This window comes from Salvelinus alpinus, chromosome 1 (genome assembly GCF_045679555.1).
Source record: "Salvelinus alpinus chromosome 1, SLU_Salpinus.1, whole genome shotgun sequence".
NCBI classification, from domain to species: Eukaryota; Metazoa; Chordata; class Actinopteri; order Salmoniformes; family Salmonidae; genus Salvelinus; species Salvelinus alpinus.
The window spans coordinates 44,259,911-44,378,265 of NC_092086.1; the positions used below are offsets into that span (position 1 = coordinate 44,259,911).

The 118,355-nt window shown below is 43.6% G+C and overlaps 3 protein-coding genes across 7 annotated transcripts; 1 reads left to right on the forward strand and 2 right to left on the reverse strand.

The window, feature by feature from the left end:
- The first annotated feature begins 839 nt into the window (after positions 1–839).
- LOC139577165 (serine/threonine-protein kinase WNK4-like) lies at positions 840–77,654 on the forward strand. Of its 3 annotated transcripts, XM_071404068.1 has the most exons (20): positions 840–2,048; positions 35,629–35,801; positions 36,511–36,731; positions 38,123–38,280; positions 56,204–56,292; positions 57,051–57,270; positions 57,427–57,841; positions 58,769–58,968; positions 59,549–59,619; positions 60,199–60,243; positions 60,653–60,779; positions 60,950–61,066; positions 63,601–63,774; positions 65,539–65,593; positions 70,904–71,799; positions 72,020–72,113; positions 72,602–73,202; positions 73,976–74,181; positions 74,268–74,362; positions 74,576–77,654. In XM_071404068.1, the coding sequence occupies exons 1-20, from the start codon at positions 1,299–1,301 to the stop codon at positions 74,576–74,578; spliced, it is 4,710 nt and encodes a 1,569-aa protein (XP_071260169.1). In that variant the 5' UTR covers positions 840–1,298; the 3' UTR covers positions 74,579–77,654. The 3 variants fall into 3 exon arrangements, with proteins under 3 accessions (XP_071260169.1, XP_071260160.1, XP_071260180.1); XM_071404059.1 differs by lacking the exon at positions 74,268–74,362; XM_071404079.1 differs by lacking the exons at positions 60,199–60,243; positions 74,268–74,362.
- Positions 77,655–77,775: 121 nt separating this feature from the next.
- Positions 77,776–80,901, reverse strand: LOC139577177 (cytochrome c oxidase assembly factor 3 homolog, mitochondrial-like). Its single transcript, XM_071404091.1, has 2 exons — positions 80,654–80,901; positions 77,776–78,264 (listed from the first exon to the last, which is right to left on the reverse strand). Exons 1-2 carry the CDS (start codon positions 80,823–80,825, stop codon positions 78,158–78,160), a joined length of 279 nt encoding a protein of 92 aa, XP_071260192.1. The 5' UTR covers positions 80,826–80,901; the 3' UTR covers positions 77,776–78,157.
- An 843-nt stretch (positions 80,902–81,744) lies between these two features.
- LOC139577187 (rho GTPase-activating protein 27-like) lies at positions 81,745–114,003 on the reverse strand. Of its 3 annotated transcripts, none has more exons than XM_071404110.1 (19): positions 113,675–114,003; positions 105,855–106,922; positions 92,089–92,586; positions 91,490–91,699; positions 91,300–91,383; positions 89,438–89,560; positions 88,831–88,917; positions 88,448–88,510; positions 86,951–87,018; positions 86,777–86,864; positions 86,507–86,608; positions 86,287–86,385; positions 86,113–86,197; positions 85,829–85,954; positions 85,624–85,722; positions 85,451–85,528; positions 85,208–85,342; positions 84,950–85,055; positions 81,745–82,859 (listed from the first exon to the last, which is right to left on the reverse strand). In XM_071404110.1, the coding sequence occupies exons 2-19, from the start codon at positions 106,830–106,832 to the stop codon at positions 82,682–82,684; spliced, it is 3,207 nt and encodes a 1,068-aa protein (XP_071260211.1). In that variant the 5' UTR covers positions 106,833–106,922; positions 113,675–114,003; the 3' UTR covers positions 81,745–82,681. The 3 variants fall into 3 exon arrangements, with proteins under 3 accessions (XP_071260211.1, XP_071260202.1, XP_071260220.1); XM_071404101.1 differs by having other exon boundaries at positions 85,829–85,957; XM_071404119.1 differs by lacking the exon at positions 88,448–88,510.
- Positions 114,004–118,355: the final 4,352 nt, after the last annotated feature.

The following is a 118,355-nucleotide window of genomic DNA, read 5'->3' on the forward strand; positions in this document are numbered from 1 at the left end:
TGGATTTCACATGACTAGGAATACAGATATGCATCCGTTGGTCACAGATCTCTTAAAAGAAATGGGCCTCGCAATGGGCCTCAGGATCTCGTCACAGCATTTCTGTGCATTCAAATTGACATTGATAAAATGCAATTGTGTTCGTTGTCTGTAGCTTATACCTGCCCATAACATAACCCCACCGCCACCATGGGGCACTCTGTTCACAAAGTTGACATCAGCAAACTGCTCGCCCACATGACGCCATACACATGGTCTGCGGTTGTGAGGCTGGTTGGACGTACTGCCAAATTCTCTAAAACGATGTTGGAGGCGGCTTATGGTAGAGAAATTAAAATGTAATTATCTGGCAACAGCTTTGTTGGACATTCCTGCAAGCAGCATGCCAATTGCACGCTCCCTCAAAACTTGAGACAACTGCACATTTCAGGGAGGCTTTTTATTGTCCCCAGCACAAGGTGCACCTGTGTAATGAGCATGCTGTTCAATCAGCTTGTTGATATGCCACACCTGTCAGGTGGTTAGATTATTTTAACAAAGGAGAAATGCTCACTAACATGGATGTAAACACATTTGTGTACAAAATATGAGAGAAATAAGCTTTTTGTGGAATGGAAAATAAACGTTTTGTGTGTATGGAAACTTTCTGGTATCTTTTATTTCAGCGCGTGAAACATGGGATCGACACTTTACATGTTGCGTTTATATTTTTGTTCAGTGTACATTCAAGGGAACGATAGCTTCACAACCTATAATAGTCTATGGTTGCAGGCAAAACACAGATCCGAAATGTGTTTTTGGGGGTGGAGCCCATTGAGCTTTCACTGTGCGCTCGAGAAGTCTACCCGTTGTTGATACAGCGTTAATCAACATTGGGAGCGGACAGTTTGAAGACGTGCGACCAGAGACACGGTTTGAGGAATACTCGGATTGATGTGATTTATTTTTCGTCTGTCTATGAGCAAGAACACGACCAAGTAAATTATATTTGGCGGATTTAAACAAGCACTTTTTACTAGGGAGAACTCGAGAACGACCTTCATTCAGGTTGAGGTGAAGAGACTTGTCAGCACACTTGTTGATTTGTTAAATATTTTTTTGTATTATTAGCCAATAGTCTAATAGCCTATAGTTGAATTGAACATACAAAATCGAATGTATAAGCCAAATATGTAGACACTTTATCTGTAGCCTGTACTTATTTTTGTCTCATTTGGATTTTTGTAGCTTTTTGACAGTTTTTATTTTTCGAAATAATTCACATTCCCTGCAACCTATGATGTTCCCTTGTCCAGTTTATGTTTTTGAATAGCCTTCGTTCGGATTTGCACTATCCACAAGTTGGGACACAAGACCCACCTGTTGCATTTCGCGGCAAAACTCATAAAACAGACATGTCACAGCTTGAGGTCGACATGGCCGGACTGGGTTTCTCCAAATTACCTGCTGGGTTCGACGCCAACTCCTGTTTCCCTGGCCGAATACCACCAAGGCGAAGGAGACACTCGGCAAACTCCAGGAGAAACTCGTACAGGTTGAGCAAAAGAAATACCTTGGATTTGGAGCTTGAAGTTTACGATGATGCCCCTCTCTCCAAAACTCACTCCTGGTCTGCTGATGATATTTTAGCAGAAACAGCGGCAGAGGAGAAAAAGGTGGACTCATCAGTACCAGCCTCACCTGTCTCAAGCCCGGGAACGAGCACGTGCTCACCTCCTGGTACCCAAGCATCAGACCCCAAACCACCTTTTGATACCTGGGACGCGCCACAGCCCAGCTCGCAAGCACAGCCCAGCTCGCAAGCACAGGGCACAAGTTCAGATTCCGAGGAAGAAATCACTGACAAAAAGGTAACTTTATCTCGAGCTCCATTTGAAAGCAAACGGGAGCAAGAGGAAAAGGATGAAATTGAAACCAAAGCCGTGGCGACGTCACCTGATGGAAGGTTCCTCAAATTCAACATTGAAATTGGGAGAGGGTCGTTCAAGACGGTGTACAAAGGCCTGGATACGGAGACAACAGTAGAAGTGGCATGGTGTGAGCTACAGGTAAATAATGAATTTGCTATTATTTGTGTACAGATGGGGAAAACTCAAAAGAACACACATCATTCTCTTAAAATCTTATTTGGGCCACCGCAAAAAATAGTTTACAAAGGCTTTGGCTCAGCCAAACAAAGTTATCTCTAAATTGTGGAGTGGGTACCATGTGTGCTGTCTTGCTTAATTATCTGGGTTCTCTGCTACATGTGACAATGACATCAAATGAAATCCCAAGTTCAAGAACATTGGTAAACTGAGACACTAGAAAACATTAAAAAAAGAAGGTCAAATGAAAAAAAGGACAAAAAGACATCTGCTCATTTCACTTCTTTATTGTCGGGGAAGGCTAATGTGTTTACGCAGTTATGCCTTCATCAGATCAAGAAGTGTGCCAAATCCATCGTTTTGTTATACAAGTGTTTAGGTGATAATTACAATTGCCCACACCTTCTCTCGACACTATCAGCCACTCAGATAAGATGCCATACATGACTTCATTTATAATCTCTTTGCTATTTTGGTTTCGGCCTATCAGTTTTTGTCTGCTGTTTTTGAGAACCTGTGTGGACCTACTGAGTTTAAAGCTCTCAAAGTAATCATACAAATAGCCCTATAAAGGACACTGCGTTTCCACACATGGGTGTCTTACATACAGTGGGTTTTGATCAGAGGCGCTTGCTCTTGAAAATGCTTCGCTCCAGTGCATCGCTTCGCTTGAAATTTGCATGAAGTAGAGGAGAGCAAAAATGTTTCTACCACTCCGCTAGCAGAGTTCTCGCCGCTCACCTTCCCACAATCCCCTGCACATTTCTCTGAGTACCCTGGTTGAAAATTAATGGGGGCGGAACTTCTCCTTCTGAATTCGTTGTTGGTGAAAACAGCAGGAGACGTTCCACCCCATACCTTTTCAACGAGTACACACAGAGAAATGTGCGGGGGATTGTGGGAAGGAGAGCGGCGAGAACCTAGCTAGTCGTGCGGAAGAAAAAGTTGAGTTGTGCTCTACTTTATGCAAATTTCAAGCGAAGCGAAGTGTTGGAGCGAAGCTTTGGAGCGCAGCGTTGTTAAGAGGAGGCGCCAACTCTGGTCAAAACCCAGTGCTAGGTGGTTACAATTCCGGAGGCCAAAAAAATAACTGGCGAAAGATTCTAAGGGGGGGTACTTCTTTCCCAAAATCATGTTACTGATGGCAAATAAACAATCCATAACTCTTCGTCTGCATTGTATAATGTGTGAATATCTGTACTTCTCCAAACTGGCACCTATAACTCGGCTGTGATATAGAGAGTGGTAGGAAGCGCGTCTTGCGAGCTGTATACCACAGCAGAGTTATCAAGTGATTTGAAATGTGTCTTTCAAACCACTTGATAGTTGATAATTGCAGACAGAATACCCACATCATTTCATTGAAAGGATGTGGAAACAACATTGATTCTATCAGTGTGTGCCCAGTGGGTAGGAAACAGTTGCCCCACTTAGTTTTCATATGCAGATCACCTGCCATCAATTGAGGCTTCAGGAGTTTTGTAGTAAGGAAATGTTATGATGTCTGATAATCGAAAACAAACATTGTATGATTTTAGATGCAATTTAAACAGTTATCCACAACTGAGTATCAACACTGACGTTGAAGCAATTGAGAAATTGCAAAATCAGTTATAGGCCTATTTTCAACTGGGAAGCATATTATAAGTGTCTTTACTTACTTTAACCCCTTCATGAAGGGCACTGTGCTGTCACTGTTAATGCATATAAAGCCTATGACAAGGGGTGAGGTTGGAATGTTTTTCTATCATTGTTTCGCTGAATGCACACTAACAATTGACACCAGGGATTTTAGTCCAGACCAGATGCGGGGTGAGAATGGTCTTAATGATCATAAAATGCTTGCATTGTCTTAATGATCGTTTCTCGCTAATTGTCACAATCCCCATGACAAGTAGTATCCTAGCAGCTGTCCTATGACTAAGAAGTGTGGGCAATGGGGTAAAGTGGGAGGTTTGTGGGGGGGGGGGGGGGGGTCATTACAAATTTTGACAAATACAGATGAAACACAGCAATAATTAAAACAAAGTCTACACTCAACAGAACAGACTTGGTTTGCTTCTATGAAATCCCCTCCTTGCGCCAAATTCCATGGCCATATAAAATCCGTATCTCTTGGACTTTTCCTCTCTCTGTCTTATCTCTGGGCACTGATTGAACTTCATGCTGTATGTGCTCGTGTAAGAGTAACTCAGTGCATGATATAGAGAGGATATCTGGTTTACCTGTCCATGGCAAGGCTTGCTTGCATGTTAAAGCCTTCACTAATCAATCAAAACCTTTAGACACTCATTCAAATGACACAGTTAAAGAAGACTAGATATTGCTTGGGAGATCTTGTTCTCAAGAACACACACTCATACAGCTGTGTTTCCTTTTTCAAAATGTCAAGATGTCAGTGGGAATCAGACCCATATTTTTTGCAGTACACATCTAGTTCGTATAAAAAAAAATTAACCGTTATTTAACTAGGCAAGTCAGTTAAGAACAAATTATTATTTACAATGACAGCCGAACCCAGACAATTGCGCGCCACCCTATGGGACTCCCAATCACGGCCAGTTATGATACAGCCTGGAATTGAACCAGGGTCTGTAGTGATGCCTATAGCACTGAGATGCAGTGCCTTAGACCACTGCGACACTCGGGAGCCGTATTGAGTGACCTTTTACCATGGCCAATGATTCCTAGATACCGTTTCCATGTACTGTACTGAGGAAAAGCCCTTTTCATGCTGAGAGTACCAGTACATTCTGTAATCTATCTATGTGTGACCTCATAGTGGGAAAGCTGAACCTTTTGGTGGTGCTTGGGACAGAGAGATGAGTGGTAGTGTGACACTCAGGGCCTGACTGTCATCCTGCCTGGCCATTTCTCTTTTCATTGAGAACCACTGGTGCCAGCCAGCACTCATCCAGAGCTGCTTCTCACACCCAAACGTGAGCAATACTAGTTTAGAACAGATACACAGCAAGCAACTTGTTATTACATGTATTTGTAAAATTTGCAACACATTCATTCATTCACAGAAATGCTTATTACTGAGACTGACTGCCTGGCCTCCCGTTTATCTTCTAACACCTGCCACTTGCCCAAGATCAAGATTACTCACACCAAAGTGACAATCAAGATCAAGATTACTCACACCAAAGTGACAATCATTCATTTTCAAGTTTCAAGTTTTTATTGTCACATGCACAAGTACAGTAAAATGCCTTTCTTGCAAACGCAAAACTAATATCAGCATAGCTGTGCCCAGGAGTTCCACCACCCTAGAAGACAGATTTAATATATTTATGTTTCACTCTGAAATTATTATGGTAAAGCAATCAGTGTTCAGGACAGATCCACCATCTTTAAAATGCCTATAACTCATCTTAATCTCTCCCAATGTCCCTCAGCAGAGCCTCCACTGACAGCTTGCAGAGAGTTGTTTATAGCAGCAGCAGACTCCCTGGCCAGGCAGCAGCCATTGTAACAGGAGCCGCCCCCAACCCTCCAGGGGGCAGCTGGGAAGCTGGAGGGAATAGCAGGGACCAGGAGGCGTCATTCTAAAACAAGCCACATGATATAGTACAGGGGAGTGAAAGACGGCAGAGACTGGTGTGTCTTTATGAAACAGGTTTTGTGCACTGAAAGACAAAGTTGGTGGTGCTGCACTGACCTGTTGAGTGTCGATGTTTGTTGGCTACAGGGTTTGCAAGCAGGATGAGCAAGGTGCAGGGAGTCAGTCAACTCGGTTGAACAACCTCCTCAGCAATCAATCCAATTTCAATCAAATGTATTTTATAAAGCCCTTTGTACATCAGCAGTTGTCACAAAGTGCTATACAGATACTCAGCCTCAAACCATAAAGAGCAAACAATGCAGATGGCAGGAAAGGCAGGAACCTAGGAAGAAACCTAGAGAGGAACCAGGCTCCTAGGAGTGGTCAGTCCTCTTCTGTCTGTGTCAGGTGGAGATTATAAGAGCACATGGAAATTAATGCCAGATTGTTCTTCAAGATGTTAAAATGTTCATAGATGACCACCAGGGTCAAATAATAACCACAGTCGTTATAGAAGGTGAAGCAGTTCAACACCTCAGGAGTAAATGTCAGTTGGCTTTTCATAGCCGAGCATTCAGAGATCGAGACAACAGGTCCAAGAGAGAGAGAGAGAGTCGAAACAGCAGGTTCGGGACGAATTAGCACGTCCGGTGAAACCGGTCAGGGTTTGATAGTGGCAGCACGACCGGGTGGTTTGGGGACAGGGACAGGTAGTCCTGAGGCATGGTCCTAGGGCTCATAGAGAGAGATCGAAGTTGCAAGAGAGTTCTTCTCACTCCCTGGCCTAAAACAAATCACACTGTGCATAATTACAACGTCTCTCTCTCTCCCTCTCTTGGGAGTTCTGTAATGGCCCTTGAGTTCCTACCTCCAGAGTAACTAACTACATGAGTAAACCAGAACAACAACCTTTCCAGGACATGTATAGTTACTGTGTGTGTGTGTGTGTGTGTGTGTGTGTGTGTGTGTGTGTGTGTGTGTGTGTGTGTGTGTGTGTGTGTGTGTGTGTGTGTGCGTGTGCGTGTGCGTGTGCGTGTGCGTGTGTGTGTGTGTGGTGTCCTTCTTTATCTGTCCTATGTTTGTTGGGCTTTTCTGTTCTCCTTTGTTTGCTGTACACTTCACACACTGGGAGTTTCAAGGAGAAGCCCTGCACTGTGGAATGTCACCACAAGATTGATTGTAGCAGCACCTGGGTTAGGGTTGTGTTGTCATTGTTTTTTGGGGGAGGTGAGGGGGTAAAGCACACGAGGCCTGCCATGAATATGTTCTATGTTGTTGTGATGCATTTGATTTGTCATGTGGTCCCGTGTGGCTCAGTTGGTAGAGCATGGCGCTTGCAACGCCAGGGTTGTGGGTTCATTCCCCACGGGGGGACCAGGATGAATATGTATGAACTTTCCAAATTGTAAGTCGCTCTGGATAAGAGCGTCAGCTAAATGACTTAAATGTAAATGTAAATGTCATAGCAGTTGTTTATGATTCCCAATGACATCTGTTATGTAAGTATTAAGACAGCGCTGGCCTTCTGACCGAGGCTTTAGGTCAAATGTTGACATAATGTCCCCTTATGAGGTATGATTACATCAAAAATAGACCAATGCTTATTTAGGCAACACTGCCTAGAAATATAAAATCCGTATCTCTTGGATTTTCCTTTCTTTGTCTTATCTCTGTGCACTGATTGAACTTCATGCTGTCTGTTCCTGTGTAAGAGTAACTCAGTGCATGATATAGAGAGGATATCTGGTTTACCTATCCATGGCAAGGCTTGCTTGCATGTTAAAGCCTTCACTAATCAATCAAAACCTTTAGACACTCATTCAAATGACACAGTTAAAGAAGACTAGATATTGCTTGGGAGATCTTGTTCTCAAGAATACACACTCATACAGCTGTGTTTCCTTTTTCAAAATGTCAAGATGTCAGTGGGAATCAGACCCATGGGGAGAGAGAGAGAGAGGCCGCTTATACAAAGTATGAGCTTAACTAACTGAACCCTCCCTTACCCCACCTCTAGAAGAAAACAAGGAGGGTTTCAGGCCAGAACTGACATTAGCTGTAAAAGCATTTGCCATACTAAACATGGGACTAGGATTTACAAACCCCAGACTGAGGCCAGGAGTCCATTGAAGTGTCTCTCAGTCCCTCCGTCACTTGAATAAGCGTATTCCTGTGCCACACTAGGTGACAAGAGACTTGGTGACTAGTCTGGAACTTCCCTGGCTGGTAGCCCCTAATAATAAGCGTCCTTTACCCCTATATATTTCCCAAACAAAGATTTTTTTCCCTCCCGTGGTGTTACTGTTCTCCAGGGGACACATTCTTCTGCTGCTCCAGCTGGAACCTTTTTTTTCCGTCAGCCTTTTCCACTTCAGAATGTCGCTCTTAACGCCTGTGGAGTGATTGAGCTAATCCGACTTTCCCTCTTCATTTATTTTACCCACAATACCCAGTTTAATTAGCCCTGATAAATTGCTGACGGTCTCTACAAGGGCTACCATGGTGATGGTGGTCTGCTCTGACCCCCCACACCCCATCCCTAAACGTGTGTAAGCGAGACAAACACTACCGTACTCATGGGCCTTCAGCGCAGCTAATGAGACTGCCCAAGGCTACCGGTAGTGATGCCACCGTGGCCACTGCTGACTACGTGGCTCTTATCAAGGATAACACCGACTGGCTGGCTGAGTGACTCAGCCTCTCAGCAGGCTTGCCCCCACACCCCCTGTCCATTCATTACCATGCAGTTTAGGGCTCATAATGTTTCATTGCCTTCACTGAGTGTGAAGGAAAACAGAGGGGAGCACTGCACACACTCAAGCAGCACTACATCCGTTTGGCTCTGGTTCATAAGCCGTGCTAACTGTGAAAAAAAGCAAACACCATTTAATTAAAACTGTCTATATTTAGGGGTCAACTGGTTTAATGGGAGTGCTGGCCAACATGTCCAGATGACTTGAATGGAGCCTGCTAGCAGGAAAGCCAATCATCTCTCCTTCACCTGGGGCAGATTCAGTTTGCACAATGTTACATAACACTGCAGCCATGGAGGTAGAAATTGATTATAAATGCGGATAACTTCTATGATATCTATCATGCAGTGCTCTTAGTACTGAATATAGTCCTCATTCATCTCAGACTGCTTGATTGGTTGTGGCTGGGTTAGGGGTGGGAGGTGGGGCAATTTTGGTGGGACAAAGTAGGTGGGAACTAGCTTTATCTTTATGTGATGTCTGTGTTTTATGTACGTGTTGACGACAGTCCCCCCTTACACAAGACATTCTCTGTTACGTTTTGGGAAATGGGGCTTGGACGCCAGTTCTCATGGGGAACGATAATGGACACTGATCCTGTCCGATACAACTCATCCAATACATTCATAAATACAGTGCCTTCGGAAAGTATTCAGACCCCTTGACTTTTTCCACATTTTATTTCGTTACAGCCTTATTCTAAAATTGATTTTTTTTTAAATCCTCAGCAACCTACACACAGTACCTCATAATAACAAAGTGAAAACAGGTTTTTTGAAATTTTAGCAAATTGATTCAATATAAAAAACAGAAATACATTATTTACATAAGTATTCAGACCCTTTGCTATGAGACTCAAAATTGATCTCAAGTGCATCCTGTTTCCATTGATCATTCTTGAGATGTTTCTACAACTTGATTGGAGTCCACCTGTGGTAAATTCAATTGATTGGACATGATTTGGAAAGTCACAGAACTGTCTATAAAAGGTCCCACAGTTGACAGTGCATGTCAGCAAAAAACAAGCCATGAGGTCGAAGGAATTGTCCGTAGAGCTCAGAGACAGGATTGTATCTAGGCACAGATCTGGGGAAGGGTACCAAAACATTTCTGCAGCATTGAAGGTCCCCAAGAACACAGTGGCATCCATCATTCTTAAATAAAGAAGTTTGGCGAAGGTTCACCTTCCAACAGGACAACGACCCAGAGCACACAGTCAAGACAACGGAGGAGTGGCTTTGGGACAAGTCTGAATGTCCTTGAGTGGCCCACCCAGAGCCCAGACTTGAACCCGATCGAACATCTCTGGAGAGACCTGAAAGTAGCTGTGCAGCAACGCTCCCCATCCAACCCGACAGAGCTTGAGAGGATCTGCAGAGAAGAATGGGAGAAACTCCCCAAATACAGGTGTGCCAAGCTTGTAGCGTCATACACAAGAAGACTCAAGGCTGTAGTCGCTGCCAAAGGTGCTTCAACAAAGTACTGAATAAAGGGTCTGAATACTTATATATTTTTTTTATAAATGAGCAAAAATGTATATAAACCTGTTTTTGCTTTGTCAGTATGGGTTATTATGTGTAGATTGATGAGGGAAAAAATAACTTTAGTCAATTTTAGAATAAGGCTGTAACGTAACACAATGTGGAAAAAGTAAAGGGGGTTGAATACTTTCCGAAGGCATTGTACATGTTTCTTTTGTTACAAAGAAATTGTTCACTATAGATAAAATGCAGTAGTTGGTGGACAACAAGTTGCCTTAAAGGGACCTCGTCATAGCTCTTTTGTGTAATTCAAACTCAGCATTGCACCACTCCTGTCCCTCCCATGCCTCGGGTTGGTCTCTTTCAGAATCCTTGGAATGGCCCTTGAGGAGGGGCGGGTGAAACCGTTACTACCTCCAGAGTAACTAACCCTAAACCTGATTGAACCATAACAACGATGTGCCCAGGCCATGTATAGTTTGTGTGTGTGTGTGTGTGTGTGTGTGTGTGTGTGTGTGTGTGTGTGTGTGTGTGTGTGTGTGTGTGTCTGTGTGTCTGTGTGTCTGTGTGTCTGTGTGTCTGTGTGTGTGTGGTGTCCTTCTTTATCTGTCCTATGTTTGTTGGGCTTTTCTGATCTCTTTTGTTTCCTGTACACTTCACACACTGGGAGTTTCAAGGAGATGCCCTGCACTGTGGAATGTCACCACAAGATTGATTGTAGCAGCACCTGGGTTAGGGTTAGAGTTGTGTTGTTGTTGTTTTTTGGGGGAGGTGAGGGGGTAAAGCACACGAGGCCTGCCATGAATATGTTCTATGTTGTTGTGATGCATTTGATTTGTCATAGCAGTTGTTTATGATTCCCAATGACATCTGTTATGTAAGTATTAAGACAGCGCTGGCCTTCTGGCCGAGGCTTTAGGTCAAGTGTTGACATAATGTCCCCTTATGAGGTATGATCACATCAAAAATAGACCAATGCTTATTTAGACAACACTACCTTTTGTTGATTATACAGTGCCTTGCAAAAGTATTCATATCCTTTGGATTTCTTCACATTTTATTGTGTTGTGGGATTGAAATGAATTTAATTGTAACTTTTTGTCAACATCCTACACAAAATATTTGAATGTCAAAGTGGAAGATTATTATTATTTATTTTTTAAGATGAATAGAAATATAGTTGTTGCATAAGTGTTCAGTCAATACATGTCAGAAACCCCTTTGGTAGTGATTACAGCTGCGAGTCTTCTTGGAGCTTTACACACCTGGATTGTGCAATATTAACCCATTATTCATTCCATAATTCTTCAACTCTGTCAAGATGTTGATGATCATGGCTAGACAGCAATTTTCATGTCTTGCCATAGATTTTCAAGCAGATTTAAGTCTAAACTGTAACTTGGCCTTGTGTTGTAGCTTATTGATCTGCTGAAAGGTGAATTGGTCTCCCAATGTCTGGTGTAAAGCAGACTGAAGTAGGTTTTCCTCTTGAATTTTGGCTGTGCTTAGCTTCATCCCGTTTCTTTTTATCCTGAAAAACTCCCCGGTATTTGCGGATGTCAAGCATAGCCATACCATGATGCAACCACCACCATGCCTAAAAATAAGGAGGCAGTTACTCAGTGATGTGTTTTGTTGGATTTTGCTCCAAACATAAGTCTTTGCATTTAGGCCAAAAAGCATATTAATTTGCTATATTTTTTGCTGTATTAGTTTAGTGCCTTGTTGCATGTTTTAGAATATTTCTGTTCTGTTTCTGTCATTATTGTTGAGTAACTATTTTTTATTTATCCCTTATTTTAACAGGTAAGTTGATTGAGAACACATTCTCAGCAACGACCCGGGGAATAGTTACAGGGGGGAGAGATGAATGAGCCAGTTGAAGCTGGGGATGATTAGGTGACTGTTGGTATGAGGGCCAGAATGGGAATTTAGCCAGGACACCAGGGTTAACACCCCTACTCTTACAATAAGTGCCATGGGATCTTTAGTGACCACAGAGAGTCAGGACACCCATTTAACATCCCATCTGAAAGATAGCACCCTACACAAGGTAATATCCCCAATCACTGCCTTGATGCTTTGGGATATATTTTTTAGACCAGAGGAAAGGGTTCCTCCTACTGGCCCTCCAACACCATCTGGTCTCCCATTCAGGACCAACCCTGCTTAGCTTCAGAAGCAAGCCAGCAGTGGGATGCAGGGTGGTATGCTGCTATGTTGATTCAGCTTCAGTTTTCTCTTATCACCTTCAGTTTTCTCTTATCACAGCCATTGAACTCTGTAACTGTTTTAAAATCACCAATGGCCTCATGGTAATGTCCCTGAGCAGTTTAATTATTTTCCTGCAGCTCAGTTCAGAAGGATGACTGTATTTTGATGTGTCTGGGTGGTTTAATACATAATCTAAAGCATAGTTATTAACTTGATCATGCTTAAAGAGACATCAATGTTTGATTTGTTATTGTTACCCATCAATCACAGCCAACAAGTGCTCAGCATATGTGGGAACTCCTTCAAGACTGTTGGAAAAGCATTCCAGGTGAAGCTGGTTGAGAGAATGCCAAGAGTGTGCAAAGTTGTCATCAAGGCAAAGGGTGGCTACTTTGAAGAATCTCAAATATAAATATATTTTGAATTGTTTACCATGTTTTTGGTTACTACATGATTCCATGTGTGTTATTTCATAGTTTTGATGTCTTCACTACTATTCTACAATGTAGAGAATAGTAAAAATAAAGAAAAACCCTTGAATGAGTAGGTGTGTCCAAACTTTTGACTGGTCCTGTATAATTTTTCTTCCTCTTTGACATTACAGAGTACTTTCAGTAGATTATTGACAAAAAATGTATATTAAATCAATTTGAATTCCACTTTGTAACAAAATAAAAGAAATACAAGAAAGAAATACAAGGGGTATGAATACTTTTGTAAGGCACTGTAGAGGCATGAATGGGTTTTTGTAGTATTTCTTTGTAAACTCGTGTAGAAAATATCAACCCCTCCCATTGTGGTCTCTTAAACCGTGAACCAGGTGTCCCGTCAACACGTATCCATTATGTAGAAGAAGAGCAACAGTGCCTCAGCTCTGTACTTTTCCTTTTGTTGTCTGACTGAAACCTGCTAAACATACCGGCTAAAACCACGAGTAGTTCTGTTCCTCAACCAACCAATATAACCCATTGCATGTGTAAAACTAGCCTAAATATATGCTGTGATCAGTTTTGTTTTTACTTGTAGTTCCTAATTGACTATAAGACGAATTTGAAACATGTTCTGATTCTGTTTTCAGGTCAAAATCAGTGCCCCTGAACCTCATTGTCTATGAAAAGACGATTTGCATTGGTACAGACCAAGGCACACATAACTTTAGGAACAGAGTTCATGCCCGCTTTGTGCTGATAAACTATTATTTTAAGCCTCAAAGTGGACAGGGATAATTGACAAATTACCTTGGCAGATGTAGGCTTCTATTTTATTTATTTTATTTTTTATTTTACATTTATTTAACCAGGTAGGCCAGTTGAGAGCAAATTCTCATTTACAACTGCGACATGGCCAAGATAAAGCAAAGCAGTGCGACAAAAACAACAACACAGAGTTACACATGGGATAAACAAACATACAGTCAAAAACACAATAGAAACATCTATATACAGTGTGTGCAAATGTAGTAAGGTTAGGGAGGTAAGCCAATAAATAGGCCATAGTGGCAAAATAATTACAATTTAGCATTACATTGGAGTGATGGATGTGCAGATGATGATGTGCAAGTAGAGATACTGGGGTGCAAAAGAGCAAAGAAACAAAAACAATATGGGGATGAGGTAGTTGGGTGTGCTATTTACAGTTGGGCTGTGTACAGGTACAGTGATCGGTAAGCTGCTCTGACAGCTGATGCTTAAAGTTAATGAGGGAAATATAAGACTCCAGCTTCAGTGATTTTTGCAATTCGTTCCAGTCATTGGTAGCAGAGAACTGGAAGGAACGGCGGCCAAAGGAGGTGTTGGCTTTGGGGATGACCAGTGAAATATACCTGCTGGAGCGCGTGCTACGGGTGGGTGTTGCTATGGAGACCAGTGAGCTGAGATAAGGTGGGGCTTTACCTAGCAAAGACTTATAGATGACCTGGAGCCAGTGGGTTTTGGCGACGAATATGTAGCGAGGGCCAGCCAACGAGAGCATACAGGTCACAGTGATGGGTAGTATATGGGGCTTTGGTGACAAAACGGATGGCACTGTGATAGACTACATCCAATTTTCTGAGTAGAGTGTTGGAGGCTATTTTGTAAATGACATCGCCAAAGTCAAGGATTGGTAGGATAGTCAGTTTTACGAGGGTATGTTTGGCAGCATGAGTGAAGGTGGCTTTGTTGCGAAATAGGAAGCCGATTCTAGATTTCATTTTGGATTGGAGATGCTTAATGTGAGTCTGGAAGTAGAGTTTGCAGTCTAACCAGACACCTAGGTATTTGTAGTTGTCCACATATTCTAAGTTAAAACCGTCCAGAGTAGTGATGCTAGGCGGGCTGGCAGGTGCAGGCAGCAATCGGTTGAAGAGCATGCATTTAGTTTTACTAGCATTTAAGAGCAGTTGGAGGCCACGGAAGGAGCATTCAAGCTTGTTTGGAGGTTTGTTAAGACAGTGTATACAGAATGGTGTCGTCTGCGTAGAGGTGGATCAGAGAATCATCAGCAGCAAGAGCGATATCATTGATATATACAGAGAAAAGAGTAGGCCCGAGAATTGAACCCTGTGGCACCCCCATAGAGACTGCCAGAGGTCCGGACAACAGGCCCTCCGATTTGACACACTGAACTCTATCTGAGAAGTAGTTGGTGAACCAGGCGAGGCAGTCATTTGAGAAACCAAGGCTGTTGAGTCTGCCAATAAGAATGCGGTGATTGACAGAGTCAAAAGCCTTGGCCAGGTCGATGAAAACGGCTGCACAGTACTGTCTTTTATCGATGGCGGTTATGATATCGTTTAGGACCTTGAGCGTGGTTGAGGTGCACCCATGACCAGCTCGGAAACGAGACTGCATAGTGGAGAAGGTACGGTGGGATTCGAAATGGTCGGTGATCTGTTTGTTAACTTGGCTTTCGAAGACTTTAGAAAGGCAGGGCAGGATGGATATAGGTCTGTAACAGTTTGGGTCTAGAGTGTCTCCCCCTTTGAAGAGGGGGGATGACCGCGGCAGCTTTCCAATCTTTGGGGATCTCAGACAATACGAAAGAGAGGTTGAACAGGCTAGTAATAGGGGTTGCAACAATTTTGGCGGATCAGTTAGGAAAGAGAGGGTCCAGATTGTCTAGCCCAGCTGATTTGTAGGGAATTACGATTTTGCAACTCTTCCAGAACATCAGCTATCTGGATTTGGGTGAAGGAGAAGCGGGGGGTGGGGAAAGTTGCTGCGGGGGGGGGGGTGCAGAGCTGTTGGTCGGGGTAGGAGTAGCCAGGTGGAAAGCATGGCCAGCCGTAGAAGAATGCTTATTGAAATTCTCGATTATCGTAAATCTATCGGTGGTGACAGTATTTCCTAGCCTCAGTGCAGTGGGCAGCTGGGAGGAGGTGCTCTTATTCTCCACGGACTTTACGGTGTCCCAAAACTTTTTGGGAATTAGTGCTACAGGATGCAAATATCTGTTTGAAAAAGCTAGCCTTAGCTTTCCTAACTGACTGTGTATATTGGTTCCTGACTTCCCTGAAAAATTGCATATTGCGGGGGCTATTCGATGCTAATGCAGTACGCCACAGGATGTTTTTGTGTTGGTCAAGGGCAGTCAAGTCTGGAGTGAACCAAGGGCTATATCTGTTCTTAGTTCTACATTTTTTTGAATGGGGCTTACTTATTTAAGATGGTGAGGAAAGCACTTTTAAAGAACAACCAGGCAACCTCTACTGACGGGATGAGGTCAATATCCTTCCAGGATACCCGGGCCAGGTCGATTAGAAAGGCCTGCTCGCTGAAGTGTTTTAGGGAGCGTTTGACAGTGATGAGGGGTGATTGTTTGACCGCGGGCCTCTTACGGACGCAGGCAATGAGGCAGTGATCGCTGAGATCCTGGTTGAAGACAGCAGAGGTGTATTTAGAGGGCAAGTTGAAGGGTCTTCGGTGACAACGCAATGGAAAAGCCTGTTGAAACCACATCGGACGATTACGTCGGCAGACCAGTCGTGGTGGATCGGTGGGGCTCCGTGTCAGCAATAAAGGGTCCAGGCCAATTGGCAAAAGAGGTATTGTAGCTCACGAATTAGCGGGAATACCTCTTCGGCTAGCCGGGAGATGGGCCTAGCTCGAGGCTAGCTCAAGGCTAACTGGTTCTTGCTTCGGGACAGAGGCGATAGCCAGCGATAGCCACTCGATTGCAGCTAGCTAGTTGCGATAATCCGGTTTAATGGCCCAGTGCTTGCGGCAGGAATCCGGTGATGTGGTGGAGAAAAGCAGTCCGATATCGTGCTGTGCAGACTGGCAGGTATTGACCGAGCTAAAGCTGGCTGGTGACCGAGCTAAAGGTAAAGTCCGCTAGCCGTGGCTAACAGTGACTACTAGCTAGTAGCTAGTTAGCTGGCTAGCTTCTGATAGAGGTTCCAGTTAGAACGTATAAAACTAGCAGATCCGTACCACATTGGGTGGGGCGGGTTGCAGGAAAGTATATTTAGATGGAAAGTGAGATGGAAAGTGGAAAGTGAGATTAAAATCAAAAAAATATATACAAAAAAAAACGATGAGACTTACTAGACAAACACACGACCGACTGCTATGACATCTTGGATTCTAAAACATTCTATAAATGTGCTTGGGATAATGGGTGAGATTCTGTTTAGTATGCTTTGCTAATCCTCCACTGGCACCTTTGCCAATTGAATAACATTATCATATTCCCTTAGCATTTTTTAAATTCACAAACATCACTTTTTCCCTCCTTTCATATTCTTACAGAGCAGCATGGATCAGAGGAAAGTTTTTCAGAGCTTGTTTTTTTCAGGCAGTGGAAACTAAGCGCTTGCTGAAACTCTTTAAATGCTGTTCAAACTGTATATAACCTGTCACAGTGTGTATCACGACTCGTGAAATTTGCAACTCAGCATTGTATGTACTGTGGATTGCACCCTTCAACATGGCTCTTCCTCTTCTAATCTAACTACCAGTAGAGAGAGCGAGATAGAGACTGATAAGTAGCCAGTAAGATAAACGTGAGGTGGGAAGGAGAGAGAGAGCAGAGTTTAATAATTTTAACTGAACTTAGAAGTCCCTGTGTGTCTTTTTTAATCACCTCAGCTTCGCTATAAATGACGATTGGGTTCTGAAAGCCTCCATTCCCATAGCTGTCAGTCTCCGAATTTAACGCGACAGTATTAGTACTACGAATGTAGAGCTGGAAAGTGACAATCTAGTCTCTGAGTTGAAGGCTATTAGCAGTACAAAATGTTAATAGAAGTCAAGTTGCGATTTCCATGGTTACCTTAAGAGATTTCACCTGTTCCTTAAACAAACAGTGAACAACTGCCATGATTCAAGAGCTGCGTTAGCAGACTAGAGAGAGAGAGAGAGAGAGAGAGAGAGATAACTTCCACAAAGCTGTGAACGATCTGAGAGACAAGGCAAGAAGGGCATTCTATGCCATCAAAAGGAACATAAAATTCAACATACCAATTAGGATCTGGCTAAAAATACTTGAATCAGTTATAGAAACCATTGCCCTTTATGGTTGTGAGGTCTGGGGTCCGCTCACCAACCAAGAATTCACAAAATGGGACAAACACCAAATTGAGACTCTGCATGCAGAATTCTGCAAAAATATCCTCTGTGTACAACGTAGAACACCAAATAATGCATGCAGAGCAGAATTAGGACGATACCCGCTAATTATCAAAATCCAGAAAAGAGCTGTTAAATTCTACAACTACTTAAAAGGAAGCGATTCCTTAACCTTCCATAACAAAGCCATCACCTACAGAGAGATGAACCTGGAGAAGAGTCCCCTAAGCAAACTCGTACTGGGGTTCTGTTCACAAACACACCCCACAGAGCCCCAGGACAGCAACACAATTAGACCCAACCAAATCATGAGAAAACAAAAAGATAATTACTTGACACATTGGAAAGAATTAACAAAAAAACTGAGCAAACTAGAATGCTATTTGGCCCTAAACAGAGAGTACACAGTGGCAGAATACCTGACCACTGTGACTGACCCAAACTTAAAGAAAGCTTTGACTATGTACAGATTCAGTGAGCATAGCCTTGCTATTGAGAAAGGTCGTCATAGACAGACCTGGCTCTCAAGAGAAGACAGGCTATGTGCACACTGCCCACAAAATGAGGTGGAAGCTGAGCTGAACTTCCTAACCTCCTGCCCATTGTATGACCATATTAGAGACACATCAGATTACACAGATCCACAAAGAATTTGAAAACAAACCCGATTTTGATAAACTCCCATATCTGCTGGGTGAAATACCACAGTGTGCCATCACTGCAGCAAGATTTGTGACCTGTTGCCACAAGAAAAGGTCAACCAGTGAAGAACAAACACCATTGTAAATACAACCCATATTTCTGCTTATTTATTTTCCCTTTTGTACTTTAACCATTTGTACATCGTTACAACACTGTATATATACATAATATGACATTTGTAATGTCTTTATTCTTTTGAAACTTCTGTGAGTGTAATGTTTACTGTTCATTTTTATTGTTTATTTCACTTTTGTATATTATCTACCTCACTTGCTTTGGCAATGTTAACATATGTTTCCCATGCCAATAAAGCCCCTTGAATTGAATTGAATTGATTGAATTGAATTGAGAGAGAGAGATAGAGCACATAAAACACATTGTGAAACACATTGTGAAACACTGTCATAATATGTTCCTTGTCCTCCTGGTTCCCCAGCCACCCTGTCTAATTACCAGTTAGGTAACAGGTAAATGGCAGACCATACATGAAAGTCACAATCTCCTTTGAGCTGTACTCCTTTGAGCTAATTTTCTGCCGGTCGGATGACAAAAACATTTAGCTTATTGAAAAAAACTACAGCAGTTCCCCAAGATAAAGTGTGCTTCACTCTCTCTCTCTGTCACGGTATAGGCCATTGGGAAACCCACACAAAAAACTAGATGGAGAATACGATGGATTGACATTACGTCAAATTCATATTTTAGTTTATACTGGGCTATATTGTGTTCTTTGCATCCTGCCATTCGGAGTTTGTTTGATTCTCTCACAAGGAGATACCACTAGCTCTATGTCATTACCGGCCATATCATGTTCAATGAGACAGTCCAGTTTTTTCAAGTTCTCTACTGGAATTTGGAACTTTGGAACTGCTGGAACTTTATCAATTCATAGTACATCTTTTTTTGGTTTATATTGTGCTCCAGATGGACAAAGGTTACTTGCTTCAAAGAACAAGAGCCACAGAGGTTTGACAACTCATTTTGAATCGTCCTGTTTTAACACCTCGGAGGATGCCTTGTCCGTCGGTTGTAAATGTTTTTCATATTTCTCGTTATCTCGTCACATTTTTTAGCTAGACATTAATTACCTTTGCCTTCAGAAATATATAATTCATGTTTCTCTGATCTGCTGTCTTTTAGAGTATTTTACCTCTTATCTTCTCAATAGGGATCCAAAATTCACTATAACTTAATATGGATGGTAAAAGCTATTTGTGTTACCCATAGTGTCATGCCCTGGCCATAGAGAGGCTTTCATTCTCTATTTTGGTTAGGCCAAGGTGTGACTAGGGTGGGCATTCTAGTTTCTTTATTTCTATGTTTTCTATTTCTTTGTGTTTGGCCAGGTGTGGTTCTCAATCAGAGGCAGCTGTCTATCGTTGTCTCTGATTGGGAATCATACTTAGGCAGCCTTTTTTCCTTTCGCATTTGTGGGTAGTTATCTTTGTTAGTGGCACTAATGCCCTGTTAAGCTTCACGGTCGTTTCTTTGTTTTTTGTTTTGTTGGCGACATTTACTATAATAAAAGAAAATGTACGCTCAACACGCTGCACCTTGGTCCACTTCTTCCGACGGGCGTGACACATAGACCCTTATGACATCTCTTCCTAAAAACAACGACTGGACGTAGACCAGTTATTTTCCAACCCACCATCCATCTTTCTTGTACTCTGTCCTCCCGTCTCCTCCTCTCTCATGGTCTTTGTCGCTGTCTCTTTTCCCTCTCCTCCCATGGTATCTATCTCTTTACTGCGTTTATTGCCTATACTGTTATTACCTCCCAAATCATATAGTGTAAGGGGAACAATCTTGTACAATATATTCATCGTCACATGTGAGCCTGGCTATATACCTGTATAGTGTGTGGATAGCAACAGTTCCAACGGTACTGTCATCATCCTTACATGTCCCTGACCTTAACACCCTATTGGTTAAACAGGCTCAGGGGTCCTTATACACTTACAGTTGAACATGTGTATATGGATGTATCATGTTCTGTCTAGACATTGACATACTCAGAAGGGAGTTGTAACAGACCATTCCATCTAGATGTTCCTGGCAGTTGACACTCGACAGATTGAGCAAGAGCGATGCATATCGGAAATATCATGTGTCAGTACAGTAATGGGCTACATACATATGAGCGAGATATTCAGGTATAATAAATATGTGACAAAAGATATTGCAGTTTAATCATTTTATGACCTCACTAAACTCAAAGAAATGGGTCACTTTACTTCGTATCATTCTGAGCTCCTCTAGGTTATCTGTGAATGACCCGGGGTCGTAGTTCCACAACTCATACCATTAATTTTAACTGCTGAGTATTTTCTTCTATAGTTCCACCCTTTACTTTCCAAGTGAACTGCATTAAAGGTGTCTCCACGTGTCACAAAAGGTATAATGAAATAATAATTGAATTGTCATTGAGCTTTGTTTTGTGCTATTATAAGAGTGGGCATGGTTTTGCAGTGCTACTAGCATGTAGTGTTCTTTACTTGAGTGGCAGACGGTTGGTTCTTGCCAGTTGCCATCACCTGTATATGTAATGACTCATTAAACCTCCCAGTTTTACATTCAACACACCTGGACATTTTATCACAAACACCTATGAGCTGTCATGACGTTTACAATGATGTTTACAAACAACAGAATATCTCAAACGTCATTCATATTCATGATTCACTCCAATTACAGGCCTGAAAGTCCCATTGTTTTTAGCATGGAAGCGCGCCTGAAATATGCCCATTGTTTACTTCAGTGTAATGAAAAGAAACAGCTGTTTGTGGGATTGGGATCTGGTCCACGCTCAGCATTATTAACCTATTAAACCATGTGACTGTCCCGGCAGAAGCCCAATATACAATTAAGAGTGTACTTATTTCCTGGTTACACACACACACACACACACACACACACACACACACACACACACACACACACACACACACACACACACACACACACACACACACACACACACACACACACACACACACACACACACACACACACACACACACACACACACACAGATTGGCACTGTAGAGAAAGCTTGAAAGCAGAGACACTCAGATACTGACACACAGGGCCGGCTCTAGCCTTTTAGGGGCCCTAAGCGAGATTTGGCCCCTCTTTTTTTTAAAGTGAATTTCCTGCAATTGTACACATTTTACCATTGGGCAGAGATTTTTTTTGCAATTTTATGACAAATTTCATGCAATTCTACTCATTTTGCCATGGGGCAGAGAGAAATAAATTGCAGTTTTACAGCTAATTTCTTGCAATTCTACACATTTTGCCAGGACTTATGCCATGTTAATAATATCTGAGTGAAAGTGACTAACAAAATCAATGGGGACCCTGGGCACATGCCCTGCGTGCCTCATGCCCTGTGTGCCTGGTCGATATTTGGCCATGATTAATACAATTTTAGATGGCTGGCTATAATTGACCAATCAAGGAATTGTTAGCTGACATGGCTAATTGACTGACTGTCAAGTGACTGACATAACAAGAGAAAAATTGCTGATCCACAACCAAATATCGAACTTTTGCCTTGTATATTCTGCTATTTTAACTCTCAACAATAAGTTGAGACCCCAACGGAGGTCCTAAGAAATGTTTTATGATGTATGTGTATGTTGGGGGCCCCCTAGCGGCTTGAAGCACAAAGCGACCGCTTATGTTGCTAATGCCTGGAGCCGGCTCTGCTGACACATCATGCACATCCTCTGTTTCAGATCATCATGCTCCATTACTCATTGACAGGACAGGACGGATAGACTGCACCGTTACCACTGCTGGTGTGGTTCCTGTTGCACTTGTCGATCTGTTTAGATACAAATATCCATCTGAGGGTATTTCTGTCTGATTTATGGTAGCGGAAGGAAGTCTTATGCGACAGTTGCCAAGAAATAACTCCTAGTGAATCCAAATCGTAGGAGCTAAGGACTTTTTATATTAGCTGTGAGTGTTATCAGCTTAGCCAAGCTGCTTTATCAAGCCAATGCTCTTATTTTGAGGTTCTGCAGTGCATATACAAACAGCCCAAGATTGGGAGTGTTACACGGAATCCAAACCGGCTGCGCGTGTGCGCCATCGTGGATACATTTATTTTGTCCCTGTAAGGATCTGGGTGTAGCTGGTGCAGAGGAGTCAGGCGCAGGACAGCAGAGATGAGTAACACAAGGAACTTTACTCAAAATATCAAAATACGTGAAGTAACACCAGGCCCACAAACAACGGACCGAACTTACAATAAACAAACACGTACAAAAACCATGGGGAAAACAGAGAGTTAAATAATGAACATGTAATTGGGGAATTGAAAACAGGTGTGTAAAACAAAGACAAAACAAATGGAAAATGAAAAGTGGATCGGCGATGGCTAGAAGGCCGGTGACGTCGACCGCCGAACGCCGCCCGAACAAGGAGAGGGACCGTCTTCGGCGGAAGTCGTGACAGTCCCCCCAGACCAAACGCGATCACGACACGCAGGTTAAAATATCAAAACAAACTTTGGGGACAGGTCGAAAAGCATTTAACATTTATGGCAATTTAGCTAGCTAGCTTGCACTTGCTAGCTAATTTGTCCTATTTAGATAGCTTGCTGTTGCTAGCTAATTTGTCCTGGGATATAAACATTGAGTTGTTATTTTACCTGAAATGCACAAGGTCCTCTACTCCGACAATTAATCCACACATAAAACGGTCAACCAAATCGTTTCTAGTCATCTCTCCTCCTTCCTGGCTTTTTCTTCTCTTGACTTTATATTGCGATTGGCAACTTTCATAAATTAGGTGCATTACCACCACTGACCTCGTTCGTCTTTCAGTCACCGACATGGGTATAACCAATGAGGAGATGGCACATGAGTACCTGCTTCTATAAACCAATGAGGAGATGGGAGAGGCAGGACTTGCAGCGCGATCTTTGTCACAAATAGAACTGACTTCTATTTTAGCCCTTGGCAACGCAGATGCTCGTTGGCGCGCGCGAGCAGTGCAGGTGCAATAACTGAATAATATAGATTTCTAAATGTATTTTGCAACGCTCACGCACGCGATGCGAGCGGTGTAGTCAGCCTGTTACTGTGTGGTGTAGTGGAACTTGACTATGAGTGTATCTCTTTCACCCTGAATTAGGATACTAGGTGCTAAATGTATATTCCCAAGTTTCCAATGTAGGTGCACAGGTCAAGAGAAAAATTTGAGTAATCAGACAGTGACACGTTCAATATCGCCTTTCACACTCTTGTCTGCATCTAGCTGATCTGGGGTGTAATCATTAGTCCAACAGTTGCAAAATATACTTTATTTTGGACGAATTCAAAAATGTTTATCCCTGTTTCGTTCCAGTTGCTTACATTTTTAAGAAAAGTTTTTGGATAGAATCGGCGGAATGAATACACCCGTGATCACACGCAAAAACAGCATGATCATTTTGCTCGTTGTAAAATTCCTTCTCGCATCTACGCGCTCTCCTCCTCTCACCTTTTCCCTTTGCTTGTGGACTTCAGTGCACAACTCATTAGTTGTCTGTGACCAGGCAAAAAAAACTTTCCAAGCCAAACCTTCATATCATAACCATTAACTGCTACACACAGCCTACATCGTTGTCACCATATTAGCTAATGTCATAGCTAGTCAACATAGCTACTAGAACTAACATGTTAGTAAACCCGCTACAATCATGCAGTACAGTGTACAGTCAGCCAGCAGTTTAGCAATTACCCCGGCGGGCCCAGTGGCAATAAATTAATAAAATCAAAAGCTTATCTTGAAGTGGAAGAGTTCCAGTATTGGATAGCCATAGCCAGCTAGCTAACATAACATCCCTCTCTGTTTGAGCCGGGTGTTTGAGTTGGCTAACCTAGCTAGCTGCATTCACTAACTAAGGGAAAGTGGAAGAAAAAAAATACAACAAAATATAGCTATCTCTCTCTCTCTCTTGCTTCTCCTTAATTTGTAAATAAATACATTTGTTAAAAAATGTGTTCAACTACTCACCACATTTTATGCACTGCAGTGCTAGCTATCTGTAGCGTATGCTTTCAGTACTAGATTAATTATCTGATCATTTGATTGGGTGGACAACATGTCAGTTCATGCTGCAAGAGCTCTCATAGGTTGGAGGGCATCCTCCGGAAGTTATCATAATTAGTCTATGGAAGGGGGTGAGAACCATGAGCCTCCTAGGTTTTGTATTGAAGTCAATGTACCCAGAAGAAGACAAAAGCTAACTGTCCTCCGGCTACACCATGGTGCTACCATACAGAGTGATGTTGAGGCTACTGTAGACCTTCATTGCAAAACAGTGTTTTAATCAATTATTTGGTGACATGTGAATATATTTAGTATAGTTTTATCTAAAAAGGATAACTTTTTAAATGTTTCACTTAATGTTTCACTAAATTCACTGAGGAGGATGGTCCTGAGCCTCCACTGTCCCACATGTATTTTGTGTTTCTTAGTGTAGCTTCACTCCTGTGACCAGAGGTTGACTTAACATTTAGCACAAATTGATCTCCTTTAAAAAATCTGCAGATGGGGAATCTGGTACATTTTTTACTTATTTTTGTGACTTGATTTTCAACATCCTTCTTGCAGTGACAACCAAACCAGTAAACAAGGAGGAGGATAATTGTAATGGGATTTAACTAGCAGAGCTCCTGGTAAGATGATTCAGGAGGGTGGTAAGGCAGAGGTCCCTGGGTTTGAGCCTCGGTGTGAGCCGAACAGGAGGAAGTGGTACTCACTAAGCAGGCAGCGTGACATCCTTTACACCAGCATGATCCCATTCATATCATACACAGAACAGGGCTCCGGGCAGCCGAGCGGAAATGGAGGAAAACTCGCCTCCCTGCGGACCTGGCATCCTTTCACTCCCTCCTCTCTACTTTCTCCTCTTCTGTCTCTGCTGCTAAAGCCACTTTCTACCACTCTAAATTCCAAGCATCTGCCTCTAACCCTAGGAAGCTCTTTGCCACCTTCTCCTCCCTCCTGAATCCTCCTCCCCCTCCTCCCTCTCTGCGGATGACTTCGTCAACCATTTTGAAAAGAAGGTCGACGACATCCGATCCTCGTTTGCTAAGTCAAACGACACCGCTGGTTCTGCTCACACTGCCCTACCCTGTGCTTTGACCTCTTTCTCCCCTCTCTCTCCAGATGAAATCTCGCGTCTTGTGACGGCCGGCCGCCCAACAACCTGCCCGCTTGACCCTATCCCCTCCTCTCTTCTCCAGACCATTTCCGGAGACCTTCTCCCTTACCTCACCTCGCTCATCAACTCATCCTTGACCGCTGGCTACGTCCCTTCCGTCTTCAAGAGAGCGAGAGTTGCACCCCTTCTGAAAAAACCTACACTCGATCCCTCCGATGTCAACAACTACAGACCAGTATCCCTTCTTTCTTTTCTCTCCAAAACTCTTGAACGTGCCGTCCTTGGCCAGCTCTCCTGCTATCTCTCTCAGAATGACCTTCTTGATCCAAATCAGTCAGGTTTCAAGACTAGTCATTCAACTGAGACTGCTCTTCTCTGTGTCACGGAGGCGCTCCGCACTGCTAAAGCTAACTCTCTCTCCTCTGCTCTCATCCTTCTAGACCTATTGGCTGCCTTTGATACTGTGAACCATCAGATCCTCCTCTCCACCCTCTCCGAGTTGGGCATCTCCGGCGCGGCCCACGCTTGGATTGCGTCCTACCTGACAGGTCGCTCCTACCAGGTGGCGTGGCGAGAATCTGTCTCCGCACCACGTGCTCTCACCACTGGTGTCCCCCAGGGCTCTGTTCTAGGCCCTCTCCTATTCTCGCTATACACCAAGTCACTTGGCTCTGTCATATCCTCACATGGCCTCTCCTATCATTGCTATGCAGACGACACACAATTAATCTTCTCCTTTCCCCCCTCTGATAACCAGGTGGTGAATCGCATCTCTGCATGTCTGGCAGACATATCAGTGTGGATGACGGATCACCACCTCAAGCTGAACCTCGGCAAGACGGAGCTGCTCTTCCTCCCGGGGAAGGACTGCCCGTTCCATGATCTCGCCATCACGGTTGACAACTCCATTGTGTCCTCCTCCCAGAGCGCTAAGAACCTTGGCGTGATCCTGGACAACACCCTGTCGTTCTCAACTCACATCAAGGCGGTGACCCGTTCCTGTAGGTTCATGCTCTACAACATTCGCAGAGTACGACCCTGCCTCACACAGGAAGCGGCGCAGGTCCTAATCCAGGCACTTGTCATCTCCCGTCTGGATTACTGCAACTCGCTGTTGGCTGGGCTCCCTGCCTGTGCCATTAAACCCCTACAACTCATCCAGAACGCCGCAGCCCGTCTGGTGTTCAACCTTCCCAAGTTCTCTCACGTCACCCCGCTCCTCCGCTCTCTCCACTGGCTTCCAGTTGAAGCTCGCATCCGCTACAAGACCATGGTGCTTGCCTACGGAGCTGTGAGGGGAACGGCACCTCCGTACCTTCAGGCTCTGATCAGGCCCTACACCCAAACAAGGGCACTGCGTTCATCCACCTCTGGCCTGCTCGCCTCCCTACCTCTGAGGAAGTACAGTTCCCGCTCAGCCCAGTCAAAACTGTTCGCTGCTCTGGCACCCCAATGGTGGAACAAACTCCCTCACGACGCCAGGTCAGCGGAGTCAATCACCACCTTCCGGAGACACCTGAAACCCCACCTCTTTAAGGAATACCTAGGATAGGATAAAGTAATCCTCCTATCCCCCCCCCTCCCCCTTAAATGAGTTAGATGCACTATTGTAAAGTGGTTGTTCCACTGGATATCATAAGGTGAATGCACCAATTTGTAAGTCGCTCTGGATAAGAGCGTCTGCTAAATGACTTAAATGTAAATGTAAATACACCCTTTAGTTCTGACGCTAAATGGCTTATCTAGGATCAAACTCTGCGATCAATAGTTCTTAACCTCAGACTTATCATTACACATTTACTATTAGTTGCTAGTTGTTAACCTATTTCTAGTTTAGTTCAACTTTGATTCAAAGTGGCAGGTGTGAAATTATCTGAAAATTCTATCTGCTACAAACTACCTATCAAAGTAAAGCCTTACAATATTTACAGTATCAGTGTTCAATAACTCCTGGATCTGGTAGTTCAAAGCGAATCTTATCACCCTGTGTTTTAGTGTTTAACAGACACATTCTTGTTTCTCTGTTCTTCCTTTCTTCTCCTGGTGGACATAGTAATCCTGTAGCCCTGACAGGCTCTGCTTCCGTACCTCCAAAGGCACTAGTTAAAGCCCTTGACGGAGAACATCTGTGGGGTAAAGATGCACCAGGCTTTACGAGACAGAGGCCGGTTTAATGAGACATTCTCCACTGCTCTGGCCAGGGCTTTGGAATTGCCCGTCCCTGACGCACCCTCGCACGGCTTGATTTTCTATGGAGAAACTTGGGTGGGGGGGGCTTCAGGCCTTCACCTTTTACAGGCCCGCTTTATTGTCATTTACTGTTTACTTCTTCCTTGGATACAGTTCAGTCTTTGTCTCTGTATTGATTTGTACAAAGAATGGTCTGGTGTGACAGTATACGGAAAGTGTTGTTGAATCAACTTAATGGTGACATTTATTGATGAAGACACATGTGCACTGGTCTATGCCTGGTACCATTTGTGTCAAGTTAATAAGAGACCAGTGATGTATTGATTTTTCTTTCAATGTGTCACTCCTTCTTATCATTTTCATACATAGTCATTCCGAAACCTTTTATTCATCAACCTGTTTGGTTCGTGTCAGGTTCTAAGCAAATACATAACTTTGTGAAAACATTAGTCTGTCCTAGTGACATGGTTTATTATCAACATAGCCATTTACAGATACACATTGTCAGGGTTAAAACAGAAGATCCTACAACTCCTCCAGTCCCTCCACCCTGCAGATCTTTTCTGTGCTCAGAGACAAGGAGCGAGCCAAAGAGCAAGCAAGGCATGCTGTGAGTTGGCCCCAGCCCCCAAGGTCGATGAGGGAGATATAATGTCAGTTTCCTTATCAAATCAGCTGTGACTCGCTTTCTCTCATTGTTTGTTTTTTCCACCACTGATGTTTTCCAACAGTCGAAACATGCAACGTCAGTGCTTCCTTGGAGTGTGAGTTGAGGCCTTAGTAGTGTTTTTTGAATCAGTTAGCCCCTATGACATCAGTTTCACTTGTCTTAGTCAGTGATATCCTCTTCACTACGTCTTAGCTGCCCCCCAATTAGGAACCTGAATGGCTTTAACAAATCAAATCAAATGTATTTATATAGCCCTTCTTACAGCTGATATCTCAAAGTGCTGTACAGAAACCCAGCCTAAAACCCCAAACAGCAAGCAATGCAGGTGTAGAAGCACGGTGGTTAGGAAAAACTCCCTAGAAAGGCCAAAACCTAGGAAGAAACCTAGAGAGGAACCAGGCTATGAGGGGTGGCCAGTCCTCTTCTGGCTGTGCCGGGTGGAGATTATAACAGAACATGGCCAAGATGTTCAAATGTTCATAAATGACCAGCATGGTCAAATAATAATAATCACAGTAGTTGTCAAGGGTACAACAAGTCAGCACCTCCGGAGTAAATGTCAGTTGGCTTTTCATAGCCGATCATTGAGAGTATCTCTACCGCTCTTGCTGTCTCTAGAGAGTTGAAAACAGCAGGTCTGGGACAGGTAGCACGTCCGGTGAACAGGTCAGGGTTCCATAGCCGCAGGCAGAACAGTTCAAATTAACAGAGGTTCAAGTTTTCAGTCTGGCAGATATCTCTCTCTCCTCCCTTGGATATTTATACCCCAGTGTGTGTCCCTCCAGCTGTTATTTACCTGAACAAACACCACAGCCACAGGGACTCAGTTAACCCTAAATGGTTTGTGTGGGTCATCAGAGCCACAGAGAAGCACCAGTATACCTTGTCTCTGGTTGGCTCTTGAGATTCAGGAAGGAGAAAAGTGGCTGTAGGTTAAAGACGTACCCTGAGGCACTCCGCACAAAAAGACCCAAACACAGAATCTTATGTCTGTTTCATGGCCTTTCACTGTCAATAGCGAATGTCTGTCAGTTTGAACTACAATCACGTGCAAATCACTACAGTAGTGCAGCAGGTTTCTCAGCAAATCTCTGCAGGTGGATTTGACTGGTTTGTTTTCATGGGAATTAAGATTTGTAATTTACCGGTAGTTAAATAGTTTAATACTATTAGCTCACGAGTCTCTGATCTCTACCAGCCCCTAACCTCTAGTTAGTAGTCCATGTATGATGAATTGCCTAATAACCTGCGAACACATTCATTCCCATGATGGCTTCATAGCTAATTAGCTGCTAATAGAATACATACAATGTGCCTTATTCTAAAGTGTTACTTATCAGGATCTTTGACAACAACCCTTCCCACTCCCACCACACTCTCTCCCTTCCCAGCTGGTTGTGGGTTGCCAGGCCCTGCAAACCACCAAACAGTGCTTATGTAAGGGTGAGGTGGCATTCGCCGGCCAAATACCTCCTGGCTTTGCGGCGCATGCCGAGATCCTCTGGGACTAATAATATCCCCCTTCAGCGTCCCACAAAAGGGGGCCATGTCCCTCCCCTCTCTGGGTTAGTTTTTGGAGGCTGACGCCTCATGTGAGTTGAGGAGCCTCGGCCCAGAAGTTAATTTTGACCACCCTAGCATGGAGAATGTAGGGAGTGTATGCAGTTCAGACAGCAAGCAAAGTGACCCTATGTTTCCTTGGGATTACATAGTGGCAACTAGCTGTCCAGAACTGTCTGGATTTGGAGATTCACTTTGAATCTTCTGGGATACATCCAGGCTGAATCACATCCGGCCATGATTGGGAGTCCCATAGGGTGGCACACAATTGGCCCGGCGTCGTCCAGGTTTGGCCAGGGTAGGCTGTCATTGTAAATAACAATTTGTTCTTATCTGACTTGCCTAGTTAAGTAAAGGTTAAGTAATAAAAATCTGATTGTCTGTAAATATAAGTTAGTACATAAATGTTATGATATTAGTTAGATTAAAGACGATATGCAAACATGTTTTTGGACAGTTAGTTGTTTAGTAGTTTCTTGTGCTCCTCCCTGAAGCTATGGTGGTCTTATACAGATTCTTACAGTAACTGACTGCACTACTGCTCAATCAGTAATCCTGCCTAGAAAATAGCTAAATGTTCTCCTGCCTCAGAGGAGGAGCACAGTCATCTGAAGTAAATACATTTTTCCTAATTGTAACGTAATGTACAATAAAGCATTGTTTCTCTACTAATTTCAAAAAGACTGCAGTGTTTAACTATAAATGTTTCACAGAGTATCATCTGTAACTGCTGGAGTTCTTAAAAGAACCTGACAGTTCCGACTGGACTCGCTGAACAGACGTTTGGTATTTTAGATAAATCTTTGTACCTCCAAAAAGTATGATATGTTACGTTTGGTATGGTTACCAAAGACAGAAGGTTCCTTAAGACAGAAACGATAGGAGAGAGGTTGGTCAGGGAGGATGGGTGGACGTATACTTTAACCATCTAGCAATCCAAAGGTTGCGTGTTCGAGTCGTGTCGGGGACAACTGTAGCATTTAGCTAACTCTTCCCCTAACCCTTATTCTAACCTTAACCCAATAAACCTTTTCTGTAAATTCTCCTAACCTTTGTCTTTAGTTCTCAAAACCACCAACATAAATTCTCGCTATAATTCTCCTTTGTTATTCCGATGCAACCTGGTCTCAGAGAAATAGGTATAATACAAGATCATCAGAGATGTATAATAAGTTACATCATCCAATTTGTATGCTATTGTACAACTGGGAATGACGTATGATATTGTACGACCGCTATTCCATTCATAATGTAACCTAACCTAACATAAAGTATCATACTAAATGGGAGGACAGAGTTACGTACCAAATCTTACGAATTGCCCTGAGGTCAGGTTGCATGGTTGAAGAAAAGGGGCATGGGTGTCACTGTGACACTGTGTCAACTCCCTCAGGTTAAAATCAGTGTGTCCTCGAGAAAAAACAGGTTGTTCCTGATAAAGATTAAAACGTCCACTCCTTCACTCTCTCACATACATTACACACAAACATGCACAGGCTTCACGGTGCTGCATTTTTGTTTCTGGTATTACTTTTCTGCTGCAGTCTCTACCTCAGGAAAGAAGGCATTAACAGTTAAAGGGCTGTTTTTTTCTGCTGCCTTGCCAGGGTTTTTTCTGGATCAAACTGGGGCTTAGGTGGTGGTGGGTGTGGCGAGTGCGTGGCCATGGTCATGGCCAATGGTGAGGTCATCAACCGAAAATCTTCGAGGCACTCCTGTTGGCCATAGTGACACATTTTTTCATGTGGCGGAGATAAAATGTTGCAGTTTTAAAGCTAATTTTCTGCAGTTCTACACATTTTGTAGAACTGTTATTTATTGTTTTGCTCCTTTGCACCCCAGTATCTCTACTTGCACATTCATCTTCTGCACATCTATCACTCCAGTGTTTAATTGCTAAATTGTAATTATTTCGCCATTATGGCCTATTTATTGCCTTACCGCCCTTATCTTACCTCATTTGCACATACTGCATATAGACTTTTTTTCTATTGTGTTATTGACTGTATGTTTGTTTATTCCATGTGTAACTCTGTGTTGTTGTTTGTGTCGCACTGCTTTGCTTTATCTTGGCCAGGTTGCAGTTGTAAATGAGAACTTGTTCTCAACTAGCCTACCTGGTTAAATAAAGGTTAAATATAATTTTTTTGCCATGGCTTATGCTTTCTGAGTGACTGAAATATTATAACAAAATCAATGGGAGTCCCATGTCATGACAAAAATACTCCTGAATGCATAGTTTGGGAAGTTTTTATTCTCCCTGATTGTCTAGCTTTTATTTTGGTGAATGTAAGTTGTCAAATATGATCTTATTAAAACATGTAAAGGTTCATTATATTTTCTACATAGTTTTTATCTGGTTTTAGTCATTTAAGTTTACACTAAAAAAACGTTTTTCCATACGGAAAATTACTGTTTGGCCAAGACTTTTCTATGCAGAAAAAACCCTGTGTGCTCTTGGCATCTTTCTGCCGGAATGTGTTCAACAGCACCGTCATCCAAGAAAAAACGACTGAGAAACCACAGCCACTTGGACTGATCTCCTGCTAATGATTCAGACATAGACCCTTTATCCACTCTGTATGCATTGACAGAAAACATTCCCCAAAGCTACTGTTAATCCAGCAAGCATTCTCCTTAGTATTGGTTCCTTTGGTGGACACTAGCCAGTGTCTATAGCCAGGGCACAGAGGCACTTACTGTAAGGCACATTCTCATAGTGCTATTACCTATTTTGGGCTGAATTCTGACGTTCTCTCATAGCTCCTGGGCACTGTTCTCGTTCTTAAAGATCTTTCCCTCCTAAAAGCTTGACTTTGTCCTGGTCAAGTTTGGCACAGCAGGACGTAGGTATATTAAACCACAACTTTGAAAGTCCTAATCAAATGTGAGCAGTATTTTATTTGAGTTATGGAGCCAGTGAGCTCCCCTCGCTCCCATTCACTTTCAACAGAAAATAAAGCTCAGTTTCCTGTTAGATAAGTCATACTCAAACTAGCAGGTCCAGGAACAGGCGCGGAGTGCACCTCTTTCTATAGGCAGATAAGACCCAATGTTGTTTGGCTAGTCTGTGGTCAGATCGTCATAGCAGCCCACAAGCTACAGTATACTCTACATATCTCTATTTGGAGCCGAACAGTGATTTGACACTACTACAGAAATAGCATTTTCTGATGAATACAGCCATTCATTTTTTTCTTAGACAGCGACCCAACGTTTTTACATTACAATGTTGACAGCCAACTCCATGGAAAACAACTGACAGAAGAGGATCTGTACAATTTCTCCTAAGAAGTGAGCCATCCTGTAACGGCTGTCGTAGTCGTTCTCCTCCTCAGACGAGGAGGAGCATGGATCGGACCAAGATGCAGAGTAGTTAGAGTTCATATTTTAATGAAAAATCAACAAAACACTTCAAAATACAAAACCAACAAACGTGACAAACCCGAAACAGTCCTGTGTGGCCCAAACACAGTCACAGGAACAAACACCCACAAAACACAAGTGAAACCCAGGCTGCCTAAGTATGATTCTCAATCAGGGACAACGATTGACAGCTGTCTCTGATTGAGAATCATACCAGGCCGAACACCAAATCCCAACATAGAAAATCAACCATAGACCAACCCACCCAACTCACGCCCTGACCAACTAAAATAAATACAAGACAAAGGAAAACAGGTCAGGAACGTGACACATCCTGTATGTATATATAGTGGGGCCCGAAATGATTGACACCCTTGATAAAGATCAGCAATAATTATATTATTTTATACTAATACAATACTCAGATAAATGCATTTTGTTGAACAAGTAATTGTTTATTTTCTCAAAAAGTTAGGGGTCAATACTATTGACACCCCTAAAGATTCTTATAAATGAAGTAGTCAAATGTTTGGTCCCATATTCCTAACAAACAATGAATACATCAAGCTTGTGACTCTACAAACTTGGATGCATTTGCAGTTAGCTTTGGCTGTGTTTTAGATTATTTTGTGCCCAATAGAAATGAATGGTAAATAAAGTATTGTGTCATATCGGAGTCACTTTTATTATAAATTAGAATATGCTACCATGATTACGGATAATCCTGAATGAATCGTGACTAATGATGAGTGAGAAAGTTACAGACACACACACTCAAACACACTCTTACACATCATCTTCATGAACTTTGCCGATGGAGCCAGATCAAAGTTGCAGCAAATCAAAGTACCCGTCTTTTACTAGAATTGGTGGCAGAGAGCTAGAGCTGGTAAGTTCACTGCTTCTGACGGCTCCCTACTAAATAATTTCACTGGCTGGTGTTTGATCACCAAATCCGTTCCTGGTGGGTTGAAAGAGATCTAGAGAGATGGGGAGAGTGAGATGAAGTGATTGAGTGAGGAGCCTCACACAGCTGTTTTTCTTTATGTGGGGTTCATTCCTGGAGGCGGCAAACCCAAAAATAGGTTGTCCAGTGAAGGAAGAAATCAACCCCCTGCTCTCTATCCCCATCACCCCTCCATCCCCCCACCAGCCACTCTTACATAAGCTAGGTGGCATCGTTGGACATCCCGCATCATCCTGGCTCTCTGTGAACTTAGTAAAATGGCCCTAGTGTGTGCTGTAAACAGGACAGCCCTCATTCAGGTTGACTTTGGCACCCACTTTGCACTGTCACTGTGCGTTAGTGTCACGATGCCCGGGTGCCAAATTCTACCAATAGTGCTCCTTGTTGTTGTGAGCTTGGCTCCTGGATCAGGACACTTGACAGAAAATGACAGCTTGGTGTTTGTGGACAGAGCAGGCATGCAGTAGGACAGCCTGTGTTCTGAGTGGGACAGCAGAGGGCAGTGAGAACTACTGGCCTGATATCCCCGCCTTATTGTTGCGTAATCTTTAGAGTGAGTGTGGACAGTTGGTCTCCTACAGCACTTGTCTCCTGGGAGAGAGAGGCGTCTGTCGCTTTGTGCTGAAAACAACCGGCGGGGCTGTTGTCGTGTGTAAAAACCCCATCCATCATTTTGGAAACACAAACAAACACACGCTGCTAAACCTCTCTGAAACAATCACTTTCCTTTTCTCTATAATTGATGCATTGATTTCTGAAAACTCTGCTCTAACCCCCTCCAACAACATTGAAGCTAGAGAACACTTGGTGCCATTAGAGAACTGTTACGCGTCAGTGTTTCCAAGCCCCGGGTAGAGTAATGCGTGCCTCATGAGAGGGCTGGGGATGGCAGGTTTCTGGCTTGGCACAGCTTTTCCTCTTTGGTCTCTGGCACTGGTCTTTTACGTCTCCTCCCACCACAGGCTGATAGTTAGAGTACTGGCTACTGTATCAATACCGTCATCTATTCACATCTAGATTTTTGTATATATATTTAAAGCTATATCTGTTCATCTGCAAGTATTATGCAGTAAACTCACATGATTGTGTAACCTTATGCAATGAAACCCAGCCCCCTATAATTACATTGAGGGGCCTAGATACATTTGCATCGTTGCATAATAGATGACTTAGCATTGGCCTGTACATTGTGTATTATATACTGTATGTTTGTGTCTCGTCCATTTTACCTCTATTTTCAATACTTCTGTATATAACAATGTATTCCCTTCTTCCCTCTCTTAATGCTATATTTGTGTCTACTCTATTGTACCTCTATAACCTACTATGTGTACAGTCTCACCACTATAATAATGTATTCTCCTCTTCCTTCTCCAGACGAGGAGGCTGACGAAGGTGGAGCGCCAGCGTTTCAGTGAGGAGGTGGAGATGCTGAAGGGGCTGCAGCACCCCAATATCGTCCGCTTCTACGACTCCTGGAAGGACAACTGCAAGGGCCACAAGTGCATCCTTCTGGTCACCGAGCTCATGACGTCAGGCACCCTCAAGACGTGAGAAAAAGGGATACAATTTGTATGTATCTACGTCCAGTTTGAAGGAAGTTAGAGGTAGTTTCACAAGCCAATGCTAACTAGCTTAGCACCAAGACTGAAAGTATGCTAGCTGTACCCAAAGACTTAAAGTCTTTGTGCTAAGCTAGTTAGCATTGGCTCACAAAACTACCTTTAACTTCCTTCATACTGGAGGAATATACATAAAAATGGTTTCCATGAGTTCATCTGACTCTCGGAAAATAGATAAAGCTCTTCATTGCCAAAATCCCAAACTATCCCTTTAAGTCCATCCCCACTGCCTGAGTAAATAGCAGATGGGGAAAAGTATGTGCCATTTTCCTACGTCATCTCCTTGTAAAAGGGTGTGCAAAAGACTCAAAGCAGATATGCTTTTTTCTGTTCATGTTAGTGAATCTACTGAATTGGTGTGGCTAACATCTGTCGAAATTAAGTGTCACTCTCAATTTGAGCATGACAGGAGATAATTGTTTCCAGAGACAGATGGAATGGAAAATGCTACCTCATCCACAGGCTCTCAGATTCAGTGTGAGCACCCCTGGTCTGTGGTGCTCTGTAACTTAGTAACACTTGTTGCTTACACTGTTGTACCCCATGGGTCCAATCTCTTTGTTGGTTGGACACCAGGGTTGTGGGTTTGAGTCCTGCATAGGCCGCATGTATACCTCATATCAGCCTCACCCTGCAGGTACCTGAAGAGGTTCAAGGAGATGAAGCTGAAGCTGCTGCAGCGCTGGAGCCACCAGATCCTGAAGGGCCTCCACTTCCTCCACACCCGCACCCCGCCCATCATCCACAGGGACCTCAAGTGTGACAACATCTTCATCACCGGCCCCACAGGCTCCGTCAAGATCGGCGATCTGGGCCTGGCCACACTAAAGAGTGCCTCGTTCGCCAAGAGTGTCATTGGTGAGTCTCCCAACTATCCACATCCACTTCAACTGACACTCAGCATGATGGAGTGCATCAGGGCTCTATTCTAGACCTTGTGACTATTAAATATTTCTCAATGTAGGATACTACTAAAGTTTTAAAGTGAGACGTACGTAATAGTTGAAACCTCATATAGGATGTTAAAACGTTTTGCCACCTACAACACTTACTCTTTGCTATTTGCTTTAATGTCTTTTTTAAAATGTTATTACAGAGATGCAGTATTGTGTAAAACGGTTATTCAATATTTCAATGAATAAATCATACCTTCCAGTGGCAATCACTCAGTGTCAAATAGAGTCCCAGTCCCACTGCTACCTGTGTACTGCTGTCCCTTTAGTGTGGTGTGACCTTAAACTGGAGCAACTGTAAATAAAGCCTTCAATGCCATGTTTTAGGCTGGCCACTGTGTTTATTTATTTGGCTAGGTGTTTATATTTATACTGTCATGGTGCATGACGGCTAGTCTTTGTAGTGACGTCAGCACGGCTGCCCAACATGTTCTAATCTATCTCACTGCTATCAGTGTTTGGTCTCAGTGACTTTTTAATAGTGTGGGTCATCTAAGTCCCATTTGGGAACCTTCAAACCTACAGACGTTTAACATTTGTTTTACATTATCACGCTAGTATAAGATTTTGTGTTGTATCAATAAATAACTTATCTTTTGTTTACCTCCTGCATTGTTTCTGTACTGCTGAAAACGCACTTTAGGCGTAGTGGGTGCGGAGTCAGGCGCAGGAAGCAGAAGTTACAGAACAATGTTTTATTCCGGCACAGAGAAAAATGTTCACGCCAATACCGGGGGCACATACAAGACCGGCCCAAAACCAGGACCCAACCAGTCCGGAGGAAAAACAAAGGGAAACACACTACCACAAACATACACAGAGGAAAAATAATCCCGCACAAAGAGCAGGCGGGCCTTACCGGCTTAAATAGCCCAACTAAAAACCTAAACAAGAAACAGGTGTAACCAATAAGACAAAACCAACAGAAAAGGGAAAAGGGATCGGCGGCAGCTAGTAGACCGGTGACGACGACCGCCGAGCGCCGCCCGAACAGGAAGAGGAGCAACCTTCGGTGGGAGTCGTGACAACTGCCTTGATTATTTTTTTCCATTTGAATACACTTGTACTGTAAATGAATACCAGAACAGTTTGTTGCCAATACACATTTTCCGCACTGTATTACAAGGCACACAGTTGGCTACTTGTTCCAAAGTGGTCAAAGGGAGAATGAATAAAGCCACTGTATTGTGAAGTGTAACTGCAGTTGTCAGTGAAGTAGGACCAGATTTTGCGCCATTCTCATAACCACTACCATTAAACCCTCTCCTCACCTCACTCTACCCCCCATCTCTGTAGGGACTCCTGAGTTCATGGCTCCAGAGATGTACGAGGAGAAGTATGATGAGGCGGTGGACGTGTATGCCTTTGGGATGTGCATGCTTGAGATGACCACGTCTGAGTACCCCTACTCTGAGTGCCAGAACGCTGCCCAGATCTACCGTAAAGTCACCAGTGTGAGTGGATTTCTCTGTCTCTGGTGGATTCTGTGTGTCCAGTCCATGTTGTTCAGTTTGTCTGTTGTTTCGCTAGATGTCGGTCAGATCTGAAGAGAAATTTGGCCATCTTTCTGGTTGCAGTTTGCAGTTTGACAGCACCACTTGTTCAGTGTAGTGCTGCTTGCCTCTGGGAAGAGGTAAGCAGGAAAGAGGCATTCAAAAGGCGTGCAACATGTGCAAGGATCATCATCTCTTGTTCCTTTCAACTAACTGCTGTTCTCTCTTTCTCTATCCACCCCCCTCTCAGTCTTTCTTTTGAAGTTGCTTGCTCTGCATCACTAATGTGACACAAAAACACTCTCAATTACATACTCTCAATTGAGCATTTTGTAGGTCTCTCTTCATTGTGAATGCCACACTTCCATCCCATCCGGTCTCCTAAAATAGAAACCCCCACTTTGTACCCAACCCTGTTATCTCTGTTACTGAGTGTTTATCACACCACTAATGCTAATCTACCATCTCTCATTCTATGCAATGTTGCTGTGACATTTCTCCTCAGCAGAGTCAATTACAGGGTCTCTGTGGAGCTATAATGGTATTTACCAAATGGACGCCTCTCTTTCACTGCTATAATCAGTTGTTGCACCGTAACGACCAGATTTGGAAGAGCTGAAGGGCTCGGACTTGATTGCTAATTACTGGAATTGGAATTATGCTTTAAGTCTTTTACTTGTCGGAGAACGAGGTCCACATGCAGGAATGGGAACGTCTCCACAATGCTGGATTGTCTCCACTCCACAATTCTGGATTTCTTTGCGGTCATTTGGCCAAACAAACTGAAATCCCCAAGGACGATCATGCACGTCGTAGATTAATTTACATGCAGCTCTTCCAACTTGATTGACGCAGTAAGAACCCACGTTAGCTGTGTGTATGTGTGTGTGTGTGTCTGAGCACGCTACAGCCCTGGAACAACATAAGCAGTATTTAGTGCTAGAGTCCAAAGGAGTGTTATAGCTTTGAGGAAGCAAGGCTCTCACTCCGTTATGGGTTTTCTGCCAGAACCACAAAATCAGTTCTCCAGCCAGCCTCTGTATTCAGACATTCTCTAGCCAGCCTCTGTATTCAGACGTTCTCCAGCCAGCCTCTGATTTCAGACATTCTCCAGCCAGCCTCTGATTTCAGACGTTCTCCAGCCAGCCTCTGTATTCAGACATTCTCCCCAGCCAGCCTCTGTATACAGCCGTTCCCCAGCCAGCCTCTGTATTCAGACGTTTTCCCCAGCCTCTAAATTCAGACGTTCTCCCCAGCCAGCCTCTGTATTCAGACGTTCTCCCCAGCCAGCCTCTGTATTCAGACGTTCTCCCCAGCCAGCCTTTGTATTCAGACGTTCTCCAGCCAGCCTCTGTATTCAGACGTTCTCCAGCCACCCTCTGTATTCAGACGTTCTCCCCAGCCAGCCTCTGTATTCAGACGTTCTCCAGCCAGCCTCTGATTTCAGACATTCTCCAGCCAGCCTCTGTATTCAGACGTTCTCCCCAGCCAGCCTCTGTATTCATACATTCTCCAGCCAGCCTCTGTATTCAGACGTTCTCCAGCCAGCCTCTGATTTCAGACATTCTCCAGCCAGCCTCTGTATTCAGACGTTCTCCAGCCAGCCTCTGATTTCAGACATTCTCCAGCCAGCCTCTGTATTCAGACGTTCTCCAGCCAGCCTCTGATTTCAGACATTCTCCAGCCAGCCTCTGTATCCAGACGTTCTCCCCAGCCAGCCTCTGTATTCAGACGTTCTCTCCAGCCAGCCTCTGTATTCAGCCGTTCCCCAGCCAGCCTCTGTATTCAGACGTTCTCCAGCCACCCTCTGTATTCAGACGTTCTCCCCAGCCAGCCTCTGTATTCAGACGTTCTCCAGCCAGCCTCTCTATTCAGACGTTCTCCCCAGCCAGCCTCTGTATTCAGACGTTCTCCCCAGCCAGCCTCTGTATCCAGACGTTCTCCCCAGCCAGCCTCTGTATTCAGACGTTCTCCAGCCAGCCTCTGTATTCAGACGTTCTCCAACCAGCCACTGATTTCAGACATTCTCCAGCCAACCTCTGTATTCAGACATTCTCCCCAGCCAGCCTCTGTATTCAGACGTTCTCCAGCCAGCCTCTGTATTGAGACGTTCTCCAGACAGCCTCTGTATTCAGACATTCTCCAGCCAGCCTCTGTATTCAGACGTTCTCCAGCCAGCCTCTGTATTCAGACTTACATGCTTACTTGCACTGTTGTTTCTTATTTGTGTTGACCTCAGCAGATAAGGATCTCCATGCTTCGTACATATCACAGTTCTAATTCAGCCATGGGGCTTGACCTATAAAGGAAATGAATAGCAGATTATTACTGAGACTACAGCAAATGGCCACCATTCTGCTCCTACACTTGGCCTGACATCATTTTATGACAATGTCTGTGTCATCAAATTATCTTGTTCCCTTTCTCAGAGCTATATATTTATGCTATGATAGGAGAGCTGTATATCTTTGTTTACCTGATGGTGAAAGAGGAACAAAGTGGTCTATTGCTGGAATGATATCACTGTCATGTTTAGTAGCCTTCACCAACAGGACAAACAGTGGATATTATATATGGCTCAAGTTTCCCCTGTGCTGTGTGACGTGTGAGATGAGATATTATACGGTGTCTGCACAGAAAGACCTATTTGCGTTTCCTTCAGGTGAGATACATTGCCTTTTCAAGTAGGTGTAAAAGCTTTGTCCTCCCTCATTCCTGTGTGTGTGTGTGTGTGTGTGTGTTTTGCATGTGTGCGAGTGTGTATTGTGTGTGTTTGCGCATTCTCAGACACATTCGTTGAAATGTGTGTGTGTGTGTGTGTGTGTGTGTGTGTGTGTGTGTGTGTGTGTGTGTGTGTGTGTGTGTGTGTGTGTGTGTGTGTGTGTGTGTGTGTATTTGTGTCTGTGTGTGAACGTGTATCAGTATGAGCATGTGTGTGGGCGGCGGAATGACGCCAGTGTGTGGGTGCACAAAAGCCAAGACAGTGCCCCCAAGTAACTTTCAAAAATAACAGAGTAAATCCTTTAGCCAATACACCTACAGCAAGTTAACTTGGACAGTAACACTGTCTTGTCTGGAAGTTTACAGAAGTTCTTACAGAAGCAGAACATTACCCAGTGCGTCAGCTGACGAGGGGTTGCCGCCGCTGACAAAGGACATTGATACGGTGAGCAGAACTGGCCCAGCATCACTCCTCCAACTCTTCAAAGCCGTCTCTGTGCTGTGGTCTGACTGAGTGTGTGAGGAGACAGACACAGCCTTGTGACCAAGGCGTTAGCGGATGCCCGCTGCGCCTCTTAAAAAGTAGGTACTACTAGTTTACTGCGGTGTATCTATGGAGGTTACTGGCCTGTTAAAAGTCGTCATAAAATCTATGATTTTAAGGTGGTCCTCATAAGAATGTACTCTAATTGGCTAAGGATATGTACCTGTAAAGCCACCTAGGGACTTCCTAGGATAGGATAGCTGGTGCCAGCTATATACAGTACAGTACCAATTGGATACACAGGACCTTCCCTAGGACAACAGTACTAAGGCAGGTGTTTAAAGAGGTAGACTCAAGGAGTGGCATACAGGTTACAGTAATCCTTTCTGGGGGGAATCCCAATTTTAAAAGTTAATGTACACAAACTTAAGTCACTCACTGAAGTTTTATTTCCAAATGCCCCCCTTTGTTATCTTGAAAAAGAGGCATGTATTGACTGTGTACTATCTACTCAATAATAGATACACTACATGACCAAAAGTATGTGGACACCTGCTCATCGAACATCTCATTCCAAAATCATGGGTATTAATATGAAGTTGGTCCCCCTTTCGCTGCTATAACATCCAGAAACTCTTCTGGGAAGGCTTTCCACTAGATGTTGGAACATTCCTGCAGGGACTTGCTTCCATTCAGCCACAAAAGCATTAGTGAGGTTGGGCACTGATGTTGGGCGATTAGGCCTGGCATGCTGTTGGCATTCCAATTCATTCCAAAAGGTGTTTGATGGGGTTGAGGTCAGGGCTCTGTACAGGCTAGTCAAGTTCTTCCACACTGATCTTGACAAACCATTTCTGTATGGACCTCGCTTTGCGCACGAGGGCATTGTCCAAACTGTTGCCACAAAGTTAGAAGCACAGAATCGTCTAGAATGTCATTGTATGCTGTAACGTTAAGATTTACTTTCACTGGAACTAAGGGGCCTAGCCCGACCCATGAAAAACAGCCTCAAACCATTATTCCTCCTCCACCAAACTTTACAGTTGGCACTAGGCATTCGCCAAACCCAGAATCGTCCGTCGTACTGCCAGATGGTGAAGTGTTTCATCACAGAGAACGCATTTCCACTGCTCCAGAGTCCAGTGACGGCAAGTTTTACACCACTCCAGCCGAGGCTTGGTATTGCGCATGGTGATCTCAGGCTTGTGTGCTGCTGCTCAGCCATGGAAACCCATTTCATGAAGCTCCCGATGAACAATTATTGTGCTGACGTTGCTTCCAGAGGCAGTTTGGAACTCGGTAGTGAGTGTTGCAACCGAGGACATACGATTTCTACACACTTCAGCACTCGGCGGTCCCGTTCTTTGAGCTTGTGTGGCCTACCACTTCGTGGCTGAGCCGGTGTTGCTCCTAGATGTTTCCACTTCACAATAACAACAGTTACAGTTGACAGGGCAGCTCTAGCAGGGTAGAAATTTGACAAACTGATTTGTTGGAAAGGTGGCATCCTATGACGGTGCCAGGTTGAAAGTCACTTAACTCTTCAGGAAGGCCATTCAACTGCAAATGTTTCCTATGGAGATTGCATGGCTATGTGCTCGATTTTATATACCTGTCAGCAATAGGTGTGGCTGAAATAGCCGAATCCACTAATTTGAAGGGGTGTGTCCACATACTTTTGCAAATATAGTGTATGTTCATTCAATGTGCAGAATACAGAATATTATACATTCCCATTGATCCTACCAACAACCTCAACACCTTTGTGATTTCACATGGTAAGGAGAAAATTGCATTGTAGGATTCTAGGAATTCCAGGAACCTTTGTTGTTCCCCCACACAACATATTACCATTAAACAATAAGTCACCAGGGTTTAATGAAGGCTTCAACGAACAGGAGTTCCTGGCAGCTACACACTCTGGCAGCAGAGTGTGTAGTTAACATGGCTACCAGCCGTCTAACCCTCCCTCCTCTATCAATTGTCCAATGAGTAACAAATGACTGAATGGCGAGAGTCACCTCTGTGATGAATCTTGTTGAATCAAATGAGTAGATCTCAAGCGCCACTGAGCCATTCATTGACCTTTCTGGAACAATTGCTAAGAGGATAAAGCTAAGAGGCTTGTGTGATTTCAGTAGGTCTGTGTGGTATGGTGACGTTTACATCACAGTAATGGGAGGTGTGATTGAAAGTCATTGCCTGAAGCCCCATACCTAAGCGCACAGTCTTCACTGAGTGGCAGTCATATTGTTTTCAACATGGGGTCCAACTATGGGGTGAACAAGGTCTTACCATGCCTTGATTCAGACGGGTTGGGTTAAATGCAGAAGACACATTTCAGTTGAATGCATTCAGTTGTACAACTGATTAGGTATCCCCCTTTCCCCTTATTGAACATGATCTGACTCCATGCAATGACATCTTGAGGGCCAATTAAAGGCAATGGGAGAGTCAGACTAATCCGTACATTGCCAACTTCCTACGTACTGCTCACAACACCAAAACCCTCCTGTGCTGCTATGGGGGTACATTGCCTGTTTCCCTTTTTAGTGAGAAAGTGAGGGTGTGAGGGAACAGACACCCCTGGCCATGCCCTCTCTCCACCACCTCTGGGCTGGCCCTCTCTCCACCACCCCTGCGCTGGCCCTCTCTCCACCACCCCTGCGCTGGCCCTCTCTCCACCACCCCTGGGCTGGCCCTCTCTCCGCCACCCCTGCGCTGGCCCTCTCTCCGCCACCCCTGCGCTGGCCCTCTCTCCACCACCCCTGCGCTGGCCCTCTCTCCACCACCCCTGGGCTGGCCCTCTCTCCGCCACCCCTGCGCTGGCCCTCTCTCCGCCACCCCTGCGCTGGCCCTCTCTCCACCACCCCTGCGCTGGCCCTCTCTCCACCACCCCTGCGCTGGCCCTCTCTCCACCACCCCTGCGCTGGCCCTCTCTCCACCACCCCTGCGCTGGCCCTCTCTCCACCACCCCTGGGCTGGCCCTCTCTCCACCACCCCTGCGCTGGCCCTCTCTCCACCACCCCTGCGCTGGCCCTCTCTCCACCACCCCTGCGCTGGCCCTCTCTCCACCACCCCTGGGCTGGCCCTCTCTCCACCACCCCTGGGCTGGCCCTCTCTAGCCTCTTCTATTTTCTGCCTCCCAACCAGCCAGTGTTGTGTAGATTTTGTAACTCCACAGCCCCTCCTCTACCCCTCTACTCCACTGCTGGGTAGCTAGCAGAGCCAGCAGAGCTAGCAGAGCCATGGACGCCACCACACCATCACTGTCCCTCCTTTCTGCCCACACACACCGAACACACATCAGGCAATAAGGAGCTCTGACGCACTTCCTTTCTCTGTGTGTGTGTTTGTGGTGTGGGGGTGTTAAAGGATCTGCCGCTGATCCAGAAATGTTCTATTCATGCTGATTGTGTTTGAAATCAAATCAAATCAAATTTTATTTGTCAAATGCGCCGAATACAACAGGTGTAGACCTTACAGTTAAATGCTTACTTACTTAACCAACAATGCAGTTTTAAGAAAATAATAAGTGTCAAGTAAAAAATAGATATGTCAAAAATTCAAAAAAATAATAATTAAAGAGCAGCAGTAAAATATAAATAGCGAGGCTATGTACTGGAGGTACCGGTACAAGTCAATGTGCAGGGCACCGGTTAGTCGGTTATTATGTTTCAGCGCTTGTTTCCAGTGACAAAGAGAGGGAGGAGGGAGATTGGTGAGATGAAGAGAGACATAAAGAATAGAGAACTTAATTAGGGTGTTATAATTGACATAGATATCCCTGTTTTAGTGGTCATCTCCCAAGGCAAACCATACTAACACACGTACTCTACACACACTTACATTGTAAAAATGTTGTACTGTTTTATCTTTTGTTTTATATGTAATGTAAGTGCCTTAATGTGTTTGGACCCCAGGAAGAGTAACTGCTGCGTTGGCAACAGCTAATGGTGATCCCTAATAAATACAAATTCAAAATACAAAGACCCCTCTCAAAGAGAAAAGAATAAGATTGTGAGAAACAAACATAAACGGAGCTCTCTCTCTCTGTCTCGCTGTCTCTCTCTCTCTGTCTCGCTCTCTGTCTTGCCGTCTCTCTCTCTCTGTCTTGCTGTTTCACTCTCTGTTTCACTGTCTCTCTCTCTGTTTCGCTGTTTCTCTCTCTGTCTCGCTGTCACTCTCTGTCTGTCTCGCTGTCTCTCTCTGTGTCTCGCTGTCTCTCTTGGTCTCGTTCTCTGTCTCGCTGTCTCTCTCTCTCTGTCTCGCTATCTCTCTCTTTGTCTCGCTGTCACTCTCTGTCTGTCTCGCTGTCTCTCTCTGTCTGTCTCGCTGTCTCTCTTTGTCTCTTTGTCTCACTGTCTCTCTCTCTCTGTCTCTCTCTTTCTGTCTCGCTATCTCTCTCTTTGTCTCGCTGTCTCTCTCTGTCTCGCTGTCTCTCTCTCTCTGTCTTGCTATCTCTCTCTTTCTCACTGTTTCTCCCTCTGTCTCGCTGTCTCTCACTGTAATATCTCAGTAATCTAACCTAACAATTTCACAACAACTACCTTATACACATACATTTTTCCATTATTAAAGTGGCTAGAGTTGAGTCAGTAGTTGGCAGCAGCCACTTAATGTCTCAGTTCACTGGTCACGATGGCTACACCCACCCGCAACACGCGCTCCAGCAGGTGTATCTCACTGATCATCCCTAAAGCCAAAACCTCATTTGGACGCCTTTCCTTCCAGTTCTCTGCTGCCTGCGACTGGAACGAATTGCAAAAATCTCTGAAGTTGGAGACTTTTATCTCCCTCAACAACTTTAAAAATCTGCTATCCGAGCAGCTAACCGATCGCTGCAGCTGTACATAGTCCATCTGTAAACTACCCACCCAATTTACCTACCTCACCCCCCATACTGCTTTTATTTATTTACTTTTCTGCTCTTTTGCACACCAGTATCTCTTCTTGCACATGATCATCTGATGATTTATCACTCCAGTGTTAATCTGCTAAATTATAATTATTCGATTTATTGCCTACCTCATGCCTTTTGCACACATTGTATATAGATTCTCTTTTTTTCTACCATGTTATTGACTTGTTTATTGTTTACTCCATGTGTAACTCTGTGTTGTCTGTTCACACTGCTATGCTTTATCTTGGCCAGGTCGCAGTTGCAAATGAGAACTTGTTCTCAACTAGCCTACCTGGTTAAATAAAGGTGAAATAAAAAAAATAAAAATAAATGTTAGTGATGGCTGTTTAACAGTCTGATTACCTTGAGATAGAAGCTGTTTTTCAGTCTCTCGGTCCCAGCTTTGATGCACCTGTACTGACCTCATCTTCTGGATGATAGCGGGGTGAACAGGCAGTGGCTCGGGTGGTCCTTGATGATCTTTTTGGCCTTCCTGTGACATCGGGTGGTGTAGGTGTCCTGGAGGGCAGGTAGTTTGCCCCCAGTGATGCGTTGTGCAGACCTCACTACCCTCTGCAGAACCTTACGGTTGTGGGCGGAGCAGTTGCCGTACCAGGCGGTGATACAGCCCGACAGGATGCTCTCGATTGTGCATCTGTAGAAGTTTGTGAGTGTTTTTGGTGACAAACCGAATTTCTTCAGCCTCCTGAGGTTGAAGAGGCACTGCTGCGCCTTCTTCACCACGCTGTCTGTGTGGGTGGACCATTTCAGTTTGTCCGTGATGTGTACGCCGAGGGACTTAAAACTTTCCACCTTCTCCACTATTGTCCCATCGATGTGGATAGGGGGCTGCTCCCTCTGCTGTTTCCTGAAGTCCACAATCATCTCCTTTGTTTTGTTGACATTATTATTATTATTATTATTTTCCTGACACCACACTCCGTGGGCCCTCACCTCCTCCCTGTAGGCCGTCTCGTCGTTGTTGGTAATCAAGCCTACCACTGTAGTGTCGTCTGCAAACTTGATGATTGAGTTGGAGGCGTGCATGGCCACGCAGTCGTAGGTGAACAGGGAGTACAGGAGAGGACTGAGAACGCACCCTTGTGGAGCCCCAGTGTTGAGGATCAGCGGGGTGGAGATGTTGTTACCTACCCTCACCACCTGGGGGAAGCCCGTCAGGAAGTCCAGGACCCAGTTGCACAGGGCGGGGTCGAGACCCAGGGTCTCGAGCTTAATGACGAGTTTGGTGTTAAATGCTGAGCTGTAGTCGATGAACAGCATTCTTACATAGGTATTCCTCTTGTCCAGATGGGTTAGGGCAGTGTGCAGTGTGATTGAGATTGCGTCGTCTGTGGACTTATTGGGGCGGTAAGCAAATTGGAGTGCGTCTAGGGTGTGAGGTAGGGTGGAGGTGATATGGTCCTTGACTGTCTCGCTGTCTCTCTCTCGCTGTCTTGCTGTCTCTCTCTGTCTCGCTGTCTCTCACTTTGTCTCGCTGTCTCTCTCTGTCTCGCTGTCTCTCTCTTTCTGTCTCGCTATCTCTCTCTTTGTCTCATTGTCTCTCTCTCTGTCTTGCTGTCTCTCTCTCTGTCTCGATGTCTCTCTCTGTCTCGCTGTCTCTTACTCGATGTCTTTCTCTTTGTCGCTGTCTCTCTATGTCTGTCTCGCTCTCTCTGTCTGTCTCGCTGTCTCTCTCTCTGTCTCGCCTGCTCTCTCGCTGTCTCTGTCTCGCTGTCTCTCTCTGTCTCGCTGTCTCTTACTCGCTGTCTCTGTCTCGCTGTCTCTCTCTCTCTCTCTGTCTCGCTGTCCCTCTCTCTCTCTGTCTCGCTGTCTCTTACTCACTGTCTCTCTTTCTTTGTCTCCCTGTTTCTTTCTGTCTCACTGTCTCTCTCTGTCTGTCTCGTTGTCTCTCTCTCTTGCTGTCTCTCTCTCTGTGTTTTGCTGTCTCTCTCTCTGTCTCGCTGTCTCTGTCTGTCTCGCTGTCTCTCTCTGTCTGTCTCGCTGTCTCTCTCACTGTCTCTCTCGCTGTCTCTTTCTCTCTCGCTGTCTTTCTGTCTCTCTCTTTCTGTCTCGCTGTCTCTCTCTGTCTCACTGTCTCTCTCTGTCTGTCTCGCTGTCTCTCTCTCTGTCACGCCATCTCTCTCTTTTTCAGTTTAGCTGTCTCACTCTCTCTCGCTTTCTCTCTCTTTCTCTGTCTCTCTCACTCTCTCTCGCTTTCTCTCTCACTGTCTCTCTCTGTCACGTTCCTGACCTTATTTCCTTTGTTTAGTTGGTCATGACGTGAGCTGGGTGATCATTCTATGTTTTGTGTTTCTATGTTGGGTTTGTTGTTTGGCCTAATATGGTTCTCAATCAGAGGCTTCTCTGATTGGGAACCATTTTAAGGTAGCCTGTTTGCACTGTTGGTTTGTGGGTGATTGTTTCCTGTCTTTGTGCTCTGCACCAGATAGGACTGTTTTCGGTTTTCACATTTATTGTTTTGTAGCTTGTAGTGTTCACGTTATTATTCTTTATTAATCATGTTGAACACTAGCCGCGCTGCGTTTTGGTCCTCTCCTTCATCCCAGGAAGAAAGCCGTTACACTCTCACTGTCTCTCTGTCTCTGTCTCTGTCTCTCTCTGTCTCAGTCTCTACGTTTCTCTCTCTCAAATTCAGATTGCTTTATTGGCATGAAATACAATTGGTAGGTATTGCCAAAGCAGTATAGTTGTACAGCATTTCAGTAAATACAGTGCAATGCAATGAGGATAATAAAATACAGTTAATTTCAGTAGTAATAATAATAGTACATACAATTAATGGTCATGGGATGTCCCTCAGACTATGGCAGTCATATACATATCTGGCAGTAATATTTGCGGTTTCTCCCTCAACCGGAATAATTCCCAGCTTTATGACTTAAATGTAAATGTTTATGTTGTTGGTAAATGCACGGAGGTTGGGAATTGATTGAGATTTTTTTTTAAAGATAATCTTATTTTGGAGTATTTCTCACAGTAGAGGAAAAAGTGCATCTCTGTCTCTACCTCCCCTGTCTCACTCTCTCTCTCTCTCTCTCTTTCTCTCTGTCTCTCTCTATCTCTCTATCTATGTCTCTCTCTGTCTGTCTCTCTCTCTTTCTGTCTCTCTCTATCTCTCTCTTTATGTCTGTCAGTCTCGGTCTCTCTCTCTCTCTGTCTCTGTGTGTGCACATTTATGCATGTGTGCATAATTAGAGTAGCCGTGTAGTTCACACAAGTAATGCTTTCCGTCTCAGGCAAACTCGCTGTTTTAGTGGTCTCTCTGTCTGTCTCGCTCTCTTGCTATCCCTGTCTCTCTCTCTTTGTCTCTCTCTCTCTCTCTCTGTCTCTCTCTCTGTCTCTCTGTCTCTCTCTCTGTCTGTCTCTCTCTGTCTCTCTCTCTCTTGCTCTCCCTGTCTCTCTCTCTGTCTGTCTCTCTCTGTCTCTCTCTCTTGCTCTCCCTGTCTCTCTCGCTCTGTCTCTCTCTGTCTCTCTCTCTGTCTCTCTCTGTCTCTTTCGCTCTCTCTCTCTTGCTCTCCCCGTCTCTTTCTCTCTCTCTCTGTCTCTCTCTTTGTCTATCTCTCTTTCTGTCTCTCTCTCTCTGTCTCATTTCTATCCGTCTGTGTGATTGAATCATGTTATAAGGAACACGCGTGTACACGTGTACACAGACCTGTGGCCCATATCCTCCCACACATGTTTCATACATGTACATACGTTTCCCTGACTGAGTTAGATTATGGTTCTACTCTAGTTTTGATCTCAGAACCACTAGCATTATACCCTTGTTTTAGCAGCAGGGAGCCAGCCTGTAAGCTTTGTATTAAAAAGGCCAGTAGCGCAAGAACTTTTGCAGTGGTCTGCTCATAAAACTTCAGTCATCAAGTCATAGTATTTCCATGGGAAACATTTTCAATTTGATCGTCATTTATTTATTTTACGTGAGAAGATTAAAGCATCCACATCAAGCCATTTTTCAAAGGGCTTTCTGAGTGCTAGAAGTCAAGAAGCTATAGCACAATGGAAAATGGAGTCTTTTCATCTCATTACACAAGGTCACTGTTTGTTTGTGTTAGATGCTGATGTCACCGACCAACAAAAGCCACTGTACAGAGCAGGCTCTGTGACTCCTCCCTAAGCCTCTCTAAAGACTGAAGGGTTTATTCATGTCTTCAGATGGTTTTCATATCAGCCATTAAGACGGACATCATTTAGCTTTTTTTTCTCTACATTTTTGTTGCTTAGAATGTCTTGTTTGTTTTGTTATTATGTCTTTTCCCTTCCCTTTTCTCTTACGCTGCAATTATCTGCTCGGATAACACCAGAGAATTCGATAGAGTCCATTTTCCGTTAGTAAGTCCCGCTGCCTCCCCTCACTTTAGTGGGAAAAGAGGAGAAGAGCATTTCGTCACCACCGGGGGAAAAACAAATTTTTCAAATCACACTGGTCCTCTCCAATATTTTATTTTTACTGCTACGTATTTCACCCTATTCGTCACATGGAACCGGTTGAGCAACTTAAAGTTCCTCCACAAATTTGCCACTGTGTTCTTTAATCCAATATAATGTCACATCGTTTTTATGGTCTTTTTTTGAGGAGTTATGTAATAAAAACAAGCTGCATTACATCACTCACTTTGTGCAGACAGGTTCCTTTTGCTGAAAACCTTGTGATCAACTCCGCTCACCCTCTGTGCTCTGTGTTAAACGATTTATGTGTGTGTGTGTGTGTGTGTGTGTGTGTGTGTGTGTGTGTGTGTGTGTGTGTGTGTGTGTGTGTGTGTGTGTGTGTGTGTGTGTGTGTGTGTGTGTGTGTGTGTGTGTGTGTGTGTGTGTGTGTGTGTGTGTGTGTGTGTGTGTGTGTGTGTGTGTGTGATAAACGCGGACCAGGCTTCCCATTTCGTATCTTGTTGCCATCATCTTGTTGTTTCCGCCTCGTACATTTTACATGGAGGAGGTTAACCTTGCTTTTCCGCTCAGTAACTCCAGACCTTGACCCTCCAGGCCTTGTTTAATCTGTGGAGGCCATGGAGGCGACAGACTGTGAAATAGTGGTATTTTCCTCTGTCGGGGAGTCTTATCACCTCAATGAAATGTGTTAATCTCCTCCGCTACACTTGCGTGTTCTGTTCATGAAGCTTCAAAGGGGAGAATGACTCAATCGTTTCTTGTGGTAAAACCTCTTCTTGAAGCGTTTATCCTCTTTCCACCCACACCATGTTTCCCATACTTTCACAGAAAAGACCTGTGGTCTAGTGATGTGGCCGTGTCTGTATACGCGTGTGGTTCTGTGTGTGACATTGGCTTTATAGTGTGTGAATGTGTTTGTTCATGCATATTGTTCAGTAGGACACAGCCCTGTTGGTTGTTTTACTCACCCTACCGGAAATCCCGGCGCTGTGTCTGGTGATAGTTACCTCATAAACCTAAAGAGCATATTGGCCATGCATCACCTCTAAGCATTAACACACAGCATTACAGGAAGTATCCCATTTACCTGTGTAACCCAGTCATTGTATTCACCGCCACACATGCTAAGGCTACTATGTAGTGAGTATCTGACTGCTGCTTGGTATTCATGCTCACGCTACGTTAGCTATTAGCTAACAGCCCCATAGGAAGTCTCGCTCTATTTGTATCCGGTCACGACAGCTACTGTATGGACACCTGTTATACCCATCACTATCCTCTAGATGGTTTTGTACATTTTGTATTATGTCACTGAACATTTGTGTCTAAACCAAATAAACATGACCTATGAGCTGACTGCCCTTTAGGAAACCACATGGTAGTTAGTACTCAGTGCTCTGCACCCACACAGACCTGCATGCTCTCGATGGGTTTGGACATTATGTATCATGACCTGAGTGTTTGTGTACAAAACCATTAGCTAACAGGCTAGCACCGCAATACTCTTACACACACCACCACTCTCTCACCACATTTGAACTTTAGTTCTAACTGGCTGTAGAGAGAAACTTAACAGTGAACGAGTTGGAACACAGTCAAACCCTCCTCTTTGTGTGTGTGTTGGTGCGTGCGTTTGTTCGTGTTTGTTTGTGTGCATGCTCCATTATGTCTGAACTCTATGACGATGGCCCACAGAGAATGTCTCTGACGGGAACACCTTGTTTTTTGACATTGTGCCCCTGGGCAGGGTGTCCGGGCAACTGTTACCAATGACATCACGACCTAAAGTTACTGATAACAACGAAACCTTTAACTCCATTTAGACATTTATAATATATATATTTCATATTTAAAGGTATTCTCCCCAGGAGATCTACCAATGTGAATAGAGGATGTACATCTACTGTGTCTCTGAAGCATAGAGACACACTTATAAAGTATTCCATCCATCATAGTGGTGTAGGGAAGGCTAGGGAATAATCTCCACATTGTCCCTCACTCCTCACTCCCGTATCACACTGGCTCCTTTAGGACAGAGTAGGTGAGCGGAGTTGAGCGGTTGGCTATCCCGCTCATCGCTCATGGAGCAGTGCTTGTGCACCGCTTCGGCACTCCACGTACTTTCCAACCGCTCCACTAAAAACCTCTTTTTCTCACAGAAAAAAAAACTGCCTCTCCAAATTCGCTCCATTCATTAAAATCACAATTTAACCAACACCCATCTATTTTTGTGGCTACCTGAACCTACCATTTGGTTTTGAAGTATTGAAACCAAACCATATACAAGCATTTCGCTACACCCGCAATAACATCTGCTAAACAAGTGTATGTGAGCAATACATTTGATATGATTTGATATGATTTGAATGAAAAGTATTTTAATAAACATGAAAAGGTGAATGTAAGAAGCGCTCATCATTTCAAATAGGCAACATGTCATATTAAACAGCATATTAACACTCTAAATAGGTCAGGCGCCAGGCAGAGACTAAGAAGGAACAAAAATGATTATTTAGGCTGTATTATTTCAAGGCTATAGCTACAAAGAAATAAATTGTGAACCATTTGCGAATGTGACGACACACAAGGCTGGTAGGGAGTCAGGGACATTAAGCGCTCAGCATTTAAACAACATTTCGTTGTACTAAATAATTATAGTCTATAAATTGCCTACATAGGCTGTGACTTACTTAAGCAATAAGGCACGAGGAGGTGTGATATATGGCAAATATTCCACGGCTAAGGACTGTTCTTATGCATGACTGTCACGCCCTGACCTTAGAGATCCTTTTAATTCTCTATTTGGTTAGGTCAAGGTGTGACTAGGGTGGGCAATCTATGTTTTCTATTTCTTTGTTGGCCGGGTATGGTTCCCAATCAGAGGCAGCTGTCTATCGTTGTCTCTGATTGGGGATCATACTTAGGCAGCCTTTTTCCACCTGTAGTTTGTGGGATCTTGTTTTTGGTACTGTGCTGTTTAGCTCTACTAGACGTTACGTTTCTGTTGTTTTTTCGGGATTCATTTAATAAATTAAAATGTACGCCTACCACGCTGTACCTTGGTCCGATCCTTCCATCGACGATCGTGACAGAAAATCCCACCTCAACTGGACCAAGCAGCGTGCCCGGGAGGAGATGGCATTCTGGTCTTTGGAGGACGTTGAGGAGAGAATAGCCTGGACTTGGGAGGAAGTATTGGAGAGATACAAGACCCTGCCATGGAAGCAGGCGGAGGCAGCGAAGGACGATCAACGACAACTCCAGGGTTCGCAACCACGACGCAAGCACGAGAGGCAGCGCCCAGATTTTTTGGGGGGAGGGCACACGGGGTGGTTGGCGGAGCCAGGTTTCAGACCAGAGCCAACTCCCCGTACTCCTTTAAGGAGCGTGTGACCGTTCAGGCACCATGTTATGCGGTGATACGCACTGTGTCTCCAGTGCGCATTCACAGCCTGGTGCGCTCGGTGCCAGCTCTCCGCACTTGCCGTGCGAAAATGAGCATCCACCCAGGACGGGTTGTGCCGGCTCAGCGCTCCTGGTCTCCAGTATGCCTCCTCGGACCACGATATCCTGCGCCGGCTCTACGCACTGTGTTTCCAGTGCGCCTTCACAGCCCAGTGCGTCCTGTGCCAGCGCCCCGCACTTGCCGGGCTAAAGTGAACATCCAGCCAGGACGGGTTGTGCAAGCTCTACGCTCTAGACCTCCAGTGCGCCTCCACAGGCCAGTACGTCCTGTGCCTGCTCCTCATGCTCGTCCTGAGGTGTGTGTCACCAGCCCGGTACCACCAGTGCCGGCCCCACGCACCAAGCTTCCGGCGACAGTTCCCAGTCCAGAGCTTCCGGCGACAGTTCCCAGTCCAGAGCTTCCGGCGACAGTTCCCAGTCCAGAGCTTCCAGCGACAGTTCCCAGTCCAGAGCTTCCGGCGACAGTTCCCAGTCCAGAGCTTCCGGCGACAGTTCCCAGTCCAGAGCTTCCGTCGACAGTTCCCAGTCCAGAGCTTCCGGCGACGTTTCACAGTCCAGAGCTTCCGGCGACGTTTCACAGTCCGGAACCTCCTGTGACGGTCCACAGTCTGGAACCTCCTGAGACGTTCCACAGTCCGGAACTTCCTGAGACGGTCCACAGTCCGGAACCTCCTGAGACGGTCCACAGTCCGGAACCTCCTGAGACGGTCCACAGTCCGGAACCTCCTGAGACGATCTATGGTCCAGAGTCCCCGGCGATGATCCACGGTCCGGTGCCTCCGGCGACAATCCACGGTCCGGTTCCTCCGATGACGTATCCACGAGCGGAGTGGGTACTTCGCCCCGCACCGGAGCCGCCCCCGACGGTAGATGCCCACCCGGACCCTCCCCTATTGAGTCAGGTTTTGCGGTCGGAGTCCGCACCTTGGGGGGGGGGGGGGGGTACTGTCACGCCCTGACCACAGAGAGCTGTTTATTCTCTATGTTGGTTAGGTCGGGGTGTGATTAAGGGTAGGTTATCTAGGGGAATTATATATCTATGTTGGCCTGGTATGGTTCCCAATCAGAGGCAGCTGGTTATCGTTGTCTCTGATTGGGGATCATATTTAGGTAGCCATTTCCCCATTGTGATTTGTGGGATCTTGACTATGGATACTCTTGCCTGGCTGGGCACGGATGTTTTTATGCAAAATAACCCAATCAAAACAGAAAGTTCCTTGAAAGTTGGAATATGCCAGGCCTATTGGGCCAAAATCAATTATGGCCTATTGTATAGATAATGGAACAAAAATGAAGGAATCCTTTAAGAGATCAGATTATTATTTTAGAAATACTTTGCTACAGTGACACACTTAATTAGCTATCCACCTCATTCCTTTCTTTTAGCATATGCATGTAGTAAGTAGCCTACACCATCATGCTTTCGGGAAATTTGTATTTTCAGATTCCACAATGATTCTTTAGTTGTGGACACTACATCACCACACTCCCTCTCTTGCTCTTGGTCCTCATCTTTGTAAGTCACCTTGATTTTGCACCTGTGTGTTTCTTTATTAAAATATTTAGGGAACTCCATGACAGTAGCTAAAGCAAGGGGTTATAGCAGCACCCAAGTAGACTACAAATGCATGCTGGGCCAGGCATGCCCTGAGCTCGTGAAGTGAGCTCTACTGGAACGGGCGCGAAGGCCGACGCTCCAGCCTTTGGGAATCTCGCTCCTCACTCCAGTCAAATTGGGCACGCTCCACTCCCTGCTCTGCTCCAACTCCGCTCTGCTCACATACTCTGCTTCAGGGGTCCTTCTGCCTGCGTCAGTCCTCTCCTCTCCCAAATGGTGGAGTGATTGACGTCGGTGACATATTTAACCGTTCCTCTTTTCCCCTCCTTCTTTCTCCTCACAGGGAATTAAGCCGGACAGCTTCTTCAAAGTAAAAGTCCCTGAGTTGAAAGAGATCATAGAGGGATGCATCCGCATAAATACAGACCAGAGGTAGAGTAATCAGATAGGAATTCTCTTTACTCACCTTACCTCAGACATCCGCATTCAGTCTGTCACTGCGGGGGTGTGGTATCAAATGTTGGATAGATTCTAGATCGAAGTGTGTGTGTGTGTGTATTCTTAATGTGTGAAAAACATTAGACAGACAGTTTTGTTCCTCCTAGACAAAGGATATTATACCTGTCAGGCTAGTTTGTCTAGACTCTTTGTCGCTCTCTCTCCAACATTAATCTAAGGGCACTGACATTGGAACAAAATAAATTGTATCAGTCTCAGCCAACAACTGCGTAAATGCCCTGACGAGAACAGTTTTATGATTAAATGAGCTTTTCTAATTTCTCATTCTCTTTCAAAGCATTGATCGAATGATGTTGTGAGCTAACAGTGAGAAACGACTTCAGACATACATAATTCAAATGTTGCCACATTACTATGGCGAGGGAACTGGGTGACACACACATCGACCATCGTTAACGGTGTCAGGTTTCAGGCCCCCTGGGGTTCTAATGAGATGATACCTGACCTGCTGTTAAATAGGGGGGCACATTACATTACACACCTATCCATCTCTCTCCTTTGGCTGTGTGTCAATAGTCTAAAGTGGCACAGAGTCTAACTCACCACATCCACCCACCTATAGTTAAATACTGTTGTTTTTATGTTTAGTTAATGACTATAAAAAGAACAGACTGCGAAAATACAGTAATATCCAATGGATTATAGAACTAAGAAAACAGTGGCCTCTCCAGGTACACCATCCAAGACCTGCTGGAACACACCTTCTTCAAGGAGAACAATGGCGTCCATGTTGAGCTGGCGGAGGAGGACGACACGGTGAAGTCTGGCCTGAAGCTGTGGCTGCGTATGGACGACACCAAGAAGCTGCATGGGAAGTACAAGGACAACAACGCCATCGAGTTCCTGTTTGAACTCTACAAGGATGTACCCGAGGAGGTGGCCCAGGAGATGGTGGGTTGTTGATGGATTTCCGTACCCCTTTCACATTTTGTGGATCTCAAGTGTCAAGTTCACTGATTGCTCTCACCCTCCCCCCTCCCTCTTCCTAATCTTCTCCCTCACCCCCCTTTCCTTCCCTCTCCCTCATCCTCTCCCCCCTCTCCCTAGGTGGTGCTGGGCTTCGTCTGTGAGGCAGACTACAAGCTGGTGGCCAAAGCCATCCGGGACCGCGCCACCGCCATCAAGCGGCAGCGGGAGAAGCAGCGCCGGATAGCCGAGGAGGCCTTGCGCCAACAACAGGAAACTGTCATTGAGGAAGAACCAGAGTTGGCCCCTGAGCCAGAACCGCCCACCCCCAAACCTCAAATAGCCCTTCCCATCAAACCGCCCAACCCCGCCCTTGTCTCGTCACCCCTTGACCAGAGTCCTCCCACTCCGACGGTGTCGAGGCCGGTGATGTCCGTGGCTAACGGCTCGGTGGATTCGGGGATAAACGCCAGCTTCACAGCAGAGACGGAGGAGCAGGAGGCAGACCAGCGGCTGCACTACAACATCAGACACGCCAGCTACTCCTCTGCCACATGTAAGGATACACTCACTATACCAGTGGTTCTCAAACCTCTCCTTCGGGGACCCTCGGACGTGAACTAGCTCAACTGATTAATCTATTCAAGGGCTTGATGATTTGTTAACAAGTTGAATCAGGTGTGCTAGCTCTGGAGTGGCTGGTCGTCCCCGAGGAGAGGTTTGAGAACCGCTGCACTATAGTGCAATCACATGGTTATATATAGCAGAGACATTTATCCCAACCTTGTGTCGTTTCATAGCTGAGCTCCTGAAGCTACACATTTGCCCACAGACAGCATGTACAGTCGAGCCTTCTCACACAACCTTCAAGATTAGTACCTGAGGCACATACTCGCTGATATATGTGGAAGGTTTAGCCAAAACATGCTTCAAACATTCATTGCTGACATGCTCATGCCCTGGATTCGGTATTACAGTATCACAGCTGCACTGTGTGTGCATGGGCCCACGGTTTTCCTTATATCTGTACAGCTAAAGGGGTATCAGTGGAGGGTGTATTGGAAACTGTTGGCTCAACAGACTTTGCCTAGGGCACGTGCTACATAGCCCTGTGTAGATCCCATGTGTTTTTTATATATCTCTTAAGTAGACTAATCTTTTGCAGTTGTGCCTCTGTCCATTTGTTGTGGTTACTCTCGAGCCCTGCTAATCCATGTAGCTGTCCCTCACGGTGCCTGTTAGTGGAGCCCAAAAAGGACCCCTCCCTCAGGACATGTTAGGATTTTTCTTTCATTATCAAATAACAAGAAACATTGAGTATATTATTATTAATTAATAATATTATTATTATTTCCAGACAAGACATATCCTTTACAGTATATGTTGAACACAGTCAGGGGTACATGACATAAAGAAGAGATTGATAACATGTTAACGCCTGTCTGTCACTTCCCTTCCTTTAACCATGATGTCTCCATGGCAGCCGACTGCGAGATGGACGGCTACCTGAGCTCCTCTGGCTTCCAGGATCCCGGGGATTCCCCTCTCCAGCCTCCTGTTAACTCCGCCCCTTCCTCCATCACTCCTGTTCCGTTGCCCCTGGAGATCCCTCGCATCGAGGCCCTGGCCATCAAGGCTCCTCCCCCTGATGCTCCACCAATCCCGAATCTCTGCTTTCCCTCGGTAGGTAGCATGTATGAAGGTCTTGAAGTTTATATTTCTATGTATGTAGAGCTCAACAGTCCAAATATTAATTATCATGACTTCTTATAACTGTTATATTTAAGCAATAAGGCCCGAGGGGGTGTGGTATATGGCCAATATACCACGGCTAAGGGCTGTTCTTACGCACAACGCAACGCGGCGTGCCTGGACATCGCCCTTAGCCGTAGTATATTGGCTATGTATCACAAACCACTGAGGTGCCTTATTGCTATTATAAACTGGTTACCAATGTAATTAAAGCAGTAAAAATAAATGTTTTGTCATACACATGGTATACGGTCTGATATACCATGGCTGTCAGCCAATCAGCATTTCACGGCTCGAACCAGCCAGTTTATAAAATGTGTTATATCCAGTTAGGACTCTTACACAACACCTTACCAGGAAAGTTTCTGGGCCCTACTAGTTATATAGCGGGGATATGTGTTTATGATTAGAGTGATGAGTGGATAAGCCATTAATACCCAGAATAGCCATGAGTGTGTAATTTTAGCACCCTACCTCAACAGACAATTCTGACCCTCTGTCCCTCCCCCAGAGTATCGCTGTATCCAACACTATCATGCCCCAGTCAGGAAACGCCAGTGGTTTCTCTTCTCCTGTCGACAGGTAACCCAAACACATGTAGAACCCCTCTGCCATGATGAGGGTATAAAGAAAGGGTATAAAGGGTATAAAGAAGGCAAAGGCCTGCACCACACACCTTATTGCCAGTATCTAAGTATAATGTGATGTGTGTATGGCAGTGTTGCATTCAAGACAACAAAGGCCCAACAAAGGAACAAACATTTCAAATGTACTATAGAAGTATACAACCACTATACAAGCACTTTGCTGCTTTTAACTAGTTAAATAAAGGTTAAATTAAATAAATAAATGGTGACCTTTAGTTAACACACAATTCTAGTAGTATCCATTAAAACAGGACAGGTGTGTGTGAACTTGAAGGCGATCTTTTATAGAGCATGTTCTCTATCCCCATGGGAAATAGCCAGTGAGTCTGACGTGGCGAACAACACTTTGATGAATGATGCCACGTGAATGTCTGTTTAAAGCGCTCCATTGGAGTGTGCTTCCCTTTCTTCTGTGACTCACCTAACACACACACACACACACACACACACTCTCTCTCCCCCATCCTCCCCCTGCCCTCGTCCCCCAATCACCCCATTTTCTGTGTGCAATTAGAACGAGAATGGAGCAAGAGGCATCAGAGCACTTCCTTCCCTTCAGGTGCCTTTCTGACTGTAATCCATAATGGTCTCGGGGGAGAAGGTCAATGGTCTTAATAGGCTTTTCCTTCTGGGAGCTGGGTGGGATGGAAATAACCTTTTAATAGGAGTTAGAAGACTCTCAGTGGTTTGTTTGGTCATACACTACAGCCTCATTAATAACCAGTTCATTATTAGTTGTGTAGTATAAATAAGACTAGAAGTAGACATTAGTAGTAGTAGTTGTTGTTGTTGTACTTTCAGTAGTAGTAGTTGTATTGGTACTGCAAGTGCTAGTAGTTAACATTTTTGTAGTGGTGGTAGTAGTGTAGGTGTTCTTATAGTAATAGTTAGTATTATCAATAATAAAAGGACACAGTGTTACATCTCCTGGTCAGTTGTTATAACCCACTTCCTGATTATCCCAACAGCTATGCCTCTGATGTGACGTCAGGCTTGAGTGATGGCAATGAGGGCCTATCAGAAAAGAGTGCCAACAAACGTACCGGTACAAAGCTCTTCAGGAGGAGAGCCCGCTCACGCTTACGAATCACTGGGGTATGGAATGTCTGTCTGTCTGTTTCTCTGTCTCTCTGTCTATCTGTCAGTTAGCAGTTGTAATGAATTAATCACATACAAAGAGGATTGCAATCCAAGTCATCCTTGGTCTTGTCAAGTGGCTACGTGTTCTGAGTGGATAAACACTTGTTTTTCTCCTGTCCTTCCAGTTGTCTGACAAAGTGGACCGTGTGGTGGAGTGTCAGCTCCAGACTCACAACAGTAAGATGGTGACCTTTAAGTTTGACCTGGACGGAGACAACCCGGAGGATATTGCTGCTGTCATGGTGAGTGCACTGTGTGTTTGTGCGTGCATGCGCATATCTTCAACTCAACTAATTCTTATCCACTGAGCTACTGTAAACTCATCCAGTGTTACAAAACATCAGGCTTTTTTCAAGCAGAACTGTAACTTCCCAGAGAACACAGAAGAACACTGTGCTTGCTCCTTGAGAATATAACATCTAATTATCCAATCAATGAAATAGTGTTTACTGTGTAAGAAAGTGAAACTGACCATGGATTCCAGCAAGATCTCTCACAGTTTTGGAAAGAATGTTGTTTGGCCTGGGAAAGCATGGTTAACGTTTTTGATTGAATATGCCTCAGTCATGGGGGAACATTTCCCTAGTTCTTAAAACTTCATAGCAGTTGCTCACATCATGGAGTTGATGGGATTAAAACAAGCAGAAAATGACCGCAGAGAACAATTTTGCATTGGTGCACTGCAAAAAGTGAAATCTAAACAAGCCAAAATATCTTATATTGAGTGATAATTCATACCTGTCACGCCCTGACCATAGAGAGCCCTTGTTTCTCTATGGTGTAGTAGGTCAGGGCGTGACTAGGCGGTATTCTAGTTTATAATTTCTATGTTGTGTTCTAGTTTATATTTTCTATGTTGGTGTTTTGTATGATTCCCAATTAGAGGCAGCTGGTAATTGTTGTCTCTAATTGGGGATCATATTTAAGTAGCTATTTTTTCCCACCTGTGTTTGTGGGATATTATTTTGTGTTTGTGCATGTGCACAAACTGTTGAGCCAACAGTTTCCATGTTTATTTGATTTATTGTTTTTGGCTTATGTTTCACTTTGGAATAAATATGTGGAACTCAATATCCGCTGCGCCTTGGTCCCGTTCTTATGACAACCGTGACAATACCAAGAGAAATTATTGGCAGATTGCTTATTTTAACCTATAAAAGGCTTAAAACAAGTAATTTATCTTATTTCAAGATATTTTCCAAGATATTTTACCTTAATATGAAATAGTATAACATATCTTGAAAAATGTCTTGAAATGAGATAAATTACTTGTATTATACCTTTTTTTGGTTCCATAAGCAAAATTAACTGCCAAAATAATGGAAACACTTCAAATGAGGGATACAAAGTATACTAAAAGTAGGTGCTTCCACACAGGTGTGGGTCTTGAGTTAATTAAGCAATTAACATACCAAAAATGCTGGGCAGGCCATTATTTTGACTAGCATGGCTATGCCTCATAGGATGACAATGCCCCCATCCACAGGGCACGAGTGGTCACTGAATGGTTTGATGAGCATGAAAACACTGTAAACCATATGCCATGGCTGTCTCATTCACCAGATCTCATGTCACGACTTCCGCCGCGGTCGAGTCCTCTCCTTGTTCGGGCGGCGCTCGGCGTCGCCGGTCTTCTAGCCATCATCGATCCATTTTCCATGTGTTTTGTCTTGTTTTTCCTCACACCTGGTTTCAATTCCCTCAATTATTTGTTGTATATTTAACCCTCTGTTCCCCCCATGTCTTTGTGTGGGATTGTTTATTGTAAGTGCATGTGCACGTTTTCTCTGGTACGCAACGGGTTTTGTACCCATTTGTTTGTTTTTCTGGTTTCCGGTGGTTTTATGAATAAAACTGCTCTGTTGATTACTCAGTTCTGCTCTCCTGCGCCTGACTTTCCTGCCGCCAGTTACGCACTCCCTTACATCTCAACCCAATTGAACACTTATGGGAGATTCTGGCGCTGTCACGTTCCTGACCTGTTTTCTCTTGTTTTGTATGTGTTTAGTTGGTCAGGGCGTGAGTTGGGATGGGCAGTCTGTGTTGTTTGTTCTATGTGGGAGTGTGATTGTTAATTAGCCTTATATGGTTCTCAATCAGAGGAAATGAATAACACCTGTCCCTGATTGAGAACCATATAAGGCTAATTAACAATCACACTCCCACATAGAACAAACAACACAGACTGCCCATCCCAACTCACGCCCTGACCAACTAAACACATACAAAACAAGAGAAAACAGGTCAGGAACGTGACAGGCGCGGTGCCCGAGTGTTTTCCACTACCATCAACAAAACACCAAATTATGAAATTTCTTATGGCAGAATGGTGGCCCAACACCCTATTAAGACACTTTATGTTGATGTTCCACTTTATTTTGGCAGTTACCTGTACAATGCACTTGGAATTTCAAGACCTGCGAAACTAGTTTCAAAACTAGTTGAAAGCTATCGACTCACTGCTCCAATAGCCATCTGCCTAAGTGGTAGCCCTGACACATGGCTATAGACTCCTATAGCGGCTAGGAGTCTACAGCCATGTTTCAGGGCTAGCTAAGTGGGTGTCTGTTATGAAATCCTGTCAACAACAAGCGAAGATGATTGTTTACTCACGTTCAAAATATTCCTCTCTTTCTTCCCTAACTTAGTCCATCTGTGTCCGTGTTTGTCTCAATCGTCAAATCTGTCAAATCTAACTGTTCCTTCACTCATATCTGTTTTATTGATTGAATGATTCATTTACTGATTGATTGACTGATTGATTTAACTCCCTCAGGTCCACAATGAGTTCATCCTTCCCTCTGAGCAGGAGGGCTTCATCTACCGCATGCGTGACATCATCAAGCGTGCAGAGGCCCTGATGAGGAGGGGCGAGCCCCTGAGTCTGGGGGACGCTGCCCACCAGCTCTACCCCTACCTCAGCGAAGTGGGCACCCTTTCCGCCTCGCAGGTCAGTGCCATAGAAATATACATAATTGGTCAGTGCCAGGTTTTTTATTTTTTTTATTTTTTATTTCACCTTTATTTAACCAAGTAGGTTCTCATTTACAACTGCGACCTGGCCAAGATAAAGTAAAGCAGTGCGACACAAACAACAACACAGAGTACACATGGAATAAACAAACGTACAGTCAATAACACAATAGAAAAAGTCTATATACAGTGTGTGCAAATGGCGTGAGGAGGTAAGGCAATAAATAGTCCATAGTAGCAAAGTAATTACAATTTAGCAAATTAACACTGGAGTGATAGATGTGCATATGATGATGTGCAAGTAGAAATACTGTTAATACAGCAGCGGTTAACCACTGCTGCCCATTGTTGGCATGGTCCACACGTGCATACAGCTGTACACAGACCAAACACAACACAATACAGTGTGTTAAAAACCTGTACTATTACCACCAGTAGAACCTGCTTATCAATCATTTGTGAAGCATCTATGTAGGGTTCATGAAAACTTAAGCGTTAAAAGTCTTATTTTTTAGTTACAAAACCAATAGTTACAAAACCAACCATCTATACTGAACAAAACTATAAATGCAACATGAATGCAACAATTTCTAAGATTTTACTAAGTTTGGGTTCATATAAGGAAATCAGTCACTAGAAATAAATTCATTGGGACTTAATCTATTGATTTCACATGACTGGGCAGGGGTGTGCCTGGGAGGGCATAGGGCCACCCACTTGGGAGCCAGTCCCAGCCAATCAGAATGACTTTTTCCCAACAAAAGGGCTTTGTTACAGACAGAAATAGTCCTCAGCACCCACCCCTCCCCCTCCTCAGATGATCCCGCAGGTGAAGAAGCCGGATGTGGTGGTCCTGGGCTGGCGTGGTTACTTGTGGTCTGTGGTTGTGAGGCCGGTTGGATGTACAGCCAAATTCTCTAAAACAACGTTGGAGGAGGCTTATGGTAGAGAAATGAACATGAAATTCTCTGGCAACAGCTCTGTTGGACATTCCTGCAGTCAGCATGCCAACTGCACGCTCCCTCTGTGTGACCAAACTGCACATTTTAGAGTGGCCGTTTAATGTCCCCAGCACAAGGTGCACCTGTGTAATGATCATGTTGTTTAATCAGCTTCTTGATACGCCACACCTGTCAGGTGGATGGATTATCTTGGCAAAGGAGAAATGCTCACTAACAGGGAAATTTATAAATTTGTGCACAACATTTTAGAGAAATAAGCTTTTTGTGCATATGGAACATTTCTGGGATCTTTTATTTCAGCTCATGAAACATGGGACCAACACTTTACGTGTTGCATTTATATTTTTGTTCAGTGTATATAAGTGGTGCACACCTCCAGTCCTTGAGGGCCACAGTCCTGTGTTGGCCACAGTCCCAATTTAACAATGGGATTGATTTCTACCTGGGAAAGGAGGTATTTGCACTCTCCAGCTAATCAGTAACATCAATCAACTGCCTGGTGAAAAATCTAATCAGCACGACTGGAGAACTCAAAGACCAGAGATATGCACCCCTGAGACAGATGGTTGGTTTTGTCTGTTGTTGTTTTGTAAGTTGTGCACTTGTTGGTCCCACTTACAATGAACAACAACTTTAAGGCCCTGGGTTATTTGCCCCTGATCTTTAGAACAACTTAACAACAAAAGCAAGTGCATGGCAATCGTCTGCAGCAAGACAGCATATGACATGGAGTGATTTTAATGGTTGATTGGTTGACTTGCTTTGTGATTGTATTTCAGCCAAACTTACACGCACATGGACTGGAACGGACACATTCCTCTTCATCTTTGCCCGGTAAGGAAGATTCCCTGTGTGCGTGTGCAATATATGTATAGATGTATGTTTCTATAGTGCCTATAGAAAGTTCTGCACCCCCTTGAACTTCTTTCACATTTTGTTGCGTTACAAGGTGGGATTGAAATAGATTTAATTGTATGTTTTTGTCATTGATCTACACAAAATACTCTAATGTCAAAGCGAAAAGAAAATTCTACTAATTTTTACAAATTAGTAAAAGTTTAATAACTAAAATGTAGTCGTTGCATAAGTATATACCCCCTTAGTTTAGACTACCCCTTCCTCTGTCCCCCATACATACAACATCTGTAAGTGTAACAGTATAACTTTAAACCGTCCCCTCGCCCCAACACGGGCGCGAACCAGGGACCCTCTGCACACATCGACAACTGACGCCCACGCAGCGTCGTTACCCATCGCTCCACAAAAGCCGCGGCCCTTGCAGAGCAAGGGGCAACACTACAAATACGTTTCAGAGCAAGTGACGTAACTGATTGAAATGCTAGTAGCGCGTACCCGCTAACTAGCTAGCCATTTCACATCCGTTACACTCACCCCTCTTTCAACCTCCTCCTTTTCCGCAGCAACCAGTGATCCGGGTCAACAGCATCAATGTAACAGTATAACTTTAAACCGTCCCCTCGCCCCGACACGGGCGCGAACCAGGGACCCTCTGTACACATCAACAACGGTCGCCCACGAAGCATCGTTACCCATCGCTCCACAAAGGCCACGGCTCTTGCAGAGCAAGGGGCAACACTACAAATACGTTTCAGAGCAAGTGACGTAACTGATTGAAATGCTAGTAGCGCGTACCCGCTAACTAGCTAGCCATTTCACATCCGTTACATAAGGTCCCTCAGTCTGGTATTGAATTTCAACCTCAGATTCAACTACAAAGACCAGGGAGCTTTTCGAACGCCTCATAAAGAAGGGCAGTGATTGGTAGATGGGTAACAATAACAAATCAGACGTTGATGATTTTACAGCTACACCTACAGTTCAATGGCTGTGTTGGGAGAAAACTGAAGATGGATCAACAACGTTGAATGACAGAGTGAAAAGAAGAATACAAATATACAGAATACAAATATTCCAAAACATGCAGATGTATGCAACGAGGCACTAAAGTAATACTGCAACAAAAAAACACAGCAAAGGGCTACAATTTTTGGCCTAAATGCAAAGCCTTATGTTTGGGGCATATCCAACACAACACATCACTGAGTAACTGCCTCCTTATTTTCAAGTATGGTGGTGGCTGCATCATGGTATGGGTATGCTTGACATCGGCAAAGACTGGGGAGTTCTTCAGGATGAAAAGCACAGGAAAACCTGCTTTACAGGACAATAACCTACAACACACAAAAAATCTACACTGGAGTTGCTTACAAAGAAGACAGTGAATGTTCCTGAGTGGCCAAGTTACAGTTTTGACTTAAATCTGCTTGAAAATCTATGGCAAAACTTGAACATTGCTGTCTAGCCATGATCCCCAACACCCTTGACAGAGCTTGAAGAATTTTGAAAATAATAATTGGCAAATATTTCACAATACATCTGTGCAACGCTTTTATGAGACTTACCCATGAAGATTCACAGCTGTAATCATTGCCAAAGAAGTTTCTAACATGTAGCAAAACTCAGGGGAGTGAATAATTGTCACGTTCTGACCATAGTTCTTGTGTGTTTTACTTGTTTTAGTGTTGGTCAGGACGTGAGCTGGGTGGGCATTCTATGTTGTGTGTCTAGTTTGTCCATTTCTATGTATGCCTGATATGGTTCTCAATCAGAGGCAGGTGTTTGTCATTGTCTGATTGGGAACCATATTTAGGTGGCTTGTTTTGTGTTGGGGTGTCACGATCGTCTATAGGAGAGAGAGATGACCAAGGCGCAGCGTGTGCAAAATACATCTTCTTTAATTATAAGAAGAAAAATGAAACAAAACAACAAACAGACGAACGTGAAGCTATGAAAAAACTAGTGCACACATGCAACATTCAACATAGACAATTACCCACAAATACATGATGCCCATGGCTGCCTAAAATATGGCTCCCAATCAGAGACAAATGAAAAACATCTGTCTCTGATTGAGAACCACTCAGGCAACCATAGACATACCTAGACACATCACTCAACCATAGACTTCTCTAGAAACATTCACTCAACACAAACCCATACACTCTAACAAATCCCCCTAGACACTACAACCACCCAAGACAAGACAAAAACACAAACATACCCCATGTCACACCCTGACCTAACTAAAATAATAAAGAAAACAAAGAATACTAAGGCCAGGGCGTGACATGGGGTTTGTGGGTGGTTGTTTTCTGTCTTTGTGTTCTTCACCAGATAGGACTGTTTTCGGTTTTCACATTTATTGTTTTGTTGCTTGTAGTGTTCACGTTATTATCTTTATTAAATCATGTTGAACACTAACCGCGCTGCGTTTTGGTCCTCTCCTTCATCCCAGGAAGAAAGCCGTAACAATACTAATCAAGGTATATGAGTGTTTCTTATTTCATTAATCTTTGACAAATGTTAGAATTTTTCTTCCACTTTGACATTACAGAGTATTTTGTGTAGATCGTTAACAACAAATTACAATAAAATCAATTTTAATCCCACTTTGTAACACAATAGAATGTAAAGAAATCCAAGGGGATGTATACTTTCTATAGGCACTGTATGTCTGTAACTATAATGTTTTTGCACATTGTACTTTAGGGACCATAATGGAAATAATTATCTGACTTTATTGCTCTATCCCTGTCACGTTTGTAAATGTATGTACTGTGTGTATATGTACTTTTTTAACCGGCTAATAAAATCAATCAATCAACTGAGATGAATTGGTAACCGAAGCAGCACAGTGACGTCCATCACATACAGATTTGTCATCAGTCCCCACAAACACATCGATATGGTATGATCAATGTCACTTTGGTGTATCTGCGCATGTTTAAGGGTTTATTTGTCTCTTTGGGCCAGACTTTGCTGAGGGCAGTGTTGCTCAGCTCCGAGGCTCGTCTCCTGTGGCGCCTGTTGGAGACTTCTACATCGACCCAAAGGCAGTCCCTTCTGTTCGCCCCCTCCGCTCTCAGTCCTTCCAGACCACGTCAGTACGTACCACACGTACCAAACAACAAACACAGTTTTCTTCCCCCTCGGACATCAGACTTTGAGTCTTAGACTTTGAATGCTTATTACAGTAGTAGTCTGAGTAGCGGTGTTGATATACTTTGATATTGCCAAAGTATATATTTGTTTACCAATCGGGCATTGAGATAGGCAGAATAAGAAGGAAAGACGATTTCCATTAGAAACAATAGGCCGTCTGGCAATTGGAGACAAAACATGTGATACTCTATACGGGCATATATGGGCATAAGGTTATTTGAAGAACTGGTATCCCCACTCAGACACACCCACTCACCTCTAGTGTTCAGGTTTACTGTAGAGCAGAATGCTATCAGCCAGCGCTGTGCGTCACTTCCTCCTCTCAGGCAACTCAGAGTCTGAGTTCGCCCCACAGCAGGGTCCCCTGGGTATTTACCTCAACCACCCAGAGGGGGGACGGTTCAGGCCTGAATGCCCTCTCTTATTCTCTCTCTCCCCCCCCCCCCTCTCCAGTTGCTCTCTCAGAATGTTTACTGACCGATCCAGTGGGGATTTTCCCACTCTGTCTCAAATCTACTGAGAGTTGCCATTCAGTCTCTTTTAACAGGTGTGAGGTTTATGTGCAGCTGCAATGTGAAAGAGGAGTTAAGTGAGTTACATAATCCATCCATCATTGACACGTTTTAGCTTTTGTTTATTTTTGTGGTCTGTAATTACTTTTGACACTCTGGGCGAGTCAAATTTCCTTTTGACTGACATGCCTTGATTTCATGGGAACCTGTGCTTAACTTCTTGCCGCATGGATCCCTTTAGCGGGATCATTTTTGTAAACAACCACTGAATTGCAGAGCGCCAAATTCAAAAATAATACTACAAATATTTATAATCATGAAATCACAAGTGAAATATACCAAAACACAGCTTAGCGTGTTGTTAATCCACATATTGTGTCAGATTTTGAAAATATGCTTTACAGCGAAAGCAATCCAAGCGTTTGTGAGTTTATCAATCACTAGACAAAACAGTAAGAACAGCTATCCCCAAATTAGCTTGGTCACGAAAGTCAGAAAAGCAATAAAATAAAATGAATCGCTTACCTTTGATAATCTTCGGATGTTTGCACTCACGAGACTCCCAGTTACACAATAAATGTTATTTTTGTTCGATAAAGATTAGTTTCATAACCAAAAACCGCCATTTGGTTTGCGCGTTATGTTCAGAAAACCACAGGCTCGTTCCGGTCCTGAAAGGCAGACGTAAATTCCAAAAAGTATCCGTAATGTTCGTAGAAACATGTCAAACGTTTTTTATAATCAATCCTCAGGTTGTTTTTAACATACATAATCGATAATATTTCAACCGGACGGTAACCTATTTAATACTACAGAGAAAGAAAATGTCGAGCAACATCTCTCGCATGCAGGAACTAATCAAAGGACACCTGACGCGTTTTGAAAGATCTCGCTCATTTTTCAAAATAAAAGCTTGAAACTATGTCTAACGCCTGGTCACAGCCTGAGGAAGCCATTGGAAAAGGAATCTGGTTGATACCCCTTTAAAATAGAGGAGGGGCAGGCAACGGAACAGGGATTTTTCCAAATAAAAAACACTTCCGGGTTGGATTTCCTTAGGTTTTCGCCTGCAAAATCAGTTCAGTTATACTCACAGACAATATTTTGACAGTTTTGGAAGCTTTAGAGTGTTTTCTATCCTAATCTGTCAATTATATGCATATTCTAGCATCTGGACCTGAGAAATAGTCTGTTTACCTTGGGAACGTTATTTTTCCAAACATAAACATTCTGCCCCCTAGCTGAAAGAAGTTAACTGAGCTGAAGTTGTGCTGCAGAATGATATCTCTGTCCATTGGTAAGATTGAAAAAGGAAGGAAGTATCTACATTTGTGAGAGGAAAAGCGAATGTAACCAATACTGTGTCACTGTATCTGTATCTGAGTGAATGTAGGTCTTTCCTCAGGTGGTCCAGTTTGATTTATGTTGTAAATAACTGATTGGTTACTTTAGATGTAGTGCTAGGCAGAAGGGAATGCTGTCTATTTAACATGAACTCTTTAGAACAGGTCTTTATTCTGTTTGTGGATGGAACCCATTCAACCAGTCATAAGTCAGATTGTTCCCCTACTTATGAGTCTAACCCCAATATTCCTTATGCGTCTTGCAGATTCTTCCCAGACCTTCCACCCGCCTGCTTCCCATTACCCCCAGTATTCCCACCCCGAGGCCGTGCCCCCCATGATGCCCCTCAATCAGCTGCCTCCCCTGCCCCAGCAGTACCCCAAGCCCCCCTATGTCCCCAACACCCACTTCCCCTTCCCTTACCCTGTCACCCATAACTCCTCAAAGCCCACCAGCGCCACCTTCACCCCCGAGACCCTCCACCGGGTCCTAAGCAACTCCAACCTCTCCTCCTCTTCCCCATCCCCTTCCTCCTCCCCGGCCAAGCCGGCCACCCCAGGGCAGCAGCAGAGGGGTGAAACGTTACCTCTGAGCGGTGAGGTAGTGGGCAGTACCCCCCAGCCTACCCCTCCAGCTCAACAGCAGCAGAACCCAGGCATGTGGCCCCCAAACAGCCACAACCAGCCCCTCTTTTCCCTGGCCAACGTGTTGTCCCTGGCCATGAGCGTGGCCCAGTCCTTCATGCCCCCCACCTCCATGCCCAGCGGTCTGAACCCAGCCCAGTCTGGATCCTACCACCCCTCCATGTTTGGCCCTGCCCAGCTGATGCCAGGGGAGGACCCCTACCAACCCCAGGGCAAGATAACAGCGGGCCAGTATCTGGACATGTGCCAGCAGTATGCAGACACCCAGGCTCTGCACCAACAGAGCCTGTTGAAAGCCAACGTAGCCCCAGGGTCACCCCAGCCTGGCGGACTAGTGGATGGGACTGCTTTCAGGCAAGCTGGCTCCAGCCTCTCTCCTCCAGGATCCAGGGCGAGTCCCCAGATGTATTGCCAGCTGGGGCCCAGGGTGGGGTTCCAGGAGCAAACAGACAGCTCAGCCTCCACCTCTATCACCAGCTCCCCCTCCTCCTCTTCTCCAGACAGCCCACAGAGCACCGTGAGTCACTTAATAAATATGTGCTCATATACATCAAGAAGAAGTGTATACTGTAGGATATGAATTTGCTTCAACCTGTGTTGCCTTACCTTTAAAACCTCAAACCTGTTCCTCTACAGTGTTGTATAGATTAGACACACCTGTAACATGTTTTGGCATAGTGTATTATTACAGTACTGAGCTGGTAAAGCTGAAAAAATGTTGTTATTTTACCCTGCAGGTGTCTTCACCCAAGCTAAGAACCTCTTCACCCCTGGTGGTGTCAGAGTCGGGAGCAAACGCTGCCAAAAACAGACTGTCACCTATCTCTGAGGGTAAGCTCTCTCTCTCCATGCCATACACCTTTTCATTGTGTATGCACTTGGCATGATGAGCTAATAATAGTCAATCACGTCAATTCATTTTTAATTCATGTACATTTTTAAGCACTGTCTGTTTCCAAGGTAGCCGATATGTCAGGAAAAAACACATTGTATTTTTACACCTGCTGTGTCCATGGCAACTTAATATACGATACTGTGGATCATTAATTTATCAATTAACTTTTTACTGTGTACTTGTATGACCCCAAGGTACTCTCTCAAGCAACATGACTTAAATCATTGTACAGTTAAGTCTGCCCCCCATGTGCCGAACCTGTAGTATGAACTTTGATGAGAAATACTTTGTTGTGTAGATGGGTAGGTTGGCTTAATGTCAATGACTTTCTAGACACCATTATAATGGGTGTCAATTACGTAACGTGACATAACTCTCACTCTCCCCCACTCTCTTCTTCTCTCTTTCTCTCTCCCTCCAACAGAGAAAAAGCCTACAGTTACCGTCGGCCGTTTCCAGGTCACACCCAGCAGAGAGATCCCTGCAGCCTCCGCTAGCCCTGCCCAGGATCCTCCCCAAACCCACCCACAACACCAAACCCCGCCCACAGTCACCGTTAGCACCACCCCTTCCTCCCGGGACAGTGAATCTGATACCAGCACCGAGGAGCAGGGGGGCGAATCAGAAAGCAGCATTAGCACTGTAACCGTGTCCCCTCCCCAGCGATCCCCCGGCGGGCCCCTGTGTAACATAGACATCGCCCACTCCTTGTCTGGAGGCCCTAAGCAGACAGAGCAGGAGGACCAGCAGGAGAGTGAGGAGGAGCCCGACAAAGAGCCCGACAAAGAGCCCGACAAGGAGCAAAAGGAGGGAGAGGAGGATGAGGAGGAGGAGCTGAGAAGAAGGGGGGGCCGGAGGCTGAGCCTGAGCCTGTGGGAGGGTACAGCGGGGAGCCCCCAGTTTAGCGGGAGCAATCTGAACCAGCCCTGGATGAGCTACACACGCAGCGCCTCGTATGTCAGCAGTGACGAGACAGAGAGCGAGGACGAGAATATGTGCGAGGAGCTACAGGAACTCAGGGACAGGTGAGTGGAGGAGAGGAGGCGCACCATTTCTGTTTTTGAAGTTAAGTCTCTGAGGTTGTGAACAAACACACAGTCAAAGTAGAAAACGTTGTTCCACCAATCAAGGTCACCGGTTCCTCCCCAGTCCTCCAAAACAAAACAAACGAGTTATGGCCACACTGTTGATAGGAAGTAGAAGTGTGTCTTTATCACTCTAGTTGAATTAAAAAGACTTCAAAGAACTGTTGACATCAACATGTGTAATAAGGTCATAAGCATTGTCATTCAGTGGAGGCTGGTGGGAGGAGCTATAGGAGGATGGGCTCATTGTAATGGTTGAAATGGAATCAATGGAACGGAGTCAAACGTGGTTTCCATATGTTTGATACCGTTCCATTCAATCCATTCCAGTTATTACAATGAGCCTGTCCTCCTATAGCTCCTTCCACCAGCCTCCACTGTCATCATTAGAGCATGACATAAGGTTTTGAACATTCTTAGAACTTGGTTTTTCAACACCAAATGGTCATTAAACCAAAATGCTCTTCCAAACTCACGACCTGACTGTGAAAACACCAATTCAAGCTAACTTAATAAAACTCTTCTTACCCCTGACCTTGACCATCTTCTCGTTTCTCAACTCTTTCTCTGTCCCATTCACTCTCTCTTGTATTCTCTCCTCCTTGTCCTATATTCATGTTCTGTGCCCTCTCTTTCTTCTTCTTCTCCCCTCCCTCTCTCTGTCCTTCCTCCCTTCCCCCTCTCTGTTCTCTCTCTCTCTCTCTCTCTCTCAGGCACCTGTCAGAGGTGCAGGCCCTCCAGCTCACTCAGAAGAGGGAGATTGAGGCACTGTATGAGCGGATGGGAAAGGTGCCTCCCCTTGGCATCATGTCCCCCGCCGCCATGCTCAACAACCGCCAGAGGCGCCTCTCCAAGAGCGGCAACTATCAGGGCTCGCGTAGGAACAGCCTGCAGAGACTGGATATACTGCCCCCTGCAGGTCAGTTGGTATTGTAGTAGTTATGTTGCTGTCTGGTTGGGAGTTCGTTATGACTTAGCTATTCCCTCCATGTCTTACAAACACAGGGATCATGCGTAAAAACTCAGTCAGTGGCAGCAGCAGTGGCTCTCAGGAGAGGTCCAGTAAAGGGGTGACCTTTGCCCCCGACTACAACCGGATGGTGAGCAAGCACCCTGTCTGACCCATGATCCCTGAACCCTGACCTTGTCAGTCTGAACAATAACGTAGAACATTTTGACAGGTGTAATCCTTCTTAAAACCTGTGCAGTGATGAAAATAATATGTTAACGTAGTCACCTTGGTTTTTCTTTGTTAACCTGCTTGGTTACTTGAATACACTACGCCCTCTGACCTCTAACCTCTCTCCTACTAGTGAGACTCGTCTCCCTATGTGATCCGGAGGACAGGGGGTTGGGGCAGGTGATACTGTGGCCAGCCGCCTCCCCTCCCAACCACCAACCAGGAAGAGAGGGAGCCCAATGATGACCAATAAGTTGCCAAGCCCAGTGCTGAACAGATAGCTCCCAGCCTGAGCCTTGGGATGGGGAAACCGGATGGCCAGAAGACATGGGCCTTTTCTCAATTGGATTTGCTCAACTCCTGCATCCTCTGTCCTCTCTCCTCTGTCCTCTCTCGCCTCCTTATGAAAAAGGTAATTGAGGAGAGGTAGCAAGGAGAGTGAACGAGGACGAAAATGCGCTTGTAAGAAATTAGACTTCTTCTCCACTCAGGCAAATGACGTTTACAGGGCTGGATCCCAAAATAAATGTGTAGAGTGATAAAAACAAATGAAGTTAGTTGTTCAAGACATTTTATAGATACAACTATACGTAGCATATTGTTTGTAAACATGTGCATGCTTTTCTCCATCAAAAAAACAAAAGCTGATTCAAAGGGGTGTGGCAGATTTCAAAATTATTCCGTGAAGGACTCAGGTAGGACACACATGACTATCATCCATGAAAGATGGCTAACAAGGAGGAAGAATACACTTCTGTTCGCCTCGACCACTTAACAGTTTCTGAGTCATGGAGGAGAGAGGACGAAGGAGAGGTTGGAGGACGGACTTTATCCCAAATGAGAAAAGGGCATGGTCATCCACACAATGGGCCTCACTAAATACTCCTCCTAACGATGATAGATAAGGATCTCATTGTCAGAGCACCAAAGCACCCTATCTGCCATCTGGTTCATGTGCAATACCATGAGTTAGTATTGTGACACCAAGCCAAGGAAGTCCCCCTCCCGATCTTAAGGATGCTAAGCTTTTATAGCTGTGTGTAGCGTCAGGTCAAATGGAAAGTGAGGATAGGAAGGCTAAAGGTGTGTGTTCCTGCGTGTGCTCTTATGCGGATGCTGCCCGTGCTAGCCCTGGAAAACACACGTCCCAGAAGCCCTGCTCTCTCCTGCACCTCGTCATCCAACTGCTGCAAGCAGGAACTCCCCTAAATACAATATGACCCTATTCAATCCGAAGTGCTGAAGATCTGCTTAATGTTGCGATTGACAACTAAAGGCAATGTTCCTGCGGTCACGGAGACTGTATTCACGGTAAACGCTGCATGTCTGCTCAATCTGAAAAAAACGTAACATTTCTACGCGGGTCATCCGCAATACTTCGACGATATGCATTGAATCCAGCACTAGCTAGACAGTGTTTTACTGTCCAGATGTTATGAATCAGGAGATAAGATGGCTTTAGCAGGATGAGATGTAATCATTGCCTTCAAAACAGTGTATTTGTAGGGTTTATAATATTGCGTAAGGAATGGGATGAACAAATATGCATCTATCTAATGTATTGACCGGCAAGTCAGGTAAGCAGTTTTCCATTTTGCAGCTCCGCTTACTTGGTGTGCCTGGCGAACTAAATCAAGTACACCTAAATAAGAGTCAATCCAAGCTGCCTGCAAGTATCAGCAAAACATCAGAGCTGTCTTTGGTGTAAACAAATGTTAATGAAGCAACACAAATCACACATGCTGCATGAAAAACTAAATGTCACTTTATTGAACGTACACTGAACAAAAATATAAACGCAACATGTAAAGTGTTTGTCCCATGTTTCATGAACTGAAGTAAAAGATCCCAGAAATGTTCCATATGCACAAAAAGCTTAGTTCTCTAAAATGACATTTGTTTACATCCCGGTGAGTGAGCATTTCTCCTTTGCCAAGATATTCAATCCTCCTGACAGGTGTGGCATATCAAGAAGCTGATTAAACAGCATGATCATTACACAGGTGCACCTTGTGCTGGGAACAATAAAAGGTCACTCTAAAATGTGCAGTTTTGTCACACAACACAATGCTACAGATGTCTCAAGTTTTGAAGGCATGTGCAATTGGCATGCTGACTGCAGGAATGTCCACCAGACCTGTTGCCAGAGCATTTAACGTTAATTTCTCTGCCATAAACCGACTCCAACTTCGTTTTAGAGAATGTGGCAGTACATCCAACCAGCCTCACAACCACATACCACATGTATGGCGTCGTGGGGTGAGTGGTTTGCTGATTACAACGTTGTGAACAGAGTGTCCCATGGTGACGGTGGGGTTATGGTATGGGCAGGTATAAGCTACGGACAACGAACACAATTGCATTTTATCGATGGCAATTTGAATGCACAGAAATACCGTGACGAGATCATGAGGCCCATTGCGAGACCCATTTTTTGTTAAGGTATCTGGGACCAACAGATGCATATCTGTATTCCCTGTGAAATGAAATCCAAAGATTAGGGCCGAATGAATTCATTTCATTTGACTGATTTCCTTATATGAACTGTAACTCAGTAAAATCTTTGAAATTGTTGCATGTTGCGTTTATATTTTTGTTCAGTATACAAACACTCCAGGTCTTATAATATACTACACTTTGTTCATTTGTTACTCACTCTCTATGGCCTAGTAGTAAAGATACTGGGTGTCACTTATCAGCCTTCATTTTTTTAAGCATAGAGTGTATGCTTTAAAAACGTATTTTATCTTTTTAATCTATGGATTGATACAATGCACTTTCCATAGGGGTCGTTCACTATTGCTATTGAACAATTGCATCCCTATAAATAATAGCGGGGTAAAGATGTATAGTTATTTTAAATCAGAATGCATGCCTATGCATTTAGTGTTGGTAATTATTTGATTAATGACAAAGACCTGAAGCTGTGAAGAATTCTGAGCTATTTGCCTTAAAGTATGCACATGGGGAACGATTGTAGTAGAACACATGAAATATATTACCCAGATTGTGTTCTTCTAAATCAAGACATCAACAGCAAATATACAATATATATTTAGGATGTTATGAGCTCTATTTTGTTGTCAATCATGTTTCTAGAAAACATACTGCCATGCAGATTCTGTGCCTTTACCATTTTTTTTACCTTTCAAGCGTGATTGTTTCCTAAATCATATTTGTAAATATTGCTAATAAATGACTATTCAACATCATGCACTGTTTTGAGTTTTCTTTCCACGTAGGTTGTCCAAAATCATCACGCATTGACTTTGAAAACTCAAAACGGATACACCGTAAAGTAAGTAAATCATTTATTACACACGAATCATCTGATTGTAGCTTTACGTTTCATTTTATTCTATAACATCATCCGAATATCATGGAATAGCCCAACACGTAAGCTTTCTCCTATATTACGAGGCCAATTAGTTGCACAATACACAAACCATGTAATATTCTTAAACAACCTCTTATTATATAACAAGTTATATTATATTCAGAAACCAGTTTGCAGGGTATCCAGGTCTAGAGCATGTGCATGGTTACATCTATCTCTACAATGCATATTGAAATAACAGAAATTGATAGGAGCCTCCACCTTTCAAAAACAAGTGTGTATCTTTTGGCCACAGTTGCGTATGGCAGATTGACAGTCCAGTCCCGTGTGAGCTCGGCTTCCACTGTTCCTGTGCATGTGAGGGAGCTGGGAACATCACTAAGAGTTGGTCCCGGTCCTGGGGCCTCTGATGTAATTGATCTTTGCCTCATTATCCATGTCCTCCATGATCCTCTCCTGCTTCACTGAGAGGATAGTGTAGCTGACTGAAGACAAGAAATGGTTAAGGCCACAAAACAGGCAGGAGTAACCTTTGCCTTTTTCCTCTCAGAGCATTTCAGTATATTTCTGAGAGTTGTGGTTTTCATTACAGTGCCATATTGAGTGCTGTGGATCATTTTAGAGCAGTGAGAAATGATAAGACACACACACCACACGCAAACTAGCTAGGAACCTATTTGGTGACCATGACATGCTAACATTAGCAGCTAGCTAGTTAGTAGCTATGAAAAATATTACCTAGTCTCAGACCATTACCACTGGCTGAAAGGCGTTACTTAGATCATGTAAAGCGTAGACCAGATCATTTTCGACCACGGCTATAAAGTGCAACCATTTTGCATATGGTTGCACTTTATGCTCCTAAATTTTTTGTTGTGCGACCTGCCATTTTATTTTGGGAGCACCGTGCACATAGAAAAATAATCACACAGACAATAATTGTTGTAATGATTAAGCTTCGCTGTACTGTTGTATAAGTGCCCTAGAGATAAAAGTGGGCGTAGATTCGTTACTGTCATGACTGCACCATTACTACAGCAAGAAATGTAATGGATTGCGAATGTCATGAATTGACTATACATTCATAAACCATTTCGCTCTTAGAGACCGTGTACAATTTTCAATGTTATGTACCCAGTGGTGAAAAGTACTTAAGTAAAAATACTTTAAAGTACTGCTTAAGTTGATTTTTTTTTGGTATCTGTACTTTACTATTTATATTTTTGACAAGTTGTACTTTTTACTCCATACATTTTCTGTGATACTCAAAAGTACTTGTTACATTTTGAATGCTTATTCCAATTCACACACTTATCAAGAGAACATCCCTGGTCACCTCTACTGCCTCTGATCTAGCGGACTCACTAAACACAAATGCTTCATTTGTAAATGATGTCTAAGTGTAGGAGTGTGCCCCTAGCTATCTGTAAATGTAAAAAAACAATATAAGGAATCTGGAATCTATTTTAGAAATACTTCCTCAATTCCTGACTTGGAAGACAGCGCATGTCTTCTAAACGTCAATGGCTAGTTGCAGGTGGTTTGTTAGAATTTATTTAAAAAAATGTTTTGCTCCAATAAGTAATCCAGCAATGTGTATGCTGTCATCTTGTCTATTTAAAATCTTCTCTCATTGATTGAGACAGCTGGGTGTCCACCCCAAAGGCCCTATATCTGGGTCGCAACTTTGGTTTTAGAAGTGGGGGGGACAATTATTTAAAAAATGTATCCAGTGGGATACACATTCCAAACAGCCTACCTGACCGCACGGTGGCATCCGCATGATCCTAAAGCACACCATTGCTTTGTTCTGTATCACATTTCAGTGATAAAACTGGTGGAGACAAAAATGCAATTTCAGTATGTGGCCCCCCCTTCCCCTGTGAAAGTTGCACCCCTGCAATATTGACCAGATACTCATTTTAGCCAATGAGAGTGCATATGCAAGTGAACAACAGGTACAACTCCAATATAGTCTTTTTTTCTCTGAGTTGCCAGGATGTCATGTCCTCCTTATATCAGTACACTTGTACCAACCTATGCTTTACAAAACGTATTTTCAATGAGCCAGATGTAGCAAATAAGCCACTACATTTTTTGTTAACCAAATTCGACACACATTGACCTCCATACAAAAACTCCTCAGGTAGTGAGCAGAAAAAAAGGAAAACACCACCTGCTGGAGAAGACAGAGTTGGGCCCAGTAATCCATCTTGCGTCACCTCTTCCTCTCTGACACTCACCTGTCAATGACTGTTCGTGCTAACTTGGATCCTTAGGATGTCCCTACCCTTTATATTAACTTCAATGGGAGGGGTGGTGACTTCCAAGGAATCCAGATTGCAAGGACCAACAATGAGAAGATTTGAAATAGACAAGATGGTGTACACATTTTTGCTTTACTTCATGGAGAACAAAAATTGACATTTATTATTTAATAACAGAGCATAATCTAAATTGAATTTTAAACTGGGTGGTTCGAGCCCTGAATGCTGATTTGCTAACAGCCGTGGAATATCAGACGGGTATGACAGAACATTTATTTTTACTGCTCTAATTACGTTGGTAACCAGTTTAATAGCAATAAGGGTTTGTGATATATGGCCAATATACCACGGCTAAGGTGCCTATTGGCCATATACCACACCTCCTCGGGACTTATTGCTTAAACAAACCACTTGCAACTAGCCAAGGAAGTTTAGAAGCATGCGTTGTCTTCCAAGTCAGGAATTGAGGAAGTATTGTCAAGTAAATGTTTGTCAAATTCTCTGTGCTATGCTTTACACTAAGTAATAACCGCTATCATCCAGCTAGAACAGTTGTAACGTTAAAGGTCCGACTGAGAAATGTATGACACCCTAGATGGAAGGATACACATGCCGATGACAAACGCCCCGATAGCTAGTCCAGTTATGCGGTTGCGACTACGTATTTTTAGCGCGTTTTTCTTCCAATAGTCGAGATCTTGTCTTTTCCTGAGAAGTTGTTTCTGTGCCGCTGTAAGTTTCTCCTTAGAAGCGATCTCTCCAACTCCTTCAGCCGCCATTTCAGTGTTGTTATGTGTCTGATAGAAGTGACGTACGTTTTTTTTTACATTCTTTGGTTTGTGACTGTACTGGACAGCCCAACAACTGGTGCATTTCCGCCCTCTATCGTGTTGGAGTAGCCTACAAAGCCCACACATTCTGGCTGCGTTCCAGCACGTTTTTATTGCAGTCGCGCTGCGCAGATCACCAATTAGTGGAAAGTAGACTTTACTCCAGCCATTCACAATTCATTCAAATTATATTATTCTATCTAAACGTTGTCTTCAAAATCAAATCAAATGTAATTGATCACATACACATGTTTAGCAGATTATATTATGGGTGTAGTGAAATGCTTTGCAAATACTTTCAAAACCTTTGGGGAATGATTTGCAGGGTGTTATAGGCTAATTATTGTCATCACGTTGTCAATTTCATTCATCCTCAATCATTTTCAAGGTAAAATAAATAATTGTAAGTGAGGACTTGGTGGACTGTATATTCTTTAGGTTAGGTTTTACTTCATGTGTTCATTCCCGTGTGCTGGTAGGGCACAGATGACAGGCAGGTAGGATTCCAGTTGAGGCAGTTTAATAATGCTGAAGATGCACCGCACAGTGTATGTAGTATGAATGGGCTAAGGCACTTAGTGGTCTGGCGACTTGCTTTAACCAAAGTGTGTGTGTGTGTGTGTGTGTGTGGTATATGAACAAGGACACACACTGGTCTTGGCTAACACAATGAAAGCTAAGTGGTGGGAAAACACAAGGATGGCTGTAACTTTCTCTCACTTGACTACTGATCTTCTTCTCTGAGCTGTAGATCGCCCAGCATGCTCTGCTCCACTTCATCGGTGAGCAGAGCTACAGCTACATTTGATGAACTAACATTACTGATATGATTAACTACAAATACTTCACAGCCTTTTGGACAGAAACATTGACAGAAATGACATTCTTTTATTAGAAGAACATTAATTTATAAGATGAACTCTTATGTACAGAGAAAAAAGTTGTTCAAAATATCTTGATATATTGTTCTTATCCTTGTTCTGTAATAACAATAATACTATAAAACAGCCATAAGGTACAGTTATGCTCTATCATAATATATTTTCATATATACTGCCCATAATGTACAGCCACGTTATGCATAATGAACCACAATATAGTCGCAAGTGGTATTCCTTGATAAATTCACAGCCTTTTTCTAAATTAGGAAGTAATCAAATAACTGTACAGTCAAGGCAGTGGTATGTTATTTGTATGGCTCGCCAAAAGGAAAGCAACAACAACGATTTTATATGGTTTGATAAACAATATCTCATAGTTGTATTGTTGATAAGGTAACATTTGGGAAGGTATACAATATTTAAGCTTTTTCAAAGACTTTATCATATAGTTAAGAGGTCATCCACTAAAAAGACCGATCTGTCTCAGATATGTCAATCCAAACCATGGATACAACATCAGAATATTCCCCCAAATACATGTACACCTACATGTAATATATATTTTATTTGTAAAACTAAACATGATGCCTATTGCCAGGTATTGTTAACGGATCCATGGTAAACTTTGGTATGTCAACATGTTCATCCATTTTCCCTTTTTCTCTCAACTTCCTTTTTTGTCAATGTTCTTGTGAGTGGAAGTACCAAAACAGATGGATGACTGGATGGGTAGACAGCACGAGTTTGAAACTTGGGATGAAAGTTGAAGACTTGGAGCTACCACAGTTAAAGGCTAGTTCACTGACAGAAAAAAAACGCCCTTTACCAAATCTAGCAACCCATGTAACCATCAGTCTTTTCCCAGGACTTGGCAACCCCCATTGTCTCCGTCCCTCTTGACTCATGGATGTCATAGAACATGTCTCAGCTGGGGGCAAACACTGTCTCAAACTCTTTGAGGATGAGCTCCACAATCTGGTTCTGGAAGACCATGTAAACGGTGATGTTGGCCGACTCAGTCTGGGGTCTGAGTAACGTAGGGCCAAACACGATGGCCACATTCTGGACTGACATACGGTTCTTTTCCCCAAACTCAATCACTCTGGAAGAGAGGAAGAGGGGATGAGGAGAAGAGGGAGTGAGAGGAAGTATGAGGAGCTTGGAAAGTGTTTAGTATATCAGTTATTTATATCATTTGTATAGTTTTATATAAAACATAGAATTGTATATATACAGTTGAAGCCGGAAGTTTACTTAGACTGGAGTCATTAAAACTTGTTTTTCAACTATTCCACAAATTTCTTGTTAACAAACTATAGTTTTGGCAAGTTGGTTAGGACATCTACTTAGTGCATGACACAAGTAATTTTTCCAACAATTGTTTACAGACATGTTATTTAATTTATAATTTACTATATCACAATTCCAGTGGTTCAGAAGTTTACATACACTAAGTTGACTGTGCCTTTAAACAGCTTGGAAAATTCCCGAAAATGATGTCATGGCTTTAGAAGCTTCTGATAGGCTAATTGCCATCATTTGAGTCAATTGGAGGTGTACCTGTGGATGTATTTCAAGGCCTGCCTTCAAACTCAGTGCCTCTTTGCTTGACATCATGGAAAAATCAAAAGAAATCAGCCAAGACCTCAGAAAAGAGGAGGAGATCAGGAGATCTCCACGAGTCTGGTTCATCCTTGGAAGTAATTTCCAAACGCCTGAAGATACCACGTTCATCTGTACAAACAATACTACGCAAGTATAAACATCGTGGGACCACGCAGCCATCATACCGCTCAGGAAGGAGACTCGTTCTGTCTCCTAGAGATGAACGTATTTTGGTGCGAAAAGTGCTAATCAATCCCAGAACAACAGCAAAAGACCTTGTGAAGATGCTGGAGGAAACAGGTACAAAAATATCTATATCCACAGTAAAACGAGTCCTATATCAACATAACCTGAAAGGCCGCTCAGCAAGGAAGAAGCCACTGCTCCAAAACCGCCATAAAAAAGCCAGACTATGGTTTGCAACTTCACATAGGTGACAAAGATCGTACTTTTTGGAGAAATTTCCTCTGGTCTGATGAAACAAAAATAGAACTGTTTGGCCATAATGACCATCGTTATGTTTGGAGGAAAAAGGGTGGGACTTGCAAGCCGCAGAACACCATCCCAACAGTGAAGCACGGGGGTGGCAGCATCATGTTGTGGGGGTGCTTTGCTGCAGGAGGGACTGGTGCACTTCACAAAATAGATGGCATCTCAAGACATCAGTCAGGAAGTTAAAGCTTGGTCGCAAATGGACAGTGACCCCAAGCATACTTCCAAAGTTGTGGTAAAATGGCTTTAGGACAAGAGTCAAGGTATTGGAGTGGCCATCACAAAGCCCTGACCTCAATCCTATAGAATATTTGTGGCAGGAACTGAAAGAGCGTGTGTGAGCAAGGAGGCCTACAAACCTGACTCCTCAGTTACACCAGCTCTGTCAGGAAGAATGAGCCAAAATTCACTCAACTTATTGTTGGAAGCTTGTGGAAGGCTACCCAAAACGTTTGACCCAAGTTAAAGGCAATGCTACCAAATACTAATTGTGTGGGAATACTAACTTCTGGGAATGTGATTTTTTTATTTTATTTTACCCCTTTTTTCCTCCCCAATTGGTAGTAGTTACAGTCTTGTCTCATTGCTGCAACTCCTGTATGGAGTCAGGAAAGGCAAAGGTCGAGAGTCATGCATCCTCCGAAACACAACCCAACCTAGCCGCACTGCTTCTTAACACAATGCACATCCAACCTGGAAGCCAGCCGCACCAATGTGTCGGAGGAAACACCATACACCTGATCAGCCACAGGAGTCGCTGGTGCGCGATGAGACAAGGATATCCCTGCCAGCCAAACCCTCCCTAACCCGGACGACGCTGGGCCAATTGTGCGTCACCCCATGGACCTCCCGGTCGAGGCCAGCTGCGACAGAACCTGGGCTCAAACCCAGAATCTCTGGTGGCACAGCTAGCACTGCGATGCAGTGCCTTAGACCACTGCACCACCCGGGAGGCCCATAAGACAGGGAATTTTTACTAGGATTAAATGTCAGGAATTGTAAAAAAAAACTGAGTTGAAATGTATTTGGCTAAGGTGTATGCAAACTTCAACTGTATATAAAAAAATGCCAGTTTCTACCACAACACGCACTCACTTGAGGAGGTGTTTGAAAAGGAGGTGCATGGTATCGTGGTTGGGCAGAGGAAGGGACCTCACCAGGTCACGGAAGTACGACACCTTCTGAGGATAGTCCTGGATTTCTACCAGAGAAAGAGTCATCCCAAATGTCAATTTATTCACATCCTTTCATGCTATTTAGGTCAGACTATGTCAGTTCATTACTATCATGTAATTTGAGTCTGACTATTGAGATGCATCCAGAATGTTTTATTAGGGCCTGGCCTAGACTTACTGATGGCAGCGATAAACTTGTCGAAGAAGCTGAAAGGGAAGAGAGGTTCAGGCAGCTCCCTCAGAAAGAGCTTTAGCGCCCCCGTGATCACATGGATCTCCTCCCACTGACCATCCTCTAGGTCCAGATTTTCCTCTGGAGGGAGGGAGGGAGAGAGAGAGCACGAGGACAGATAATATGGTTGATAATACTGCAAGATGCTCCATCTACAAATTAATTACTAGTCCTTGAAACTTGCTTTACCATGATCCGCTTTGTGGCGTAGTCTCTGAATGACAGCTAGATTCCCACTAACTCTGTAGATCCCATCAATGTCCAGACCTAAGGGGAATGTACAATTCAATTATGTTACCTCTTTAGAGGTGGTAAAGGTAAAGGTTGATATTACGGTCTCAGGATAAAGAAGGAATACCTACCTCTAATCTCCACTGCCCTGATGCACTTCTCCACAAACCTGGGCACAGTGCTGTTCTCTCGATGGCACAGCGTGTCCAGATGACAACCAAACACATTATCTAGAGAACCACGATGAAAAACATTCTGAGTGCCGTAAAGGTATCATAAGGTACAATAAGGTTACTCTGCTATGTCATTTAACCATGTTATAAAGCTCAGTCTCACCTCTTATGTAGCCCTTCTCCTTCACTGACTGCAGTGTGGGCCTCTTCTGGAGGAACTTGCGTAGTTTGGTGCGGACACGCCCCTGATCTGATGACTCGGCACTGATGCCTGGCGAAATTTTAGTGGCTGCTGGAGGGGGCAATTAATGATGAGTGCAGCTTTCGTTAACTACCTGATCTAATGCCCAGTTATCAAATATTGACATTTTCCACCTATTTCCACCTCCAAAAGCATTGAAAGACCTGGTGGTTCGTAATAGTAGGTTGTAGGACATTCATACTTACAGCTGGTCCTCTTGTCTCTGTCTGAAGCAAGTGGAGATTTCTCCATAGGCTCCTCCTCTTCCTCTTCCGACAAGTGATCTTGGTCCTGAGAGAGGAGAGGTTATAATGAAGACAGACGCCCCCTTGGCCTACTCTAATTAGAACTTGTTACATAGATACCTCCTGGATACTCACCAGCTGTCTGACGGTGTCCAGTATGATCCTGTGCCAGTCACAAATGATGCTCTCTGTGTCATACTGGACCAGGTACTCACACCCATGACGCGTTTTCAACTGGAGCGGGAGAGGGAAAAAGCCATACCAAGAGTTAAATTAAATTAATTTTGATTCAGTTCCTGAATTGAATGAAATAGAACTGACTTCAACCCTGATAGACCTTAAACAGAGCCCATACCTCCAGAACGTTCTTCTTGCTGGACTTGTCCTTGGGGGCCCAGCCCACAGTGGCTCCCCGCAGCTCCACTGTGTACTCTGTGGTGATCTGATTGGTCTTGTTCTGAGGAATCACGGACCAATGACATTCATTCAACAGACCTGGTGGTTCGTAATAGTAGGTTGTAGGACACCCAATCCTGACAAGCAAGCAAATCATTCTTTATGAATACAATGACCTTATTTTCTAAAGTGGTGGCTGTGAGTGGTTATTGTAGCAAAATGTTCTTACTGAGTTTCCCGAGGGTGCATATTTTGGGTCTTTGTGAAACGTGAGAATGCCTCCATGCAGCACTGTCCATGACTGACTCCAATTTTTCCTATTAGAAAAACAGAAAATAAGGAATCATTGGTCCATTGCGCAAATCACAATGTGTTGTAATTTTTGCGGTTGACTTGACATTACCTAATTCTTTTCCCATTGTCAGCCACCTTGGTTTTGTTCAGGATCCCTGCCTTCTCTAGTAGATGTGTCTAAAACAAGCAAAATAGAGACAAATGTTAACAAAATTTCACAAATGACAGAGGGAGAGTGTATGAACATTTCTACTAATGATGATTACCAGGAACCCACAGATCCCAGATCAGGTTTAAAGATTTTGTTAGTTATATTGTACTGTACGTACATCAGTGGAGGCTGCTGAGGGAAGGCCGGCTCATTATAATGTCCTCAATAGAGTGAGTGGAATGGTATCAAACACATGGTTCTCATGGTGTTCACTGACATACATAGGTAAATGAGTTAAGCAGTTAGTACCCACATTGGGCCATATGCTACTGGACATTGCCCATTGGCCTACTGGCTGATATGAACATTGAACTGTTCATGTTAGCAGATTATTGTAATTGTGGGCTATAATTTTAGCCCTAGATAAAGTATTGTTGTGACTTTATGCCACTAGGTGGCAGCAACAAATGTTTGTGTTGGCAGTGTTCCAGGTTATGCTGAATTCTTGGGCTATGAGTTCACAGGTAAAGATCAAAGAGTATAAGTAGCAGATTCTTTACAGCTTTGAAATGTGAGTCAGGTATCAACATGGGAGTGGTCAATCTTTGTGTGTGTGTGTGTGTGTGTGTGTGTGTGTGTGTGTGTGGTGTGTGTGCATCTTTGTGCATGAGTGCACAATTATACATGCTTGGGCGTGAGTGTGTTTGTTGGCATGGATTCATAAAATGGGAAATAGTTCTTTGGGGTTGACTTTGCTTATAGCACTGACATTCAGCACTTTGACATTACTGTGCCTACTACATAAGACAGCGCCATATGTACATTCAGCACAATGCTTTGAAAGGCAATGCAATAAAATATGGTGTCAATCAGATCTGAAAGTACTACCCAACAAGCCACCACTTGGACCACAAGGTCCAACAAAAACAACTACAAATGCTCCCTCTCCCCACTAGGGGGTAGTGTCAATGGGGGTCTATCATGACACGATCATTTAGTACAGGGTTCATTCAAATAATCAAAGCTTGATGATGAGTTGTTTATTTGAATCAGCTGTGTAGTGCTAGAGCAAAAACCAAAATGTGCACCCATTGGGGACCCCAGGACGAGTTTGGAAAACCCTGATTTAGCAGATGCTTGTATTCCAGATCGCTTTCTAATCCACACACGAAGCAAAGAGAGAGAACAACCCATTCAAAGTTAGTAGTTTCACTTAAACACCACATAAGAAACTCTTAATCAGCCCTTTTTAAGAGCATACATGTATATAGTATGTACTGTAACCAATATCTAATCCATTAGCTCCCCTTCCCAAGCGCCGTTAGTTTTCCTATCCAATTCTATATTATAGTATGTTAGCTAGATCAGAACACCCACACACCACCAGAATGCAATACCTGTCTGGCAAACTACACTATGCATCTATCAGGCCTGACGTGGGCCGTAAGAACCTACGTGCTCATGATGTGAGTCTGTGCTCAGATGTGACAGTCTACTCCGTGCTCCCAACCTATCAGTCTTTATGGAGAAAACAATACAAGTCTTCAATGAATGGGATAATGGGTCTTCAGGCTCTTTGTCATTTAGAAGTCTATGTGTGCTGTCTGTACAGTAGAGTACATTTTATTGAGTTAGTAGAAGGGTTGGGAAATTAATTAATTAAATTCATAAAATTAACAATAAAGTCATTGTTGAAAAATAATGCAATTTCCAATTCAATTATTGTGTGTACTAGTCCAACACATATAATTTATTATTGAGGGCCAGTAGAAAATGACCTGACAAAGATCCCTATCGATTCAAAACCTTATCGTGTCGTACGTTCTTACTGTACTTACATGGTGTGGCATCTCGGGGGAGTTGCCTGAGCTGGATGCTTCACTGGTGACGTCCGAAACGTTTCTACTATGTGTTGGAAAGAACCTCTGCCAAACGCAAGGGAGGGAATTGGGTTCAGGTTGGTTAGTCAACAGTAGTCGATAGGGCCTTATTGTTCGAACAGAGCAGAAATCCTGTCAAATTTTATGAGTCATAATTCTATCCGCTTTCTCCCCTGCCCCCTCCATTCTTGTTGTAGTTTCTCCCATTTCGGTTTGTAAGTGACCTCCTGAGGGGAAATCAACTAGGGCAGGTGTTTCCATCTCCTGTTGAGGGCGGCCGACAATGACACATACACAACGACATCCTTCCACAAGGGCATTGTGCATAAAGCTGTGAGGGCCAGGTGTCTCATGTCAGGGACTAGTCCTAATGGCTTGTTTGCTTGGGACTACCAGAACGGCAAATGCTGCAGTTTCTATGTTCCTATACCGTAGTGCCAAATTCAGTCTAGATTCCAAAAAGAGATTGTAATGGCCTATAAACGTCTGTTGCTATACCAAACGTTGAAACGTTGAAACCTCCTTCAACGTCCCTGTCCATGCTCTGGGCTCCCCAGCTACTCACGTTGTCTTCTTGTGAGGGGCCAAACTGATGGTGGTCTATGGTGTGTCTCCAGTTCTTCAGAACCAGCGGGCTGTCCTGGTCCACTCCATTCCCCACCTTGGACAGACTGGCTGCACTTGGGAGCTGAGAGGGTTAACAGAAACAAACAGTGTAAAGGCCCTGGCCTATTTAATCAAACCCAGTAACTGGTTATTTGAGGTAAGGACATATTTTCTTCACCTACAGTTGAAGTCGGAAGTTTACATACACTTAGGTTGGAGTCATTAAAACTTGTTTTTCAACCACCTCACAAAGTTCTTGTCAACAAACTATAGTTTTGGCAAGTTGGTTAGGACATCTACTTTGTGCATGACACAAGTCATTTTTCCAACAATTGTTTACAGACAGATTATTTCACTGTATCACAATTCCAGTGGGTCAGACGTTTACATACACTAAGTTGACTGTGCCTTTAAACAGCTTGGAAAATTACAGAAAATGATGTCATGGCTTTAGAAGATTCTGATAGGCTAATTGACATCATTTGAGTCAATTGGAGGTGTACCTGTGGATGTATTTCAAGGCCTACCTTCAAACTCAGTGCCTCTTTGCTTGACATCATGGGAAAATCAAAAGAAATCAGCCAAGACCTCAGAAAAATTTGGAGACGTCCACAAGTCTGGTTCATCCTTGGGAGCAATTTCCAAATGCCTGAAGGTACCACATTCATCTATACAAACAATAGTACGCAAGTATAAACACCATGGGACCATGCAGCCATCATACTGCTCAGAAAGGAGACGCGTTCTGTCTCCTACAGATGAATGTACTTTGGTGCGAAAAGTGCAAATCAATCCCAGAACAACAGCAAAGGACCTTGTGAAGATGCTGGAGGAAACAGGTACAAAGTATCTATATCCACAGTAAAATGACCAGTAAAATAACCTGAAAGGCCGCTCAGCAAGGAGGAAGGGGACAAAAGATTGTACTTTTTGGAGAAATTTCCTCTGGTCTGATGAAACAAAATAGAACTGTTTGGTCATAATGACCATTGTTATGTTTGGAGAAAAAAGGGGGATGCTTGCAAGCCGAAGAACACCATCCCAACCGTGAAGCACAGGGGTGGCAGCATCATGTTGTGGGGGTGCTTTGCTGCAGGAGGGATTGGTGCACTTCACAAAATGGATGGCATCACGAGGGAGGAAAATGATGTGGATATATTGAAGCAACATCTCAAGACATCAGTCAGGAAGTTAAAGCTTGGTTGCAAATGGGTCTTCCAAATGGACAATGACCCCAAGCATACTTCCAAAGTCGTGGCAAAATGGCTTAAGGACAAGAAAGTCAAGGTATTGGAGTGGCCATCACAAAGCCCTAACCTCAATCCTATAGCGTTTGCGAGCAAGGAGGCATACAAACCTGACTCAGTTACACCAGCTCTGTCAGGAGGAATGGGCCAAAATTCACCCAACTTGTTGTGGGAAGCTTGTGGAAGTCTCCCCGAAACGTTTGACCCAAGATAAACAATTTAAAGGCAATGCTACCAAATGCTAATTGAGTGTATGTAAACTTCTGACCCACTGGGAATATGATGAAATAAATAAAAGCTGAAATAAATAATTCTCTCTACTATTATTCTGACATTTCACATTCTTAAAATAAAGTGGTGAACCTAACTGACCTAAGACAGAGAATTTTTACTAGGATTAAATGTCAGGAATTGTGAAAAAACGAGTTTAAATGTATTTGGCTAAGGTGTATGTAAACTTCCGACTTCAACTGTATGTGCAGTACAGAGTTACCCCATACAATGTCAAGCTCTTTGAGACCTGGTAAAAAGCCACTCAACCATTCCTTGAAATTACAATATTGCTTCTCTTCACCTCAGTTGGAAGGTTCCACTGGGATCTGGAGCCGTCTCTCAGGTAGTAGTACGTCTTTCCTTCTTGATCCACAGACTTGAGCCACTGCCAGGATACACACACACAGGACAAAGCAGCATATGACTCACACTGCATGGTTTCTCAAACCGCTACCCTTTCAAAGCACTGGACCTCCATTCAATACACTTACCTGCTCCTGTGTGCATTCGCTGGTGAATACGGTTTTCCCATCTGCATCTATGGAGCGCTTCCAGCCCGCCGGGACACTGTCTAGAATGGCCCGGGGTATGACGGCCAGTTTAGCCTGCGGCACGGGCAGGAGGTCTTTGGGGCACACCGAGGAGGAGGTGTCTGGAGCTTCGTGGTCTTCTGTCAGGTAGTCTTCCTTTGGGAGAGGAGGCTGAGGAACAGAAGATTCGCAAATGCTTTTAAGATGGAACTCAAACTGAGTGGCCTATTTATAAAAAGTTTATGACATGGTTCATAACATGCTAGCGATTCTGCTCAAATGGCAAATGTTCTTAATAACTTCGCTAGTAACACTTTGAGAATAAACAGCAAAAAGCATGTGTATGCCATAACAGGCTTTAGACATAACTAGCTAATGAACTAACAAAACAAGACTCCCTCAAGACCATGAAGCAGATGTTAATGCGCTGGTGTCTGACAGAGACTGCTTTAGCAGTCAACAATCCAACAACACTTTCCACGGTTCTGTATTTTAGAAGCCTTATCTGTTGATGAGCTTGAAACAATGGCCATATTAGTCAAATAAAGCATAAGCTTTACCGGTCCTCTGTCTGGGAGCTTCAGCATAGGAGGCTCAGTAACAGGAGAGGAGGGGGCGATGGGCTCCGGAGCGCCCCAGGACGTGGCCCCAGAGGTGGGGTTATAGAAGTAGTTTCGACCGGTGGTCTCATCCAACACCTGTTCCCAGTTGGAACCCTGGGATGAGGCCGGTGAGAGGGCCGGGGACAGGGCCGGGGACAGGGCCGGGGACAGGGCAGGGGAAAGGGCCATGGACAGGGCTGGGATAGCCAACGCCTCCTTGGGCAGCTCCATGTCTGTGGAGGGGAGGGTGCTGCGGGGGTCGGCCCAAGTGGTTTGGCCCGTGGCTGGGCGGTAATAGAACTCTTTCCCGCTGTCCTTGTCAGTGTGCACATGCCATCCCTCCTGGGTAAGGGGCACGTCAGGACTCAGAGCTACTAACGGAGGGGATTGTGGGATGTTTTTCTTCAGCTCGGTGACATTGGCGTAAACAGCAGTGTTGGGGCTGGCATTCTCCACCTGGAGACAGAGATGAAAGAAAAGTCAGGTCAGTCATCAGGAATAACATGAGGATGAAGAAACATTTCACCCCCAGTCCTAAATGGCCACGAGCCACCAGTCAATAATATCTTGTGCTCTATATGAACAGAGTAGACTGCCTGCGTAGTACTCCCCAACCTCACCTTATTTGCAGTGAAGCCAATGGCCCCATCAGCCCCTATGAGAACAATCTGTGAGAATCTCCACAACACAAAAGACAGACGGGGAAAAAGTTCTCTACCTGCACCTCCCTTTACTCCCATCAAGTAACAAAGCACTGACTTGGGATCAAATATCATTCTCCCAACCCCTTTGTTTGAATAGGCTGTTACCCAACTCATCACAATATGCCCATTCTTACAAAGTGCATGCATTTAAAGAGCTATATGTGGATCTCGCTTTTTAGTGGGGTTTTTTCTTTCTTAAAAGAGTACAGACATCAACATTCTATTGTAAGCCTTTTTTCAGTTTTAGTGGAAATGGTCATACGTCAGTAATATCTGCATCCAAAAAAGTGATCTGTCCTATTAATGTCTTTCCCGAACCCTACATACATCTCAGGGGTGTGGAAGTGAAGAGCAAAACATCCCATCTCAAACAGAGGAGATTTCCACCACGTGGAGGTGAGTAGACCACAGGGAGCTGTGTGGCAGACCGTCTCTTCATAGACAAACACAAGCACATTTCAACATGAGCCAGACATGATAAGAAGCTATAAAGACTGGGGAAGTCTGAACGACAACGCAGATGATGTCACAGCTAAATACAGTACTACAGGATACATTTACATTTCAGTAATTTAGCAGACACTCTTATCCAGAGCGACTTACAGGAGCAATTAAGGTTAAGTACAGACAGATCTTTCACCTAGTTGACCTTTCGGTTACTGGCCCAATGCTCTTAACCTCTAGGGTACTGTACCTGCCGCCCTCACATGTAGGCTAAGTACTGCAGGCATAGAATTGAACATGTAATTCAATTGGCACAGACACAAAAATTAGGACAGGCTGCGTGAAATGACCATAAAGTCTTAGATTAGTGGTCATGAAGGAAAATACCATAATTGGGACGCACACTCTTAGGTACTTACCTGGGAGACACCCAGAAAAGTCACAAGCCTGTGCCTGAAGCTACGGCAAGCCTTGAAGATCATGTCGGTCATATTCCCTGAAAAAGGCACCTCTTCGGACAACGTAATGATCAAATATGTTGCATCCCATCAGGGGATATAACATTTTAACTAGTAGATCCAAAAGCAGAACTATTGGCAAGGACATACCACAGGTTTTTCAGACCATGTACCAGTTCCTTCTTTTGATTACTACCTGGCTTGAAGAGGGGCTTTTTTTTTTTAGGTTTGAATACATTTTTAAGAAACACTGAAAAAGCCAGAGACCAGGGAATAACTGTCTTCGGGTTGCCCAATTCGCACCTTTTAAAACAGACATTCTTCATGAAAAAAATAGCTTTAAAAGAAAAGCCTGGCTCAGAGGTAAGGTTTCTTTGGTATCGGCAAGACTCTTCTGTGTACCACACATGGACGTACACTGGCCTGAACACACAGACAGACTATACCGACCTAAATACTTGCAAGAAAAACACAAATAAGATACATGGCTGGGTGGGTGGAGGGAGGGAGTCGACTGTCCAACTGTCATTTCCTCTCAAAATGGGCTAATGGAAGTTTTGAACATAAACACACATCCCAATTGGGTTGTTTTGTTGTATACTGCTTACAACATCTCGGCCGTAAAGTACCTGCGTAATACTTATGCAAGTATAAAGTAAAACACCAGAACACATTGATACACACTTACCTCTATGCCTGAAGTTACTCTAACATCTAAAATACACATGTGCACAATGAGAGAATTAGTTATGTGCTGGAATGATGCTGTAGCAGATAGTGTGGATAGTGTTTCCTTGTTCTGTGACATCACCTTCTCTGCGACCTGAGGTGTCTGTCAGAAGCTGTGGTTCCCTGGTTTGGTGGTACCTAAAGGTCAACCTGTGATACGCGAGTCTGCCCATTGTTCATGTCCTATGAACAGCTGGCATTGATTGTACAAAACATTAGGAAATCCTGCGATTTCCATGATATAGACTGACCAGGTGAATCCAGGTGAAAGCTATGATCTCTTATTGATGTCACCTGTTAAATCCACTTCAATCAGTGTAGATGAAGGGGAGGATACAGGTTAAATAATGATTTTTAAGCCCTGAGACAATTGAGAAATGGATTGTATATGTGTGCCATTCAGAGGGTGAATGGACAAGACAAAATACTTAAGTGTCTGAATGGGGTATGGTAGTAGGTGCCTGGTAGGTGCAAGAACTGCAATGCTGCTGGGTTTTCATGCTCAACAGTTTCCTGTGTGTCAAGAATGGTCCACCACCCAAAGGACATCGAGCCATCTTGACACAACTGTGGGAAACATTGGAGTCAACATGGGCCAGCATCCCTGTGAAACGCTTTCGACACCTTGTCATCCATTTCCCAACGAATTGAGTCTGTTCTGGGCAAAGAGGGGTGCAAATCAATATTAGGAAGGTGGGTATGTGTGTGCATGACGCAACAGATGACAACATCATAAAAAGAACTCCAGACTCTTGTACCAACATAATTGTTTTGTTATTCAAATGGTACCAGCGATAGACACACCCTAGAAACCACCTGGGTTACAAAGCTGCAGGCTAGAGGTTGATAGGCACAATCCTAGAATCATTATTTAATAATCCCTATACAGTTCTGCTTCATTAGACCTAGTAATAAACGCGCCTTACAAATTAATAAACATGCCTTGGGCAACGCAGAGCATGGGCAGCAGTAAATATGCAAGCAAAACTAAAAACAAACACTCACTCACTTTCAGGTTTCGGTTAACACCACCTGATAAGTTCTTCTTTGTGGTGGGAGAGTTGTCTTTGGAATGTGGCAGTGACTACTGGCTACACATTCAGGTTGAAACATCAAAACCTGGCTGTGGAAAGCCCCAGTTTTTCTAAAGAAGATATTAATGAAGCTTAGCCTACCCCTCTTCCTTTACAGTAGCAACACAACAATAAGCTACAAGTGCAGGTGCGTGTAGCAGAAGAATCTAAAATGATATTAATAACAGATGCGTAATAGTAATAAAAGTGATTGTGGTGATGATTATCTTTCAATCAACCGGAAGCACATTGTTTCTTATGCGCTAAAGCCTCCAAGCTAAATAGCATACCAGCCTCCTTAAACCAAACTAAATGGAAAGGATACCAGAATGACTGGTTCACACACAGCAACATGAACATTTTCTGCCAGTCAGCAATACCTGTCATGCCAACCATTTGTTTGGAGTCAAAGTGGATAGTGGCAATATAGTGACTTTTTGTAATCTCTCTAGGAAAGGACTACTGTCACAGAAGGAGAAGAGATAACACACCTTTACATCAGATTATGTTCCTGGCTGCGTGTATCCAAGCAGGTTATGGTCAAGTATTAACTTTCTGCTTGTGACTCATTGTCAATGATTTATATCTACAAGCAATGAAAACCAAGATGGCATTCCTCCCTTGTAGTTTGACCCCTTCTCCCTGGCAGGGCTGGGGCAAACCTTGTCATGCCCATCATCATAATATTATCACACTTACAATTACATCAAGCTTTTTGACACTGCATAAACAGGACCAAGGAAGTCAAAGACAATTACAGATGTACATACTGTACCCAATGTGTCATTTATGATAACGTAATTGCGTATAATGTGCCAGAATATTCGAGAAATTACAACTGATTGACACTTCACAGTTTAAAATGAACTACAACTGATTGACACTTGATGGTTTAAAATGTACTATTGTAAAATCACTGTAGTGGAATAGAGATACACTGAGTGTACAAAATATTAGGAACACCTGCTCTTTCCATGACATAGACTGACCAGGTGAATCCAGGTGAAAGCTATGATCCCTTATTGACGTCACTTGTTAAATCCACTACAATCAATATAGATGAAGGGGAGGAGACAGGTTAAAGAATGATTTTTAAGCCTTGAGACAATTGAGAGATGGATTGTGTATGTGTGTGCCATTCAGAGGGTGAATGGGCAAGACAAAATATTGAAGTGCCTTTGAACGGGGTATGGCAGTAGGTGCCAGGAGAACCGGTTTGAGTGTGTCAAGAACTGCAACGCTGCTGGGTTTTTCCACTCACATCAGTTTCTTATGTGTATCAAGACTGGTCCACCACCCAAAGGACATCCAGCCAACTTGACACAACTGTGGGAAGCATTGGAGTCAACATGTTGGGGCGGCAGGTCGCCTAGTGGTTAGAGTGTTGGGCCAGTAACTGAAAGGTTGCTGGATCGAATCCCCGAGCTGACAAGGTAAAAATCTGTCATTCTGCCCCTGAACAAGGCACTGTTCCCCGGTAGGCCGTCATTGTAAATAAGAATTTGTTCTTAACTGACTTGCCTAGTTAAATAAAGGTTAAAAAATAAATAAAACATGGGCCAGCATCCCTGTGGAACGGTCTCGACACCTTGTAGTCCATGCCCCGATGAATTGAGGCTGTTCTGAGGGCAAAAGGGGATGCAACTCAAAATTAGGAAGGTGATCCTAATGTTTTGTACACTCAGTGTATATGGACAGATTGGAACTATATAAGAGCATAATCTCAGTCTCGCTTTATACTGTCTTCATCTTAACTCTTCGAACGCTCACTCAGTATTGACCCTAGAAATCAGATGAGGTGACTGAATGCTGCATGGCAGTGAGTGCCACATGGTTTACTGGTTGATGTCCCTTTCCATTCAATCAACAGTGGACTGACTCATCAATTCCTCATATTGATAAACTGAAGGAAAAACAGCTGACACTATCAAGATCTAAATAGACAAGAGTTATGGACCCATATTCAGCCTGTAGATATTTAGAGTAATAGTAAGTAGCCTATAGAGCATGACATAAATACCCCCCTACAGAACAAGAACATAATGGTCTGGGCTAATGCATAATCACAATCTATACCTGAGCTATTTTGCATCTGAGGGTCAAACACTGTGTATGTCAGAGGTCATTGACCGGCACTGTGGTCTATGTCATTTTCATGTACAAATATACAGTATATTGACAAGATAAGTCAACTGGAGGAAGGTAATGTTTTCAAAAATGTAATGTGTGCTCAAATAATACCAGGCTATTGCCAGTGACCAAAATTAAATTTGATAGAAATGAATGCTTACTCTGAATCACTGTAATTTACACCACATGTATAATACATGTATTAAAACTGTTACAGTTAGTAGCTATTAATGCGCATAAAATCCTATTTAAACAGACCAAAACCTCAATCCAAATCTAAACAACAAATGGAGCCAAAAAGGGCAAATTACCTGTTTAAAGTTTGTTTGGTTAATCTCAGGCTCAATGTAGAGTAGACTATCCTTCAAAGATATCATTTAGAAGTTATAGACTTCAGCTTTCCCTTAATCCAGTTTTAAAGTACAGTATTCACCTCACTATTCCACACTGTACACTCACACACTCCATGCCTTGTCAGGTACGCTACAGTACAGGTAAAGCCACTGCCTAGCAGCAGCAAGTCTTGGGAGTGGTTGCGATGTTCCTCAGTTTAACCCTCTCTTGCCTGCATAGATTGCGAGCACACATAATGCACAGAATGCAGCCAACACAACACTGATACCTTGCATAACTAAATAATAACGTTTCAGAATTGAGAAACACTGAAGTAATGAAGTAATGAAGAAACACTGAAGGGAGTATCTTTACTCAATCGCCTGTTTACATTTTGCTAATTAAATAATTATGTCATGAGAACATTTCACGATTCAGGAGCTCTGCAAACAGTTCTGCTCAAAAACTTGAGTGTGTGTCAGTGTTTGTGTGCGGCCTGGCGTGGCATGGGGGCTAGCCTATTGGAGCGGAGTATGGAAACATGTGTTTGTGTGTCTTTGTTTCCAGTTGTTTGGGGCAAGGCTTGCAGCCCTACAGTACAGGAAAGGGCTCCTCCTTTGTTTTGTAAACACACAGCACAGTGGCCCAGGGGTGCTGCTAACTGGGTACTATGGCTGGGTGGGTGTACCTAATTTCTACCAGCATGTCACATGTGCAACTTTACTCCACACACAGAGATGTGTACAAAGCTCTTCCCCACCCCCCATTTCGCCAATCTGACCATAATTATATCCTCCTGATTCCTGCTTACAAGCAAAAACTCAAGCAGGAAGTACCAGTGACTCGCTCAATATGTGGCAGGGCTTGCAAACTATTACGGATTACAAAGGGAAACCCAACCGCTAGATGCCCAGCGATGAAAGCCTACCAGATGAGCTTAATGCCTTCTATGCTCGCTCTGAGGCAAGCAACCCTGAACCATGCATTAGAGCACCAGCTGTTCCGGCGACTGTGTGATCACACTCTCCTTAGCCGATGTGAGTAAGACCTTTTAAACAGGTCAATATTCACAAGGCTGCAGGGCCAAATGGATTACCAGGATGCGTACTCAATGTATGTGCTGACCAACTGGCAAGTGTCTTCACTGACATTTTACACCTCTCCCTGACCGAGTCTGTAATACCTACATGTTTCAAGCAGACCACCATAGTCCCTGTGCCCAAGAATGCCAAGGTAACCTGCCTAAATGACTACCGCCCCGTAGCACTCACTTCTGTAGCCATGAAGTGCTTTGAAAGGCTGGTCATGGCTCATATGAACTCCATCATCCCAGAAACCCTAGACCCACTACAATTCGCACACTGCACCAACAGATCCACAGATGACGCAATCTCTATTGCACTCCACATTGCCCTTTCCCACCTGGACAAAAGAAACACCAACAGGAGAATGCTGTTTGGCATTCATCACCATAGTGCCCTCAAAGCTCATCACTAAGCTAAGGACCCTGAGACTAAACACCTCCCTCTGCAACTGGATCCGGGACTTCCTGACGGACTGCCCCCAGATGGTAAGGGTAGGCAACAACACATCTGCCACGCTGATCCTCAACACAGGGGCCCCTCAGGGATGCGTGCTTAGTCCACTCCTTTACTCCCTGTTCACCCATGGCTTCGTGGCCACGCACGACTCCAACACCACCATTAAGTTTGCCAATGACACAATGGTGGTAGGCCTGATCACCGACAACGATGAGACAGCCTATAGGGAGGGGATCACAGACCTGGCAGTGTGGTGCTAGGACAACAACCTCTCCCTCAACATGAGAAAGACAAAGGAGCTGATTGTGGACTACAGGAAAAGGAGGGCCCATTCACATCAACAGGGTTGTAATGGAGCGAGTCGAGTGCTTCAAGTTCCTTGATGTCCATATCACTAACAAACTATCATGGTCCAAACACACCAAGACAGTCATGAAGGGCACACAACAATGCCTATTCCCCCTCAGGAGACTGAAAAGATTTGGCTTGGGTCCTCAAAACATTCTACAGGTGCACCGTCGAGAGCCTCCTGACTAGTTACATCACCGCTTGGTATGGCAACTGCTCAGCATCCGACCGCAAGGCGCTACAGAGTGTAATGTGTACAGCCCAGTACATCACTGGGGCCAAGCTTCCTGCCATCCAGGATCTCTATACCAGGTGATTTTCTTTCTTTTTTAAAATTATTTTACCTTTATTTAACTAGGCTAGTCAGTTAAGAACAAATTCTTATTTTCAATGACAGCCTAGTGGGTTAACTGCCTTGTTCAGGGGCAAAACTCCAGACATTTTACCTTGTCAGCTCAAGGATTCAATCTTGCAACCTTTTGGTTACTAGTCCAACGCTCTAACCACTAGGCTACCTGCCGCAATGTCAGAGGAAGGCCCTAAAAATGACCAAAGACTCCAGCCACCCAAGTCATAGACTTGAATTCAGCGCATGTGACAAATACAATTTCATTTGATTTGTATCCAATACACTCACTGAGTGACAGAAACAGAGAAGAGTGCATTTATTGCTTAAGAGCTATAGAAAATGTTATGGCACTGTGAGTGAGACATGATCAGATGATCGAAAGCTCATTGAGTCATACTGCATGTTACATCCTGTCCAATATGTATGTTGCTAATTATACCTCTACCACAAAGCATCTAGCAGTTATTTATTCTCATGTTGCAGTCAGACACAGGCTACATTTAGAATTACTTAGCTATTAAAGGCAAGAAAAAAAGTTCACGCTCTCATGACTGTTTACACTTGAAGAGTTTATTTACAAAATGCTATATCCACCCATTTTTCACATTTGGTTGCTTATGGGTACCTTCATGTGTGTGTAAAATATTACTGTTCTCAGATTTTTTATTAATAGATTTTAGATGTGTATGAAAATGTATTTTTTTGCTAAATGTTATACAGTATATCCATTCTTTAGCCGGAATGGAATGTTCGTATCCTATATATTTGACTGTGATATCTGGATGTCTCACCTAGCAATCTTAAGATGAATGCACTTACTGCAAGTCGCTCTGAATAAGCAATGACTAAACAATGTTTGTATATATTGATGTCACAAATGTATCATTTGTACATTTCTTTATACAACATGTAGTTATTTGTTATATTTAACTGTGTAAAATCTAGCAGTACTACTTATTTATCTGAGAGTGAGGTGGATATATAATATTTTGCAAAAAATATGATTATTTGTCTCTCTGAAATTAAACCATAGATTTTAAACAAATACATGTCTGTCATTGAACAACCCCATGCCATGATTAGATAGTGAAAAAACAGACCAATCTCTTTCATAATTTCTTCAAACAATAAATGCTAATTTACCAACATTTCTGAAAATGGATATAGAGCGTAAAGTTTTTAACTCATACAGCTTGGGTGGTTTACAATAGTGAGTTATCAGGTTAAGGGGTGCATACCTTAAATTATTTGGATGGGATACAGTCTTTATAAATGATGAATGGATTCTTCCTTATGTAGCTGCTTACAGAAGTTGACCAACTCATTGGCTGTCAAGTTCTAAATATAATATCCACTACTCCAAATGTAATTGAATGATTCCATGTTTCTCAACCATGATAAATGATAGTGTAATTCTACATGTCACCTACAGTTCGGCTTCCATATAACAAACATTATTGTTTATTGTTTATTGCTGTAAGTAGAACCTATATCGAGTCACTTGACGAAAGGCCACAGAATCAAAAGCCGAAACCGAGGAATCACATAATGTTTATTTTGTGTCAAACGCAAAGAGGTGAACAGACACAGAATGAGGCTGAAATCCAATCGATTGTTATTGTGCAGACATGCATAGTAATTTTTAGTGAGTGGCCATGTTTTAAAGACACTTCCGTTTGTTTCTTACTGGAACTCAACCTGATTAAATATAACAGAAATCAAACTGTGCAGGTGAGAATGAAGCAAACACCTCTAAAATAGTGGAGGCTGCTAATAATGGCCAGAATGGAGTGAACAGAATGGTATCAAATACATGGTTTTCATGTGTTTAATACCGTTCAATTAACTCCATTCCAGACATTATTAGGAGCCATCCTCCCCTCAGCAGCCTCCACTGCAGTCTAAAAGTATTACTATGTTGACTAAAATGTAACCCAATGTTAGTAATCTTTGTGCAGGTTCAGATATTCCCCAGCAGTCTATAGCTGCGTGGTGACTTGTCTCAGTTCTGCTCAAAATGTATTCAGTGTCAACCAGTTTTGTAACAAGAAGTGTCAAAAGTTGAGTAGTCAATAAAAAGATAAGATATTGAATACATAGAATGGTTACATGTGAATTACTTTACACAGATAGTAGGCAGGACAAAGAGCGTTACACACTTTCAATTGTTAACTTAACACTGGTGCAGCAGGTTAAACATAAAATGCGGATTACATTTTTTTAAATTATCATCAGAGAATTTAAAACAGGCAGGCAATAATGACTCGAAAGTCAAACATTAAACTAATTTTTATTATATTTAAACTACATTAGTACAGCATGCACTTTGAACTTACCCTGGCTCTATCTATCTCATTCTCAGTGTCACCAGATCACAAACTTCTGACATAAATGCCTGTCAATTGTAATCCAAACTCAACAAAACCATGGGACTCCACTTTTGACACCTGAATAAGTTTGTCTCTTTGCGCCTATGAGAGATCTGAAGCCTTTGACCCTCCTCTCTGCACAACATACTTGTGTCTGAGCGTTGTAATTGCATGGTTCCTGCATCATAACATATCTCCCTTCCCAGTCAGATCCAAGCCTGATAAAGTTCCTTTGGGAGAAGAAGTTCAGGCTTTCTGAGGAAAATGTGTATTTCAAAGTATCTTGCCCCATAAGTGAATGTGTTGTTTGATGTGTCTTTTGTCATGTTGTTTCAAGTACAACATTAGACTGCGGTGTAATGCATATCATCTCTGCAGTTCATGTAAAGCGGTGATTCAGGATAGCTTGTAAATTATTTTAATGAACAAATTAATGTGAACATTTTTATTTCAGAATCTAGACATACTCCATATGTTAGAGCACACTATAAAGGAGGATAATGACACCAAGATGTTGTCTGTATCATGTACAGTTCACAGATCATAGGGTCGAACAGGAGGCATGTAAGGTCTAAAAGGGCCTAAAATGGCCACTTTCATCATGATTTTCAAAAAAATAGTTTGTGAAACAAATGTAAAAAGCATGTTAAACATCCTTTCTCTGAAGTTTCTATGCGAGATCTGTCAAAACAATCTCTTTGCAAGATCACCCCCACTGGCGTGGAATCGCCAACTGAACAACCCTGATCTAAATCCTCCCTAATCCCTCTCGTCTCTCCTATAATTTTTCTATTACTCTATCTGACCTAAAAACATGTTCATGCACTTTTTACAGCTCTTTAAATTACTGTGAGCGTGAGTGGTATAACCAGAGAACTTTTACATTTTAATATTGTTTGAAAAGTTGAAAAGCGTCCTGGATTGATTCCCCTCTTCCCCTGGAGTCAAACTCACCACTTCCTGCCGCCACAGCTCAAAAAAGCATACTCTCCGGTGACGTTACCTCAGCAGTGCCGCCCTGTAACTGACCCTCTTTTCCTTTGTCTTCCATGGTTTCCTCTGTCCTTCCTATTTCATTATCGCTGTGGCCAAAGCATTAAACGGACTGGCCACAACCTCATGACTAACGCTAGCAGACAGAACCTCATGTGTTTCTCCTGACTATTGTGTGTGGTGTCATTGACAGCAGTGGTCATGCTGATCACCATTGTATTCCTGCTCTTTTCTTTTGAACACACTTCCTTCACCACTATTGGCAATTGAGGAGTCACAGATTCAAGACTGAACTATAGCTATAGTCTCCTGAGAAGTTGAACTTGTTCAACGAATCAGTTGACTGCAACTTTCAGTGAAAAAGTCAAGTTACCAGACAGAAATACGGTAAACAAATCTCTTCCTGAAGTTTTAACTTGAATATTTAATTGCATTCGTCACATGCTTCGTAAACAACAGGTTTAGACTAACAGTGAAATGCTTACTTACGGGCCCTTCCCAACAATGCAGAGAGAAAGAAAATAGAGAAATAATAGAAAAGTAAAACACTTAATAATAAAAGTAATAATAAATACATAATGAGTAACAATAACTTGCCTATATACACAGGGTGCCAGTACCGAGCTGTCGGGAGCTTCATGAAATGGGTTTCCATGGCCGAGAAGCCTAAGATCACCATGCGCAATGCCAACCATCGGCTGGAGTGGTGTAAAGGTCGCCGCCATTGGACTGTGGAGGAGTGGAAACGCGTTCTCTGGAGTGATGAATCACGTTTCACCATCTGGCAGTCTAACGGACAAATCTGGGTTTGGCGGATGCCAGGAGAACGCTACCTGCCCCAATGCATAGTGCCAACTGTAAAGTTTGGTGGAAAAGGAATAATGGTCTGGGGCTATGCCCCTTAGCTCCATGGTTTGGGCTAGGCCCTTTAGCTCCAGTGAAGGGAAATCTTAACGATACAGCATTCAATGACATTCTAGATGATTCTGTGCTTCCAACTTTGTGGCAACAGTTCAGGGGAGGCCCTTTCCTGTTTCAGCATGAAAATGCCCCCGTGTACAAAGCGAGGTCCATACAGAAATGGTTTGTCGAGATCGGTGTGGAAGAACTTGACTGGCCTACACAGAGCCCTGACCTCAACCCCATCAAACACCTTTGGGATGTATTGGAACACTAACTGCGAGCCAGGCCTAATCAGTGCCCGACCTCACTAATGCTCTTGCGGCTGAATGGAAGCAAGTCCTTGCAGCAATATTCCATCATCATCTAGTGGAAAGCGTTCCCAGAAGAGTGGAAGCTGTTATAGCAGCAAAGGGGGGACCAACCACATATTATTGCCCATAATTTTGCAATGAGTTACCACATACTTTTGATCATGTACTGTGTGTACATATAACTAGGAATATTATGCCCGATAAAAACTGTAGTAGCAGTGCATGTGATGAGCCAAAACGTTTGTGCAAAAAGCGTCAATGCGGATAGTCCGGGTAGCTATTTGGTTAACTATTTAGCAAACAATTTAGCAGTCTTATGGCTTGGGGGTAGAAGCTGAATATGTGGATGTTGCCTGGAACTACCTTGATTTCCTCAACAACATTTAGTTGCAGACAGTGCCTCCCTGTGGTATCTTAAGCAATGGAGGAAAGAAAATGTCCACCATCTGTGAACAGGTTCTTCTGCACCCTGCCCACAGTGTTAACTGTCTGACTTGATATGCAATTCCAACTATTTGCTTGGTATTTGTAATTGCTATGTACAAAGCCAATGAGTGTCTGTTTATCTGCCTGCCTTGCTGTATAGCTCGATGGACAACTCCCCCACCCTTCCTCCCATTCTTACTTCCTTGAGACAGATGGTACGGAGTATTTGTCACAAAAGGAGGTCATATTGTTCATTTTCATGTTTGACCGTTAGAGCCTCGCAATATAAAAACATGATCACTTCTAAACAATTTATTCATAAAACAGCTGCATTTTACCATACAGACTAATCCAACATGTATCCTATAATAGCTAGCCACTTCCTATGGAAGGGCCTCCCAGATATTAAACTTCATGGGATACTATTACTCTATTAACTGTAAAAGGCCCCGTAAAGGCCCCATGTAATGAAGTGCTTCACCTTTAATCAACAGTCATCCCTTCATAGGCACATACATAGAGTGAGGGAAAGACTGTGGCCCCAATGCGATCAAATAGGCAAGTCACACTGCAGGGTCACTACTTACAAACACTTTACAGATAATACTTTTACCTGTGTCTGTGTTGGAGATGGAGAAGTGGGAGCGATAACAGGTGTAGGTTCAGCCACAGCAGCAGGACTCACTGTCGGGGCCTTCTCCACTATTATAGGGGACTCATCCAGCTTCAGGTCCAATATGGATTCATAAATATTCTCAGAGTCCTCCTTTGATTCATCCTCAGCCTCCACACTAGATTTCTCATTTTCTCCCTCCTCCAGCTCCAGAGGACATTCCGGCTCTTTCAGAGGTTCCTGATGGGGAATCCCGTCACCGGTGACCTCGGCATCAGGAATGATGGGCCTCTCCACTGGGACTGCCTGGGAGGGCCGTTGGAGGGGGTCAGCTGGGCTGAAGCTGGGGGCTCGGGGGTTCAGGGAGAGAGGCTCCTCCACCGACAGGGAGGAGCCGAAGAGCGAACCGGAACTCAGGCTTAATTGCTTCTTGTGTTTGGCACTACTGTTGGCTTGAGGCGAGGGCACTGTTAAGGGAACCTCAAGGGCAACGTAGGAGTGAAGGCCCGGCAGAGAGTCGTTCAGTCCGCTGCGCTTCAATGCCCCAGGAGACGGGTCGTGGAATTCTACGGGTACGCCAAATGTGGACATGCGGTGCTCAGTCTTCTGATGTCTCTTCGGGGAGCGGAGACGGATAGTCACCTCATCTCCTGCCCTCGTTTCTGCCCGGTCTGGTACGGAGTGCTTTGGGACTGGCACTGGCACCGGCGCAGGAACCGGGACCAAATCGGGACTGGGTGGGTCAGCAAAGTCCAGCGGGGATGGGAACTCTGCGGGGAGCTCCTTGACATATTTAGCAGGTATATAGAAGGGCCTTGCTTGCTCGTTCTTCCTCACGTGCCACCAGTGGTCGTTGGTCTTGGCCAGCAGGATGTATCGTTCGTTGGGCTTGATGGACACCAGGCCCCCGTCGCGGCCCGTGTACTCGTACTCAAACTCTACCAGCACCAGCCCCATGTTGCACACCAAGGAGGACATTGTGGCAGCGTGGTGGCCGTGGCAGTGTCTATTGTGGCCAGCCACCCCCTCCCTTTCCCCAAGGACGGTCAAGGCTCCACTACAGCCCTCCTAAAGGGAACAAAAAAATATTAAAATTGTTACATTACTCATACTTTTCAAAGGTATTGCATTACCTTACTGTTCTTGTAAATATACAGTATGTTCTGTACATATACAGTTGAAGTCGAAAGTTGACATACACCTTAGCCAAAAACATTTAAACTCAGTTTTTCACAATTCCTGACATTTAATCCTAGTAAAAATTCCCTGTCTTAGGTCAGTTAGGATCACCACTTTATTTTAAGAATGTGAAATGTCAGAATAATAGTAGAGAGAATGATTTATTTCAGCTTTTATTGCTTTCATCACATTCCCAGTGGGTCAGAAGTTTACATACACTCAATTAGTATTTGGTAGCATTGCCTTTAAATTGTTTATCTTGGGTCAAACGTTTTGGGTAGCCTTCCACAAGCTACCCACAATAAGTTGGGTGAATTTTGGCCCATTCCTCCTGACAGAGCTGGTGTAACTGAGTCAGGTTTGCATGCCTCCTTGCTCCCACACGCTTTTTCAGTTCTGCCCACAAATATTCTATTGGATTGAGGTCAGGGCTTTGTGATGGCCACTCCAATATCTTGACTTTCTTGTCCTTAAGCCATTTTGCCACGGCTTTGGAAGTATTCTTGGGGTCATTGTCCATTTGGAAGACCCATATGCGACCAAGCTTTAACTTCCTGACTGATGTCTTGAGATGTTGCTTCAATATATCCACATAATTTTCCCGCCTCATGATGCCTTCTATTTGGTGAAGTGCACCAGTCCCTCTTGCAGCAAAGCACCCCCACAACATGATGCTGCCACCCCCGTGCTTCACTGTTGGGATGTTCTTCAGCTTGCAAGCCTCCCCCTTTTTCCTCCAAACATAACAATGGTCATTATGGCCAAACAGTTCTATTTTTGTTTCATCAGACCAGAGGACATTTCTCCAAAAAGTACGATATTTGTCCCCATGTGCAGTTGCAAACCGTAGTCTAGCTTTTTTTATGGCAGCTTTGGAGCAGTGGCTTCTTCCTTGCTGAGCGGCCTTTCAGGTTATGTTGATATAGCACTCGTTTTACTGTGAATATAGACACTTTTGTACCTGTTTCCACCAGCATCGTCACAAGGTCCTTTGCTGTTGTTCTGGGATTGATTTGCACTTTTCGCACCAAAGTACGTTCATCTCTAGGAGACAAAACGCGTCTCCTTCCTGAGCGGTATGATGGCTGCGTGGTCCCGTAGTGTTTATACCTGCGTACCTTTGTTTGTACAGATGAACGTGGTACCTTCAGGCGTTTGGAAATTTCTCCCAAGGATGAACCAGACCTGTGAAGGTCTACAATTTTTGGCTGATTTATTTTGATTTCCCATGATGTCAAGCAAAGAGGCCCTGAGTTTGAAGGTAGGCCATGAAATACATCCACAGGTACACCTCCAACTGACTCAAATTATGTCGATTTGCCTATCAGAAGTTTCTAAAGCCATGACATAATTTTCCAAGCTGTTTAAAGGCACAGTCAACTTAGTGTATGTAAACTTCTGACCCACTGGAATTGTGATAGAGTGAATTATAAGGGAAATAATCTGTCTGTAAACAATTGTTGGAAAAATGACTTGTGTCATGCACAAAGTAGATGTCCTAACCGACTTGCCAAAACTATAGTTTGTTAACAAGAAATTTGTGGAGTGGGTGAAAAACTAGTTTTAATGACTCCAACCTAAGTGTATGTAAACTTCCGACTTCAACTGTACATCTTCATGTTTTTAAATATACATATACATATTGCAGTACACATGATCTTGTCACTATCAAATGGTAGTATATAAGTATATATATACATGGGAATGTGTACATTAGGTCATTCCAGTTGAAGCACCAACACTACAAAATATGTGTTCAGCAAACACGGCAGATCTCTCGATGGCCACGCCCCACGCCCATTGTCAACAGATACTGTTTAACTTCAAAGATTACCCAGCTGCCAAGTGGTCACACACACACTACCAGTAGATATAATAGTCAACCCCCTATAGCTCTATATCATGACAGCACATAGATCACTGCTTGTGACACATCTGGACATCTGTCAATCCAGCAAATGTGGAAATGACATGTCATGATAATGCTGTTCTCCATTTAGAAGTTTCATATAAGTCCTTTAAGGAAGTTGGTTGGAATGAATTTGATTTGGTTGATATGCATGTCCATTTTAGGGCTTAAAATGTACTGTTTCAAGCCCTAAAATGGACAAGTGTTATGTCATGAAAAAAGCAGAACATGTCATATGTTCCCTTTTAGCTTTCCTAAATTATTTTTCTGACTATGCATGTCACCAGATTGTGTTAGCCTGTTAAGCTAAACCCTAGGTATTATCTTGGGGAGCCAATGCAAGTATTCAGGTCTCTGGCAAGGTTACTCATCACACAAGCGTAGTCACCTCTTGTTGCACTAACTAACTAGTTTGGTAGAGTATAATGTAATTTGGTAGAGGATGATATTTTCATGGTGTTTTTCATGGTCATTGTAAATATTACAGATTTTCCCTGACTGGTGAAAAATCACAGCACCGGAAGCCTTTCCTAAGCTTTAAACATCCTATAAATACCTTCTGTCTCTCCTCTCCTCTGCGTGTTTGTTTGTCCCAGTCAATCATTTGGCTAACCCTTATTTTCAGGATTTTAATGAATATCTGCATTGCTTGATTTGCGAGTGTGACAGTTTAATGGTAGTTCCATCCTCTCTTTGGGCTGGCTGGGATGGGGCGTACACAAAGAGAGAAGCAGGAAAAAGTAGTGTCGTTCTCAGCAACATGACATAATATATTATAACATCGACCAATCCGTGGCGGGCCAGACATCATGAAACAGGATGTGCTCGCGATGGAAATCGTTCCTCATCACAGATCTGGGAGCAGCATACCCTACACTAATACCCTTGTACTAACTGTAATCTTTAGGGGTCAAAACTGACCTTAGATCAGCTGAAAGGTCACATGCATGCACATACAATGCACGCCCACACATGTGCATAAACAGACCTCACACACAATAGAAAAATTCCATATCCATTTTGACATCATAGCCTGTTTTGGTCTTGTTTAAGAGTAGCTTACCGTGATGTGTCAAAGTGAGAACAAGTTGACCTCTCTCCTCAATGCCAATTTAGACCAGTCAAAACATGTTGTCATAGAAACCAAGTGAACCCTCTTTCTCTCACATTTTGAGAATATCACACAGACACACACCCACACACATATATGTCTCTCTTATCTCATACCACAGCGCTAAACCACACACTGTCTACCACTCAAGGAAACACAACTCTATTTAACCTAAGGGAAAGGGTGGTTTTTGCCTATTTCAACACTGAAAATGAAAATACATTGCATTTGTATGCTTGTTCTATGTTTTTATATCAGTATTCTCAATTACAGGTAGATTGAACGGCTTTCTTCATTATTACTAATGACTGATACTCTGCATACTGCTTGCCATTGTGTGCAGGCCCAAATACCAGTAGTCAAACACAGTGACAGTGTATTTTAACACTACATAGCATACAGCATGTTCTTGTACAGGTGTCTCCTCTCAATAGATTTGTCTTATGCACCAATATTCTCTTAGAATAACACAGTGCAGCTTGAGCAATTCCCATAGACCAGTAGAACAGCCCACGGAGCATGTCTGCCAATGCTACAATGTGTCTGGCTTGTATTTCTGGTCTAACCTGATTCTGCTACGTGATCAGATGTGCTCACTGCTCAGGTAATTAACCAGTGATGAAGGACTGACAATCAAAAATAACTCTGGGGAGGGAGAGGGGACAAGGCAGGACTAGTCATGTGATATATCCTTTCTGTGTCTGTCGCTGCAGTGGGATGAAAGAGAGATGAGAGAGAATTTAGAGAAAGGGAAATGAGAGAAAGAGGGTTTAGAGATAAAGAGAGAGAGGAGAAAGATAGAGAAGGGGAAAAGAGAAAAAAAATCATTGGCCAGCTATTCCCTTTATCCCTCTCTACTTTGTTTACACTGTAAACACTGGCCCCTTCCAGCTCCACCTCTGCATGGAACCTGGAAGCCACTCCCATCATTCACTCCAACCTAACAACAAAACTGGTTAACAGACTGGATGACATATTAGATGGGACTCCAGTGCAAGGCAGTGCATTTCAATTGAATAACCTACACCATTCCATAGTCATTTTTAGGCCTTGGGGATGTTTTGTGGATTATCTGTTCAGAGTCAGACCTACATCTGTAGCAGCCGAGCCATCCTCCCTATATCACTGACAACCTGCTCCAGCATGCCCGAATAGCAGAGTAGGTCCTCTGCAGAGGTCAGAACCACCACAGCCTGAGAGAGCAGAGGGTGGAGACGGAGAGAGCGGAACAGCCCAACCACTGCTTCTACACTGAACAGAGGGAGGGAGTTGGCCCAACGGAATGGCAATCCTGTGGTTTACCAAAGGAACAGAAACCCAAGAAGGGAGCGCCTAGCCCGGCTCCAGAGATAAAGCCACACAAACTCTCAGTGCCAAGCTCACTGCTCGTGTATCCATATCTCGTAACATGACATAACAAATAAGGCTTTGTGAAAATGCAGAGTTTCATAGGATTGAACTAGGGCGCTTCTAGTAGAGAAAAGTAACCTGTTTGACGACTTAATAACATTTCAGTGACTCCCTCCCTCTGGGAAAGAACAGAAAGGGAGAAGAATGATCGATATGCTCAATGCAGTGATTCATCATGTCAGTGCAAGTCAGAAAAGAGTGCCCGTCCCAGCAAACTTTTTCTGGGTCTCAAAACGTTCCCAAAATGTTTATAAAATGTTTTCAGAACAGATTCTGTACATTGTTCTTGCCTTTCACTGTACCATTTCAATCACACACATGCATTTATTTCTTACAATGCACAATGTTTTCATAACTTTATCAAGTGTGATTGTAGACTTTTTGTGTTCAGAAAGTGTCTGTTGTAGCATTAATGTCTTAACATTGGCTCAAAATAACAAATACAGTATCTAACACTCAACGAACATCCTTGCTGGGTTGGTATCTACGCTGTTGAGGAACACCCTCCAACTCAAAAAGGCTGATGAAAAGGGAGAACAATTGGAGGAGGCAGATCCCATTCAGCCTGTGTTTAAATACGGAAACCTCTCTTTTTCCTCTGGTTGGGCTCCCTTTGACCTCGCTCAGTGTCTCTGGTTCCTGGCCGGATGTCTAGGATGGAAAAGAGTAAGGCTGCACTGCTTAGCTTACCCCTGCAAATATGGGACACCTCTGAACTGTGGCGCTCCACACTCCCAGGCCTCGACACTAAACCTTGTTCCAAATTTAGCACGGCTCTCTATTCTCTAATTTTGTTAACCTTTCAAATAAGGCTATGCAGAGCTCAAGGCAGAACAATGGCGCATAATCTTAGAGCTTTAAAGATTCAAGAGAAAAGCAGTGATGGTGGTTAATGCAACCACATTAAATGGGTAGCTGAGTTTGTAGAGCGGTGGGCCAGTAACCGAATGGTTGCTAGATCGAATCCCTGAGCTGACAAGGTAAAACAAATTGTCGTTCTGCCCCTGAACAAGGCAGTTAACCCACTGTTCCTAGGCTGTCATTGTAAATAAGAATTTGTTCTTAACTGACTTGCCTAGTTAAATAAAGAAAAGTAGTCACAAAACCAACATGAACCAATGGTTCAGTTCTGCCATTCAAAAATTAACCAAAACACCTGAACAAGGTGATGTTGGTTTGTGGGACACAGAAGTGTCTCAATAGGAGGGAGGGTGGACTTGCTGGAATGTGTCCTGTACAGATGTAGGATCTATATTGTCGCAGCAAATTAATCCTGTAGCAACAGGACTTGAAAGTTTAGTCCATAATGTTGCTTGATCGGTGGTTATGGTATTAGCTGGCCAAATGTAGGCTACATGAAAAGTCTAATACTGTTAAAACAACCCTATGTGAGAGTGTGTGTTTTCAGTGAATGTATGTAAAGCTCATCTGCATTTCCTGCGGTGCAGGAACACTCTCAGCAACAAAAAAGGGATCTAATTAAGATCCTACACCTGTATGTGTATAACCGAGCCCGCGGCACTACCCTCTTTCCATCCACACCCACCCCAACCAGGCAGGAGCAGGAATGTAGTGTGAGCGCTCCAGGGACACATACACTCAATATGTTCCTGTCCTGTAAACACACCCAACAACACACTCAACAACACACTCAAACCAGAGAAAGAGAGGAATATAAAGGGACACCCATACTATCTCTGAATTTATGGCTGTCATAAAATCAAATGCTGAGATTAGCCACAGAAAGCGATGAAAGATTTAACCTGAAGGTGAAGGTTTAGATATGTATATGAATCATGACCACTGGGGTGTTGACCAAACACCACAAGATCATTCTCAGAGATCAACATGTGACACAATCGTAATTTTCCTGAGTGATTCGCATGTGACAGAATCACAACAACATCCATGGTGAACTTTCACCCTTTCACTAAGTATGTGATTGGTCAAACACAGACAACAACAGCCAAACAGCAGTCACACACTGGGCATCTAGCGTTAAACATGTGTTGTTTTCATACATTTGAATAAGAGCCCTCGCCCCTGGCTTGTTAAAAAAAGGTCCCACTTCCCAACAGAACCCTCAAACAACATTTCTGCCATGGCAACAAAAAAACAAAAAAAGTATACACTTCTGAGTAACAAGGTGTGATAAGGTACAACAATCACCACATAAATAAGTCTATTAAAAGATTTTTGCAGAAAATGTACCTGGAGCAAGAGGACAGCAAAACCATCCTATAGCCTGTGTTCCCAGCTCCCACGGTTTCTTCAGCAGAGTCCCAGATCTCACTAACAGGTTGCTCTGTTCTGTCTTTCACTCTTTTCTTCTCACTGATCCCCCCTGCCCTCTCCTTCTTCTTCCTCTGGCCGGCCTCCACTCCCCTCCTCCGCTTTCTGTCTTTTCACCTGGGGCTGAAAGGTTCCAGCTCTGGTTGGAGGAGCTCTGGGCAGTGTGTGTGTGAGAGAGAGAATGTGTGTATGTGTGTGTGTGTGTGTGTGTGTATGTGTGTGAGGGAGGGAGAGTGCTCTTTGCGTGTGTGCCGGTCGCAGCTTGCCTGCTTCTTCTGTCTGCATTCATTTCCTGTTCTAGCGCGCACATCCCCGCTTCAGAGAAGTGAGAGGCAGAGCGACAGGAAGAAAGAGTGAGACAGAGAGAGAGAGAGAGAGAGAGAACAAACACCATTGTAAATACAACCCATATTTATGTTTATTTATTTTCCCTTTTGCGCTTTAACTATTTGCACATTGTTACAAACTGTATATAGACATAATATAACATTTGAAATTTCTTTATTCTTTTGGAACTTCTGTGAGTGTAAGGTTTACTGTTAATTTGTATTGTTTATTTCATTTTTGTTTATTATCTACTTCACTTGCTTTGGCAATGTTAACATATGTGTCCCATACCAATAAAGCCCTTAAATTGAATTGAAATGTAATTTAATTGAGAGAGAGAGAGAGAGAGAGAGAGAGAGAGAGAGAGAGAGAGAGAGAGAGAGAGAGAGAGAGAGAGAGAGAGAGAGAGAGAGAGAGAGAGAGAGAGAGAGAGAGAGAGAGAGAGAGAGAGAGAGAGAGAGAGAGAGAGAGAGAGAGAGAGAGAGAGAGAGAGAGAGAGAGAGAGAGAGAGAGAGAGAGAGAGAGAGAGAGCACTAGGTTGGGGTCTATGTATGGGCATTATGAGGGCAGCTAGTCTCTCATTCACAGGTCTTTGAAAGATTCTGATGAATAGATAGAGGAAGCCATATGACTGGCTGCAATGAGCTATTATTCGACAACAGCATTTAAATGATTGAAAAATGGCAAAGTTGATTTGGTCAAAATGATTTTAGGATGTAGACAAAAGGGAGTTAGTTGTCTTTATGAAGTTGTAGAGTGAGGGCTAAAAAGCATTAAACAACAGATTTTGTCTATCCAATAAGTTCTTTAATGATAAGTTAATAATAATTAAATTCTGTGTCAGTTGGCAAAACAGAAACGCCCTTTTAAATGCCCTATTTTATCCTGGGGGAAACATTAATTTAGTGTGTGAGCCAAATAAAGTGATTTGGGTTATAAGTGAACCTATAATGTAGCCAACTTAGTTATTTTTCCTGTGGGAGGCAGCAAAAATCATGTCAAAAATGATTCTGCATCATCTGACTGAGTTTGCATTGTGTGCATAGCTGGGGGAAGTAGGGGCAATTTAAAAAAAATTATGTACATATATATATATATATAATATGTTTTTATTTTAGAAAAATTTATTATTTCACAAAAGTAGTGCACTCACTCGGGCCTTTAATAGTCCCAAACGAATTCCAGCAGCTATGGTTGTGTGACATCAGACTAGGCAGTGTAGTAAGACACATGACTAATGGACAAGAGACTATACACACACAGTCAGCGACTCTGGCTTGATGACTGGGATGCCCATCAAAAATAGAAACCTTGCAGATGGACCATGGAGCAAAAAAATTATAAATGTTGTTTCCAGGGGTGAAATTAATTCATACCAACCAGCGACTCACACCCATAAGGGCTCCATTGGAACCGCCATAGAACCGCTATCATTACGTTTTTATTTACTATTGAAAAAAGCATTGGCGCTATCTAGTGGCCGTTTTTGTCATCGCATGAAAGTGGTCCATGATGACGTAGGTGAACGAAACAGTAACAAATGTATCAAGCAAACAAGCTTCCTCTAAAAACTGCAACAATATCACCCCTGTAAACTCCTTTATGCCTTGCTAAGCATTAGTCTTGTAGCTAGTTAAGTAAAAGCAGAATATTGTTGTATGTTAGCAACTATGTATTTACTCTTTCTGTAATTATTATTATTAATTAACTATTATTATTATTTATTCTTTCTGGCCAGGTCGCAGTTGTAAATGAGAACTTGTTCTCAACTTGCCTACCTGGTTAAATAAAGGTGAAATAAAAAAATTATAAAATTAACTGAGCCGATGTTTATATAAACAATAACTTTCTGCAAGATTCTTTATTATTATTATTTTTTTTACCGTTATTTTACCAGGTAAGTTGACTGAGAACACGTTCTCATTTGCAGCAACGACCTGGGGAATAGTTACAGGGGAGAGGAATGAGCCAATTATAAACTGGGGATTATTAGGTGACCAAGATGGTTTGAGGGCCAGATTGGGAATTTAGCCAGGACACCGGGGTTAACACCACTACTCTTACGATAAGTGCCATGGGATCTTTAATGACCTCAGCGAGTCAGGACACCCGTTTAACGTCCCATCCGAAAGACGGCACCCTACACAGGGCAGTGTCCCCAATCACTGCCCTGGGGCATTGGGATATTTTTTAGACCAGAGGAAAGAGTGCCTCCTACTGGCCCTCCAACACCACTTCCAGCAGCATCTGGTCTCCCATCCAGGGACTGACCAGGACCGACCCTGCTTAGCTTCAGAAGCAAGCCAACAGTGGTATGCAGGGTGGTATGCTGCTAGCTAGCTAGTCTGTCTAGCAAGTAACTGTCTGTTTTGATTAATGTTAGCGTAGCTCCATCATGGAGATTGTACTGTAATTATGTTTAAGCAAAGCATTGTTTTTTTCTGTAATGTTTTCACAGTTCACAAATTTGACAGTTCGCAAACTTTTGTGGATTTTATTGGGTTTAGCGGGCTGTCTAACTATTAAGAAACACAGTGAGGACAGAGCAGGTATATTTTTCCACAGTTTCACAACTGCTAGATTTAACACATAAATATGCCAACTTTGATTCATTATTTTTCAATTATGCTTTTAGATACCAGTGTCATATGTCCACAATCCTTCCTCTGAAGGACTATTCTATGGATCACATTTTGTGAAAATCACCAAAATATTGGTTTCTCTGGGTTTCGTGAGGAATCACTATTTCACCCTAGCCAAAACCTCCCTCCTTAGGTAACATCATCCACTCCCTCCATGTCTCCCTCCACACATCCTATCTTCCCCAGCCTCACTCCTTTCCTACTGTTAGACTATTCCTCCAACTCCATTATCCTTTTCCCCCTCTCACCCAGACCACATCCTTATTCTTCCTATCAACACCTGCTATAATTATCAACCCTATCACAAAGATAAAATACTTGCATGAAATGGCTTCAAAGACAAGCAGGCAATATCGCTTTTTCTCATAATATACTTTTTGATCGCAAGTGTCTAATGAATTGTGCGCCTTATGTCTAGTTCTGTTCTCTTGAATTTTGTTCTCAACAAAGATAAGCTTCGCCTCTTCCCATCTGTCTTCACCAATGATGTACACTACATGACTAAAAGTATGTGTACACCTGCTTGTCAACACATCTCTTTCAAAAATCATGGGCATTAATATGGATTTGGTACCTTTGCTGCTATTACAGCCTCCACTTTTCTGAGAAGGCTTTCCCTTATATGTTGGAACATTTCTGCAGGGACTTGCTTCCATTCAGGCACAAGAGCATTAGTGAGGTTGGGCACTGATGTTGGGCGATTAGGCCTGGCTCGCAGTCAGCGTTCCAATACATCCCAAAGGTGTTCAATGGGGTTGAGGTCAGGGCTCTGTGCAGGCCAGTCAAATTCTTCCACACTGAACTCGACAAAACATTTCTGTATGGACCTCGCTTTGTGCACGGGGGCATTGTCATGATGAAACAGGAAAGGGCCTTCCCCAAACTGTTGCCACAAAGTTGGAAGCACAGAATCATCTAAATGTCAATTGTATGCTGTAGTGTTTAGATTTCCCTTGACTGGAACAGCCCCAGACCATTATTTCTCCTCCACCAAACTTTACAGTTGGCACTATGCATTCGGGCAGTTAGCATTCTCCTGGCATCCGCTAAACCCATATTCGTCCGTTGGACTGCCAGATGGTGAAGCATGATTCATCACTCCAGAGAACGCGTTTCGACTGTTCCAGAGTCCAATCAAATCAAATTGTATTTGTCACATGCGCTGAATAAACATGCATTATTCAAGGTCTGACAACACGGCATCTTTTTTGTTATTTTGACCAGTTGTCAGTTTCTGCAAATAAATGCTCTAAATTACATAATTTTTATTTGGAATTTGGGAGAAATGTTGTCAGTAGTTTATAGAATAAAACAAAAATGTTAATTTTACCCAAACACATACCTATCAATAGTAAAACCAGAGAAACTGCTAATTTTGCAGTGGTCTCTTAATTTTTTCCAGAGCAGTATATAGTGTATATAAACCATGGATTGCTAATTCTATGTATTGGCCATTGAGTTCCTTGAAGCCATATTGGCACTCACTAGTAGGCGCAGTCCTCCAGGAATTAATGGAATTCTACAGTATTTCTATTAAATGTTTCAAGGACAAAATTGCATTTATTTAAGTATTTACATGTTTTCAAGTAAAATGTTTTTATATTTTTTTTTAATGTTTAGATCACTTAATG

Excerpts from the sequence above, each read along its gene's own strand:
- LOC139577165 (XM_071404059.1), top strand. The coding sequence starts at position 1,299 with ATGTTTTTGAATAGCCTTCGTTCGGATTTGCACTATCCACAAGTTGGG. Across the intron at positions 57,271-57,426 it reads AGGAGGTGGCCCAGGAGATG|GTGGTGCTGGGCTTCGTCTG; the intron begins GTGGGTTGTTGA and ends CCCTCTCCCTAG. Across the intron at positions 61,067-63,600 it reads AGGATATTGCTGCTGTCATG|GTCCACAATGAGTTCATCCT; the intron begins GTGAGTGCACTG and ends TAACTCCCTCAG.
- LOC139577177 (XM_071404091.1), bottom strand. The coding sequence starts at position 80,825 with ATGGCGGCTGAAGGAGTTGGAGAGATCGCTTCTAAGGAGAAACTTACA. Across the intron at positions 78,265-80,653 it reads GGCGTTTGTCATCGGCATGT|TCAGCTACACTATCCTCTCA; the intron begins GTATCCTTCCAT and ends TCTTGTCTTCAG.
- LOC139577187 (XM_071404101.1), bottom strand. The coding sequence starts at position 106,832 with ATGTCCTCCTTGGTGTGCAACATGGGGCTGGTGCTGGTAGAGTTTGAG. Across the intron at positions 86,386-86,506 it reads GCAAGAAGAACGTTCTGGAG|TTGAAAACGCGTCATGGGTG; the intron begins GTATGGGCTCTG and ends CTCCCGCTCCAG. Across the intron at positions 85,723-85,828 it reads GGAGAAGGGCTACATAAGAG|ATAATGTGTTTGGTTGTCAT; the intron begins GTGAGACTGAGC and ends GTGGTTCTCTAG.